The sequence below is a fragment of the Dreissena polymorpha genome, chromosome 1 (assembly GCF_020536995.1).
Source record: "Dreissena polymorpha isolate Duluth1 chromosome 1, UMN_Dpol_1.0, whole genome shotgun sequence".
Classification (NCBI taxonomy): Eukaryota; Metazoa; Mollusca; class Bivalvia; order Myida; family Dreissenidae; genus Dreissena; species Dreissena polymorpha.
The window spans coordinates 173,108,746-173,247,137 of NC_068355.1; the positions used below are offsets into that span (position 1 = coordinate 173,108,746).

Genomic DNA, 138,392 nt, shown 5'->3' on the forward strand with positions numbered 1-138,392 from the left:
CTTTTTTTATGGAGGATGTTTAACCACGTTTATTGGTATTTGTATTTTGAGAACACCTTGCTGTATACCTTACAATTTATAGCGTTAGTTAACATGTACATTCATTTAATAGACCATAACAATATTATGTTAAGATAACTTCAGACTGATTGGAATATGGCTGCTAATATTAAGCTAAAGGCAGAACAAATATGTGTTTCGTGTTTGCAAACAAAAACATTCATCTTACAAACACACACATACGAACACCGTCTTACTAAGTTAAAACAAATAATACCATTTAGAGTAAGATTATGCTATTGGTCTATAATTAGTTGACTATTCAATTTTTCAAGTTAGAGTTCTCGTTTTTGACATCTTGAAATGGTTTGTATTACCCATGCTTAACACGCATAATTCGTGTTGATGACATTCTTTCTCTTGCATAAGAAAGTAAATATTTTGTTCTACGACATTGATATCAATGAATAGAGTATTTTTATTATGAAATAACATTGCTTAAAATCAAATCTCTGAATATTTTTTACACATCATTTAGAGGTTAATTGTCCAATTACGTATTTGACAAGTTTGTGTGCATTACTGTAATACTAAAAAATAATTGTAACAAATATAGGTTCTATATTTTTATATCCGAATGAGCACAAGTCAGCTTACGCATATTCCAGATTAGGGTCGAAGAACAATACTTGTCCGGAAACACTGTGTATATCTTTATATAAGACATTGGCATGTACCTATTCATGTTTAATGTCATTAAAGAGTATGATCCAATTTGATTTGCGATTTCGATGTATAATATTATACAATACTATATTAAGTAAAGCTTTAAAAAACCATCGTATTTTGACTCTGCATCAACACGGTGTTATATAAGGGTTTTTTTTCTATTACGAAAAAATAACTATTATTTTTCGATATATGTATTAACCTTTGCTACGATATGAAGGCGTACATAAATCGTAGTTCTAAATTTAAATTACGTCGATTTGCCTCGTATGGAGAACGTCCACACTCGTTTTTTCAACTTAAAATACGATCAAAGAACGCCTACAAACACGGCAACAAATGCTAATTTTGTTCCGTAAAATGATTCAATATTTGAAATTCAGCCACATATTTTCAGAGTACGGTTTCGTAGAAAAGATGCGCACGTTTTGATATAAAATGATATCTCTGTAGTTAAATATAACTGTTGATTAACGAAAATGTTAACGTTTATAATGCTATATTTGTCATTCGTCTTAATTGGGTCTATGATAAAACAAATACAGCCAAATATGTGATATTTCCCCCCAAGATATCAGTATTTACACACCATACTACCCTTTTAAGCCCACATTTTAGAGGAGAGTCACACAGATAAGCACTAGTCCGTCTATCTTTTCGTTCGTCCGTCGGATTTTTATGAATGGGAGTTCACTTTCAAAGCATATGGACTCGAATCTGAACTTGTGCACCTCCATAGTTTCATTCGCATTTTGTTGATATAGCACTGGAGCTAATACACATGTTGTTTCTCTGAAGACAAAATCAGCTATTCTCCATAACATAATAACAACGGCACTTGTAGTATTAACAATAGAGTATGTTTTGATAATAACTACAAAAACATACCTTCTTTCCTTTAAATTTATAGTATATATTTAAATAAACAGTATCTGTTCGACCCTGCTTCAAAACTGAAGTGCAATTATGATCTACAGTATATGGTGTTTTTAACGAAATCACCGTTTTTTCTTCAAGCGTATGGGTGTATGGGGTATTCAGCGAACTACATCTTTGTCGCCTGGCAGCAGCTCCCTCGGGAGGGAAGGAACACTAATTCTCACCTGACACTTAAAGGGGCCTTTTCACAGATTTTAGCATGTTTTGAAGTTTGTCATTAAATGCTTTATATTGATTAATGTAAACATTGGATCTAAAAAGCTCCAGTAAAAAATAATAAAATGAAAAGAAAGTAGCCGGCAGCAGGGCTCAAACCAGTGACCCCCGGAATCCTGGAGTAAAAACCAATTAGACCGCTCGGCCATACTGCCAAGAGTCGTATTTTATACCTTATATAAACAATCTTTGTAGTTTCACAAAATTAAACGACAACAACAGAACTCTCCAAATTATAAAATCGTTTCGCGTTGCAACGCTTTATAATTTTCAGGTTTTTAAATCGTCAAAAGATGCATATAATGGCTATATTAGACCATGGTAAATGTTCAGTAATACTGTTTCCTCACAAATATCATAACAAAAACGAAAATTTGCGAATCTGAAACAACTTTTTTCAATTTTGTCAATTTACCAAAACGTGAAAAGATCCCTTTAACTCTCACTTCTAGTTCCGGGACTTTAACCCAATCAAAGCAATGTAACCGGACGAAACGAAGTAAAAAGTCTGGCACGTTTCGTACGACCAGCTGCAAGTTTTTGTATGGCGCACCAAAGGAGTCGAAACTAACTTCTGCTGCAGCAGAAACAAGAAATATCTTTTAAAAAGTTAGTCGACGTAAATGCTGACTTTGAAATAAAGTTTGAAATTTACGTTTCTAAATAATAAAATTGAAAACAAAAGTTTAACTATTGTGTTTTTTCACTTGTTAGTCGCATATTCACCGCATGAAATGTGTGTTATTATTGTCAAACCACACATAAGTGTAAGTAGATAAAAATTATACTACAGGATTGCACATCATATGTGTCCTCACATGCCTTATTATGGGTGTATTTCTTCACCATCGAAATATATTGTATGTTAATATTTTATTTACACCCAGTTTACTTTCGAGACATTTAAATCACATTTTCATAGCCGCGTCATGCGAAAATGGGCCTTATGCGTTTCGGACAGTTTATCTTAAGCCCAAACCGAATATTCGATCCGGGGGCATAAAAAGTCATGAAATTTTTATTTATTTTTTTACCTTTGACCTTGAAGGTTGACCTTGACCTTTCACCACCCAAAATATGCAGCTCCACGAGAAGTAACTAAGAGATTGAATGGAGAAATGAATTTTGAAAATTTTATTAGTTTTTTTAATTTTTGACCTTGAAGGATGACCTTGACCTTTCACCACTCAAAATGTGCAGCTGCACGAGATACATATGCATGCAAAATATGAAGTTGCTTTGTTAAATTTTAAAAAGTTATGAAAATTTAAGTTTTTATATATTTTGACCTTTGACCTTAAAAGTTGACCTTGACCTTTCATCACTCAAAATGTGCAGCTCCACGAGAAGTAAGGAAGAGATTGAATGGAGAATTTAATTTTTTAATTCTATTTTTGACCTTTGACCTTGAAGGATGACCCTGACCTTGACCTATCACCACTCAAAATGTGCAACTCCACAAGATACACATGCATGCCAAATATGAAGTTGCTGTGTTCAATATTAAAAAAGTTATGATAAAACTTTAACGAAGGTCTTTGACAAGTGCGAGTGGAAGCTTCAATGTGTAGACTTACCAAAATCCCCCTTACTGAAAATTAATTTATTTCAGAAACTGAAAATGTCATGTAAGCAATATTCAGTATGAATTATATCACGTGTATATGTAAACTACTAGAGAATATTTGTATTTGCGTAACTTAACGTAATCAACGATATTACCGTTCATGTCAGACCACGGACTCTAGACGACAATATACGCTCCGTGTGTCAGAAACAAGTGAAAACTATTTTATGTTACTAATACTTTTTTTAGTTAAATCGTATCGGTGCCACCGTTGTGTTGTTCTGGAGTTTCAATTATAATGATTGATAAATGTCCCATAATCAATGTTTAATAATATTTATACCACTAATATACATATCACATGGGGGATTTCGGTACCCGCTCGGCGTCAGAAAGTGTGCAAAACTTTTGCTGGCTGTTAAGTTAGGATTTTGTTTAATGATGGGCCTTTTTCAAATTGTTCTCTCGTGGAACGGCCAACAGAACACATTCCCTCAAAACAAAATAGCAGATGCGTTTTATTGTCCCCGATAAACAAGGGGATTAGCGCTCGTCAATGGAGATAAGACCCATGGAAATGTTTTCTCATCGCCTTGTACACAAATCCCCCATCAGTCATTACCCCTTGTGATCCTGAATGCTTCATCTATCGATAGTTGATGTAACACGTCTTTTGATTGGCCAAGGAAAGAGAAGCAGCGATTGGAAGCAGTTAACTGATACAGGCGGTTGAAAAACAAATAATGTTGGGAGCAATTAAAGAGGTGTTGATACTCGTCATTTTTTTGAACATGTAAGATTCTTTGTCTTAGTTCAACCCATAACTACGCAAAAGAAATCAATGGACCGGAACGAAACTCACACTTCATCTGTAAGTTATGTAGGTAGACTCCATACATGCCAGACGTCCCGATCTCGGCGGGACAGTCCCGCTTTTGGGCCCTTTGTCCCGGCGTCCCGATATGAGACGATTTGTCCCGACATTCGTAAAAAAACGACGTAAGGTGTATAGGTTCCCAACAAAATTCGCTATTCAAGCTTTGTTTCGCTAACACTTACCACCGCTAATCCCTTTATTGCCCCCGTTTGACAATCCGACTCTACTTCTCGTGTGTACCAGTGTTGTTTATGACACCTTATCAGCGATTTATCGGCTAATTATTGATTTTATCAGGCATTCACACCATGGTGGTCTTCAAGATAGTGGCCGCTCATTGCTATCGATAGTTGTATTATAATTAAATAAATGTTGAAAATGTGTGTTTTTTGTCTTTGTTTGAAAGGTTTACAAAACAATTGTTTTGTAAAATTAACTCTACGTCATTAATGAGTCTTTTACATTGAATGTTTACTTCCAAAATAGCGGGATAATCCGAATGTGCAATATACCCAAATCGCAACAAACAGTCCAATAAGTGATACCCATCCTGTCTAGTGTAATTGGGTTTAATTGTAATAAAAACGAGGTGCTATGCATAACAGTTTGACCCTACTCCAATTCAGCTTAAAACAATGAGGTGCTATGTATGACAGTTTGACCCTACTCCAATTAAGCCGCGACAATTGACAAGTAACAAACTGCGCATGGATACATGCTTCAAAAATCATCGCAACAAACAGTAAAAGTGGTACCCATCTTGTCTTGTGTTATTGTAATAAAAACAACGTGTTGTTATTCATGACAGTTTGACAATACCCCAATACAGCGCCTGACAATTCACAATTCAATTAATCTGTGTATATACGAAAAAACAAAATATGATTATTAACATTAGAGAAAAATAATTCGAGTAAAGCATCCATAGACTTCTTTTGTTCGGTAGATAGTTTACTGTAACCCGTACTTTCAGTGTACTAGATCGCCTCCCCTGCGTTAATGTTTGCCATTGAAAGTAATATAATGAGTATTGTTGTCGTAATGTTCCAGATTTTGTACTCTTAAAAGATTAATATTATCTTCGTTGTTTGCTATTGTCTTATTTAATAAAACTGTTATTGTTATGTTTTAGATTTCATGCTTCATATCAGATGTTTTATGTCTTGAATAAAAGTATCAAGAGTTATTGTTAGTACTATACTGACTACAGTAAAGGTGGAATGATAGATCGTTTTAGGTGTCCTGCTTTTTGGTCAAATGTCCCGACAATCTTTTATGGAATGTCCCGCTTTGGACCTAAAAATTTCTGGCATGTATGATAGACTCACACATCAAATATCAGGTCAATATCTTAAAGCGTTTTGAAAATAATTCCGGAAAATGAAATGCCGGACAGACAGATGGACGGAGAGTCCAACTGCTACATGCCATTCTATCGGGGGCATCAAAACAGCTCAATATATGAAAGAGTTGCGTTAAAAGCCTCCGGTTTTAAGTCCAAGGTCCATAACTTCACCAAAAATCAATGGACCGGACCGAATTTCACACTTCATCTGTATCTCATGTAAATAGACTAACATACCAAAAATTAGCTAAATATCTGAAAGCGTTGCGTAAAAAAAAAACTGCCGGAAAACGATTATTAAATAGACAATTTCTAAGTCCAATCTAGTTGATGCAAAGACCTATACAATACATATTATACATCTTTGGTATTATAAACGTCTTTGGTTGATGATGGTAAAAGTAAAATTGCTTAGTAGATGATAAACATTTTATTAGGAATTTAATTTAAAACTGTAGAGGAGGTTTGAATTCAAAAACACAATGATATTATGGTTATATGTCAGTCAGAATTTATGATACATTTCTTAATAAAGGTTTTTAAAGTGTGTGCTTTCCTTCTTCACCAAACATCATACATTTCTGAAATCTACATACACTTCTGAAAACTAAACTAATAACATTGTTGTGAATTTCACACAAATTTCCAAAGTATAGACTTCAAAAAGGTGCTGATTTACTTCTTATATTCCATAATTGATATCACAAAATAAGTTTTAAGCATAACAAATCGCATTGAAAACTGCCAAATAAAAAAAATCCGGCGGGGAGACCACTCCCGCATCATCCCCAGTTCGGCCCCACTAAAAAATTCCTGTGTTCGTCCTTGTTAAACATACCGGTAGCTAATGTTCTGCATAAACTAGTATTTTTGTGCGTTGGCATAATACATATATGACACAAACCCCCTTTTAACATTATTATAGAGGCGAGATGTCAATTGAAAGGAGATGATGAGGACAAGACAACAGAATGCTAAGCCAGTCCGGCAGGTCCCGGAACCACAACAGCCGCCAGTCTCAGATTGATAGATTCAACAGGTAAGCTACTGGAGCTTAGACATCCAACAAGCTGTAAACAAAGGGAAAAGCAATAGGGATATGACACGTAAGAACACTCCATGCTTTCGGCAAGATACGAGAACTGATGAACGAGCGAAGAGCTTCCGCTGGGACATCAACGCACCAGCCGAGCTAAGGTAGCTATGCTTCGAAAAACACACAACAGAGTTAGGCGTTAGATATGTTAAAGCGGGAAGGATTATAATATTGCTAAGCGGTTGCTTTTATCTTCAGTGAGGATGTATTCAATAGCGTCATCAGTTGCAACCCGGTCTTCAACAGACCTAACTCCATCCGTATCTCAGTGGGCCTCAAAATACCACCCAAACTGGCGACTGGAACGCCAATGCTGAACAGGACGCCTATCAAGACAGGTCAAGGTGGGAGACAGATTTGGCAGAGGAGAGACCAACGAAATAGGTATAAGACTTCTTGAGCTGGCCAGAAGCCACCAACTCATTCTGCACAACACGCTGAACCCACACGCAAAGATCTAGCATGCTCTAAACAACCAAGTACACTACCAGATCGATTAAATATTGGCATCGCAGAAACATACAAATGAACACATAAACGAAAATCATTTAATTGTGCTGAACGAATATGTGTACATGATGTTCGCACCTAGTGTTTAATACAGTTATGTTGCACATATATGTTCATTATGGTTTCTTAGTTATCTTGTCAGAAACCTCTTCATGTCTGTGTAACGTTATACAGTTAAGGGCTTTAAGTGGATTACCGGTATATTGAATGGGCTTTACACAATCCCATTCAAAAATACAATTATTTCAGATTGTGTAGCATGAAAGTTTGATTCAATGTAGTGGAAATGGACTTTTAACAGCAACTATTTTCATAAGCGACCATATTGGCAGCAATCTTTCGTATAATCTGGAATTTGATTTCGATTGATTCACTTTAAGAACATAAACCATCATAACATCATTCTATGTTAGGCCGAAAAGATGCAAAATAATGAATTTAGTCACGATTATATCACCATAAACGTTACCATGCTGAAAATGGCGGCCATCCTGGGCGCTATCTTAGATTTCTAAAAAAAAACAGATACCAGCCCGACATAATATGGATTTTTCAACAGTAACATGTTCCCTAACAAAAACACTTAATATTTACTAACACCACAATTTCGGGTATATGTCATTTTCTGCCGGGCTAAATTTGCAGAATGGACTTATTTTTCAAAAATCATCAAAATTGCAGCAACAATAATGGCATAGCCTTTTGAAGAAAAAAATGTCATACAAATTATATGCGTTATAACTAAAAACTAACACACCTGTATGTGTCGGCATACCGGGCGCCATTACAAGCCAACAGATGTGAGGCAAGAATCGAAGAAAACATCGAGTGGAAGTGAGATGGGTCTTTTTCTCATTCATATATATATATACATGTATATAAGTACATTCAAGTACATTTAAACTGTACTTTAAAAAAGCTATAAACAATCCACTGAACTCAGTCATTAGTGCTTATTATCTTAAGACGTCCGGTTTGCTGTCAACTTAAATTCAGTCGTGCAACGGCGATTTGCGCACATATCAATTACTTGAGTTTGAGCATATTCTTGGCATTGGGGAATTTCAGTGAAATCAATGTGTTTCACTGTGCACGATGTCATGATATATCGCTTCAAAACCTTTCAATTCGGTTAAATGAAAACTCGACTGAAGCTTATACATCCCCGGAAACCCAATATGATGTGAAAAGTTGGACATGCTTGGAAAAGTTTCCAAACAATTTTGCTGATTTTCGGTAGGGTAAGTAAATACATTTATATAATTGTTTAAAGGCATTTTTTAATTAAAATATCTTTTGGTATATGAAAAGGAGGTATTATCATGTATGTTAGAAAAATCCTGGTTATTATTATTCAGGATTTAATGAAATACGGCTATTTGAAGTCGACGATGCAGGGATTTGTCCCCTTTTAACATACATGATAATACCTCCTTTGCATATAAATCATCAAAATTTATCGGAAACTTTTCCAAGCACGTCCAACTTTTAGTATCATATGGGATTTCCGGTGGTGTTATATAAACGCCAATATGTGACCTGTAAATTGAAGGGGTCGTGAACAGGAGAAAGTTGGAGTAAGTTTAACGTCTATTGACACATAACACTGTGAAAGTAAAAATAGCAGAACATGTACCAGAGTACGCGTTTTTATTATAAATAGTACGAATTAATACATATTGAAATTAGGCACAACGTAAGCAATTTTCATAAACATTGAGTAAATGTAGACCACGAAAAACAAACATATGATGGCTGTATAGTAAAACAAATTACGCTAGTTTTACACTACAGTAGTCGTTTTTGTTTCAATCGATAATTGAGAGCAAATACTTCACGATATATTTCATTTACGTATAATATATTATTATTATATGAAGGCCAATGAAAGCAGCGGTTCAGCCGGCGGTCTGGGATTCCCCCTGTACACCAATAACAGCTTTCTATGAAAGTCAAACAGAGCTGTGGCATTTGTTTGGATATCATCAGCCACATGCCTGCCTTTAGCTATCTGGTACAGGGACCCCACTACTCCCTCCGTATCCCCGAGGATTTGCAGAGCATCTTCGGAATTTTTCGGTGTAAATTGCACAATTTTCTCAGCCAGTCTCTGACCTCTTTCAATGGACCCCTCCCATAGACAGGCGATAGCGGGGTCTCCACATTCCCGGTAGTGGTTCTCGTGGTGATAAAAGCTCGCCTCGAAATTTTCCGTTGTGAATTCAATCCAATGGACCGATAGTGTGCTTTTGTTCTAAAACGAAATCAAACATATAACAAAAATTATATTTTAGTCAATATACGATTTGTGTAATACCTACAAAACGTGCGAGTTTGTGAAATAAGCAGATATGTAAATTATTGTTCTCATTACATGTAAAGCTACAGGTTATATATAAATTAGTACAAGCCTTGTATAAATCGTAAACAAAAGGGTAAGTAAACTCAATAGAAAACCTCAGTTGTATAAATTTCAACGGAGCTCATTCGGTTGGACGAGATTTCAGCTATGTTGATAGTCATTCCATACGAGCAACCAACAGGCTTGAAATCCAAGACTGTCGTGCACTCATCTATAGTTTTGCAACGCAGTAATGATCTCAGAAGAATCACCAACGGTACGCCACTCGTATTGGCAACAGCGGGATTCAAAGAGTTCAGAGTTATCGCTAAATGCTTGTTCATCTGAAAGCCAAAGCCCGGAAGAAATCCTGGGTATACGTAAGATACAAATTGTTCCTTGATTGCCTCAGGGCCGTCAATGGTGACATGGACGATAGCTACTTTGTCGACCACATCTGGATGCCAGTCATCGTTGTGAGCTATTATTCTACACTGCTGAGTATTTAGCAGGATACCTGTACATCCTTTACCAGAACTTTTTAGTTTTTCATTTTCCAGCTGAATTGTATGGCAAAATTCTATCTCCGACATAAGCTGAAGCAGAAATATGTCAATGAATTCTAGGCAACACCCTGTGGCGATACCGCGGATTTCTTCCACGATGTCAGGAAAATACTCTTCTGACGTTCTCATATACTGGGAAACTATGTCCTTCCCTTTCGAAACCGCATAGAAATCTTTCACCGCTTTGACTTGGTTAGATCCGTTGACGTACTCTTGAATCCATGCTACAAATAATCACCAAAATACATTGAAGATTTGACGTACTCTGCCTACATAAAATATGCAGAGAAAATAATTCAGAGTTAGAATATACATACCTATTATATAAGTGTATTTAAAAAATTGGTGCAATTAATTGTTTTTTAACAGTCTGACAGAAAGTAACAGCTGTTGAAATTTACATGTAAGTCATTAATGTAAATCATGTCACCTAATTATCAAGCCCACACAACAGATAATATTCCAGGTGTGCTGTCTCTTTTTTTCTTTTGACAATGAAACAAAATAAAGTTAGTTCCCACAAAAGTCAAGACAGTGAATATATCAATCATAAAGTCCATATATCTTTTTTTACTTTTCCAACATTGGGCTATTGCTGCAAATGTCCGATTTTAGTAAATGTAAATTTCTTACATACAATGGACATTTGCAAAATGATATATCGGGTGATATTACCGTATGTGCGAATGTGTGTATGATTTCAGACTAGGCCTATGCCGAATAATGGATGACAAACACATATTTTATACATACACACACCGTGGCAGTGTTACAAATCAACTCACGGACACGTTTTATCGAATCGATGGTTTTCTTTGATACATAAATACATGTAGTTCACAAAACGCAAGTACGAAATAGGCCCATGTACTGTAGTCTATTTTATAGGCATAAGCTACATGAAGTTTTATTTACGTGATATGCATTGAACCGTGTTTTACATGGGATTCAATTTATTAATTCGCTCCAAAAAAAGCGAACCAATTTTAGCCAGCGAATATTAGAAAAGCTAAAAGCCACAGATCTGCAACAGGTTATGCGTGTCTTATTTACTCGCATGAATATGAAACGTGTTGTTCGGTTTACATGTGCAGATATATTTACATATTTTACCTTTAAAACATGATCCAATCGCTAAACCGACATCGAAGTTGTTGCTCGCTTTAATGTACAGGATGGGCAGACTCTCGCATGGCGCCATGTTGAATGATTGATGGATTAACACGAATTCTAACTTGAATTCACACAAGGTTGTGTTTACATGTATAATGAGGTTACTGACTGGTGGGCAGCGAAGAGCGTCACATGCATTTAGTCCCCCTCTGGATCAGCAGACGATTGTTTTGCATATATCAATGTATATAATCGAGGATTGCGGAGTATATGTTGATTGTATTTTTAACGTGGCGTCGTCTTTAAACTCTACATGGACTGGTAAAACTAGTCGGACGAATATTCCAATTCTGATCTCCCCTTAAGTATGATTGATCACTGCTAGAAAAATCACGTAAAGCCACACACCTTGAAATGAAATATATGTTAATTATGGTGGACGAACCAGTTATCGAACACCTAAGAAATTAAGTTAAATTTGCAAACACTTAAAATAACAAAAACAATTTGTTTTAACAAATAACTAACAGTTCAATCATTAAATAACTTATCTGTAAAGTTTTCAAGCAAATATCCGTCAAGAATTCATAACAATGATTCCTTGTTTATTGTCACCTCTAGCAGACAAAACAAAATGGCGGCCGATGTAAACATGACCTATTACCGAACAGTTCATAAATACTACTCCAGTGAATATAAACAAACATGAAACTGAACAATTTTTTTTGAAACATGAAAATTAACAAAATTAGAAAAGCATGTAGCTTTGAACACAAAAAAACAAGTCTATTCCTCTGCAATATTGTGGCAAGGACAATAGAACGGGTCATTTCTCCTAACAACATTTGTGGCTGTGCAATCTTTTATGGAATGTCCCGCTTTGGACCTAAAAATTTCTGGCATGTATGGTAGACTCACACATCAAATATCAGGTCAATATCTTAAAGCGTTTTGAAAATAATTCCGGAAAATGAAATGCCGGACAGACAGATGGACGGAGAGTCCAACTGCTACATGCCATTCTATCGGGGGCATCAAAACAGCTCAATATATGAAAGAGTTGCGTTAAAAGCCTCCGGAAAACGGTTATTGCAGAGAAAAGTTTTAAGTCCAAGGTCCATAACTTCACCAAAAATCAATGGACCGGACCGAATTTCACACTTCATCTGTATCTCATGTAAATAGACTAACATACCAAAAATTAGCTAAATATCTGAAAGCGTTGCGTAAAAAAAAAACTGCCGGAAAACGATTATTAAATAGACAATTTCTAAGTCCAATCTAGTTGATGCAAAGACCTATACAATACATATTATACATCTTTGGTATTATAAACGTCTTTGGTTGATGATGGTAAAAGTAAAATTGCTTAGTAGATGATAAACATTTTATTAGGAATTTAATTTAAAACTGTAGAGGAGGTTTGAATTCAAAAACACAATGATATTATGGTTATATGTCAGTCAGAATTTATGATACATTTCTTAATAAAGGTTTTTAAAGTGTGTGCTTTCCTTCTTCACCAAACATCATACATTTCTGAAATCTACATACACTTCTGAAAACTAAACTAATAACATTGTTGTGAATTTCACACAAATTTCCAAAGTATAGACTTCAAAAAGGTGCTGATTTACTTCTTATATTCCATAATTGATATCACAAAATAAGTTTTAAGCATAACAAATCGCATTGAAAACTGCCAAATAAAAAAAATCCGGCGGGGAGACCACTCCCGCATCATCCCCAGTTCGGCCCCACTAAAAAATTCCTGTGTTCGTCCTTGTTAAACATACCGGTAGCTAATGTTCTGCATAAACTAGTATTTTTGTGCGTTGGCATAATACATATATGACACAAACCCCCTTTTAACATTATTATAGAGGCGAGATGTCAATTGAAAGGAGATGATGAGGACAAGACAACAGAATGCTAAGCCAGTCCGGCAGGTCCCGGAACCACAACAGCCGCCAGTCTCAGATTGATAGATTCAACAGGTAAGCTACTGGAGCTTAGACATCCAACAAGCTGTAAACAAAGGGAAAAGCAATAGGGATATGACACGTAAGAACACTCCATGCTTTCGGCAAGATACGCGAACTGATGAACGAGCGAAGAGCTTCCGCTGGGACATCAACGCACCAGCCGAGCTAAGGTAGCTATGCTTCGAAAAACACACAACAGAGTTAGGCGTTAGATATGTTAAAGCGGGAAGGATTATAATATTGCTAAGCGGTTGCTTTTATCTTCAGTGAGGATGTATTCAATAGCGTCATCAGTTGCAACCCGGTCTTCAACAGACCTAACTCCATCCGTATCTCAGTGGGCCTCAAAATACCACCCAAACTGGCGACTGGAACGCCAATGCTGAACAGGACGCCTATCAAGACAGGTCAAGGTGGGAGACAGATTTGGCAGAGGAGAGACCAACGAAATAGGTATAAGACTTCTTGAGCTGGCCAGAAGCCACCAACTCATTCTGCACAACACGCTGAACCCACACGCAAAGATCTAGCATGCTCTAAACAACCAAGTACACTACCAGATCGATTAAATATTGGCATCGCAGAAACATACAAATGAACACATAAACGAAAATCATTTAATTGTGCTGAACGAATATGTGTACATGATGTTCGCACCTAGTGTTTAATACAGTTATGTTGCACATATATGTTCATTATGGTTTCTTAGTTATCTTGTCAGAAACCTCTTCATGTCTGTGTAACGTTATACAGTTAAGGGCTTTAAGTGGATTACCGGTATATTGAATGGGCTTTACACAATCCCATTCAAAAATACAATTATTTCAGATTGTGTAGCATGAAAGTTTGATTCAATGTAGTGGAAATGGACTTTTAACAGCAACTATTTTCATAAGCGACCATATTGGCAGCAATCTTTCGTATAATCTGGAATTTGATTTCGATTGATTCACTTTAAGAACATAAACCATCATAACATCATTCTATGTTAGGCCGAAAAGATGCAAAATAATGAATTTAGTCACGATTATATCACCATAAACGTTACCATGCTGAAAATGGCGGCCATCCTGGGCGCTATCTTAGATTTCTAAAAAAAAAACAGATACCAGCCCGACATAATATGGATTTTTCAACAGTAACATGTTCCCTAACAAAAACACTTAATATTTACTAACACCACAATTTCGGGTATATGTCATTTTCTGCCGGGCTAAATTTGCAGAATGGACTTATTTTTCAAAAATCATCAAAATTGCAGCAACAATAATGGCATAGCCTTTTGAAGAAAAAAATGTCATACAAATTATATGCGTTATAACTAAAAACTAACACACCTGTATGTGTCGGCATACCGGGCGCCATTACAAGCCAACAGATGTGAGGCAAGAATCGAAGAAAACATCGAGTGGAAGTGAGATGGGTCTTTTTCTCATTCATATATATATACATGTATATAAGTACATTCAAGTACATTTAAACTGTACTTTAAAAAAGCTATAAACAATCCACTGAACTCAGTCATTAGTGCTTATTATCTTAAGACGTCCGGTTTGCTGTCAACTTAAATTCAGTCGTGCAACGGCGATTTGCGCACATATCAATTACTTGAGTTGGAGCATATTCTTGGCATTGGGGAATTTCAGTGAAATCAATGTGTTTCACTGTGCACGATGTCATGATATATCGCTTCAAAACCTTTCAATTCGGTTAAATGAAAACTCGACTGAAGCTTATACATCCCCGGAAACCCAATATGATGTGAAAAGTTGGACATGCTTGGAAAAGTTTCCAAACAATTTTGCTGATTTTCGGTAGGGTAAGTAAATACATTTATATAATTGTTTAAAGGCATTTTTTTAATTAAAATATCTTTTGGTATATGAAAAGGAGGTATTATCATGTATGTTAGAAAAATCCTGGTTATTATTATTCAGGATTTAATGAAATACGGCTATTTGAAGTCGACGATGCAGGGATTTGTCCCCTTTTAACATACATGATAATACCTCCTTTGCATATAAATCATCAAAATTTATCGGAAACTTTTCCAAGCACGTCCAACTTTTAGTATCATATGGGATTTCCGGTGGTGTTATATAAACGCCAATATGTGACCTGTAAATTGAAGGGGTCGTGAACAGGAGAAAGTTGGAGTAAGTTTAACGTCTATTGACACATAACACTGTGAAAGTAAAAATAGCAGAACATGTACCAGAGTACGCGTTTTTATTATAAATAGTACGAATTAATACATATTGAAATTAGGCACAACGTAAGCAATTTTCATAAACATTGAGTAAATGTAGACCACGAAAAACAAACATATGATGGCTGTATAGTAAAACAAATTACGCTAGTTTTACACTACAGTAGTCGTTTTTGTTTCAATCGATAATTGAGAGCAAATACTTCACGATATATTTCATTTACGTATAATATATTATTATTATATGAAGGCCAATGAAAGCAGCGGTTCAGCCGGCGGTCTGGGATTCCCCCTGTACACCAATAACAGCTTTCTATGAAAGTCAAACAGAGCTGTGGCATTTGTTTGGATATCATCAGCCACATGCCTGCCTTTAGCTATCTGGTACAGGGACCCCACTACTCCCTCCGTATCCCCGAGGATTTGCAGAGCATCTTCGGAATTTTTCGGTGTAAATTGCACAATTTTCTCAGCCAGTCTCTGACCTCTTTCAATGGACCCCTCCCATAGACAGGCGATAGCGGGGTCTCCACATTCCCGGTAGTGGTTCTCGTGGTGATAAAAGCTCGCCTCGAAATTGTCCGTTGTGAATTCAATCCAATGGACCGATAGTGTGCTTTTGTTCTAAAACGAAATCAAACATATAACAAAAATTATATTTTAGTCAATATACGATTTGTGTAATACCTACAAAACGTGCGAGTTTGTGAAATAAGCAGATATGTAAATTATTGTTCTCATTACATGTAAAGCTACAGGTTATATATAAATTAGTACAAGCCTTGTATAAATCGTAAACAAAAGGGTAAGTAAACTCAATAGAAAACCTCAGTTGTATAAATTTCAACGGAGCTCATTCGGTTGGACGAGATTTCAGCTATGTTGATAGTCATTCCATACGAGCAACCAACAGGCTTGAAATCCAAGACTGTCGTGCACTCATCTATAGTTTTGCAACGCAGTAATGATCTCAGAAGAATCACCAACGGTACGCCACTCGTATTGGCAACAGCGGGATTCAAAGAGTTCAGAGTTATCGCTAAATGCTTGTTCATCTGAAAGCCAAAGCCCGGAAGAAATCCTGGGTATACGTAAGATACAAATTGTTCCTTGATTGCCTCAGGGCCGTCAATGGTGACATGGACGATAGCTACTTTGTCGACCACATCTGGATGCCAGTCATCGTTGTGAGCTATTATTCTACACTGCTGAGTATTTAGCAGGATACCTGTACATCCTTTACCAGAACTTTTTAGTTTTTCATTTTCCAGCTGAATTGTATGGCAAAATTCTATCTCCGACATAAGCTGAAGCAGAAATATGTCAATGAATTCTAGGCAACACCCTGTGGCGATACCGCGGATTTCTTCCACGATGTCAGGAAAATACTCTTCTGACGTTCTCATATACTGGGAAACTATGTCCTTCCCTTTCGAAACCGCATAGAAATCTTTCACCGCTTTGACTTGGTTAGATCCGTTGACGTACTCTTGAATCCATGCTACAAATAATCACCAAAATACATTGAAGATTTGACGTACTCTGCCTACATAAAATATGCAAAGAAAATAATTCAGAGTTAGAATATACATACCTATTATATAAGTGTATTTAAAAAATTGGTGCAATTAATTGTTTTTTAACAGTCTGACAGAAAGTAACAGCTGTTGAAATTTACATGTAAGTCATTAATGTAAATCATGTCACCTAATTATCAAGCCCACACAACAGATAATATTCCAGGTGTGCTGTCTCTTTTTTTCTTTTGACAATGAAACAAAATAAAGTTAGTTCCCACAAAAGTCAAGACAGTGAATATATCAATCATAAAGTCCATATATCTTTTTTTACTTTTCCAACATTGGGCTATTGCTGCAAATGTCCGATTTTAGTAAATGTAAATTTCTTACATACAATGGACATTTGCAAAATGATATATCGGGTGATATTACCGTATATGCGAATGTGTGTATGATTTCAGACTAGGCCTATGCCGAATAATGGATGACAAACACATATTTTATACATACACACACCGTGGCAGTGTTACAAATCAACTCACGGACACGTTTTATCGAATCGATGGTTTTCTTTGATACATAAATACATGTAGTTCACAAAACGCAAGTACGAAATAGGCCCATGTACTGTAGTCTATTTTATAGGCATAAGCTACATGAAGTTTTATTTACGTGATATGCATTGAACCGTGTTTTACATGGGATTCAATTTATTAATTCGCTCCAAAAAAAGCGAACCAATTTTAGCCAGCGAATATTAGAAAAGCTAAACATAAGGTGCGCCACAGATCTGCAACAGGTTATGCGTGTCTTATTTACTCGCATGAATATGAAACGTGTTGTTCGGTTTACATGTGCAGATATATTTACATATTTTACCTTTAAAACATGATCCAATCGCTAAACCGACATCGAAGTTGTTGCTCGCTTTAATGTACAGGATGGGCAGACTCTCGCACGGCGCCATGTTGAATGATTGATGGATTAACACGAATTCTAACTTGAATTCACACAAGGTTGTGTTTACATGTATAATGAGGTTACTGACTGGTGGGCAGCGAAGAGCGTCACATGCATTTAGTCCCCCTCTGGATCAGCAGACGATTGTTTTGCATATATCAATGTATATAATCGAGGATTGCGGAGTATATGTTGATTGTATTTTTAACGTGGCGTCGTCTTTAAACTCTACATGGACTGGTAAAACTAGTCGGACGAATATTCCAATTCTGATCTCCCCTTAAGTATGATTGATCACTGCTAGAAAAATCACGTAAAGCCACACACCTTGAAATGAAATATATGTTAATTAATACATATTGATGCAATTTGGAAGTGTGCAAAATTGTCATTACATCTAAAGCCTAGTAAGCAAATAATTTTGTTTTAATTTTAAAACCGAAAGTAGGATTTCTATGCGTATACGTAATTTCGACAAACGCGATTATTTTTTAGTTTTAAAGCACAAAATAGACTGATTTCTACCTTGTAACCACCAGATATATTCTAATTGGCATAGATAAAATTAAATATATAGCCTAGTTAGCAAGTAATTTATTATTTTTCAAACGGTACCGCTTTTTAAACCGAAAGTAGGATTTCTAGACGTATACGTCCATTTCGACAAACGCGATTATTTTTTTAGTTTTAAAGCGCAAAAAGATGGATTTATACCCTGTAACTACCAGATATATTCTAAATGGCATATATAAAATATGTTTCTTATTTATACTTAAATTTACTATGAAATGTAGTTCATGTTAAGGTGTGTGGCTTAAGCATGGTAAGATTAAAATAGTAATTTTACAGGCTATGCATTTTTAAGTATTTCCTAATAATGGAAGTTTTCAGATTTTTTTATTTAAAGGATTTGCAATTAAGACCATTGATTTATAAAAGAAACTGATAAATGTTATAATGTTCTAAATTATATATTTACTGGAAATAAACGAGCACGTTTTCGTTCTGAAATTCATTACAACTGTGACTTGTTCTACTCAAACGTATTTGTTAGGTGTCTTGCTTCTTCATACAATACAAGTTTCTTCAATATTGTACACAAACTGGACGAGTTTTCATTGAGACAGTATAATATGCGTCATAAGACACCTGCATTGAATGACAGCATCTAGACCGCGTTTAATATGACAGCATCTAGACCGCGTTTAATATGACAGCATCAAGACCGCGTTTGATATGACAGCATCTAGACCGCGTTTAATATGACAGCATCTAGACCGCGTTTAATATGACAGCATCTAGACCGCGTTTAATATGACAGCATCAAGACCGCGTTTGATATGACAGCATCTAGACCGCGTTTGATGACAGCATCTAGACCGCGTTTAATATGACAGTATTTAGACCGCGTTTAATATGACAGCATCAAGACCGCGTTTGATATTACAGCATCTAGACCGCGTTTGATATGACAGCATATAGACCGCGTTTAATATGACAGTATTTAGACCGCGTTTTATATGACAGCATCAAGACCGCGTTTGATATGACAGCATCTAGACCGCGTTTGATATGACAGCATATAGACCGCGTTTAATATGACAGCATCTAGACCGCGTTTGATATGACAGCATCTAGACCGCGTTTGATATGACAGCATATAGACCGCGTTTAATATGACAGCATCTAGACCGCGTTTGATATGACAGCATATAGACCGCGTTTAATATGACAGCATCTAGACCGCGTTTGATATGACAGCATATAGACCGCGTTTAATATGACAGTATTTAGACTGCGTTTAATATGACAGCATCAAGACCGCGTTTGATATGACAGTATTTAGACCGCGTTTAATATGACAGTATTTAGACCGCGTTTAATATGACAGTATTTAGACCGCGTTTGATATGACAGCATATAGACCGCGTTTAATATGACAGTATTTAGACCGCGTTTAATATGACAGCATCTAGACCGCGTTTGATATGACAGCATATAGACCGCGTTTAATATGACAGCATCTAGACCGCGTTTGATATGACAGCATCTAGACCGCGTTTGATATGACAGCATCTAGACCGCGTTTGATATGACAGCATCTAGACCGCGTTTAATATGACAGCATCTAGACCGCGTTTGATATGACAGCATCTAGACCACGTTTGATAGTTCAGCTTCAAGCAGAATCCAATAAGCTCGACGCCTCCAGAAATTACAAGGACACGTTCGCCTAGAAGGGTAGAGTGATAGATGGTTCCTGTCAAAAATTAAAGTAAAACGGGGGCGGGGGCCAAGTTTATGAGGTACTATAGCGTCCAAGGCTTCATAATGTGTGGGTCCCAGCACGTCTACCTAATTTACACAAAGCTCTACCAGACTTGAGAAAGTTGGGACGAATTTTGAATTATGACTGCTATTGGCAGCTATTTCTCCTTCAAGCCGGAAAACCCGGCCGAAATCCAACATGTCCGGAACAGTTACCACAAATTTACGTGCTTTCGGGAACGGGGCTCGAACCAGGCTCGCCTAGGTGAGAAACGCATGCACCAATCACTGCGCTTACCGGACAGCCGATAACTTCTCATTAAAAGATAGTACGATGTGTCTACCTGTATACATGTATTTCTTGTCTGGGAATATGTCTGCTATAAAGGTACAGGCGGTAATAAGCTTACCCCGACTCCTAAACAACATGACCATCAGAAGCCTAGCTCTGCCCAGTTGTTTGTATATTAACCATTTGTAAGCCATGCTTATTTTTTTACCGCGCATAATTGTGTAATTGTATCACTGTCCAAAATGAGCCCAAAGTAACAACTAATACTACAGACTTAACCTGCATAGCGGAGTTAAGAAAAATGGTTCCTAAAGTTTAACCGTCCATGTTTAATTTAATTGTAACGGTTATAATTTGTAACCACTGGGTTCTGGTAGAATTTGTCCAAAGTAAATGCAAAGCGTAGTGTAGATATTGTTTGATGCAAGATGACCAAAAGCGTTTGATGACAGATGTAAAGAAACAGTGTTGAATTTCTCAATCTTTCATATATTTCGGGCATTCGTGTTATATCTGGCACTGTGACCATTATACATGTAATAACACAATATACTACTAGATTACCCGGATTATTATAAAGAATCAAACTCTAGAACCCTTTTGTGCAAACGATAAACATATAAATGCTGTTGTCAGTCATTTATACTATGTATTTTACTTATAATTGTGCTTGGTTGTTCTGCTCTGGTTTTATGGATACAACAGTACTGGTCATCCCACTCATATCTTTACCCTTTACCCCTTAGATACGTATTTTGACGCCTGTGTAGTCAGTGAGAAAGTTAAATGAAATTAAAGATCTTTTTAAATAATAGATTAAAGTTTTAAAGGCCCAAATTTCCAATCTTTAGATACTGATGAGTGGCAAACAGCACAAAACCTGGTTGTATGCGGGTTGCAAAAGCCGTGTTTACTTTGCTTCTGATGGGAAAAGGGTTAACCCCAGAAAAATGAGAATTATATTACCTCCCCACAGAGATTTCCTAACATCAAATTTTAACATCGTTAATGATTATACAATTATATAAATATCTAGTCAGAATTATATTATGTAGTTTGTATTAATTGCGTTTGTGACTAAAAAATAAACACTATTGGAACTAGTAATCGGAATAACAAAGTACACTGTCAGTGTTTAGTCAATTTTTATTTAACAAAGAATGCCCAGAACAAAAACCGTAAATTCACTGAAACATTTCTTTTAAATCTCACAGGTCATGCATCCGCTGAAAACAAGTGCTGCTTACACTTTTTAGAACAATAACAAACAAAAGCATATGACCCGCGTGAAGCAAAAATGGGTTTTATGCCATATTCGGCAAGCTTAGCTCCAGTCCAGTCTGCGCATCCACTCAGTCTAGACAGGAGTTACCCTTTCTGCTAATGAGACCAGGAAGCCTTGCATTGCTTGATAGAGAAAAGCCTGGCTCCTGACAAAACGACTTGATTGCGCAGGTTTACTAAAGCTACGCTGCCTGCATATGCCACATTTTAGCATGACATGGGGCATATGTTGTAAGGCTTTATACGAATTGTAGTATAAGTGACAAAATGTAAATATTCTTGTTCAGCGTGTAAAATAGGCGGACAAATCAACAATAAAGGCATAACTAAGTTGTTATACAGTTAGTCTTAAATATACAGCCTAAATGATTCACCTCAGAGTACATCACTTGAAACTTCTCAGAGTACATGACTTGAGACACCTCAGAGTACATCACTTGATACACCTCAGAGTAAATCACTTGATACACCTCAGAGTACATCACTTGATACACTTCAGAGTACATCATTAGAGACACCTCAGAGTACATCACTTGATAAACATCAGGGTACATCACTTGAAACTTCTCAGAGTACATCACTTGACACACCTCAGAGTACATCACTTGATACACTTCAGAGTACATCACTTGATACACCACAGAGTACATCACTTGATACACTTCAGAGTACATCACTTGATAAGCATCAGAGTACAACACTTGATACACTTCTGAGTATATCACTTGATAAACATCAGAGTAAATCTCTTGATACACATCAGAGTACATCACTTGATACACTTCAGAGTACATCACTTGATACACCTCAGAGTACATCACTTGAAATTGCTCAGAGTACATTACTTGAGACACCTCAGAGTACATCGATTGATACACTCCAAAGTACATCATTTGATACACCTCAGAGTACATCACTTGAAACTTCTCAGAGTACACCACTTGAGACACCTCAGAGTACATCACACCACTTGATACACTTCAGAGTTCATCACGTGATACACCTCAGAGTACATCACTTGATACACTTCAGAGTAAATCACTTGATACACTTCAGAGTAAATCACTTGATACACCTCAGAGTAAATCACTTGATACACCTCAGAGTACATCACTTGACATTGCTAAGAGTACATCATTAGAGACACCTCAGAGTACATCACTTGATACACCTCAGAGTACCTCACTTGATACACTTCAGAGTACATCACTTGATAAGCATCAGAGTACAACACTTGATACACTTCTGAGTATATCACTTGATAAACATCAGAGTAAATCTCTTGATACACATCAGAGTACATCACTTGATACACTTCAGAGTACATCACTTGATACACCTCAGAGTACATCACTTGAAATTGCTCAGAGTACATTACTTGAGACACCTCAGAGTACATCGATTGATACACTCCAAAGTACATCATTTGATACACCTAAGAGTACATTACTTGAAAATTCTCAGAGTACATCACTTGATACACCTCAGAGTACATCACTTGATACACTTCAGAGTACCTCACCTGATACACCTCAGAGTACATCACTTGATACACCTCAGAGTACATCACTTGATACACCTCAGAGTACATCACTTGAGACACCTCAGAGTACATCACTTGATAAGCATCAGATTACAACACTCGATACACATCAGAGTAAATCAATTGATACACATCAGAGTACATCACTTGATACACATCAGAGTACATCACTTGATAAGCATCAGAGTACATCACTTGATAAACATCAGAGTAAATCACTTGAAACACATTAGAGTACATTACTTGATACACTTCAGAGTACATCACTTGAGACACCTCAGAGTACAAACTTTATACACCTCAGCGTACATCACTTGAAACACCTCAAGAGTACATCACTTTATACACATAAGCATACAATGTAATGATAGTGACACTAGTTGGAATCAATATTCTAGAGCAGTGGCAGGTAAATAATACAATTTAATACCATTATATGTGCATATTGATTTATGCCGTAAAAAGTTAGGAGTAAAGCTGTAAATAAATTTAACAAGAAACCACCAGAGACGGGTGATGCTCCCCAAAGGGTTTTTTTTTGTCACAATATTGCACTATATATTCAGATAAAAGGAAACGTCTAGTAGTTGGGGGGGGACAAGCATTGCACTATATGTACAGTTAATGGAAAATTTCAAAGGGCCATAACTCTGTGAAAAATCATTCGACCAGAACAGGCTGATAATATGCACATCTCCTCTTGGTAGTGAAGCTTGCCATAAAGTTTATTGAATTCCAGTCATTAATTGCTGAGAAATAGCCCGGACAAAAATTGTGCACGGACGGACACACGCACGTACAGACGAAGCGGCGACTATATGCTCCTCCCAATTTTTTTTTCGGGGTGCTTAATAAATAAAAAATGCAATAAATCACATATGAAACTAAAACTAAAGAGTGTACATAATTATTTCATATGGTAAAATCATGTAAGACAATTTTAAGTAGATTACATCTAAGACAAACACAACACTTATTCTGAGTATCAGAAATACATTGAAGCATGTATATTTGTAAATAATATTTATCTTATGCACACTCAAACTCCATTTTAAATTTAAAAACATAACTGTATCTACAAACAATTTAACAAGAAATGAACAGAATTTAAAAATAAATGTGGATACAGAACATGTATACAAATCATAATTTGAACTTTGTAGAGGAAATAACATTTAAGCCTCACTCTGAAAAAATGGGGCATGCACATGCATAGACACTTCTCTTTAGAGGTATGCACATGTATTAAGACTTCACTTTAACTAAAAACATGGGGTATGCACATGCATTAAGACTTCACTTTAATGGGGTATGCACATGCATTAAGACTTCACTTTAATGGGGTATGCACATGCATTAACACTTCACTTTAGAGGTATGCACATGCATTAAGACTTCACTTTAACCATGAACATGGGGTATGCACATGCATTAAGACTTCACTTTAATGGGGCATGCACATGCATTAAGACTTCACTTTAACCAAATGGGGCATGCACATGCATTAAGACTTCACTTGAATGGGGCATGCACATGCATTAAGACTTCACTTTAATGTGGCATGCACATGCATTAAGACTTCACTTTAATGGGCATGCACATGCATTAAGACTTCACTATAATGGGGCATGCACATGCATTAAGACTTCACTTTAACCTAAAATGGGGCATGCACATGCATCAAGACTTCACTTTAACCAAATGGGGCATGCAAATGCATTAAGACTTCACTTTAACCAAAAATGGGGTATGCACATGCATTAAGACTTCACTTTAACCAAAAATAGGGCATGCACATGCATTAAGACTTCACTTTAACCAAATGGGGCATGTACATGCATTAAGACTTCACCTCAACCAAATGGGGCATGCACATGCATTAAGACTTCACTTTAACCTAAAATGGGGCATGCACATGCATCAAGACTTCACTTTAACCAAATGGGGCATGCAAATGCATTAAGACTTCAATTTAACCAAAAATGGGGTATGCACATGCATTAAGACTTCACCTTAACCAAATGGGGCATGCACATGCATTAAGACTTCACTTTAACCAAAAAAAGGGTATGCACATGCATTAAGACTTCACTTTAACCAAAAATGGGGCATGCACATGGATTAAGACTTCACTTGAACCAAATGGGGCATGCACATGCATTTAGACTTCACCTTAACCAAATGGGGCATGCACATGCATTAAGACTTCACTTTTACCAAAAATGGGGTATGCACATGCATTAAGACTTCACCTTAACCAAATGGGGCATGCACATGCATTAAGACTTCACTTTAACCAAAAATGGGGCATGCACATGCATTAAGACTTCACTTTAACCAAAAATGGGCCATGCACATGCATTAAGACTTCACTTTAACCAAAAATGGGGTATGCACATGCATTAAGACTTCACTTTAACCAAAAATATCATAATAGCGTAAAGTGTCGTCCCTGATTAGCCTGTGCGGACTGCACAGGCAAATCTGGGACGACACTTTACGCCCATGCATTATGTCCAGTTTTCTCAGAATGCGACTTATAAGTCATTTTAGTTATCTGTGCATTCCGCACAGGCTAATAAGGGACGACACTTTCCACTTTAATGACATTTTTGGTTAAAGTGAAATCTCTTTTTAGCAAAAATCCAATATTGGCAGAAAGTGTCGTCCCTGATTAGCCTGTGCAGACTGCACAGGCTAATCTGGGACGACACTTTACGCATATGCAGTATGCCTAGTTTTCTCAGAACATGACTTCTTTATCATTCGTCATGGAGTGCAGATCAGATTGGTTTCAATTTATATCACATTCTGAAATTACTTAATATTGATGGAAAGTTTTGATTAATGTATGGTTGTTAAAAAAATGCACATGTCTGCAAAATAATTCTATATCTTGTAAACTTCAGTAATTAACCCTTACAGTGCGGGAACCGAGTTGTGAAGGCCTTTGCAAACAGTTTGGATCCAGATGAGACGCCACAGAACGTGGCGTCTCATCAGGATCCAAACTGTTTGCTATTCTGATAGTATTCTTTGAAAAAAATCGAAGAAAATGCTAATTTTAGAAATTCAGCAGACGACATTTTTGCAGACGACAAATTTCCCAGCATGCAAATGGTTAATGTCTGCTAAGTGTGATCAAATAAGTATTTAAATATTGTAATAGAAATAATATCGTTATACACCAATAAATGGTATAAAATTATGTCAATTGTTTAGTAAGAAAAATGTAGAATATACGAATAACACTTGTGAAGTACTATTAATGAACTATGATGACTATGAGAAATCACTACAATAACTGCGTTTAAATTGATATGTTTATAATTTGTCCTAAGCATTTCTACACCAATGTGCGTAACTGTGCTTGTGAGGCAATAATCCAAAAACAACTAACTACATTGAAATCAAAATAAGGTATCCTTCATGAAATCAAAATAAGGTATCCTTCAATGTGGAAATTCTGAAGGCCATGTATAAATGCATTTTAAACACAACTATAAACTAATGAAATTTACATCTACAGGCACTCACACACTCATACACAAAGATCACAGACGGTGCACAAACAAATATGTAATATTCGTTCTTACACTCATGATTAACAAGCGATGTGTTTGTGAAACGCTTTGTCCACATATATTTGACCTTGAAAGATGACCTTGACCTTTCACCACTCACAATGTGCAGCTCCATGAGATACACATGCATGCCAAATATCAAGCTGCTATATTCAATACTGCAAAAGTGTACATTAAATTAGCGATTTTGACCCATATATTTGACCTTTGACCTTGAAGGATGACCTTGACCTTTCACCACTTAAAATATGCAGCTCTATGAGATACACATGCATGCCAAATATGAAGTTGCTATCTTCAATATTGCAAAAGTTATTGCAAATGTTAAAGTTTGCACAAACAAACACACAAACCAACAAACCAACCAACAAACCAACCAACAGACAGGGCAAAAACAATATGTCCCCCACTAAAGTGGTGGGGGACATAAAAATGAACTAAACATTCAGAGAATGACTGATACAGCAGACAAATAAAGTGCATGTACATATCTATGTCATTTTGATATGCATTTAGTATATTAATATTGATTTATAACAAGGTCATAACTTAATAATATCCGTAACAAAAACAATTAACAGCCAAACAAGCCAAACAAGAAATATGCCATTTTTAATAAACCCAATTATTGTTAAAAAACTTTTAACAAACATCTTTTACACGTTTTAACAAGTGTAAAATATATAACTTAAACACCAAAGAGGCTGATACCCATATAAGAACAGAATCATATGATTTGAATAATTTCAATAAAATATGAAATAATGTCTTTTGATATTAAAAAATGCAAGGCTCTTAAAAAAATAAAAATTCAGGAACTTTGTTTTGGGAAGTTTCCACTCTTAATCTGTCTTATGAAATTGCCTTTTATCGAAAGCAAACCATCATTTTTATAAAACAAATAGAGATTTGGCGATGGGAAAACAAATCATTAGCTACTGGAGAATTGTGGTACAATTAAAATGTACAGTTTCCGATCGATCATCTGAGAGAAAAAATACATTTTTAACCCATTTATGCCTATTGGACTCTCCCAACCTTCTAAATTGGATCAATTTATTTCCAAAATTAGGGATGTCTTGTATATTTATTTCTATATTTAGAATATTTCTTACAGAAATTCATTTAAGCAAACAGCGCAGACCCTGATGAGACGCTGCATCATGCGGCGTCTCATCTGGGTCTACGCTGTTTGCCAAGGCCTTTTTTCTAGACGCTAGGCATAAATGGGTTAAAGCAGTGGATGATGATATATAAGGCAAAATGTTGCAGCCATCACACACTTTCTGATTAAGTGATAATAGCAAGTATTGGAATGTTTCAGTGTATAATACACAGTGTAAAATACAATTGTATAGTCTTTATAACAGTTTTATGATTATGGTAAGTATTGATTGACATCATGTACATGATTAAAGTCTAATGAAATCTACTTAAAATACCCAATCACTTGTAATTTTATTAGACATTTATTTTGGCATAAAGTGATATTTGGTAAAAATGCTGAACAATTACATGTGAGTTAAACACATTTGTTAACATCAAAACAAGCAACCTTTATATTATAACAGCCACTGGCAAACATTTGGAACTCTAAGTGCTGATAATTAAAATTCACATGAAAATGCATGTTAGATTCATGGGTCACATTATATTTCAAAGCCACTGGAAGAATAAATACCAATAACTCGAAGTGATTCCACATTCAATAAAATGGTAAGTTCGCTACTTAATGTACCGGTAAAAATAGCTCAATATCTTCACATCTGTGACATAAATGAGCTGTTGATGCAGTTTCATACAATACATAAATTAGAAAGAGTTAATACTGTTTACAACCACTTTGCATTTAACATATCAAAAACCTCACAAGGAGGAAAAACTGTACATTGGTAAGAAAATAAACTAAATGTTTGAGAATTATCAATACACTAGAATTTTGTATTTCATGGAACATTTATTTGAATGAAGCCTCATGTTTGCATTGGTATACAAACACAATTAACCCTTTGCATGCTGGGAAATGTGTGGTCTGCTAAAATGTCGTCTGCTGAATTTCTAAAATTAGCATTTTCTTCATTTTTTTTCAAAGAATACTATCAGAATAGCAAACAGTTTGGATCCTGATGAGACGCCACGTTCTGTGGCGTCTCATCTGGATCAAACTGTTTGCAAAGGCCTTTAAAATTCGGTTCCAGCACTGAAAGGGTCAATCTTATCAATAACATAATTGCAAGCTCTTTGGTTAGTTAATGCCTTGGTTAATCAAAATATGTAAACTTGTTAAAATGTAGTGCAGAAGCTCACATTTTCATTGATGGGTTTAAAACACTTACAAAAATGTGAGGCTAAGAATGACTCTATAGTGATTTGATCATCTAAGCTCTAAGAGCCTCTGAAAAAAACACACTAGAAACTGGTTACTGCAAAAAAAAGTTATAGCAAACAATTACATACAAGAGTCATCTATTATGTAATACCAGTATTTGAATATGATTGAACATAATTCCACCCGTTGATGAAAAATTAACCATCAATGCCAGTTTGCAGTTACATACAAGCCCCTCATCACATAATTGCAACGCAGGAGGTAAAATCTACATATAACTAAGCAGGCTGAGCCTAATGATCATCAGCTTTCACTACAAGAGTGTTTAAAAGCATATCAGAGAGTTACAGTTTCAATGTTTCTAAGATGCCTTGGAAAAACATCTCCATTCTGTAAGCAACACTCCACAACAGACATCTCACAGTGTAAGTGGTGGCAATAAATACCATTATTTACCATTTCAAATAGATCACAAGTGCAGTTACACATGACTGATGATTAATCAACTGTGTCAATCCAAAATAGCGGGAGCCTAGTGTGTTGCTCATCACCGGGGCTTGAAGCAGCAGATGTTACAGGTTGTGAGGATGTATGAGCCTCCAATGAGAAGCATCAGGACGAGATGGATCACCTGAAAGATCACGTAGTGGCTGATTGTCGCGCCAACCTGCATCCAGCTGCCTTCATCGCTCACCAACAAGAAGAATTGCTGAAACAGTCAGGTGTTTGTTTTTTAACCTTTTACCACTCAGATGAACCCTTAGATTCATTTGTAGTCCATTTGAAAATAAAAATAAAGTTAAGACCATTTCCACAAGATTCAAGTTTTAAAGCCTTCATATAAAGCCCTAATACTGATTACCCCGGTAGCAGCAAACAGGATAATATCTGAATAGACTGCAAGTAACATTGTCGCTAAGTTTAATAAAAATCCTTCATAAGGGTTAAGCAATAATAAAGCAAGACCAAAATGAAGCTTCTATTTGACCTTAAGGTGACCTTGAGGGGATGTGACTGACAAATGTCTTCAGTACATGGTAGCAAAATATCTGGCAAGGTATATAAAATTTTGTCAAAGGGACAGACTGACTGACTGACAGACAAACGGATGAATGGACAAAGGGAATTACTACAATCCCACACTAGTTTTGCAGCAAGAATAAGCAAAATGCGAAATGGACAAAAATTGTTATCTTTGTTAAAGATAATATTAAACCATGTAAATTAGTACTTCTTTCTAAACTACTTACACAGTTACAAACAATCGAGATGGTTTGGCAAGAGAATGGAAAATATATCTCACCAAAGCGATGATATCGCACATGCCAATGTACAGGAGGTTGAAGGATTTTTGTGGGGCATTGGTCACAAGGTTGATTGTCCGCATGGCACATGCTATCAGGATGAATGGAGTTGCAATCTGTAAGCAAGAAAATACACACGTTATGTACTAGTGTTGTGAATGAGGGAAGCATTGAAGCAAATGTAAGATTTTCTATTATCTATATTCAGGCAGAAGCATGGTAAAAGATGATAAATAAAATACCACTTGGACACGTAGAGAAATGCATCACAAATATACAGCTGGCTGGTTCATAAAAGAATATAATATTTCTTGAAAAATTTGAAATAATGGCTAAAATAAACAAGAAACCGTCGGAGATGGGTGATGCTCCCCAAAGTTTTTTTTGTCACAATATTGCACTATATATTCAGATAAAAGGAAACGTCTTGAGGGCACAGTAGTTGGGGGGGGGACAAGAATTTTTTTATAGAAAATTTCAAAGGGCCATAACTCTGTGAAAAATCATCCGACCAGAACCCGCTGATAATATGCACATCTCCTCTTGTGAAGCTTCCCATAAAATTTCATCAAATTCCGGTCATTAGTTGCTGAGAAATAGCCCGGACAAAAATTGTGCATGGACGGACAGACAGACACACACACGGACAGACGAAGCTGCGACTATATGCCACTTTATTTTGGGGGAGCATAAAAATACTGACAGATTAGGTGTTAATAAAAAAAATTCCTACAATGATGAGTGATAAGGTAATTTCTGTTCAACACATACAATGATAAAAAAACTAAACATTCAGAAATACCATACAAGTAAGCAATTTAATGCCAAAATGACAAATTAGGATCAGTTTTGTTAAACTTAAAATTTTACAAAATACTGTTACTGTATATATTGTGCACATAACCATAACTATGTTTTATGTATACATACCCGGTAAATAGATACCAAGCATGATAGCAAGCAAACAATCATGAAAAGTCATCAAATGCATTAATGTGTGTGCCATTAATAAATACAATGTACCGTACATCAAAATGTATGGTAATATGACAAGCAGAGTATCCATGTGCTCATTGTTAGTGGTAACTACCAAGTAAAATATGGTACTTAAAGGTGGGTTCCCACTGCCGATCCGATCAACTCGATCATCCTGATCACCGAAATTTCCCGATTAAACCCGACCAAGCTCGACTTAAAAGGGTATACACCACTTCTTCTCGACCTCTTGCCGATAACACACGACCCCCACACGACTCATTCACGAAGTCCACTCAACCATCTTTCTGATTTTCGCTAGATCTTCTGGACATATACGCGAGCCCTATACGATCAAGTAGACCACAGCTAGATCGCCACCAGATCTTCACACAACCAGATCGTGATGGTTGTACTACAGTCATACAAAGCGATCTAAAATAACTCGGGTAGAGGTCGAGCGGATCGGATACAGAGCTCGTGTATGGTCGAATAGCAATCAGGAAATGATCGTGTACAGTCAAGTAGCCGTCGGGTAGAAGTCTAGTAAATATGTACATCAAATCTAATAGAGGTTGAGTGGATCGTGCTGCGATCTAAAATAACTCGTGTAGAGGTCGAGTGGATAGGGTACAGATCGTGTAAAAGATGTCAATCCGATAGCCACACGATTGCTTCACAATCAACTCGATCTTCTACTTGACTTATACACGACCACTTCCCGAGCCCTTTTCGATCCATTTCCTACTTGACCGCTACTCAATATTTTTTGACATATTTAGGGACATGTCAGGTAGGAAGCCCGACCAATGCCGACCTACCGGACCGCCCCTGACCGCTCATGCCGACCAAACCAGACCAGTACACGACCGCTTGGTCGGGCTTGATCGAGGTGATCTGATCGGCAGTGGGAACCCAGCTTAATAGACATTTGAACAATTAATTTTGTCCACTAAAGTAATGTGGATGTAGAATGAGCCTTAACTTTTATTCTTATCTAAAAAAAATTCAGTAACCAATGACCCATTTAACCAAGGTTTTGAAATACAACATGGCAACCTTGAGCATATTGGTAACTTGACACAGACACCAACGCCCCCGCATGCAAATGTTTGGACACACACAAGGGGCATGTCACCAACAAAAAATGTTATCAAACATGAGGTTTTTAAATTATCAGCATTTTCAAAACTTAATATGCTGTATTATACCCATATTTGACCTAATAAGGTGTGACCTTGACCTTTCACCTTGGCATACAGCTTTTTTCTTCACATTGTAATCAGTTGTGGCCAGTTATTTTGAAGTTCTCTTATAAATGATGAAGTAAAATCCCTCTTATTTTAGCCTTTTGACCTGTGAGATTGTCCCACACAATTTTGGTAGCGACACATGTGTTGTGTACAACATGTCCACACAGTGACCATTTAGGGTAAAATATCTTAAAACAGTCAAGTAAATAATGAAGTTACAGTGATGACAAACTGTGTTGGCCCCAATTTGACGTTGACCTAAATGTTTGCTCTTATTCTTTAGGCTCACAAGGGCACATGACTGTGTTATATGCAACATGCCATATGATAATATTTTGTGCCAGAATTTTTTTAATTTTAATAAATACTAGTAGTTTAGTTACAGTTTGAACATCAAAGATTTAAGAAAAAAAAGAAATACGTACCTTAATTATAAGAACAATAAAATAATTTTGCTTTATCAACTTACATTAAAAATGCTTCTTTTAAAAATTCACCATAATAAAAAGTACAACTTCCATTTCATAACAACCTTGTTCATAACTACATGTACTTACCTTTAGCACTACAATGAGTCCCATGGATGGAGGGTTAGAGATGGTAAGGAAACAGAACACTGCAGCTGGATCAAAGCTGAAAACAAGCCAGAGATACACACATTTTAGTAATGCAATTTTGATTTGTGTGTGTGTGTGGGGGGGGGGGGGTAAGTTGGATTTTCACCATTTTTAATAGAAGTTTACTCATCAGCATGGCAGTCAGTTAATCAATTCATACTTTTCTCAGGTAAGTTGGTTTACCAAAACAAACTGCATACGTATGCCAGTAACCAACAGCTGCCTTGCTTGAATTAGAGGTAATGGTAGAAGGGATTTCATAAAAAATGCACACCCAAGTGGCCCAGCCAGGGATTTAACCTGGAAACATTGTTTTTGTAGTCCAGGACTCTACCTACTGAGCTAACCAGCCTGGTAAATAGGCTTTGTAGCCCAGCATTCTACCTACTGAGCTAACCAGCCTTGTAAATTAGCTTTGTAGTGCGTCACTCTACCTACTGAGCTAACCAGCCTTGTAAATTAGCTTTGTAGAACAGCATTCTACCTACTGAGCTAACCAGCCTTGTAAATTGGCTTTGTAGTACAGCACTCTACCTACTGAGCCAACCAGCCTTGTAAATAAGCTTTGTAGTACAGAACACTAAATTGGCTTTGCAGCACAGCACTCTACTACTGAGCTCACCAGCCTTGTAAATTAGCTTTGAAGCACAGAACTCTACCTACTGAGCTAACCAGCCTTGTAAATAAGCTTTGTAGCATAGCACTCTACCTTCTGAGCTCACCAGCCTTGTGAATTAGCTTTGTAGCACAGAACTCTACCTACTGAGCTCACCAGCCTTGTAAATTATTTTTGTAGCACAGCACTCTACCTACTGAGCTAACCAGTCTTGTAAATTAGCTTTGCAGCACAGCACTTTACCTACTGAGCTAACCAGCCTTGTAAATTAGCTTTGCAGCACAGCACTTTACCTACTGAGCTCACCAGCCTTGTAAATTAGCTTTGTAGCACAGCACTCTACCTACTGAGCTAACCAGCATTGTAAATTAGCTTTGAAGTCCAGCACACCTACTGATCTCACCAGCCTGGTAAATTAGCTTTGTAGCCAAGCACTCTACCTACCTAGCTAACCAGCCTTGTAAATTAGCTTTATAGTACAGCTATCTACCTACTGAGCTAACCAGCCTTGTAAATTAGCTTTGTAGCCAAGCACTCTACCTACCTAGCTAACCAGCCTAGTAAATTAGCTTTGTAGTATAGCACTCTACCTACTTAGCTAACCAGCCTTGTAAATTAGCTTTGTAGCACAGCACTCTACCTACCGAGCTAACCAGCCTTGTAAATTAGCTTCGTAGCACAGCACTCTACCTACCTAGCTAACCAGCCTTGTAAATTAGCTTTGCAGCACAGCACTTTACCTACTGAGCAAACCAGCCTTTTAAATAAGCTTTGTAGCACAGCACTCTACCTTCTGAGCTCACCAGCCTTGTGAATTAGCTTTGTAGCACAGAACTCTACCTACTGAGCTCACCAGCCTTGTAAATTAGCTTTTATCGCGATCGTGTGGGATAATAGAGGTACAAAGCGTTGTGCGTTCAGGTTCTTCCTTTTACTTCAGATTCAAATATAAACAATGACGTATATAAACAACAACAAATATGGCGTGACGTCAGGGACGTAATACACTTAAGCGCGGCGCGGCAAATAACGTTACGTTACATTCACAACATTCTGGGGGCCGCGAAAAGTGACAATTATTAACAATCAGAGGAGAATATGTATCATTACTTATGATAACCTGAATCATTCGTTAAAATCTTAAGATTGCAGTAACACTAATTTGACCACAAGTATACACGTTGATTTGAAATGAATATCAAATGTTTATCACTCAATTTCTGAATAACAATTTCTTAACAACAATTTAATAAGTGTCTCTCGTATTTCAATTACATGTGCACTCAACTGTCTATTTCGGTATTTCAATCACAATTGCGCGTTAATCTTTAATACTTAATTGTTCTCTATTCAACATCACTGACTGTTTCTAATGGATAGAGTTTCACTATTGGTCTATTTGTTATTCCATGTTTCGTCTTTATCTTCGCGGCACGGACTGAACCATCATTTCCGGTCATCAGCTCTAGGACTACAGCAAGTTTCCAACGGATACGTGGTCCCTCATCGTATATCTGCACGACATCTCCGACCCGAATGCGTTTCTCGTTAGAGCCCGTTGTTGTGTGGAACTCTCTTAAGGCAGTTAAGTACTCCGACTTCCAACGTCTCCAGAACTGTTCGATGATGTCTGACTGCTGCTTCGCCCGATTGGTTAGTGTCGTCTGGTCACTTTGAATTTGCGTCATTTCATCGTCGGGTAAATGTGTGTGATGCGGAAGTGACGTCATCTTGCGGCCATAAAGAAGATGTGACGGCGTTAACGGCTCCAAGTCGTCGATGCTTGATGATACGTGCGTTAGCGGTCTATCGTTGATAACAGCTTCAATCTCTGTCACTATCGTCTGCAACGTTTCCATGCAAAGGTATCGTCTTCCGAGGATCTTCTTTAGAGACGTCTTAGTGAGTCCAATGAGACGTTCCCAAAAACCACCGTACCATGGTGCACGTTTGGGAATAAATCGCCACTCTGTTCCCTTTCTGCTGAGCTCCTCTTGCACGACTTGGTAGTTGAATAGCTTCTTAAGGTGATTGGAAGCAGCAATATAAGTCGTAGCATTGTCTAATACCATCACCGTGGGCAACGACTTCCGGCTGGCAAATCTCCGGAACGCTTGAAGGAACGAGTCGGTTGATAGGTCAGGTGGGGGTGGGGTAGGCGGAGGTTCGTCTGACATGTAAGAGCAGGACTGAAAGCCAGGGCTAATTGTTGCGTCGTACACATTACCAACTGGCTGACTTCCGGACGACGTCTGCCTTTGAGCACGTAGATGCTGCGGGCTGTTGTCGGTGAAGTTATCTGCACAACCGGGAGAAAATGGAGTAGGTTTTATAAAATAACTTTAAGGGTGACCTGAATAAGGATATTGACGATTAGAACATACCGATGTTTGCCTTTGATACGGATACTCAGTCATATTTCCGTTCGTATATTGCACATGCGACATTGGCTGACTGTAACTACCACCATCGTTATAATCTCCTCTTTGGTTGTAGCTGTTGTCATTTCGCATACCAATTTGAGATGGAGGATTCAACTGTAATTGAATACCAGATGTCGACTTATATGGGTACTTATTCTGTTGTGATTGTTGCCCAGACATTGGCGGAGTTTGTTCATACTGACGCATGTCATATGCACTACTTTCTTGGCCGTTATTATATCCACTAGATACATTATTAAGTGCTTGGTACCCAGTTCCGATACGATAATCTGGAAGTGTAGAGTATTTATCACGTTGCTCCAGAGGTGTCGAAAACTGACCGGACCCGATGGGCGTGGGTGACATAGAGGCGCTTTTTCCGGGACCTTTCTTGATTGTGAGTTGCAGGATGTTTGTGGCCCCGCAGACCCCCTCCTGGGCCTCGTTGTGGCTGATGTTCGTGGCGTTCACGTTTCCTATCTTCAGTACAACATCGCCGGGAGCCAGGCTGTTAGAGTTCGCCGCCACACTTCCTGGCGTCACAGTTCTGTCGGGAAAGAAAGAAGAAGCGTCTGGTTTCAAACCATTGCTGTTGCGCTGCTGATTACTTGAATTTCTCTGGTCATCTCGTGGTAGATCGGTAGTATGCTGGGCTGCTCTCTTCTCCTGTTGATCTCGGAAAGCTCGTAAGCGACACAGCTGGATATCCAGTTCCGCTGAATACGTGTCTGTTTGAAATATTTCTTCCTCCAATCCCTCTATCTCCGTCTGTGAAAGTATATTCTCATTCAGTGTCTCTAGAATCGTGACTTTCGCTTCAATAGCGCTGAGAATAGCGTGAAAATCGGTCAATGAATCGTTCTCCTTAGATTGTTCGATTTTCTCCAAATATTTCTCAATGAAACGGCGGTGACCCTCTCTCTGTATATGTATTCTCTGTAGATTCATTATTTTTTTTTGTAACGGCACCAATATCGCGATCGTGTGGGATAATAAAGGTACAAAGCGTTGTGTGTTCAGGTTCTTCCTTTTACTTCAGATTCAAATATAAACAATGACGTATATAAACAACAACAAATATGGCGTGACGTCAGGGACGTAATACACTTAAGCGCGGCGCGGCAAATAACGTTACGTTACATTCACAACAGCTTTGTAGCACAGCACTCTACCTACTGAGCTAACCAGTCTTGTAAATTAGCTTTGCAGCACATCACTTTACCTACTGAGCTAACCAGCCTTGTAAATTAGCTTTGCAGCACAGCACTTTACCTACTGATCTCACCAGCCTTGTAAATTAGCTTTGTAGCACAGCACTCTACCTACCTAGCTAACCAGCGTTGTAAATTAGCTTTGTAGTACAGCACTCTACCTACTGAGCTAACCCGCCTTGTAAATGAGCTTTGTAGCACAGCATTCTACCTACTGAGCTAACCAGCCTTGTAAATTAGCTTTGTAGCACAGCACTGAGCTAACCAGCCTTGTAAATTAGCTTTCTAGCACAGCACTCTACCTACTGAGCTAACCAGCTTTGTAAATTAGATTTGTAGTACAGCACTCTACCTACTGAGCTAACTAGCCTTGTAAATTAGCTTTGTAGCCAAGCACTCTACCTACCTAGCTAACCAGCCTTGTAAATTAGCTTTGCATCACAGCACTCTACCTACTGAGTTAATCAGCCTTGTAAAATAGCTTTGTTTTACACCTACACTTAGCAGCAGTCAGCACAGGCTAATCTGGGACAATGCTTTCTGCTCTGATTAAATTGTTTGTTTGAAGGAAGACTGTTCTTGACAAAAAATCACTTTAAGCTGAAAGTGGCATCCCTGATTAAAGGACTTCACTGGCTAATCTGGGATGACACTTAACCCACATGCATTGAACCATTTTCTTACACAGAGAGGGGCATTTATAGAATACTAGTTCATATGATTATGACATCAGACAAATATAGCCATACATGCACAATAATGAGGGACTCTGAAAGAGAGATATTTTTTGCACAATTCTGTTACTGCTTACATATGAAGCAATAAGATTATGAACTTATTCTTATTACTTAGTTAAAGTGAATGAGTAAATGAAGTAGATATACTGGAAGTTAACAACAGAGTTAAAAACAAGGCTATTGTCAAGCAATATGGTCCCCTTCTGGCTCCAAAATTTGTCAGAAATTCCACCATTTTAAGATTATTATTTTTTTGGTTGCCATAGCAACCACAATTTTTGACGTAGGAACAAAATGAAATGACGTACATAATGTCCATATTGACATCTATCCATGTTGCAAGTTTCATGAAAAAATATTAAGAACTTTTAAAGTTATCCCAGGATCCAGAAAACCCCCATTTTCAGCAGTATTTCTATTCTATTTGTTGCAATAACAACCAGACTTTTTGACAAAGAAACAAAATGAAATGACGTGCGTAATGTCCATATTGCCATCTATCCATGTTTCAAGTTTTATGAAAAAATATTAAGAACTTTTAAAATTATCGCAGGATCCAGAAAAGTGTGACAGACAGACTCACAGACAGACGGACACACAGAGCGCAAACCATAAGTCCCGTACGGTGAAACCGGTAAGGGACAAAAAATACACGTACCTGTTAACACTGGTTATGTTCCCAGTTCCAAACAGACTCACTATTACAAGATTGATCTGGAACAAGGGTTAAGGAGAACATTCCAAGATTATATACGGGCCATTCTCTGTGAAAAGGGTGTTAAATGTATGTGCAATAGGAGTCCTCCAAGATTAGCCTGTGCGGACAGAATAATCTGGGATGACACTTAATGCATGCAGACAGAATAATCTGGGATGACACTTAATGCGTGCGGACAGAATAATCTGGGATGACACTTAATGCGTGCGGACAGAATAATCTGGGATGACACTTAATGCATGCAGACAGAATAATCTGGGATGACACTTAATGCATGCAGACAGAATAATCTGGGATGACACTTAATGCATGCGGACAGAATAATCTGGGATGACACTTAATGCATGCAGACAGAATAATCTGGGATGACACTTAATGCATATACGTTTAACCTCCTTTTTAAAGAGGACAGCCCATATACACATGTATATATTCTTGTTGATCATCATCAACTCAGAATTGTTTAAAGGGCATTGTCTGCAAATTAAAAAAGAACGACAGATTGACATTAATACAAGGCCAGGCAACCTACTCACTCTTTCTTTGGGCAAGCTATGTAACTGATCAAATCGGTATTCATTTGCCAGTAGCTGAAAACTGCCATACTTGAAAACAAAGTAGCGGATGAATGGCCTAAAGAGAAATAATGACCCATCTCAACACAAGTCCTGTGGCCTGCTTGTGATTCGAACTTGAAAACCCAAGACTGGATGTCCATCGCTCCACACACTGGGTTTGCAGGGCCGGGCAAATGATAATACATGAAAATACATGGTTGTCAAGGATACAGCATAGAAGGCTCTCCGTAGATCTGCTCGTACTAACGACTGACGACTCTTGCCGTTGGTGTTCTGAGTTGATATGGTGGCAAAATCAAGGCTTTCAAACTGAAACATATGCCAAATATTGCTTTAACTGATTGGGTTTGGACCCATCACTATATTAGAATTACAGTTTATATTATTCTTAAGGTGCATTTAATTTTATTACAGACAAAAGAAAATATGTTTTTTATTATTTTACTATATCTTACAAATAAAAAGTTGGAAACCTGTAACAAAATTTCCATAATAACAAAGACCCATTTAATTTTTCTTGAATACATAATGTTTATTTAACAAAGTGCAAAGTGAGTTCTTTAACACCATTCAGTGAAATTCATCTATATACAAACTTTTTTAAATACAATTGTTCAAAATACATATAATTACAACAAAAGTGGATTTTTTTTCCATCTGAGAATGTCTTTTTACCTTTACATATGTTGGTATTAATAAAGAACTTTAGTGGAAACTAAAACTTTGCAAAGATACACATTTAATAATGGATTTGAATAGGTAACAAGGCATAGTATTGTTTTTTTTAACATTTTGTTTGCTGAAATTAAAACAATGGCTAAGGAATGTTTCTAAATATTGGTCTGAGGCCTATACTCATAAAGATCCTTAGACAAAGCTGGCAAAAAATTGCTTACATTCATAGAACAGATATATCATAAGCAAGAAAAAGCTTATTATTTTACAAACTTCATATGTTTAGGTATTTGTTAGGTATGTATACGCTGAACTAACACATTTAATTGTCTTTCATTAGATTATTTGCAATATCAGTAAATACTCACGAATTTTGTGGCACTGTTGGCTTGATCAGGAGTCGCCTTTCCGTCGCAGAGACTGCCATTCTCCATGGCAACTGATACCACCTCCTTGTAGTCCACGCGCAGGCTGGTCTCCAGCACAATCCACATGTACAGGTTCCAGCACATGAACACCATGAATAAGGCCTCGTATGTGCCATGCGTTAAAGAGTGTAATACACAATACTTTGTGCGCGCCTTGATATTATTGTAAACTTGAGCCCTGCTCTGGAAAAACCATAACTTAACACTTTGCATGCTGGGAAATTTGTCGTCTGCTAAAATGTTGTCTGCTGAATTTCTAAAATTAGCATTTTCTTCGATTTTTTTCAAAGAATATTATCAGAATAGCAAACAGTTTGGATTCTGTGGCGTCTCATCTGGATCCAAACTGTTTGCAAAGGCCTTCAAAATTCGGTTCCCGCACTGAAAGGGTTAAATGAGCAGAAAACCAGGCTTATTGAATTTGAATTAAGTGTGGTCCCAGATCAGCCAAAGGCAGTCTCTAAGTAAGGAAAACTCTATTTAAGGTGAAAGTGTTGTTCCTTACTATCCTGTGCAGACAGGCTGATAGGGGAGGACACTTTAACACAAATGCATTTAGTCTGGTTTTTCAAGATGACTGCTTATGATAGATAATGAACGATAATAATTTCTTATATATGGGAGCATATAATAAAGGACTGTATGTATGAACATACAAAAACTTCATATGCACTTTTTGACAATATGCTTTCCATATTACTTTCCCCACAACTTTGAGGCAAGCTTTTAATGTCTTCCGTAATTAACACAATGTCAAACCTTTTGCTTTTTTGCTGACGGCAAGTATTATAAGAAACTAATCTTCAGATAAAGAATGAGAATTTAAAAAAGCAAAATTACCATAGAAATTGCCTAACATCTCTTAAGAACAGTTAAAAAAAAAATTTATTCCTACAAAAATTCATGTATTTACAAACTGAACAGCATAAGGTATGTAAAAAGGATATGAGATGCATAGAAGTATGTAAGGTGCCATCCAGCCAAGAGCGATAGCAAACAGACGACACTTGATATCTGTGGTCACTATAAACGGCTCCAAAATTCCAATGACTGAAACAATTCATGTTTTAGAGTTTAACACATATACAAATGGTTATGGAAAACCAGGCTTAATTAATAAATTCATGTGCGTTAAGTATGGTTCCCATTTGATAACATTTTTAGCCTAGACTTGAATTTTGTTTAAAAGGAACTTCTTTTAAACGAAAAATTCCATAAAAATGGAAAAATTTGTCCCTGATAAGCCTGTGTGGAATGTAAAAATACTCTACACACATGCGTTAAGCCTGGTTTTCCCATAGCACAGCTTATAGGCACCTTTCTTTTCTAATTTAGTTTATTGCTGATATACATATACCCTAATATACAACTTATTGATCAGACATTGTCAAAGCCTAAAAAGAATTCAGTCAAATTTGACTTTTTGAGTTTGAATATAATTTTCAAGGCAAAGGTGAAAAAGTTTAATTTAATTGTAATATCTGTTAGAAGATCTTTGAGCTAAATTTTGCATAGCATAAACTTTGTACATAAAATTGTGATAATTTTTAGCTCGGCTGTTTTCGGAGAAAACCCGAGGTATTGTCAATGCCTCCTCGCCGTCCGGCGTCATGCTAAAACCTTTACATTTGCTCTAAAATTACAACTTTGGAACTTTATATGTACATGCACCTTGATGACTTCTACACGCCACACCCATTTTTGGATCACTTGGTCAAAGGTCAAGGTCACTGTGACCTCTAATATAAAACTTTAACTTTGCCTCTAACATCACAGTGCTTCCAACTACAACTTTGAAACTTCATATGTGCATGCACCTTGATGAGTTCTACATGCCACGCCCATTTTTGGGTCACTAGGTCAAAGGTCAAGGTCACTGTGACCTCTAATATAAAAGTAACTTTGCCTCTAACATCATAGTGCTTCCACCTAAGATTTTGAAACTTCTTATGTACATGCACCTTGACGAGCTCTACATGCCACACCCATTTTTGGGTCACTTGTTCAAAGGTCAAGGTCACTGTGACCTCTAATATAAAACTTTAACTTTGTCTCTAACATCATAGTGCTTCCACCTAAAACTTTGAAACTTCATATGTACATGCACCTTGATGAGCTCTACACGTCACACCCATTTTTGGATCACTAGGTCAAAGGTCAAGGTCACTGTGACCTCTAATTTAAAACTTTAACTTTGCCTCTAACATCACAGTGCTTCCAACTACAACTTTGAAACTTCATATGTACATGCACCTTGATGAGTTCTACATGCCACACCCATTTTTGGGTCACTAGGTCAAAGGTCAAGGTCACTGTGACCTCTAAAAAAATAAAATAATCTGACAATCTTTCATTTATTCAAAACTTCACCCGCAGCCGAGCGTTGGCACCAGTTATGCAGTGCTCTTGTTTTAACTTATCATAATAAAACATGAAATAAACATTTGAAAAAAAAAGATAAAAAAAATTACAGAAATAATCATTTGTAAGCTATAGATTAATTTAAGTATTTGCAAGAGTTTACAATAGGATTAAACACTGCTATTTCAAAATGCCTTAAAATTCAAATTTATCACTTTTTCAAACTTATTTCTGGGGTTCAAACTTGTTAAATAAAGATTAATATTTTTTTAACTTAAACATAAATATAAACTCAACTTTCTTATTTTGAATTAATTTTTATTTTGAACTAAAATTGCGGCCATAAATTGTTATATCTTTTCATCAGTGTTTTTTTATTATGCCTTTCAAGTATTTCTGGCTTACCAATAAATTTTATTTCATATATATTTGAACAGTGAGATTTAATTTTTTTCATTTGTGCCATCTCAACAGCAGTATTTATAATTGATACAGCTTCTAATGGTGTTATATTACCACACACGTATTTTGATGTAAAAAATGTTTGAATAGATATATAGATGAAAACAGAATAGCAGCGTCGTCTGATAAAAACAGCTACCTAATTTGTTCATGGTTAATGTTTGTACGAAATTAGACTGAGAATACTTCCACCAGAAAGCCAGCCATGGAACCCAAGTCTCACCTAGAATGATCCAACTGATGATCTGACTAACGAGAGGTGTCCTCTTATCATGGGCAGCAAGCGAGGCCGTGTGACGCATGATCACTATGGCTACTATCATCATGACTATCTGTAGCAACAACAACAACATAATTATAACCTGACAATGAATTAGCCAGATCATGTTGTAAGAATAATGTCCTTAACAAAAAAATAAAATCATGACAATATCATATAGATAAGTTGCACAATGTTCAATTAAAAACCGCAACTTTGATAATGATTTTACCTATGTTTGATATTCCAAAAAGCTTAACATAAAACTTATCGTACTGACTGACCAAATTGGTAAACCAATATATCCAAAAATCATGTATCATTGAGTTTAATATAGGCTCTGGATTTAAACTTCAAAAGAACTTCAAAGCATTTATACATACAAGTTGTTATATGAGGTTAATTTGTCAGACATAGTTCTAAACACTTAAAAAGTTTAAATAGATAACTATAAGTGTACCTGGAAGCCATATATTAAAAATAACTTTCTTCTGGCTAACTGCCTCTTTGCAAAACTGGAAATAAAACAGTAATATTAAGATTTAAACAATTTGCTACATTGTTATAAGAACGTCCTGTTTAAAGCATTCTTTACTTTTTACACACATTAAAATATGATCAAAACCAGGGACGTTTGCAAACTCACAAATGTAACAATAAGTGTCTGACCAAGTTTACTTAGTATTATTTACCCTTACAAAAACTGAATTTGTAAAAACGTAAACAGAATGATAATGCTTTTTTGTTGATAAAACATTTACAAAGAACCAACATTATGCAGTTTTTGTAGTCCTTACCTGCGGATGACTAGACAAGCTGTTAATACTGCTACAACTCCCCCAAACACTCTATAAATACAGAAAAAAAAGACTAAGAACAAAAAAACTAAGAAGCAGATAAGGTAACAATCTTTCATTCAAAAATTACCATGAAGAACATGCTTTCTATTCTTATTTCTATTTCTGATTATACAAACATGCATTTAAAAGATGTAACATAAGCACTCTATTTAAGCATGCACAAACATAAAGTTAGTACAAATCTGGCTAACAAGTGATGACATGTTTCAAGAACATTCTTTGCACATTAAAAAATGTAAGCAAAAGATTCATTCACAGAAATGTAAATGGTTGCAATAGCATTGTTAAAGCAAACAAGATAAAGGTCACTGTACATACACAAGGTCAAACTGTAGTTCTCTGGTGCCAACAGGTATCAAGGGAAATAACCCAACTATAACGCATGATGCGCTCCATTGAAAAAGTTGCTTCTGTAAGCAAATACATAACAAATAATAATACATTTTTTTCATGCTATGAACCTACATATGATCACTACATGTCAATACATAACTTTACGTATTGGTAACATTAGAGAGCTACGATCTGTGTGTTTTGGAGATCCTTAAAATTGAGTTTCTCTCCTGCTTGTGAAGCTGAAGGTCCACTTTTATTTCAACTTCAACACTTTTATTGCATGACTTTTGTAGGGATAATTCATTTCAGCACATTTACTTGGCGAAATAATTCCATAGCAGCGCTGACTTTTTTTAATATTAAATAGTACTGTTATACATTAAACAAATACTCACACTTTAAACAAAATGGCTAAAAATAAGATGGCCACATTCAACTTCATTTAGAAATGATCTGAACTTGCCTGTTCTAGCTGATCACGTTTTGCAATCCATGGCCAGACAGCAAATACAAACATCGGGACTGTCATAACCTGCTTGTAGTAGAATCCTAAGACCTGAAACAAAACAAGCAAGGGTGATGCAAGATATGTTCACCCTTTCAGTGCGGGAACCGAATTTTAAAGGCCTTTGCAAACAGTTTGGATCCAGATGAGACGCCACAGAACATGGCGTCTCATCAGGATCCAAACTGTTTGCTATTCTGATAGTATTCTTTGAAAAAAAATCGAACAAAATGCTAATTTTAGAAATTCAGCAGATGACATTTTAGCAGACGACAAATTTCCCAGCATGCAAATGGTTAACACATTTTGAGCAACAGCATATCTCCAGAAATGACCCATTCACAAGTGATGTTGACAATTGTATATAAAATGCTTTATTTTTTTTGTGAGGTAATCATTTTAATTATAATGTATTTTTATGTACAATGTTAATATTATGATTTACTGAACGTTGATCATTACCCAACCAAATACAAGTAGTTCACTCGTCTTTGATGTGTGTCATAAATATGCCATTAAGAAGGACTACACCAGGGTACTCACACATCCCTGAAGCCCTATAAAGGTCATCATCAGGTAGGGGACATGGGGTCCAATGGAAGATATCCAGCCAACAATCTGCTTGTAGATGTCAAACCTGTAATATGCAGAAAATACTTCTTTATCAAGTATTCTTTATGTATGTACAAAAAATTTAAATTTGATGAAATTACTGACTTTAATTAAATGTTCGATATCAACAAAACAACATTTATTAACAACAAGAATTATTGGTTCCCTATACTTTTTCAAATTCTGAAAAAAAATCTTATGTGAAAGACATTATATATATATTTTTTTGTTAATAATTGGACTGGATTGGTAAATATGTGCCATGGTTACCTCAGGCAGACAGCCAGCCAGATGGGACACGGCAGAAGTATGTAGATGAAGTTTGTCCACACAACATGCTGAACTGAAACAAACAGGTTCCAAGTTGCAAGAGTTGAACATAAAACTAAACTACATGAGGATTGTAAGTACATGCAATACAAGATTAATTAATTGGAAACATTTAAATTTAGATGAACTTATCAAGGTCTACAGTATAATAAGGATCAAGTCTTATTATTTCAAGGGCTGAATTTTAGAACGGAGACCATGAAGACAGTAGGCCAAATTCATATATCATAAATCAAACTGAAGAATATCTTCAAACTTACTGAGACATAAAGAACTTCTGAGAAAGTCAACATCAGAATCATTTGACTACAATTGCTCAGTTCCACCACCAGCAATTCTACATTTTTATACAACTTAAAATCAGTTCTTTCCCAATAATTTTGTTCACCAATACATACTGACAAAAGCAGAGTTGTGCTCAAATATTAAGTAAACATCCATATTATCCATGCAATTCAAGACGTTTTTATGTATACGGGTATCACACAATCTCAGACATGCACAGATATATGTCGTGCTCTTGAAAAATTGGCTTCAATGCACGTGCGTAAAATAGCATCCCAGATAAGGCAGTCGGCACAACCTAAACAGGCACAACACTTTCCGCTTTTATGGAAATTTTGTTTAAATGAAGTCTCAGACAAACGAAAATCAAGTCAAGGTCAAAATGTAATTCCTGCAGACTGCACAAACTCATCAGGGATCATACTTTACACAACACCATGAAGCCCAGTTTTCAAGAAGACCTACTAAATGAAATAAAAAATTTAGGAGAGTTAAACTGTCAAATCTAAGACAATCTTTAAAAAATATATATCGAGATTGCATACAGAGAGTACAGGTGCCACAGCATATCAATGAAACATGATCCTATGTCCATAAACTGTCTAGACAGTCTAGACAGTTAAATTATTGTTTCTGATAAAAAAAAATGTTATATGATGCAACAGTTTTATACATCACACTTGAAAATAGAATAAATCTTTTGCAATAGCAAAGCACATGCAATTTTTAACAATGCTGATATTTTTCTCTTATAAGGCCACTTCAAATTGATTTGTTGGTCTACGGAAGTTTTTGAAAAAAAGTGGAATAGGCGAGCGAAAATTTTATTTTATTTTTTTTTTAAACAGAAAAATTCTCGAGCGAGCGAAGAGCGAAGAATAAAGTATCACATTTCGATAGAAAAATATAGCATTATCAAGAGATACAGCTATATTTTACATTGAAATATTATACAAAGAATATATATCGACCTCATATTTATAGGAGTAAGTTGCATATGACCTTTGACCACGAAATATACGTGTAACCATATCATTGAAGTGAGGGACATTGACGTTGAGTGACCTGCTCCACCGTGTCCATAGCTTCGTCATATACCTCCTCCGATATCCCGGTGTTTCCACATCGGATATAATGCCATCGTTGGCACTTGTCACAAGTGACAGCTCTTGAGTTGGAGTAAATTCTCCTTCAGCAAAACAAACATGGAGGCGCGGGCATTTTTTTTTCGAATATGGTAAGACCATGTCCATACTTGATATTTATATTGTCTTCAATAATAACGATTGTCACGCTTTACCTTTAATTAGTAATTAAAGACGTGCTCACTCTATTAGCATTAGTGTAATTATCACATCAATCAATATTTATGTTTTAAATAGCGCACCAGATGTGCAGACATAAGCCGTTGTTGTCTACAATTATAACGATTATCACACTTAACCTTTAATTGGTACTTACAGATGTTTTAATCCATTAGGGTCTATTATCAATTACCGGTACTGTAATCGATAAGATCAATCAGTAGGTGTCATAAATAGGGCGTATCCAATATACAAACGTGCGAGTTACTTATTCGAGTGTCATACCCCTATTGCAATTATAATATATTTTATCACGCAGCATGTATTTAATTTAATAATTATGTTATAAATTTACAACTTTATTAAAATATATTCTGCCCATTAAAGTGCCTGTTTGCGTGATGCGTAGTGTTTAAATGAATAGTTCATGACAACATTAAAATGAATTTAAAATCTGAGAGTATTAAAAACTATTGCAAAAATATGACACAAACGTTTCATTTCCCGTTTTATTTATTTTTAACACATTCATAGTACAATGGTAGCACAGTATTGTAGTATATTCGTGTTTTATTATAATGTACATGACGTAAAGAAACATGTGGTTTGTATGGTCCGATAATCTGGGCCGTATGGTCCGCCAACCTGGGCCTTATGTTCCGCTAATCTGGGCGGTATAGTCTGGGCCGTATGGTCCGTATACCATATTTGTTTTAAACAGTGAAAGCTGTGAAAAGGTATACCATGTTGCAAGCTGTGAAAAGGTATACCATGTCGCAATAGAACTTGAAGAGGGACAATCTTCAAAATGATAATGACAGACAGTCAGACAAAGGCCATGCATATAATCCATTGTCGCTACCTTATTTTAAATCGATCGATATATTGATGGCTAGTACGGTATTGTATTTTTCTGAAATAAAATTATACATTACAAAGAATTTATTTGATGTTTCTGCAATACACAGACCTAGCTGTTAGGCATGTTCCGTAAACCATGTATTTAAAAAATTATAAAACATTGTCCCTGAGAAACTTATAGAATCAGCATTTAGTGATTTTATGTTTATTTTTTGTTCACTAAAAATTGTGTTATAGGAAAAAATTGCCTACATATAGGGAAATACCGTCCATATGCCCATTTAATGAAGAAAAAGTATAAACAATCTTACGTCATGTTTATATTTTTAAGGGTTGGCTGCAGCAATTTTTCACCGCAATTTGTTAAAACGGTCATGACAGCGAAACATGTACCCGTCGTCTCGATTGAATACTTTAGCGTCTGCAGTTATCAATTAAAAATTTAAAAGGTTAAGAAACACTATATTTGGCATTCGTATTTGTAGCGTCAAAATCGTTTCTGCTAGATCGCATTTTTTGTTGTTTCTTTACAAATTATAAAAAAAACACATGCGCTATGGTTACAGAAGGACATAAAAATGAGAGCAAGCGGTAAAAAAAATTACTTTTTTTTCCATTTTGAAAAAATAGGTGCTGAAAATCCGACGACCAACATATTAATTTGGAGTGGCCTAAATGATAATTAAAGGTTATTACACGGATATTGTATACCATGGGCTGGTTTGGTACACATTGGCAGAAAGGGCTTTAGATAAAATTGTCCCTTACTGAGAGAGTTTTATAGACATAGCCATGGCTGTCAATGATGATACGTTATGGACACTTCTGTTTTTCTAGAGAAGACACATGTTTGGAAATGTAAAAAGAGATGAAAAAATAATCTCACCATACAAAACAACAAAAGTGCTGATGCTCAAGAGGAAGAAGAAGAGGACAATCATGCCCTTGTATCTCCGCGAGAGTTGTGTCCCTTGGTTGGGAACGTTCAGATTGTCCTGGTCCTCGTAGATCAGGGAGACGATGTACACCATCCAGCCAAGGTAGCCACTAACCACTGCAAACCTGAATAAGGCACAGAGCCATTGTCCTTTAAAATAACTTAAGGCAATTGAAACTAGCATTAGTTCTAACAAAAAATTTGAAGTTGGAACCTAACAATTTAAGCCTTATTGCACGAAAAGCTTAAATCTAGAGACATTTTCATATCTTTTTCCTGTAATAAACCATTACTTGATTTTTAACTCTTTCAGTGCTGGAACCAAATTTTGAAGGCCTTTGCAAACAGTTTGGATTCAGATGAGATGCCATAGGATGTGGCGTCTCATCAGGATCCAAACTGTTTGCTGTTCTGATAGTATTCTTTGATTTTTTTTTTAAAGAAAATGCTAATTTTAGAAATTCAGCAGACAACATTTTTGCAGACGACAAATTTCTCAGCATGCAAAGGGTTAAACCCTGTCTCCTCAGAGGCAAACTGGAAATGGCTATATGGACCAGCATAAAACCTGAACAGCTGGTGAGCAACTCAATCTGTTCAGATTTAATGCTTTTTGCTGCCCAAGTATCTTAGGGTTAGAAATAAAACCTTAAAAACTAAAACCTAGAAGAAAAGTTTCAAATTTTACTAGAATTTCTAAGGGACTACAAACGTGTCAAAGTGCATATGTGAGTGGCAACTAAGGGACTACAAACGTGTCAAAGTGCATATGTGAGTGGCAAAGGCTTAGGAGATCTTGAGGTTTCTCTACGAGTAGGGATCAGATCTGGGCCACCTGATGACTGAGCAGACATCCTAGCCCCTAAAGCACAGGGACTTTTAATTTTTTAACCCTTTGCATGCTGGGAAATTTGTCGTCTGCTAAAATGTTGTCTGCTGAATTTCTAAAATTAGCATTTTCTTGGATTTTTATCAAAGAATACTATCAAAATAGCAAACAGTTTGGATCCTGATGAGACGCCACGTTCTGTGGCATCTCATCTGGATCCAAACTGTTTGCAAAGGCCTTCAAAATTCGGTTCCAGCACTGAAAGAGTTAATGCAGTTTACAATGTCTGTGTTCAATATTAGCAAAACGCTTTCCTCTCATCCCATCACTAGCTATTGTATACGGAAGCTATCTGATTGATCAAAAGGTAACAAATCATTTAAACTATGTCAATTATATCTTTTATTGGTACATGGTTATTATTTAAAGTGGTAAATTGTCTATAATAAACAAAATCTGCAAAGTTTTATTTTTTTATAATATATTGATAACCTTCTGCATCTAACTATATTAATACCATCTTCATACTTGCACTGATGAAATTTAACTTTGGTATTTATCTAAAAGAATAAATATGTGACTTTCTCCGAAAACGCCGAGCTAAAAAAAAATATATTTAACAAACTGAGTTGGTATCCATGGCAAAAATGTGACCTCATTCCAAGACTGCCTAACATACCATGTATCACACTGGCAATGTTCAAACCTTAAAACATCTAGCGGGAGTTCTTTTCAAACAGAGCAAAAATGAATGATGAATTGATTTTTAAGAACAAAGAATGAGACACTGCTTCAAACTCACCAAAGACTGTTTCTGTCATAGGTTGTATAATATCGGATTCCTTTCAAAGACAGAGATATGGCTGATTTGATCTCCTCAGTCTGAAATAAAGCACATGGAATAATCAATATGTGAACAAATAAAGAATAAATAATGAATGTATAAGTTTTTTAAATGATCTCTGTCACTATATTTGCTCTTGCGACTTTTTAATTGATTATATAGCTGGCAATACAAAGAAACATATTAAAAAAGGTTATATACCAGTAGGTAATGTTTGTTGGTTTTCTTAGATTATCAAATTAAGTTCATTAGTGATCAAAGAAATTATAATTCCTTTTTTTATGGTCACCAGGGGATAAAAAAGTCGCTACAATAAGCAACAAATTGCCTTTTTAGGTTATGCTTTCCAACTTTTATTTACCTTTTAAAATGTTTAACTTGATAATTTTGTGAGAAAAATAATGAAGTAACCACGAAAGAAATTAGTAAATTTCACAAATGTTAAGTCAGGCATCACTGGCGAGGTGCCATATTAATTCAGGAACTTGGCAATTATATAAGAAGTACACAGTTATTTTCGTGTTTCAATGCAACATACTGATTCAAAAAGAAAATACTCATTTTAGATAACTTATATTCCAATATTTACAACAGCAGAATACAATAACACAAGCTGTTACACACTTTAACATAAATGCAAAAGACATGAACAAAGTAATATGAAACCTTGCAAGCAAATACATTCAAATACAGTTTGCATATAACTGGACCAATTTGCAATCATTTATCATAGAACTTTTCCCAATTTATGCAAAACATTGTTCTGTAATAAATATGAAATAAAATAGAATAAGTTAATTAATAATACATTTGAATTATTATTTAAACATACCAAACATATATGTAAAATAAATTGTATATTGAAGGACACTCACCGCTGTTTTGTACTGTTTGTCAGCAATTAGTTGTGTGATGTGGCTGACAATGGACACCTTAAGCAGAGTAAAGTCAATATTACTATAGTGCCAAGCTGAAGTGTCCACCATGCCCCCTATTGCTTGTACAGAGTAAAGTCAATGTTACTATAGTGCCAAGCTGAAGTGTCCACCATGCCCCCTATTGCTTGTACAGAGTAAAGACAATGTAACTATAGTGCCAAGCTGAAGTGTCCACCATGCCCCCTATTGCTTGTACAGAGTAAAGTCAATGTAACTATAGTGCCAAGCTGAAGTGTCCACCATGCCCCCTATTGCTTGTACAGAGTAAAGACAATGTAACTATAGTGCCAAGCTGATGTGTCCACCATGCCCCCCTATTGCTTGTACAGAGTAAAGTCAATGTAACTATAGTGCCAAGCTGAAGTGTCCACCATGCCCCCTATTGCTTGTACAGAGTAAAGTCAATGTAACTATAGTGCCAAGCTGAAGTGTCCACCATGCCCCCTATTGCTTGTACAGAGTAAAGTCAATGTAACTATAGTGCCAAGCTGAAGTGTCCACCATGCCCCCTATTGCTTGTACAGAGTAAAGTCAATGTAACTATAGTGCCAAGCTGAAGTGTCCACCATGCCCCCTATTGCTTGTACAGAGTAAAGTCAATGTAACTATAGTGCCAAGCTGAAGTGTCCACCATGCCCCCTATTGCTTGTACAGAGTAAAGTCAATGTTACTATAGTGCCAAGCTGAAGTGTCCACCATGCCCCCTATTGCTTGTACAGAGTAAAGTCAATGTAACTATAGTGCCAAGCTGATGTGTCCACCATGTCCCCTATTGCTTGTACAGAGTAAAGTCAATGTTACTATAGTGCCAAGCTGAAGTGTCCACCATGCCCCCTATTGCTTGTACAGAGTAAAGTCAATGTAAATATAGTGCCAAGCTGAAGTGTCCACCATGCCCCCCTATTGCTTGTACAGAGTAAAGTCAATGTTACTATAGTGCCAAGCTGAAGTGTCCACCATGCCCCCTATTGCTTGTACAGAGTAAAGTCAATGTTACTATAGTGCCAAGCTGAAGTGTCCACCATGCCCCCTATTGCTTGTACAGAGTAAAGTCAATGTTACTATAGTGCCAAGCTGAAGTGTCCACCATGCCCCCTATTGCTTGTACAGAGTAAAGTCAATGTTACTATAGTGCCAAGCTGATGTGTCCACCATGCCCCCCTATTGCTTGTACAGAGTAAAGTCAATGTAACTATAGTGCCAATCTGAAGTGTCCACCATGCCCCCTATTGCTTGTACAGAGTAAAACTCTAAGGCTTTGTAAGCTAACATAAAACTTCAGAGGCAGATCTCTTTAAGGTGCAGTGCAATTAACCATTACTGTTAGTCTGCAACTCATACATTTGGGGTAATGGCCTTTTGTAAAAAAAATCATGATAAGGTTTTTTCTTGAGAAAATTTATAAAGTACGTTCATACAGAGCTTTAAATCTTGTAATGAAGTCTTTGCAATCAACTAAAAGTTTTAAAGTGTGTGTAAAAGTCAAAGTTTCAAGTTCTGTAGCGAGTCAAGTTTAAGATTTTGAAATCATAGAATGTGAATTTATTATTAGTTTTTGAAGTGTCTATAAAACTTGATTGTTTAAAATATATTCTAAATTGTATAAAAAGGATTGAAAACCACAAAGTACGTCTTTGGAATAAACATCAATTAATTCCTTCTGGTGTATAATAAAACTTGCATAAAAATATAAATGGGAAGCAGTGCACTATAATGATTTATTATAGTTTTCACACAACAGACACTTACAAATAAAATGGAAAATCAAAGATACAGAAAAAGATGGGCATTGATTTTCCTTGTAATTGTCAACATTTTTTACATTAAAAAAAGTAATAACATTTGTTTTATTGTCATGTGGTATAAAATGTTTATTGGTATAAACATTAAATATTTCATTTCCAATGACAAATTATCATGTTCTTTAATCCTATAAAATCTGATAGCAGACCAATTAGGTGACACATATTTTTTCATTTATTCAGAATATTTCCATGAAGAACACAAATTCTATGATGAGCAGTAATATGTCAGTGGAATTTACTAGACTCTATAGTTTCTGCCTCACCATATTGTTGGGTGACAGGGGAAGGAAGGGGCTGAAAGCAAACTTGATAGACCTCTTTTGTCGTTCAGCATTCATCGCCTAAAAGAAAACAGAAATTACAGAATAATATTCCATTTATGAAATAGCATCCTTTAAAAGGTAGAAGATGTAGTTAGCACATGTCCAAAGAAGTCTTACAGCTCTTGCTGGTTTTCAATATATTCATAATTCAACACTTTGGTCAAACTATTATGCAGTTATTTAATATCAGATAAGATATTCAATACGTATCAATGTCAGTTTTGAAAATTTTATCAACTAGTGTATTTAGTTTAGATGAGCAAAAACAACTTCGCAGTGTCTGTTAGGCTCAACTCACTAAAACCCGGCCCTAATTAACAGTATCACCTAATTATTACTGGTACAAAAACTGTGAAAATTGACACTAAAACATTTTGCAAATTCTCTGACCTTCATTTGCCATGTGTTTTTGTTATTCCTCTGGTTTTAATAGAGCTTAACTAGCTTTAATTGTCAAATGTGATATCAGACTTCGCAAAGATGACACATAAAGTGGCCTGGCATGAGCTTTTGTCTTTGCTGCTAAACAATTATTGTTAGTATAATGAAGTAACTATCAAATCAATCTTTATTTACATGCATGCAGTGACAATTATTCTGTAATATTCTCATGGCAAACGAAAATGAATGTTTAAATATTCAGTAATACTGAATACTTTGACATTGACATAGTTTCCCAACATTACCTTGACCTAGTTTCACCTACCCGAACTTGATTAAGCAGCTGTTTCAGATTGGCAAACATCATCTCGGCCATCTCATGGTCAGTCAGGTTGAACATGTTGTCAGGCACTGGCAACTGCATTGAAGACAGGGGAAAATGAAAATCCTTCAAGCTAGTTTTGTATGACATTAGAGCAAGTGTATACAAACAGATAATATGTTGATCTTAAAAACTAAAATGAAATAGCACCAGAAAATAAACAAAAGTAGTGTATTTTTCCATTGTAAATAAATGTCTTTTGTACAGCAGAAAACTTCATCATGACCACTCTTGGGAAATCCCCATTATTCTTCACAGATTTAATCAGACAATTTTGGTTCTGCATAAAACATGTTTGTTATGAATTTCATCGTAGTAAACACTATTTGATTAACAAAACCATATAAAGATTGTTAATAAATTTCAAATAAAATTCCTCGTACAAATTCTTATGTTGGTTGAAGTTTGTTAGAATTAAAGGTTGACATTGAAATTATACTTGCTTTAACTAAACCTCCTTTGACATTCACCCCTAACACCGCATGTATTTGTATAGCAAGTTTTAACAATAAAAAATTGGATCCTCGGTCTTGTGTTCAAAGACATCATCCATAAAAGTACCAAATCTTTATATAGGAAGAATCCTTTAAATTAGATAAAACATGAGATTTTGCTTTTAAACCTGGGACATAAACCTGGAACAGACAGAGAAATGGATGGAAAGAAAAACAAAGGAACAAATGATCCGACAGGTGGATCGATCCATAAATAAGTACTGTACATGCTAAACGCAAACAAATTGCATTAGTTATGTAATTTTCAACATAAAACCAATAATTACTCATGCAAAACATTATATCATAAGGAGTTCAAGCAATGTAGAATGCTGTATAATTGAAAACTGTGAGAGAACTAATCCTGACATCATTGTTTCAAGGGGCAAACACACAACTAAACAGACAGAGAGCCAGATGGACAGATGGAAGAAAATATGGCAAAACAGGTAGACAGGTTTAAGGACAGGTTTTACCTCACAGTAAGTGTGGTCAATTAAAGTGTGGTCCATTTTAATCAATTAAAATATACAAATGTTATTGTGCATATCAGAAATTATATGTGAAATGTTTTCACAGGGATTTGTCCATCTGTTCCCCCATTTTATTACTAAGGTTGAAACTGTCCAATATTATCAATAATTCTTATAAAAGCTTATTGAATTACTTAACACTTTCATAGCTTGACTTTGGATCCATGTTCAAAGACATTTTTAATGAGGCATTACATGAAAAAATAAAACTGCTATAGTGCATCTTACTTGATATCAGATTTGTGGTTGTTTAAGCTTTTGTCATGGTATTGGTTCAACAATCTTTGCCAATCAAATTAAATCAGCTGTTTTGAAGCACGTCTAGTACTTTTGGTATTACTTTTGGTATTAAACCCTTTCCCACTCGGAAGTAAAGTGAAAATGGCTATGTGCAAACAACATCAAACCAGAACAGCCTGCGAGTTACTCGTAGTCTATTCAGGTTTTATGCTTTATGCTGCTCATTAGTATCTAAGGGTGGGAAATAAAGCCTTTAAAACTTGAATCTAGTAAGAAAGGTCTTGAATTAAATTTAACTTTCTTAGGGACTACACATTCGTTAACATATGTATCTAAATGGTAAAGGGTTAATTAAAGGGATTTGAGTCAAAAGGGTTTCTCATGATTGTATGGTTTTCAGTGAGCTGTTAAATTGTACTCCAGACATCCATTTAGCAAAAATAACATATTGCAATACCTGGGAATATATAATTGCAATCTAGCCAAGAATCAAATGATAGAAACACTGTTATAAAGCTAACAAAGCCTTCCAGACGATTTTTTGTGCTGCCAAACAATAACAAGAAACAATTGATCAGAATTTAATCAATTGCCCTACAACTCACACCCATTGGCTGTACCATGTTGTTCCTAATGCACATTAATCACAGATAATGTCTGTAATGATGCGAGTCTTTGGCGGCAAATTGGACAAAAAACAGAGGCCTGATGTAAGTTCTTATGGATTTAAATGTTGCTTCATGCCTCACAAAAAGCCTGCCATGCACATAAAAAACTGCCACCATGAAACTGAATAGAGATCCAAGAAAACTGTCATGGGCAGCAGAAAAAAGGATAAAATCAAGACAAATCTTAATTAAATAACTGTACTGGAGCAAGTGGCTGAATAAACCACCTGAAGGAATCAATGAATACACTACATTTGATGAAGCAGTCCAATGGAATCTTACCTAACAAAATGCTATAAAACTGTAAACATTAATTAAAGTCGTGGAATTACCTGCTGCAAAGACCTATCAATATATTGATAGTTCTTTGTCTGCTGCATGTTGATGTGGTATAATTGAAGACGAGTTAATTAAATTGAATAAAGGTTGCACATGCATTTCCACTTGTGGGTTCTAGTTATTTACTTACAGGTAAAAGACAGCACAAACTTTATACCTCTAACTGGGTTAAAATTATACTACGGGTATTTTTTTATAAAAATATATGTTGATTAATTATATAGTTATTATGTTGGTCCCAATATTGACAAAGATAATTTATTTATAGTGAGAAATAAATTTTTACTCAAATATACAATGATTTAATGTTGGGTTGGGTAATGAATTATTATATCCTTCTTTTCATTAGTCTCACCTAGTCCTGCAGGGGACTCAAAATACCCCATATTATACATTTGTTAATTGCTTGTTTGTTTTAAATTGAGTTAACTAATTTTATTTTGAAAATTTTCTATAGCATAGATGTGTGTTTTTTTCAATAGCAAAAAAAAAATATAATTTCAAACAAGAGATGTGTTTGTTATAAACACAATGCCCCCTATTGCGCCACTTTGAAATAAAATTTCAAGATATCATTTGGCAGGTTTAGAAATAATCTCCCTTTTAAAGCTTATTACTTCTCTTGGATTGTATTTTTTGACTTTTGATCTTGAAGGATGACCTTGACCTTGAAATTTCACCACTCAAAATGTGCAGCTTCATGAGATACACATGCATGCCAAATATCAAGTTGCTATATTCAATATTGAACAAGTTATGACCATACTTTAACCAAGGTTAAAGTTTTGGGACACACACAATAAATGAATGACAGACAGACAGGCATAAAACAATATGCCCCCGATCTTTCAATACGGGGGCATACAAATATAGTTTGGTAGAAAATTTTAGCAAAATTGTAACACAAGCGGTTGAACGGCAAACACTATTGAACATATAAGCTTCAACAATATGTTGGAGTTTATTATAATTAATTTTAATTGTAATAATTACACAAATTTGGTGTTTTCCTTTGAAAATAATGACCGATAGATAAGGACGACATGAACAAATCAGGTTTGCTAGGGTGCCTTCCTTGTATTGACCACTCACATAGGGAATATAAGATATGATAATAATTTTGCCTTTATTTTGTTGTAAATATATACAATTTATACAAGTAAAAGTTCTCTCTTATGTTATGTACATGTATATATTTCATATTTGACAAAGATAAATGTGTGACAATGAGCATGTGAATAATTATAAAATTCTTCATATTTTTTTATGCATACAATTATAATATGTCCTTAATGTAACAAGAGCTTGTCACAGTAGTGCCAAATCCTTGCAGAAATGTGTTTGTCTGTATGACATTTGTTTTAAAGAGTAGAATAATATTTGTAAAACATGGCACCTGAAGAGTTAAAATATTTACAATGGAATTAAATTAAATATAATTTAAAATTATAAATAAATAAAATATAAATTTAAACAAGAGCACCGCGTAACGGGTGCCACGCTCGGCTGTGGGTGCAGTTTTGAATAGATGAAAGCTTGTCAGACTTTTTTAATTATTTTAGAGGTCACAGTGACCTTGACCATTAACCTAGTGACCCAAAAATGTGTGTGTCATGTAGAACTCATCTAGGTTCAGCTACATTATGAAGTTTCAAAGTTGTAGATTGAAGCACTTTGATTTTACAGCCAATGTTCAAAACCTTCACAAAATGTTAAGGTTTTAACACGACGCGGACAGGGGACGACACGACACGACAAGCTGGCTATGACAATACCTCGGGTTTTCTCCGAAAACAGCCGAGCTAAAAATAATACAAAAAAATAAAGGGAGATAATTAAAAAACTACGGTCGAAATAGTAATGGTTCATGATCACTGTACTTCTCCTAGTTGCCATCATATATTTTTAGCTTCAAGTAATTCCCTTCAGTAGATTTAGAGTTATGCTCCGGACAAAAATTTACTTTGAAATTAAATAAAGGGAGATTATTCAAAATGTAAGGTAGATAGAGTTATGGCTCTTAGTCACTGCAATTCTCCTACTTGCCATCTGTTTATATTTGAAGTTCTAAGTAAATCCCTTCAGTAGATTTAGAGTTATGTTCCGGACAAAAAATTTACTTTGAAATTAAATAAAGGGAAATAATTCATAAACTAAGGTAGATAGAGTTATGGTTCTTGGTCACTGCACTTCTCCTTCTTGCCATCTGTTTATATTTAAAATTTCAAGTAAATCCTTTCAGTAGATTTAGAGTAATGCTCCGGACAAAAATTTACTTTGAAATTAAATAAAGTGAGATAATTCAAAAACTAAGGTAGATAGAGTTATGGTTTTTAGTCACTGCACTTTTCCTTCTTCAGCCATCTGTTTATATTTCAAGATTCAAGTAAATCCCTTTGGTAGATTTAGAGTTATGCTCCGGACAAGAATTTAGTTTGAAATTATATAAAGGGAGATAATTCAAAAACTTAGGTAGATAGAGTTATGGTTCTTGGTCACTGCACTTCTCCTAGTTGCCATCTGTTTATATCTTAAGTTTAAAGTAAATCCATTGAATAGATTTTAAGTTATGCTCTGGACAAAGTTTAAAACGGAAAGACGGACGCACAGAAGGACAGACGGGACCAATTCCTACATCCCCTACGAAAAAAATTTCGGCAGAGATAATCAAAAGACATCTATACCAAACCCAACTAATATTGTTTTTCAGTGAATTTTATGGAGGAATAATTCATCAAACATTATCATGAATAATAGTGGAATAAGAGGAAAATTATACAATATTTAAACCATGCAATCTATTTTGCTGTGGTTTTGTCCCTGTTTTCATTTTGCTAATTAACAGAGGGCCATGTTGCATTTTTTATATTGATGTTTTTCATTTATGTTCATTAATAAAATATCAATGAATTCTTATTTTATAAAAAGTGAGAAACTACCTAAACATAATGTTCATGATTAGACTACTAACAGCAAAATGTTAACACCACTATGAGTGAAGTTTCTCGCATTATTTAATGTTCTCATGCACAAAGTACAGTTGTTCTAAGAACTCCTAATTTCCTTGCAAATGGGGACTTTCCCAGTATAGCTTCTCATTTCCTATTCTGCCAATCCTCCGAAATAATGACTCAAGAAGCAATTCAATATCCATTGATCCTTGTCACCAGGCTGCTTGTATGTCCATTGATCCTTGTCACCAGGCTGCTTGTATGTCCATCAAAAGCTGTATATTATTCTTACATTATAACATGACCTACGCTCCAGGAGTGAAATAACGTAATGCTCAATTTTGTTTATTACCTGATGTCTTATATAAATGATAATTAATTATTTTTTGCTATTTCCTCGTTGAAAAAGAAATTTGCAATGTTTTAAACTGTTACCGGTGAATATCGAACTGTTGACCGGCCTCGGGCAACAGTACCAAAGTCATCCCTAATACCTTGGGAAACAGTTTTGACTGTTCACCGCGCATCCATGAAATAAGTGTATATTATTACACGGGTGTTATTACACTAGTTATATAACTGTGAAATGACGTCATTTTTTACGAAATGACGTCATTATTCCAGCGAATTTCTTCAGTTAAACTCTTTTACAATGTGAATAAACAGTGAAAAGTGCATAAAAAGAAAAATTGTTGGTTATGTAATAAATAGAATCTTAGATTCGTGGTCGTATAATAAATTCAATACAAAACGACCACTCATGCAAGATCCTATATTTTGAGCCACACTATAGGAAAGTAGGGCTTAATGCATGGGAGTAAAAGTTTGTCAAAGAAAGTTTGTCAAAGATAAGCATATGCAGTTTGTATGGATTAATTTGGACTGGATTTTCTTTTACAAAAGAGCCTTCCTTTACACAAACAAGAGCTATGTTTATGAAACACAATGCCCCCTACTGCTTCGCTTTAAAGCCGCATGGCAGCTATTTTAGAAAAAAATGACCTTTGACCTTGAAAGATGACCTTGACCTTGATGTTACCACTCAAAATATGCAGCTCCACGAGATACATATGAATGCCAAATATCAAGTTGCTATCTTCAATATTGCAAAAGTTATGACCAAGGTTAAAGTTTTGGGACAGACAGACACACACAATGACAAACAGGCCCAAAACAATATACCCCCCGATCATTCGATCCGGGGGCATAAAAAGGAATAAAAGCAGAAAGTGTAGTATTAACCTGTGAGAACACAATGGCTAATCTGGGATGATCTTTGAAGCACATGAATAAAGCCCTGTTTCTCAGAACATTTCATTCAAGTTGTGGCTTTGTGTTGCGATCAGCTGGACCTGACGGTCCACATTGCCAAATAATACTAAGTTACTCAATTCTTTTTAGTGTTTTTTTTTTTAGGGAGGAGGGGAGGATGAAAGTTAAAAACTCAAAATTATCCTCTTATATTAATGTTGAATTAAGTGAAATATTGACATTTTTACCTTAGAAAGTCCAAGTTGTTGTATACAAAACTATATTTCATACTAAATGGGCTTGAATACCAACTGCTCATTAAAGCTTTCCTGTTAGGTAATGATACATGTATTTATAATCTTTTATTATCAACAGGTGTTTGACTCATAGCACAATTTGATTTGTGGCACACCTTGCTTATAATTTATTGAAACATTAAGTAAAACAATGTTCATTATTTTACGATGATCATCTCTTAAAGTGATTCTAGAACAAAAGCCTTAAAAGGCATATGGCGTTTTCTTCCACGCAATCTTCCTATTACCCCGACATATTTCCACATGCCATTAGATATCAATATTGATATTCCATAGTTACTCTTAGAAAAGCTGAAATAAACACGACCATGAAAATAATTGCAAACTGCTTTCAACCGCTAAACATGCTGCTATTTCACTAAGAAATACGGACGATAGCCACTGATGTTGACATTATGGTAACTTGATAAAAAAAGGTCATAAATTGATAGCTCAATAGCAGTCCTTAGACTTCAAACTTTGACATTTCTCCAATAGTGTTTTTATTCCACAGCATTCTATTTTTCAAAAATATAGCAGTTGCTTGCAGTTCCATTGATAAATGGGTTGTGCTCTGTGAAAAAGGTGTTTAATGCATGTGCGTAAAGTTTCGTCCCAGATTAGCCTGTGCCACCCCCTTTTCAAAGAGCATTGCCCAAGTTGCTTTCAGCTTTTAGCAAAGATTACTATTAAGTTGGTAAAAGTCTTAGACCCAGTATATTTTCTGCAAAGCAAGTGTGAAGTTAGAGTAAAATTTATGATTTCATTTATGAGCATGTACACATAATTAAAATGAAAGCAATCATTTACAATAAGCATAACGGTAAAAGTTTATGTCCCGAAACCAGTAGCTATTGTATGAAATATCATGCATAATTACAATCTGACTGCATGTCACTGTCTATATTGTGTATACCTAGTACAGACTTCTGTCTATATTGTGTATACCTAGTACAGACTTCTGTTTATATTGTGTATACCTAGTACAGACTTCTGTCTATATTGTGTATACCTAGTACAGACCTCTGTCTATATTGTGTATACCTAGTACAGACTTCTTTCTATATTGTGTATACCTAGTACAGACTTCTGTCTATATTGTGTATACCTAGTACAGACTTCTGTCTATATTGTGTATACCTAGTACAGACTTCTGTCTATATTGTGTATACCTAGTTCAGACTTCAGTCTATATTGTGTATACCTAGTACAGACTTCAGTCTATATTGTGTATACCTAGTTCAGACATTCAGTCTATATTGTGTATACCTAGTACAGACTTCTGTCTATATTGTGTATACCTAGTACAGACTTCTGTCTATATTGTGTATACCTAGTTCAGACTTCAGTCTATATTGTGTATACCTAGTACAGACTTCAGTCTATATTGTGTATACCTAGTACAGACTTCTGTCTATATTGTGTATACCTAGTACAGACTTCTGTCTATATTGTGTATACCTAGTACAGACTTCAGTCTATATTGTGTATACCTAGTTCAGACATTCAGTCTATATTGTGTATACCTAGTACAGACTTCTGTCTATATTGTGTATACCTAGTACAGACTTCAGTCTATATTGTGTATACCTAGTACAGACTTCAGTCTATATTGTGTATACCTAGTACAGACTTCTGTCTATATTGTGTATACCTAGTACAGACTTCTGTCTATATTGTGTATACCTAGTACAGACTTCAGTCTATATTGTGTATACCTAGTTCAGACATTCAGTCTATATTGTGTATACCTAGTACAGACTTCTGTCTATATTGTGTATACCTAGTACAGACTTCAGTCTATATTGTGTATACCTAGTACAGACTTCAGTCTATATTGTGTATACCTAGTACAGACTTCAGTCTATATTGTGTATACCTAGTACAGACTTCAGTCTATATTGTGTATACCTAGTACAGACTTCTGTCTATATTGTGTATACCTAGTACAGACTTCTGTCTATATTGTGTATACCTAGTTCAGACTTCAGTCTATATTGTGTATACCTAGTACAGACTTCAGTCTATATTGTGTATACCTAGTACAGACTTCTGTCTATATTGTGTATACCTAGTTCAGACTTCAGTCTATATTGTGTATACCTAGTACAGACTTCAGTCTATATTGTGTATACCTAGTACAGACTTCTGTCTATATTGTGTATACCTAGTACAGACTTCTGTCTAGTACAAAATCTTTGTAAAAAGAGTCTTCTTCTAAATCCTCTGTGTCCGCTTAGAAAGCCGTAAAATAGTAAGTTTTGTTACAATGACATAAAAACTGCGTTCCACTTACGTGAAACAATTGCCAAAATTGTACATTGAGACAATTTAAGGGGCAGAAGGCCACAATTCATAGGCATATTTATCCATAATCAAGCATGGCCAAAGTAGTAAGACACATGGTAAAATTTGGATAAATGCTTGAGAATGGTTTAACATTTATAAATCAATTTGACCAATCGTTTCTAAGACTGTAGGCATAATTGACAAGTAAACACAGTCATGACAATTATTCAGGAATGAAATGACCAATCATAGTGTAAATAATAGCACATGATTTATCGGATCCTAAGAGTTTATCGAAAATTGCTGAACCAATAACCACAAACAAACATTAAAGGCGAACCAATCTATATTTTTGTACTGGTAGAACAAGCATGACAGTGAGTATAAATCTCATTATTTACCACAGCGTTCATCGGGAACGGAATCCCAACAAGGGCCGACAGGAAGGCAGCCATGCTGGCCTGGCTCATGTCAGAACGCTTCAGATGGGACAGTCCCCAGGCTGGAACAAACCGTTTTATTTTTAATCACTGTTATTTTTTACCGTTAAATCTGTTATGCAAGTAAACTTTCCTACATATTTTTAATTAAAAAAAACATTGATATGGGTCATAATTTATCATATGCAAAATTACCAGAGCACTTGTCTAAAAATACAAACTCAAGTTTCACCGGAACTCTGAATCAGCTCATATTCAGTAGCTTATACTAAAATAAATATATGCCTGGTGTAATGCAAAAATGGGTCTTATTCCATATGATGGCAGTCAAGGTCTTGATCAGATTCCTCATTCCAGCAGTTTTGTCATGAGCTACAGCATCTGCTAATGCTATCACTTATTCTCCCGTTTCTTTATAGCAGACAGGGTAGCGCCTTAGCAGACTGCCCAAATGGGCAAGCTGGTCTGTAGCTTAGCTATCCGTGTATAACATAACACCCATATTTCATATGTCACTGGTCATACTTAATACATGTATAAATCAATGTTGATCGGACAAAATGTAGAAAAATATTTATGACACCCCTACAGCAGACACTTTACAATGCCACTCATGATATCGATATTTATAGGATCATAAATATTCATGTTGCCATTTTATACCATATGTTATTTAAGGTGTTCAGGAACTTTGTTAGTAACGCCAATCAAAGGCTAAAGATTCATACATTTCCTTGAAGAGTTTAATAAATTATGGTAGGATATAACAAAGGGTGTCAAAGTCTCTTTTATCACATGCTTTAAATTAACAAAGAAAAGTAATATCTAGTTATAAGACATGATAAAACCAGACAGTTTTTTAGATTGCACAACTCCACTTGGTGTTGCCACATTATCTTCACAAAATAACATGAAGAAATTGGTCAGTTAAACAGAAAATATCAAATTAACAAAATTGTATTTGGAAGTTGCACATATTTTTATTATGGAAGTTAATGAACTACCAGATTTTTTGACCTCACTTGTGTCAGTTTCGAATTCAGCCTGGACATTATTGGACATTATTATGTTCTGACAATATTTATTAATTAAGATTGAGCATTAAAAGAGACCAGGCATGTCAAAAAGGTTTTATCTGGTGACCTAATTTAGTTCCCTACATATACCAAACTCAAGACCAGATATTATAAGGACACATTTTATGACAAAGATTTAGATTGGACTAATCTTTAACCCTTTCAGTGCGGGAACCGCATTTTGAAGGCCTTTGCAAACAGTTTAGATCCAGATGAGACGCCACAGAACGTGGTGTCTCATCAGGATCCAAACTGTTTGCTATTCTGATAATATTCTTTGAAAAAAATCGAAGAAAATGCTAATTTTAGAAATTTAGCAGACGACATTTTAGCAGACGACAAATTTCCCAGCATGCAAAGGGTTAAGGTGTTTACAAGCTATTTCTTCAATATGAATGAGCGAGGAAGTTTCTTAAGCCCACATGCCCCAGATTCTTACTTGTCCTAGATAGCATTAAGACTAGAGGTATGATCATGCTTATGTGGATTGGGCATCAAAGGTGACCTCTAAAAATTTAAAGAGTTAAAAATAGGCAACAAACTGATCACAACAAAAGCTCACAATGTGCAAGTGTGATGAGCATGTTGTGCTAAAGCAAGTTAACCCTTTGCACGCTGGGAAATGTAAAGTCTGCTAAAATGTCGTCTGCTGAATTTCTAAAATTAGCATTTTTCTTTTATTTTTTTTCAAAGAATACTATCAGAATAGCCAACAGTTTGGATCCTGATGAGACGCCACGTTCTGTGGCGTCTCATCTGGATCCAAACTGTTTGCAAAGGCTTTCAAAATTCGGTTCCAGCACTGAAAGAGTTAAAACTGTAGTGTGCACACTTTTTGTGGACCAGATTGTGAAACATACCATCAGAAAGTCCGTCATCATACTTCTGAGTCTCCTTCTCTGGTTTCCGAAGCCCTGGTCCCCAAGCAATTAATGGCGTCAATGTCTCATCATGTGTTCCATCACCATGGGCACCTGCAAACATATTTCTGATATGGTAACAGGATTATGGCTGCTTGTTGACACTACAGATCAAAAGATTTCTAGTGACTACTGATCAAAGATTTCTGAAAAGCTCCTATTTAACTCCAAATGTCTTTAAATCTGTCATTAACAGTTTTGTGAAGTCAATATGCCCCTTTAAAAATTGCACAAAACTAGGATGGGGAAATGTTTCAGTAATCTATTAGCCATTAAAATTTATAAGAGGCCTGAACATATTTGTATTGCGGGTTTCTGGGACGATCATAATCAGTGGGGGAAATCATCATAAAACTGGGACATACAGTTTACATTGATTTTCACTTGTCAGCTTTCCACTTGTCTTGAAAATATGGTTCTTGTGTCAATATGTTTATAGTAAGCTGTAAATATACTCATGCCATCATAAAACACAATAAAAAATCTTCCATTTATTTGTAAGATCTTGTGTGTGACATAAGGACATATTTAAGTTTCCATATAATGTTTCAACACAAAGATATTGTTCCAACAGTAATGCAGGCCAATACAAGCAATTTCTGATAATTTATACTGGCTATAAGCTGTGCTATAATGTTGAAAATAAGATTTTTTCTCAGATTATTTGTAAATACATTTTCAATAAGGCTCTTTTTAGGAATATGACTTCAATAACTAATGTTTAGTGAAGGATACTATACAATTCTAAAATGAAATGTATATGCAGAACATAATCAATTACTCACACTACAGAAATACAAATACATTAATTCAATAGAATGTCAATAATATATCAACATGTCACTAATATATCAACATTTCTAGATATGAATCCTTTGCACTAAATAATAAGCATATTTCAATAGAATACCTGAAAATTAATGCACTGCTGGATACAAAAGCTTTGGAGCCAACAGAAAGTCCTCGGATTACAATCAGTCAACATAACACAGAAAAACAATTGCATCTATTATATTCTCTGATTACCGAGTACTTTTTCCTTATAACAAGCATCTCCTCATTTCGATCACTTTGTTAACATTAAGAATGCGGCTTTGATGACAATTTTCCAACATTTTGTCACAGATTCAAAAAATAAAAGAACTAAGTAAATCAGGGAGCAACATTCCTCTAATGTTGTTAACTTTTGTCACCTCAGCTGGATAAATATTATTAAGTATAAAATGTATTAATAATGTAACAATCAGCATGGCAAATGTCTAAGGTGATAGCGATTTACTCCAAAGGACATTGGTTTGAGATAGGCTGGGGGCAAACTTTATTTTCTTTTAGTTTAAACCTATTTATTTTTGCTCGATTGCATAGAAAGCCTAGGGCTTATTTCAAACACTCTCGAGTCTGTTTCCTGGGACTAAAATCAGTACTTGGTGTCTCTGGTGGAGATTGAATAAACGCTCTCATTGTGGGGATCAAACCCGTGACCTCCCAGTTGCTAGGCGGACACCATACCCACTACACCACAGCGACCTTACTTTTTTATAAAAAGTCTATTATTTTCATTACAGTAAAGCTCTACAGTTACTTGGTTTAATTATCGCAATCTAAGGCATTTACTGATCCACCAATTCACAAAGCCAAGTCTGTGAAGTCCCTTTCATGAACCATAAAAGATCGCCTTTACCAAGGGACATGAAGACCATTGGTGTCACATGGTATAGTACAATGCAAGTACATTTCAATTGACAACAACAAAGACAACCGGATATGGTTACACTTTAATCTAACTATGTTCATGGAAACTAACAATGGCACAGGAAAATGGTATGGCTTTAATCTAACAACAACTATAGAAGTAATCATCAAGAGGACAGTTATTGGTCTATTTAAATCAGAAATATTTATGATGTATTACCTGATACTCATTAATATTGCTGGTAAATGTCAACGGGAAGGATTATTGTTATTACCAGTATGGTGTTTCTTTTCTTCATTAAATTCTTATTTTCCTTTAGTGCAGCACAGACATTTTCCTTTCCTGTATTACATACATTTTAGTTCCATGTCTTACATACATTTTCCTTTCCTGTATTACATACATTTTAGTTCCATGTCTTACATACATTTTCCTTTCCTGTATTACATACATTTTAGTTCCATGTCTTACATACATTTTCCTTTCCTGTATTACATACATTTTAGTTCCATGTCTTACATACATTTTCCTTTCCTGTATTACATACATTTTAGTTCCATGTCTTACATACATTTTCCTTTCCTGTATTACATACATTTTAGTTCCATGTCTTACATACATTTTCCTTTCCTGTATTACATACATTTTAGTTCCATGTCTTACATACATTTTCCTTTCCTGTATTACATACATTTTAGTTCCATGTCTTACATACATTTTCCTTTCCTCCATTGCCTATACCTTTTAATTAGATAACATATAATTTCCTGTCCTCTATAACACACATTTTCTTTCCTGTAAAAAAACTTTTACTTTTTCTAAACAGGTTTCGTTTTATGGTTGATAGTAGAAGAATATTATATAATTATCAATCATAAAACTTAGTCCACAGACTTCAATACAACAATATAATACTAGAGTACTTAGTGAATAATCAATATCACAATTTTCTTATTATAAATCAAAGTTCAGAGTTAACTAGAAATTTCACAAATGATATCGAATTAATGATAATAAATTACATACAGTGTAATTATTGTCCACATGTTAATATACAAAGGGTTTATTTGAAATAAGCCTTATAGATATGGGTCGTGCTCTGTGAAAAGGGGGTTTAATGCATGCGTGTAAAGTGTTGTCCCAGATAAGCCTGTGCAGGTTGCACAGGCTAATAAGGGACACCATTTTCTGATTAATAATATTTTTTGTATACAGAAAATCTCTTCTTGGCAAAACTCCAGTTTTGGCTGAAAGTGTCGCACAGACTGCCCTGGCTAATCTTGGAAGAAACTTTATGCACATTCATTAACTCTTTCAGTGCTGGAACCGAATTTTGAAGGCCTGTGCAAACAGTTTGGATCCAGATGAGACGCCACAAAACGTGGCGTCTCATCAGGATCCAAACTGTTTTCTATTCTGATAGTATTCTTTCAAAAAAATCGAAGAAAATGCTAATTTTAGAAATTTAGCGGACAATATTTTAGCAGACGACAATCTTCCCAACATGCAAAGGGTTAAAACCCCTTTTCACAATCTAGCACCTCTCATATGCAAACATGCTCAAACATGAACTTATTGCTGTTGTTCACAAACAATAAATTATTTATCAAGGAGAGAACATTGCACATGATGTTATTATCTTATTTGAACAGTTGTAAACTTATCAAGAAATATCTTTTTAAAAGATATGGGGCGTTGATTGTGGTTGTGGTTGGTGAAGATAAAGATTTATATCAATGAGACAGCAAATGACTTTTTCTGTGCAGTTCTTTAGCAGCATCACATGCAAATCAATTACGTTGCGCCAGATTTCATGGCTGCATTATTATATATCTATAGATATAGAACAGAAATACACAAGAAGAATGGAAATTAAATGAAATATACAAGTAAATGGCCACACACGAATCAACCGTACATATTTGAAATATTTATATGCGCCTTCTTCGAACAGACATGTTATAGTGTTTTTTCGGACATAGTTATTTGATTCGATTGTTAATAGTATCGTGAATCATCGCGCTCATGCTTACTAAATTGGTCGCTATGGTGGAATAATTCTTATTAAATTAATCAAAACTAGTACTTATCATGGAATTATTGAAAAAATCTTTTATTAACATACCATAATTATATCGCCGAATATCTGCAATAAAGATATTTCAGGTCATGTTCACCGGGTTAACGCAATAGAGTTTATATGAGTCTTGTACTGACCGTGAACTGAACTTTATACCTTGTGAGATGGAATGCAATGCATTAAAGTGAGGTCACGATTCCACTGCTGGAACGACAGTTTGTTCAAAGCTTTATACTTTTACATTTTTTTTTCGGTGTTTCGAAAACAATTTAACATATTTTGGTCAAAACGAATATCAGGATAGGGAACAGCAATATTTATATGATCTAAACTATACTTGATCACATCATGCAATACGAAAGTAATAACTAAATGAGAACACAGTCTTTAAGTACAAACGCTATGGCACTGACAATCTTCTAAATATAAAGGGGCACACACAAACTGTATTGATGTTGTGAGTTCAGTGTGAAACTGTTCTATCCCTCAAGCCTTTTTATAAGATATAAAGTAGATTCATGCTGAACACGCATTTAACATCGTTACAAAGACGCGGTCGTATTGCCAATGTTCTGGGGAATTGTGCTAAAAAAATCAGCCAATGGAATAAATGAAGTGTAAGTATTCGGATCCAGCCGCGGGAAATTTTATTTGAATTTTATTGGACACTTACAAAGGTCAGGTAAGGTGAAAAGCTGGCTTAGACAGCTACGCCAAATACTTTATTCATTTTATAAGTTAGTTCTTTTCTATTAATAAAACACAAGCATTCTTTCAGCAATTATACTGAAAATGCACGAAGATCATAAAGCATAAACAATTCTTAACCTTATCAGTTATTGGCAAACAAGCATATTACTAAATTTGTATTAAGCTGAATGTTTGGAAAGAAATCAAGGTGAAGATACCCTGTAGGCCATATATGTACATATGTTAGGTTAACTGACATTCTATCAATTCATGATCTTTACCATTTCTAACTTACATAAACCATATTTTTCAAGATGGAAAATATAATCTGATTGGCCAGTGGAAAGGTCCCTTAAATATGCCAGTTCATATTTTGTCCTCATTTCTATAAACATGGCATAACTTTAACGAGAATGCTTTTTTTCACAAATCTAGGATAAAATAATAATTCACATGTATTCCTACAACAAGCTTAATTATTGCCTGTAAACAACATATCAAGCGAGTTGTCAATAATGCTTGCCATGTTTAAACAAGCTGTGACCTTGACCTTGACCAATAAATTCAGTACCCACAATGGTGAATATTTGAAGCAAATTTGTTAAAACATAACATGAAGAACAATGAAGTCATATTGAAAAAACTTTTTTTGCCAAAACATTAACCTTTAAAATTACCATGACCTTTGAGCTAAGCGACATGTCAAACAGGTGACAGGTTTCCTGCGCTGTGTAAAAATGTGAGGTACCTTATATAGAAATGCCTCAGATGAATGATCAATCTGCAGCTTGGAAAAGCTGACTATTAATTGGTGTCTTTAACAATAAATTTCTATGGACCTTGACCATGGAGTGAACGAATGAGGATTTACAGGAGACACACTGTTTCAACATTATGAGCATATTTAAAAAGTGATTTTATGATTGCATGATGTCTGATAACGTATGGACCTGACCTTTCATGTCATCGTGACCTTTACCCTTCAGTCTATGAAATGACATGCAGTGCCCATATGGTGAACATTTATGGTGATTGAATTTAACACTGCATGATAAATGAGGAAGTTATAATTTGACAAGCTGTTTTATGGTAAAATTTGACCTTAAAGTTTGAACTCGACATTCAAGCTAGAGATATGGATGTTATTCTTCAAATGCCATCTACACATTGTATAAATTGATGATACCTATTAGTATTTTTAAATTCCATAATGAAAGATCAAGTTAAGTCCAGACAAGCTGTTTTGTTGCTAAATTAACACCTTTGAGGTTAAAGAAACAGGTGTTACATCCGACACTTATCTTTTAATATTTGTGGGAATTGGGTGTTAAACTTGACATGCCAACTCCTTATGGTGAATTTTCATGTTAAGTTATTTTAGAACTATTAATTGATTTATAGAATGATTGCCATAGTTACGATCAAAAGCATAGACCTTTGTAACCAAGGAACAGAGCTGAATCATGCAAAGTACACCAGCCTGGACTGTAGGGCAAATTACCAGAAAGTGAACAGGGAGGTATTAACCCTTTGCATGCTGGGAAATTTGTCGTCTGCAAAAATGCCATCTGCTGAATTTCTAAAATTAGCATTTTGTTTAATTTTTTTCAAAGAATACAGAATAGCGAACAGTTTGGATCCTGATGAGACGCTATGTTCTGTGGCGTCTCATCTGGATCCAAACTGTTTGCAAAGGCCTTCAAAATTTGGTTCCAGCACTGAAAGGGTTAATGAAGAAGATGAAAGAGGCCAAGGAGGAATGGATTGAGGAAAAGTGTTTCATCATCAACAAAAAGATGACTGCATGCAGCAGTAAGAAAACCCTCATGAAAACCGTCATCCCAAGGCCAGTGTTATATCAGATGCTGACCGGAATCTACTTACCAAGAGTGCCACAATCCAAAACAGCTAGGTGGACTAAATACTGCAGTGACCGCTACCCACTTCAACAAAACTCTAATGATCCCAGACCAGAAGCCAACAACAAAAGTCCTTCCATACTTAAGGCAGAGATGGAGGAGGCAGTGCGTATTCTTCAGGCAGAAAAATCTTAGGGAGTAGACAACAAACCTTCCAAGCTTATCAAGCACAGAGAAGTGGCAATTACTGTAACAAGAACAACAGTAGGCCAACAAATCTGGGAGGAGAAAAGTGGCCCAAGGAGTGGTCATTGTTCAAACCCCTACCGAAAAAGGGCAACCTCAAATTGTGTGAGAATACAGCACCATCAGCCTTATCAGTCATCCCAGAACAGCCATGCTACGCATCATCCTTAATCGATTAAAAAGTAAAGCTGAGGAATGCCGGCTGAAGAGTGGGCTGAATTCAGAGCAGGGTGTAGCACAGTGGAACAGATCTTCCACTGCAGAATCATCATTTAGGATGTCAGTGGGCTTCCAACAGGAATGTCTGCCCTCTCCCATCCTGTTCAACCTTTTCCTTGAAAAGAAAAGGCAGGAGACTCTCAATGACCACCACATGTCTATCTATATCCTTGGAAGACCCATCTCCAACTTGAGATTTCCTGATAACATTGACCTCATTTGTGGCACCAGCAGTGAACTTTAATTTCTCACTTACAGACTCTATGAAAGAGCAGCAGCAAACGGGATGGAGATTGGCATGGGGCAGTCAAAGATCATTGTAAAACAACAAAAACAACAACTAACACCAGTGTAGACATCACCATGAACGGCAAGAATCTAAAAGAAGTGACCAGCTTCCAGTTCTTGGGCGCAAAACTGTAAAAGGATGGTACCAGGACTGCTGTGGTCTGAATAAGAATAGCCATGGCAAGCACAGTGATGGCAAGACTGAGCAGGCTGTGTACAAGCAGTTCCATCAGCTTCCCTACCAAGTACAGACTCTACAAGTTGCTAGTAGTCTTCATTCTACTCTACCGCTGTGAGACCTGGACGCTTCACGCGAACATAGAACGCAGGACATAGGCATTTGAAAATAAATGTCTCTGAACTCCTTCACGGAGCCACATCTCCTTCACAGAGCACAAGACCAATGAGAAGGTTCAGAAAATGACTGCAACACTTATTCGTCCCTTACAAGAGCCCCTTCTGGGGACCATCAAACGCCGAAAGCTGGCTTGGTCTGGACATGTAACCAGAGGCATGACTCTGTGCAAGACTGTTCTCCAGGGCATGATAGAGGGAGGTCACTCTGTGCAAGACTGTTCTCCAGGGCATGATAGAGGGAGGTCACTCTGTGCAAGACTGTTCTCCAGGGCATGATAGAGGGAGGTCACTCTGTGCAAGACTGTTCTCCAGGGCATGATAGAGGGAGGTCACTCTGTACAAGACTGTTCTCCAGGGCATGATAGAGGGAGGTCACTCTGTGCAAGACTGTTCTCCAGGGCATGATAGAGGGAGGTAACTCTGTGCAAGACTGTTCTCCAGGGCATGATAGAGGGAGGTCAACATCTAGGCCATCAGAAGAAAAGCTGGATGGACAATGTAAAAGAGTGACATCCCTTGGATGGACAATGTAAAAGAGTGACATCCCTTTTCATGAATGAATTACTTTCAGCAGCACACAACAGTCCTGACTAGAGGAGGACTTCTATATTGTCTTCCCTCATTATTTCCCCAATGGTCAAACGGGTCAAGAGAAAGATGAATAATGATGGTGTTTTATACAAATTAAAAATAACCAAATTGTGCAGGGATCAGGATTCTTTAATACAAGGATTCAATTCTTTGATGCTGTGGATACACATTTTGGATTTTTTTAAATCAAGAAAAACAAAATTCTAAAACAGATCAAAACCATTGGTTCTGGAGTAATTTATTTTCAGCCTCAAATCACATGAGGTAATTTGCTCATGTGTGTTGTCAACTAGGTATGAACAAATAAATCCATGGTTATCAAATGACTACATGTATATTTTACCTTGTCATGTGAGATTAGAACATGAGGCATTATTAAGGCTATGCAAACAATACACTCAAAAACACTGAATCTATATTGCTGCATGACAAACTTGTACAATTGTTCATTTCTTATTTCTATTTTAATAACCAACATTATGCTTGTAATTATCACATGCTACTATGTCAACCTAGTTGACTAACCAAGAATTACTTGAGTTTAAGCATGCATATCTTTTTACAATATCCATGAATGGATTTGTATCCACTTGAATTTAAAAAAAATGGATGTTTATAAATTATTAATGGCGTAATATAAAACTACAATGATGTATTGTGTCACATACATTCCTAATGACATGTGGATGACAGTTTAAAGGGATCTTTTCACGCTTTGGTAAATTGACAAAATTGAAAAAAGTTGTTTAAGATTCGCAAATTTTCGTTTTAGTTATGATATTTGTGAGGAAACAGTAATACATGTACTGAACATTTACCATGGTCTAATAGAGCCATTATATGCATCTTTTGACGATTTTAAAACCTAAAAATTATAAAGCGTTGCAACGCGAAATGATTGAATAATTTGGAGAGTTCTGTTTTTGTCGTTAAATTTTGTGAAACTACGAAGATTGCTTATATAAGGTATAAAATACGTTTAGCATGTGTACTCGGCGGAATAGCTCAGTAGGCTAAAGCGTTTTTACTTCAGGACTCTGGCAGGACTCCAGGGGTCACTGGTTCGCAACCTGGTCCGGGCAATGTTCTTTTCCTTTTTTAAATTTTATTCTTGATTTTTTACTGGAGCTTTTACGATCCAATGTTTACATTTATCGATATAAAGCATTTAATGAATAAGTTAAACAAGAGCACCGCCTTGCGGGTGCAGACCGCTCATCTATTTTCTTTTTAAAGGTGAAGGGACTCTCATTTTCAATCACAAAGGAGGGAGGAGTGGAGTGAAGAGGGGTGTATAGTGTGGGGTTGTGGACATTTATTACATTATCTTCCAAAAAAGCGAAAAAAAAAAAAAAAAAAAAAAAAAAATCCGGGGGGGGGGGGGGGGGGGTTGGGGGGGGGCGATGGGGGGGGGGTTTGGGTGCGATGGTTGGACGGTATTTCAAACATAACCATTTTTAAAAAAAAAAATGGGGGGGGGTATAGTGTGAGGGGTGTGGTGGTAATTTGTGAGATGATCTTAAAAAAAAAAAAAAAAAAAAAAAAAAAAAAAAAAAATTAGGGGGGGGGGGGTGGGGTGGGGGGGGGGGGTATAGTGTGAGGGTGTGGTGGTCATTTGTGAGATGATCTTAAAAAAAAAAAAAAAAAAAAAAAAAAAAAATAGGGGGGGGGAGGGGGGGAGGGGGGAGGGGGGGGAGGGGACGGCACGGGGGATGGTTTGGGTGGAGTCTATTGTGGTATGTCAGGTAAGAGTAGTTTCATCAAAGTATCAATCAAATCTAATCATAAATAAAGAAGTTATGGCAATTTTAGCAAAATTTAATAATTTGACCTTGAGAGTCAAGGTCATTCAAAGGTCAAAGTAAAATTAAAGTTGCCAGGTACAGTAACCTCATGATAGCATGTAAGTATTTGAAGTTTGAAAGCAATAGCCTTGATACTTAAGAAGTAAAGTGGATCGAAACACAAAATTTAACCATATATTAAAAGTTACTAAGTCAAAAAAGGGCCATAATTCCGTAACAATGACAACCAGAGTTATGCAACTTGTCCTTTTACTGTACCCTTATGATAGTTTGTGAGTGTTCCAAGTATGAAAGCAATATCTATGATACTTTAGGGGTAAAGTGGACCAAAACATAAATCTTAACCAAATTTTCAATTTTCTAAGTATAAAGGGCCCATAATTCCGTTCAAATGCCAGTCAGAGTTACATAACTTTGCCTGCACGGTCCCCTTATGATAGTTCATAAATCTTGCAAGTATGAAAGCAATAGCTTTGATACTGTAGGAATAAAGTGGACCTAAACACAAAACTTAATCAAATTTTCAATTTTCTAAGTATAAAAAGGGCACATAATTCTGTCAAAATGCCAGTCAGAGTTACATTACTTTGCCTGCACAGTCCCCTTATGATAGTTAGTAAGTGTTGCAAGTATGAAAGCAATAGCTTTAATGCTTAAGGAATAAAATGGACCTAAACACAAAACTTAACCAAAATTGTCAATTTTCTAAGTATAAAAAGGGCACATAATTCTGTCAAAATGCATGCCAGAGTTATCTAAATTTGCCTGCCCAGTCCCCTCATGATAGTAAGTAAGTGTACCAAGTTTGAATGCAATAGCATTGATACTTACTGAGAAAAGTGGAACTAAACGCAAAACTTAACCAAAATTTTCAATTTTTTAAGTATAAAAAGGGCACATAATTCTGTCAAAATGCACGCCAGAGTTATCTAACTTTGCCTGCCCAGTCCCCTCATGATAGTAAGTAAGTGTACCAAGTTTGAATGCAATAGCATTGATACTTTCTGAGAAAAGTGGACCTAAACGCAAAACTTAACCGGACGCCGACGCCAACGCCAACGCCAACGCCAACGCCAACGCCGACGCCGAGGTGATGACAATAGCTCATAATTTTTTTTCAAAAAATAGATGAGCTAAAAATGCCAAAATCTGTGAAAAGGCCCCTTTAAGACTATAAGCCTATGACATTGAAATTTTCAAACAAAAACGTACAATACCAATACTGATAAAGCTTGCGTCACACTTGTTCAAACTAAAACTTTTTTCAGCTTGGATATTGAACAATTAACAAATGACATGAGACTAAAGGATTGATTGTCTGTAAATTACTATGATACCAAACCCAGCAACATTTCACCATAGCAAACATTCGTTAGGTATAATTACAGGTGTGGGAAGAACTTGAGGTATTTTTCTATGAACACACATGACATTTGTCATTTTTGAAGTACATTGTAAACAGTGTTATGTTATCATAATAAACCCTGATTAGACACATGATGGCAATATTAAATTATTTCTCAGAATTGATTTGTAACAGATTAATCAATCATGTTCTTTGTTTTTAACTTCTAATTATGGTGTTAACAGTATATTATGTAAAGTTGGAATAAGACATTAATTCTAGAATGGACTGTTTCAGCACCGTATGGGCAAGCCCCCTTTGCTCATACACCGCATGGGCAAACCCCCTTTGCTCATGCACTGCATGTGTGTGCAAAGGGGGTTTGCCCATGCGGTGCATAGGCAAAGGGGGTTTGCCCATGCGGTTCATGAGCAAAGGTCCATCTAATTTTAATTGATAACTCTATAATTTATGGCTTTAATCTTTGTTTTTATGACCACTGACATTTGCATGGTGAAAACCAAGCAAATGAAGCTGAAACAGTCCATTCTAGAATTAATGCCGTATTCCAACTTTACATAATAGCCTGTTTGTTGTAGTTTTTGTCAAGACAGCATTTGCTGAGGTCGTTTTTCAGGTTGTTTTAATCTGTTTGACCTTGACCTTCTAATGGACATCATTCCTCTGCTAGTCATGACCCAGAAAACTCAAAGGTTTTTACAATCCATTTTGCAAAGGTTTTGAAGTTAATTTGTTCAAAAAGACTCCACTAAACAATTATAAATAAACTTGGAAATTTTATTTACCTTTACTTGACACTTAGACATTTTTTAAGTCATACACATATGTGCACATAACATACAATAGTAATAATTTTTCCTTTGAAACAATCTGCATACACAATGACATGTTGAAATGAACTCTAATTATAGGATCAGACACAAGTTGTAATTTCATATTCTGTTAAACTGGAAGTGGAGAAATGTAAGCCATTTGTGAGTTTACTGACACAATTCCTGCATATCAGGGCATGAAATGACACCAAGTGTCAGGGCCCGGTGACTATTATGAACAGTCTCAAATGCTAAGCTCAACTCAGAAGATGAAATTTGAGTTTTATCCCACTTTAACAGCGAATTGGGTTGATTAAAGCCCCGTTTATTAAATTCTTGCTATAAACCACAGCACGAAATGAGATAATTTTTTCGACAAAATGACGTCATAAATCCAGCGAAATCATCAAGTTAAACTAATTTTGTTAAAGTAAAAAGGTTTACTAAATAAAAAGTGGGATAAATAGAATAATAGAATAATGTTGATTATAGATCAGGTTTATCATGCTCCACACGAAAACTAAAAAGCAATCGCCGAGATGTGTACTGACAATGTTGGTCAGCTCTCTAATAATCTCAAATCTCAGCTATAAGACTTTGCTCATATTCCTTCTAAAACTCAGGGTTGAGTCATGACTCGAAATTTAAAGAAAAAAAAAGTAGATGATTACCAGTGTGATGTCAAACTTATCTACAAAATTAAGAAAAAAAATAACATAGTCAGATATTGACTAAAGTATGTAAATCGTGGTACTAGACCCTGATCTTTTTTATAACAAGGTTTTTAAATATGTTAAAAAAACTCTTTTTGAACATCATGATAAAACATGGCAGTTGTTAACATTGCATGACTTCCCTTTATATTGCAACTTCATTTCAATAAAAAAAACATAACACTATTGGTTGTTATCTTAAACATGATTGTTTAAAAAAAATATTTATAATGATTATATGATATAAACAAGACATGTGTTTGTCAGAAACACATTATGCCCCTTACTGCGCTGCTTTGATTCATGTTTTTTTTACCTTTGACCTTGAAGGATGACATTGACCTTTCACCACTCAAAATGTGCAGCTCCATGAGATACACATGCATGTCAAATATCAAGTTGCTATGTGAAGGGACATGGAAGTTATGAGCATTTTTCGAAAACTAAATTCAAAACCTAAATGCAAAGTGTAACGGATGGACAGACGGACATACGGTCAAATCACTATATGCCCTCCTTCGAGGGCATAAAAACAAAGCGAAGCATGTGGAATCAATCATTTTCTGAAATTGGTCAATATCAACAAAATTGTTTGTTATTTGACACACACACAAATACAATCTACATTAACCAGATACTGTCATATCTTTTCAAAATGTCATATAGAATATGAAAACTCAAAGATCAATTTCTTAATTCTTAATACAAGAGATATTGAACTCCAACATGATCCCTTATATTGTATGTGACCAACACAGTCAGCGCCAGTGTTCAGTTAATATAATGAATAAGAAATGTTATAAACTGAGTCTGGTATTCACAACAGCTTGGCCTCAGGAGACAAATATTAACACAACAGCTGTGGCTAATTTGTGAATGGCAAATGATGTCTTTTTTATTTGCATTTCATTCACCATAACCTTATAATGATATTACAAGACAAAAGTTAAGAAAACTGCAGTTGGCTATTTCTTATTTACCAAACTTTATTAAAATTTGAAAAGTCATTGATCAATTTAAACCACTTGAAACCTATAAATTCAATTTCAAATTATTTTCATATTCTTGAGCTTAAGTTATCTTGAACTTTAAACACGTTGTAATAACGATGTAATAATGACCACTGTGCAAATAAAAAAATTTACATAAATTTAGACATTTAAATAGTTGTTGTAATGATACATGATTGAACAGCACACAAGTGACTTTGGAAAACTAGCATTTACTGGAATTGTTTCACAATAGTTTATGATTTGTTTTAATGTACTGTATGATTTGTAATAACTGCAGAGTGTAGAACTTGTAAGGAAGAAGATACCCGGTAACTACCCAATATGCATTTATCTGAAATATTTTATCTGCCATTCATTAAAACCAACTACATGTGTAGCAATTAACTCATTCTTTACATGTTTTCCCGCATTATCTCTTGTAAGACCATGCAAACTATCATTTAAAGTGAAAACTCATTAATTGTAAATAAAATCTCGCATTTTTCAATAGAAAAATTACTTTCTCAAGACTTACTTCTACAAATATTACATCAAGAACACAGACATATCAATCATCATTTGGACATTATGTTCTCTCTTTAAAATGTTAACAGCTATGAAACAAATATTTGCATTGGCGTTAAGACAACATTTTTGTAAACAGAAGGGTTTCTCTACCACATGTGACATCAGTTCAGGCTATAACTGTAGTCAAAACCAATAGTTACCAGTAATTTTAACTTCGACTTTATTGATTACAAAAAATATTGTATAAATTGTCAGCAGTGTCAGAGAGAACCTGACAAAATAGAACCAAAACATGATAATGTCCAGAAATACAAATGTTACAATGCCATTCTGTTGGAAGCTACTGTCTTATATTCTAAAACATGACACTGCCATACACATTCCTCATTCCTCAGTCCTGTAATAGCTTCCAATCAATTTTTTATCATGTGCACCATTAATGGACCTGAATGTTGAATAATACATTAACAGTTTGCGGCAAAACCTTTTTCCTTTGGACTATTACCAATTTAGTTTTATATTAGCCAGAACGATTGATTTAAAGTCAAAACTAAAAATATAATCATTTCTAAAAGACGTGTATGTAACAATCAATCATTTATAAATATATTTGCAATGTCACATGTGCCTATGATATTACTTAGGTTAATGTTTCTTTTGCATCAAATTTAATATCGTGTATACCTAAATAGATACACAAACGGACACCATATGTTAACGTAAAAATTTACAAGAAGAACGCACAAGTCAATCGCCCATTGCTTGTTTCGCTGATTAGTCATGTCTTGGGTAAGCATGCGGCCCATTGATTGTTGTATAATCTCAATTAAATGGCCTGCTGACGTCCATATATGTCTGTTGCATGTGTCATATTACATTGCTACCTTTGGGCCATGATTTTGCACATGTTCCCATCGGAAATTGCACAGGTCACCATGTAGTATTCCAATCTATATTAATATATTCATTTTCATGAGAGAAGTCAGTGTCACGCACACATCCGGACATTGCAGTTAGATATTTTGTTATTGTCATGGGGTCGTTAGGCCACCGCATGTATCTTGTAGTCTAAGGGCCTGGTTGCTCAAAAATTTAACAGCCAGTTAAACAAACAGCCGTTAATTTTTGGATCAAGTTATGTATGTGACTTAACTGTTAACCCTTAAATATATGTGTTAATTGTAAACAAATTTGTTTCCTCGAATAATTTGAAAATGTTTTATAATCACATGGCTTTTAACATTTAAAGTTTTTATGTGGGTCTGAAATTAACAGACTGTTACCTTAACTGGCTTTTAACCCTTTGCATGCTGGGAAATTTGTCGTCTGCTAAAATGTCGTCTGCTGAATTTCTAAAATTAGCATTTTCTTCGATTTTTTTTCAAAGAATACTATCAGAATAGCAAACAGTTTGGATCCTGATGAGACGCCACGTTCTGTGGCGTCTCATCTGGATCCAAACTGTTTGCAAAGGCCTTTAAAATTCGGTTCCCGCACTGAAAGGGTTAAAGTTTTGATTCACCAGACCTGGAATATTGTACAGACAATTAACAAAATTGTGTTAGAACTAAATCAAAAGACATTAATCGCCATGGTAACTAAAATGACTTTATTGTGTTTCAAGTTTAGGCGGAAAGTGTCATCCCTGATCAACCTGTGCGGACTGCACAGGCTAACGACACTTTGCGCACATGCATTAAGCCCAGTTTTCTCAGAACACAACTCGTAGATGATTACCAGTGTGATGTCAAACTTATCTACAAAATTAAGAAAAAAAATAACATAGTCAGATATTGACTAAAGTATGTAAATCGTGGTACTAGACCCTGATCTTTTTTATAACAAGGTTTTTAAATATGTTAAAAAAACTCTTTTTGAACATCATGATAAAACATGGCAGTTGTTAACATTGCATGACTTCCCTTTATATTGCAACTTCATTTCAATAAAAAAAACATAACACTATTGGTTGTTATCTTAAACATGATTGTTTAAAAAAAATATTTATAATGATTATATGATATAAACAAGACATGTGTTTGTCAGAAACACATTATGCCCCTTACTGCGCTGCTTTGATTCATGTTTTTTTTACCTTTGACCTTGAAGGATGACATTGACCTTTCACCACTCAAAATGTGCAGCTCCATGAGATACACATGCATGTCAAATATCAAGTTGCTATGTGAAGGGACATGGAAGTTATGAGCATTTTTCGAAAACTAAATTCAAAACCTAAATGCAAAGTGTAACGGATGGACAGACGGACATACGGTCAAATCACTATATGCCCTCCTTCGAGGGCATAAAAACAAAGCGAAGCATGTGGAATCAATCATTTTCTGAAATTGGTCAATATCAACAAAATTGTTTGTTATTTGACACACACACAAATACAATCTACATTAACCAGATACTGTCATATCTTTTCAAAATGTCATATAGAATATGAAAACTCAAAGATCAATTTCTTAATTCTTAATACAAGAGATATTGAACTCCAACATGATCCCTTATATTGTATGTGACCAACACAGTCAGCGCCAGTGTTCAGTTAATATAATGAATAAGAAATGTTATAAACTGAGTCTGGTATTCACAACAGCTTGGCCTCAGGAGACAAATATTAACACAACAGCTGTGGCTAATTTGTGAATGGCAAATGATGTCTTTTTATTTGCATTTCATTCACCATAACCTTATAATGATATTACAAGACAAAAGTTAAGAAAACTGCAGTTGGCTATTTCTTATTTACCAAACTTTATTAAAATTTGAAAAGTCATTGATCAATTTAAACCACTTGAAACCTATAAATTCAATTTCAAATTATTTTCATATTCTTGAGCTTAAGTTATCTTGAACTTTAAACACGTTGTAATAACGATGTAATAATGACCACTGTGCAAATAAAAAAATTTACATAAATTTAGACATTTAAATAGTTGTTGTAATGATACATGATTGAACAGCACACAAGTGACTTTGGAAAACTAGCATTTACTGGAATTGTTTCACAATAGTTTATGATTTGTTTTAATGTACTGTATGATTTGTAATAACTGCAGAGTGTAGAACTTGTAAGGAAGAAGATACCCGGTAACTACCCAATATGCATTTATCTGAAATATTTTATCTGCCATTCATTAAAACCAACTACATGTGTAGCAATTAACTCATTCTTTACATGTTTTCCCGCATTATCTCTTGTAAGACCATGCAAACTATCATTTAAAGTGAAAACTCATTAATTGTAAATAAAATCTCGCATTTTTCAATAGAAAAATTACTTTCTCAAGACTTACTTCTACAAATATTACATCAAGAACACAGACATATCAATCATCATTTGGACATTATGTTCTCTCTTTAAAATGTTAACAGCTATGAAACAAATATTTGCATTGGCGTTAAGACAACATTTTTGTAAACAGAAGGGTTTCTCTACCACATGTGACATCAGTTCAGGCTATAACTGTAGTCAAAACCAATAGTTACCAGTAATTTTAACTTCGACTTTATTGATTACAAAAAATATTGTATAAATTGTCAGCAGTGTCAGAGAGAACCTGACAAAATAGAACCAAAACATGATAATGTCCAGAAATACAAATGTTACAATGCCATTCTGTTGGAAGCTACTGTCTTATATTCTAAAACATGACACTGCCATACACATTCCTCATTCCTCAGTCCTGTAATAGCTTCCAATCAATTTTTTATCATGTGCACCATTAATGGACCTGAATGTTGAATAATACATTAACAGTTTGCGGCAAAACCTTTTTCCTTTGGACTATTACCAATTTAGTTTTATATTAGCCAGAACGATTGATTTAAAGTCAAAACTAAAAATATAATCATTTCTAAAAGACGTGTATGTAACAATCAATCATTTATAAATATATTTGCAATGTCACATGTGCCTATGATATTACTTAGGTTAATGTTTCTTTTGCATCAAATTTAATATCGTGTATACCTAAATAGATACACAAACGGACACCATATGTTAACGTAAAAATTTACAAGAAGAACGCACAAGTCAATCGCCCATTGCTTGTTTCGCTGATTAGTCATGTCTTGGGTAAGCATGCGGCCCATTGATTGTTGTATAATCTCAATTAAATGGCCTGCTGACGTCCATATATGTCTGTTGCATGTGTCATATTACATTGCTACCTTTGGGCCATGATTTTGCACATGTTCCCATCGGAAATTGCACAGGTCACCATGTAGTATTCCAATCTATATTAATATATTCATTTTCATGAGAGAAGTCAGTGTCACGCACACATCCGGACATTGCAGTTAGATATTTTGTTATTGTCATGGGGTCGTTAGGCCACCGCATGTATCTTGTAGTCTAAGGGCCTGGTTGCTCAAAAATTTAACAGCCAGTTAAACAAACAGCCGTTAATTTTTGGATCAAGTTATGTATGTGACTTAACTGTTAACCCTTAAATATATGTGTTAATTGTAAACAAATTTGTTTCCTCGAATAATTTGAAAATGTTTTATAATCACATGGCTTTTAACATTTAAAGTTTTTATGTGGGTCTGAAATTAACAGACTGTTACCTTAACTGGCTTTTAACCCTTTGCATGCTGGGAAATTTGTCGTCTGCTAAAATGTCGTCTGCTGAATTTCTAAAATTAGCATTTTCTTCGATTTTTTTTCAAAGAATACTATCAGAATAGCAAACAGTTTGGATCCTGATGAGACGCCACGTTCTGTGGCGTCTCATCTGGATCCAAACTGTTTGCAAAGGCCTTTAAAATTCGGTTCCCGCACTGAAAGGGTTAAAGTTTTGATTCACCAGACCTGGAATATTGTACAGACAATTAACAAAATTGTGTTAGAACTAAATCAAAAGACATTAATCGCCATGGTAACTAAAATGACTTTATTGTGTTTCAAGTTTAGGCGGAAAGTGTCATCCCTGATCAACCTGTGCGGACTGCACAGGCTAACGACACTTTGCGCACATGCATTAAGCCCAGTTTTCTCAGAACACAACTCGTATTAACACGTTTATGGATTAAAAAATAATGATCTGAATATTGAGTTTCTCTTTAAAGCCTTCTGTTATAATTAATGTAAAAATACACAAATGCCTCATTACATCCCTAATAACCTTAGACTAAGTGGATAAAAAATGTACAGGCAACTTGTTATCTCTAACAATTCTCTAAAGCAAGCACTGTTGAAATTGTTAACTTTATTTATTAGCATGAAATCCTAAGTAAACTGGGAACTTGTATGTCATAAATCTGTATATGATGCAAGAACTAATTGGGTGACAGTTGTTTCCAAGAACTGTTTGAATCAGCAGCTAGCGACTTATGAAGGCTGTGTGGTTGCAGTTACAAGATTTTAAAAATAAATTCACAATAATCTTGTTATTTTATTAGACCAATATCACTTTGATCAGGGCCTTACTATAGTATAATTTGTGATTATTATTCAGAATATAGGTTTTTGGCACAGACTGCTTGAAGCATCTTTTTACTGTCTGCGTCTTTTTACTGTCTGGTTCAGACATTCATGGTATGTGAAGTAACTCTTTCAGTGCTGGAACAGAATTTTGAAAGCCTTTGCAAACAGTTTGGATCCAGATGAGACGCCACAAAACGTGGTGTCTCATCAGGATCCAAACTGTTTGCTATTCTGATAGTATTCTTTGAAAAAAAATCGAAGAAAATGCTAATTTTAGAAATTCAGCAGATGACATTTTAGCAGAATACAAATTTCCCAGCATGCAAAGGGTTGAGCCCATGTTTTCCCAGAGTGTGGCACATTTTGTTTTAACCATGGTAACTAACAAGTAGGTTTTTAAGACTTCCATGTTTCTTTTTTGTTTGTTGATTTAGATTGATGTGGAATGTTTTGCATTATTCCCGGCATGTTACAGCTGGCAATTAACCTACCCCCACTTATTACCCAAGCAAGCTCAGCTGCTCTTTGATGTTTAGCAATACTCCAAGCCCAGCTGCTATATGATATTTACCAATACTTCAAGCTAAGCTGCTCTATGATTATGATATTTACCAATACTTCAAGCTAAGCTGCTCTATGATATTTACCAATACTTCAAGCTCAGCTTCATTAATGACATTTACCAATACTTCAAGCTCAGCTTCATTAATGACATTTACCAGTACTTCATTTCCAGTGCATATACTAAGATTAGTCACAACCAACTGCTCAACTTGATTCAGAAGAAGACACAGCAAGGCCATAGAAATCTTCACAATGTGATCAGGCGAGATTTGAGAGTCATAATGAACACATAAACTCTGGTGTAACAAAAAGAGATTAAAACTTTGAAAACAAGTCCAAATTTCTGCAATATTCTTTAAAATGTAAAACGGATAAACTTCAGATTGCTGTTTGATATTGCAATAAAGTGAGCATACAATCAGTGTTAAAAGCAAAATAAGCTAGTTATTATCACAGTAGACAGAGAGTTTTAGAAATCAAGGTTTTATGATCTTAGTTCAATTTGAGACAGTAAAAGAAGTTAGAGCGTTTCAACAAGGTTTTACCCCAGTCTGTCATTCCATGATCAGACGTGAATACGTAGGCAGTTTTCTGGTCATGGTCGTAGTGATCCTCGATGGTGGCTACCAGTCTCTCAACGCCATCATCCACATAGCGAATGTGCTCAAGGTACAAACTGCAAAATACACATAGAACCGTAAGACACATTTTACTAGAGATGAGATCTTTCTTTTTTTGGATAGGTCCCTGCAAAGAGATTTTCTTTTAAAATCATGATTGTTTTTCTCCAGATTTCAAGTTAAACTTCAAATATTTAGTCTCCATCTCTGTATTGTCAATACATTATTCTACAAACTGGAAAGCTATGCATGATATTCAAATCAACAGATTAACAGGAACCTTTCATAGATTGTGTATCCCAAGCTTGCAAGAACTTATTCTTGAGAGACACCAGTAAAAAGCGCTTTTAAGTGCTGGCATTTTTTAGAAAAAAAAACTACAGCAATCACAGCTTTCAGCAAAAAATGTAAATCACGAGGACCTGGCATTAAGAAGCTTTATACGAAATTTCAAACACCTTATAAAAACTTTAAACTATGCCTGATCAAAAAGATATGTAATTTATGTAACAACTTAGACTTCAGGAGAAAAAAATAATACACTGAAATAACCGTATAACATGTATATAGGAGTAATTTTACAAGTACCTTCCATACTGGACTGAAGAAGTCTGATATAGCTATCATATTGCAAGACAATACAAAATGATAAATGCTAACATGTGTGACAACACTTTAGTAAGATCTTTAATTTATCATAAATTCCAAATTCATAATAACTTCTCTTACAGAGCAAAGAATTAATCTTGAACAGTTTATCTGCCCAAATGTGTCAGCTAAAAAAGATCAAAATGCTGTAAAACACAGGCTCGTATAAACAAGATATTTTTATTAAACAAGAGCAACGCATGGCGGGTGCCAACGCTCGGCTGTGGGTGCAGTTTTGAATAAATGAAAGCTTATCAGAAGTTTTATTATAGAGGTCACAGTGACCATGACCTTTGACCTAGTGACCCAAAAATGGGTGTGGCGTGTGGAACTCATCAAGATGCAGCTACATATGAAGTTTCAAAGTTGTAGGTGGAAGCACTTTGATTTTAGAGCCAATGTTAACGTTTTAGCACGACGCCGGCAGACAGCTGACGACGAGCTGGCTATGACAATACCTCCGAAAACAGCCAAGCTAAAAATCTGTAGTAAATGTATGATTTAGACCTTCCAACCGTGGGTTATTTTACATGTATTTATTTATGTAAAAGTGTGTCAATTATTCAATGTTCTCATGAAAATGTACTTAATTTTCACTTTATGAAAGTGAACTTGTACTCAAGCATTTTAAATCTTATTGAACCTCTCTCTGAGTAAAGGGGACTAAATCCATTTATGTATCGTGTCGTCCCAAATAAGCCTGTTCAGTCTGCACAAATTAATTAGGGAAAACTATTTTTGCTAAGCAGAGACTTTCTTTAAACAAACCATAAAAGCGCCAATTGTTATCCCTGATTAACCTGTGCATTTGTACCTTCATGTAAAACCAACATTCATTACATGAGTATCACACTCAAATGTCTGCTCATTACCATTTTATTTCCATGACAAATGCTGTGTAATTGTTAACTCAGGCAAGTTGAAAGCATTGCAAAGCTTGTGACCATCTGACTAGAAAGCGTCTCAAAAGCATTCCATGTAACATGACAATTTTTATACAAAGGTTTATGCCCTGTAAGTGAAAAGGTTACATCTTTGGTATATTTATTTACATTTTTTTTTGTTCTGCATAAATTAGCATATGTTCTGCATAAATTAGCATATGTTCTGCATAAATTAGCATATGTTCTGCATAAATTAGCATTTTGTTCTGCAGGGAAATTAATGGATAGCATTTAACCATGAAATTAATAACAACATTGTGATGCCTGTTGTTTACATTAATATCATACTGTTGAAAGAGAATTAATTTCACCATGCTCTTTGTTTATATTGCAGCAAATTAATTTCCTGAATAGATGTTTGACATTTAAAAAGCTGTTAGAATAACTTTGATAGATAAGCAGTTTTAGTTGAGTTTCGGTTTATATAGAGAAAGGACATACATTGGAATATTTTATAGAAATAATAGAAACAATAGAAAATAAGTGTTTAATGCTTTATATGAAAAGTAAAGTATATTGTGAAATATTTAAATAACTACAGTGTAATAAAAGTATAATATAGTTAAAAGTGAAATTGTGTGTTTGTCTTATTTTCCTGAGGTGGATTAATTAAAATAGACCCAATAGAACAGCATGTATGAACATTTAACATGTTCAGCATTGTCAGAACTTTATATACAATAAAGTCAACTGAGTGAACAATGATCTCAGTATCATAATGTTTTATGAAAATTGTTTCATTTGTATTGCTATTATTTATCACTCAAAAAGCATGCTTACTAATTGTTAGGTAAGGCTTAAATGCAACAAGTACTATAGTGAGTATAGTCACAACATTTTAAAAGAATTTATGCAATATATACATATTACAAGCATATGACGGTTTACAAAAGACAGGCTGTATTTGGTTAGAATATTCAATATTAAGTTTAAGTATGTGTGAATTCTTTGGCTACTCCAGGATCAACACTATTGAATTCTACATTTTTTAAACAAGACAACTGATTTTTTGGACCAGTGCCTTTAATCAAGTAGAGATTGTGCACATGAACAGGGCCTTTAATAACAAACATTCCTCCTGACAGTTTTATGTTAATAAATCGCCATCACAAGATGCTGTCACATGGGGAAATAAACAGTATGTATAAATTTAGGGCGTCCGTAAAATGACAAACAAGGATAAGAATATAGTTGACTATGTGCACAATAATGAAATGTTACTGTCAAAAATGAAAATAAATGAAAAATGTTCAAAATTCAGTCAAGGTTCTTAAAGTTGACATTTGCATTTTGTTTCAGTGCATTGCTATTCGGTACAAATTTGGTCATTTGCTCATTTCAGCTGAAACAAATACAAAATTGGGATTAACCAGTCCTGAGAGAAGGAAAATATACTGTAATGGACTGGGGCCAATATTCAATATTTATAATAAAATACCTCTTAGATGTAAAATTAAAAAACTTTCATTAAAGAAAAAACATTTTCAGATATGTGCTGGCACTATTGTTACAGTAAAGGAATAAATGTAAATTAATGAATGTTGATATTGGAGTATAATATATAGAGAATAACAGGTTTAACTTCATTGCCTGATCTTTTGAAATATATCAGGCAAGGCTTAAAATAATATAACGGCGAGGCTTGCCGAGCCATTATTTTATTCGTGCATGATATGTTACAAATAGATCAGACAGTAACCTGTTTTCCGTTTATCATACCTCTACAACCCCGATTTCAAAGAAGTAATGAAAAAATCGCTAAAAAGCTGCAATTTTAGCAGAAAAGAATATGACTTTTGTCATTTGACGTGTAAATAATGACGTCATGAGCACATGCGCTTAATATTTAAAAAAAAATGTTTTTGCTGTTTGTGTAGTGTTGCATTTTGTGTTAAAAATATATTACATCTTGGTATCAAATTGTATGTTATGTTGAATCTGATTTGATTTTACTTAAAATGATTACTTTACAGTTTATCCGGAGTAATATGACCATCATCCACACACTGATATATGAACTTCCTGTTGACCATGACATACAAACAAAAAATCAGGCAATGTTATATCAGGCAGATATCAATGCGGTAGTATGATAAAATAAGTGCCTGCCATATAAGATTCGAATAACACAGGATTCTAATTGGAGTTCAAGATTATTACGTACACAATTTGAGTCTGAGACTGGAGTCTATACTTACGGAGAGCTGGGCCGCACTATGTAGCCGCTGTGATCTAGACCCCCCAGATGAAGAAAGTACAGGATCTGCTCTTGAGCCATTTTTGTACTGAGAATCTGGTCTGTCTTAGACTTCTCGAACAAAGCCTGAAAAATAGAACAAAATCGACAAGAAATTTATGAATACAATTCTTTTTTTATTATTATTCAATGCAATTAGTGATTTTGATCAAATTTTGGACCTAAATTTAAATCCATCGCAAATTAAAAATATCAAGGCCATTTTTAACTCTGGGTCAAAAACTAGAACACAGGGTCAAGTCTTCAACAAGTGGTGTACCCTGAACTAAGGTGAGAGCTTAAAGGCCTTAATGGCCCTCTGGTTCTCATCAATAAAAAAATCGGTTTATGTCCCTCTCAAGCTGCCTATGATTATAATTCTATCATATAATTGAAAAAACACTCTGATTCTCAACTTTTAAGAATTTGCAAGCAACGTAAAATTTTCAAATTTTGTCACAAATGATGATTTTTTCGCATTCCTAAGGCCGCATATTGTGGGACCCTTTTTCTTATCATATGTGGAACCTTTATTAGCTGACAGGCTTCCTCTTCTACTATGGATCGCTGGATATCAATTTACTTCTTGTCAAATGAGCATTTCATTAAAATGTATCTTCAATCAAACAGGGACAATCATGTTCTATCGTTCTCTCACTTATTATTCATGAAGTCTCTCTGAGTTAGGTAAAAGAATGGCTTACTATTGCCTAATTGAACGTTCCATTACCTGAAATCATGTATTTATTTTTAACCATATAAATACTTAGTACTTGTAATCTGTGATTAACAAGCATTTGGACAACAGACAACAAACAAAAGGCAGCTGAAAAATCTATATAATACCAAAGAAATGTGTTGTGTTTTCAAAATACTCAAACACATATTATTTATGTATCTTAACATTTTTGAGTTGAACTTTTAAAGAATGCAGATACCGTAAATCCACGAATATAATACGCCCTCGTGCATAATACGCACCCCCTAGTTTGGTCATAATTTATCAGTAAAAATTGAAAATCTGAGTAAAATACGCACTAAAAAAATCAGTGTCTGAAATCGGCAATTTCCGAAAAAAATGTGTCAATATATTTTTGTGTTGTGAAAATAGCAATCAATTTGGTGTTGTAACTATCTGTTTCACAGTTACACCCCGGTATATTGATCGGGATGTGTTATAGTGCTGTTGTTATGACAGTTGCATAATAAATATCTCTGTCTATTGTTTATATTACCATTGATTGTTACCGATAACACACGGGCCCCTTGCTGACATCCGGGTCAAGCAGTCATAATTACAAAAGAAAGAGCAGAGACGCTGTTTTTTTGTTTTCACATTTTATTTAATTTGACAATATTCGGAACGATAATAATTATAATAATAATTAAGTAATAAGAAGACAAAATGGTTACTTCCGTTTTATTAGTTGTCTAGATGAATTATCTTTCTGAAGTGTTACAAACTCGATACTTTATAATAACTTAAAATACAATTAAACAGCTTGTGTTTTTCATGATCTCTTTAATGAAAATACGCTGCTGTCATTAAGGCTAATTTGGGAGTAAAAAACAAATTAATTAATTATCACCTTTCAATTTAATTCAATCGGCAGACAGGTGATATAGACTCTACCCGTACGAAATAATGGGGCGGATTCCGGGCGTAATCGGGGCGGATGGGCACGTAATGTTGGAATTACGCCCGTACAACTGGCGGAATGAGTTTTACGCCCGGAACTAAAATTATTTCTGGGCGTAATTCAACTGTTTTTTCCGGGCGTAAAACAAATCCGGGCGTATTTTTATACTTAGAATTTGTATGATGGAGATTTGTGGACGGAATTTTGCACTTTGTTTCTTTCGTGGGGCAGAATTTCATACTTATAAAATATTTGTGAAGCCACATGACGGAATTTTGAACTTAGTAGTTTTTACAGAGAGTAATATTGGACTTAGCAAATTTCTATGAAGCTGAACAATAACTTAATAAATTTAATTTAAACCAAAGTACTGAACAAAATATTACCAGTTACTGATAACTTTAAATAAACGTTTTTAAATAAAAATATTTAATTGTATTTATACATTTGTACAATCAATGAACATTCATTATAGACACAACTATTTCAGTCACAGTATAATTAATTCAGCATAAAGCTTTGATCTAATTTATGATTTTCATGTTCAGATTCTAAAACATATTTTGTAGTATTTTTATAGTTAATTTGTGAAAAGCTGAAAAGGAGACAGACTTGTGAACTTGTGATCATGAATTATACTCTTAGATTTTGCATTATTATTGGCAATATTGCTGGTAAAAAAAATAGGAGATAACAATAACACATTTTAATTAAATATATTTTATCTATTGCTGACTTTTACAGTTTCCACTTATAATTTTAAGTCTGAGGGATGACCTGGTGCATTAAAAATCTATTTGCACTTATTTTTTAATTCACCGACCTTTAATTCTTCTTCTTTTTTGAAAATGTTGCTCCTTTTTAATAATTATTTCATAATTACAATAATGACTGTAAAGTTTAATAAAGAACAAGACTTGGTAATGTTTTCATCATTTTAAGGTTTTCTTTAACATTAAATACACAACAGTCTAGTTTAATATTATTTGTTTATATCATCAATATGAATGCAGTTTCTCTCCATGTTACTCTTTAAATTATTTTTTTTATAGTAGTTAAGATTTCCCCAGTCTGAAAAGACCATAAACATGAACACTCAGATAAACACTGACAACCAGCTGAGTTGATCTCAGGTATTGTGCTGCCCATTCAATATTCACCAAATGCTGAGTCACATCTGTACATGTTCAAAACCATCTGGGCTTATCAGGCTTCAGTGGATTGGTTCAGTGGTACAGGAAGTGAGTGGTAGAAGTTGCTGTTTGAAAACATTAGAGCGGTTAAGCAAATTACTGACTCTGAACTAAATTGTCAGTATAATACTTAAGCAAAATGAGGACTAAACTGTAGTGAAAAAATGTCTTGCAGGGAGTACTGTGTCAAAAACAATTTGTATTTAATACACATAATGTGGAAATGAAAAATAAGTTTGTTGCAAAAGAGGTTCAAATTGGCTCAGGTTTAACTGTGATTTGGTCTCACCAAATTCCTGTGTTTTTGGAATACTGCAGAACAGCATAAAAGGTTTGTATTTTTACTCCTTCATTCCTCTATTATTTAGATTATTAACTGATATAATTGTAATTGTATTTGTGTACTGTCCCAGTGGGAAATGTAAAAGGATGATGAAAAGTAGACGGGCATCTGAAGGAAAAACTACACAGTTTGAAACTAAAATGAAATACACAAATTTCTTTAAAATATATAGTATTAAGTACTTAAATTAATATTTCATTTTCAGATTATGTCATAGCATTAGGGAGAAAGGTTGCTGGTGGCATAACAAATTTTCCCATCTCGGACCTCAAAAGCCACATCACAAATTGAAGAATTTGTTTGCAAGAAAGCACAGACTGTTGAAAAAAACATGTTGTGAAAAAATGGACTTTTTTATATTTGCTCTGTGTGCGCGCCCGGATGATGAGCACAAAGCGGTCCTTGACAAAGGAAAGCTGGATTTGTTGATAGGTAAATCACAATTTTACTACACAAGTTATTGTATTATTAGTTTGAAATAGTTAAGTTCAAAATAAAGATTAATTCGAATTATACGATTAGTGATCCTTAGGGCTAGGCCTGTCAATAACAGAGTGTCTCAGTACCTTGCCGCACTAAGATCCAAACCTGCCCCCTTTGACCCCCAACATGTTTTTAATTGGTTCTGATCACATTATTTTACAGAATATTCAATACATTTTCAATAAACTAATTTTATTTTAACAGTGAAACTAGTTTTATCAATTAAAAAAAATAATTTTTAAATGAAAATGCATGTAATATTAAATAATATGCGCATATATAGCACATGTTGTTTGAAATATTCCACAGGGATAAATATCCAAGCACGTTCAAAAGTGTACTTAGTTGCCAAGTTTGGACCCTGTCTTTTTCAATTTATTTTATTTTAACAGTTAAAACTAGTTTTATCAATTAAAAAAAATAATTTTTAAATGAAAATGCATGTAATATTAAATAATATGCGCATATATAGCACATGTTGTTTGAAATATTCCACAGGGATAAATATCCAAGCACGTTCAAAAGTGTACTTAGTTGCCAAGTTTGGACCCTGTCTTTTTCAAATCCTAGCTCAGGGGCCCTGGATTAGATAAAAAGTTTGAAAAAGCAATTAATTCTACATAAGCTGTTAACAGTATTTGCAATTGGTGAACTGTAGTTGTACTAAATATCAAGTTGCATTTCAGATTATGACATAGGATGGGGGAGAATCGTGGACCTGAACAATACTGTGATAGAGAGGAATTCCTACTCAAGAAAGCAGTTTAAAAAACGCATTCAGTGTGAAAGAGTGAACTTTTTTATTTTTGGCTTGTATAAGAACAGTTTGTTTTTTAAAAAGTGCATGTCTATCAAATTATTTTTTATGTATATATTTTGAATATTTTTGTTGTTTGTCTTTAAAAGCTACATTGTATCTTAAAAGTATCATCAAAATGCGGAGCGAAAATGCGTACATTTTCCGCATAAGTTCCACATTTTTTGTGACTGCGGAAAAATGCGGGGACATTTTCAGCATTTGTTCCGCATTTGCAGAAGTATAAAATGGTGATCCATGTTTTTCAAATGTATTATCTTAAAATTAAAATAAAGATACTATGTTAAATGTATCTTGTCATATTTTTGACTAGTTTTTAGCTAACCTGAGCACAAAGTGCTCATGGCGAGCTTTTGCGATCACCTTTTGTTTTTTCAAATGGCCTGTCCTTATATGGGTATATTAACAATATGCATGTAATCCGATTTCCGCCCGGTATCTTAATTACGCCCGTAATCTAAGTTACGCCCGTAATTTTAACATTCCGCCTGTAATCTGAATTCCGCCCATAAACTGCTTTCCGCCCGTAATTTAAAATTCCGTCCCACCTCATTTACATATTTCGCCCCTGTTTTCCGCCCGGATTACGCCCGGAATCCGCCCCTCTTCTTAAAATCATATATAGAAAAATACGCCCGGAAATATTTTTTACGCCCGGAATTTAGTTTGCGATTCCGTGCCAATTCCGGGCGGAACATTTCGTACAGGTATTAGCATTATAAAACTAATATTTAATTACCACTCTTTACTTCAGATATGGTAAATATGCGGTAGAAAGATAAATATTGGTCAACTAAGAAATATTTATTTACGGGTATTGTCAGTTGTTGTTTTTTTCATTTGCTAATCTCTTTATACGACTAAGCGTCCAGTCGCTATTTTGTAGACAGACGACGATATTAACTGTGTATTCAAAGTATGTCTGCGCTTGAATAACCCAATATTATCCGATAGCTCCTCCCGTTCTCACGTTTCATTCGACAACGTCATTTAATGTGTAAGCGAGCTCATTGTTGATTGGCCAGCTACCATGCGCACTTCAATAACAATAAGGTAAAGCGATGTCTCAATATCGGGTACAGACCGGGTTTCGTTTACTGTTCGAATTGCGAACACTTTCATTAAAACAAAGAGATAAATATAGAAAACCAGTCCGATATATATGGCGGATGTTTTCAATGAAATTTTACTAGATTTTCACATTTTCACAAATAAGATTTTTATATAGCCAAATTCTCAATATTTTCGCAAATGACTCAATGGCGAACGACAGCGCGAGCCCTGTTGCACCCCTTTGATTTAATGGTGTAGTTCAAAGTGGCTGCCGCAAAGCGAATAACAGTGATAAAATTGAAAATTTGCACAGGAAAATTTTTGTTCTGCTCTAAACTCAAATATTATACGCACCCCCTACTTGAAGGAAAAATCGGCAGGTAAAAAAGTGCGTATTATATTCGTAGATTTACGGTATGTTTGAATGAAACGAAGCAATCTGTACTAACTATAATTTGAAACTGGAAAGAAGAAAAAATAAGATAATATTCAACATCTATACTTGGAACCAATTAAATATAGACTAAATAAAATGCAGTGTTTCAATTCAACCCACGTTGCTTGTTATACATGTTCATTAAAGAAAACCAAAATAAACACACTTTTTTTCAAAACTAGTCAGAATTCTTTTGAGACATTAGTGCACCGCACAATCTTCTTTTATGAATACATACTCATTTCCGTTCTAAATTGATTTTAAAGAATCTGCCACCAATGGAATCAATACAGGACAATTATAGCCAGCTCTCAACATCCAATAGCAAGTGATGTTTTTCAAGACACATAACCAAGGGTGACAGTGAAACTATTTGGCCCTAAGGCTATACATGAAATAAATTTTGATTGCAAGAACGAATGGCCATTCATCAAATTGATTCTGATTGATTTTACAGCATGATACGAGCAATGAATTGCACTACTATATGGTACCAGGTAATTCATGTTTGCATTATTTATCAATATTGGTAAGTGTTACCTTAAATCAATGTTAAACATTAATATTACTACTTCAAAAATGAAATATTGCTTTATGCAAACATCTTAAAAGGAACCACTTAATGCATAACTTAGTAACTAATGAAAATAAAGGACCACTAGCAGTTCCATAGTTCCTAAATAATATTTATGGGCTTTACTCAAGAAGGTCAACGATAACAGTCGCAACAAGCAATGTGTACATTGTACATGGATTACCAGTCTAATGCAACTGGGAACATATATGAATGCAGTCAAATTTATTATTTTAAAAATAAAACAAGATATGTGTTTGTCAGAAACACTATGTCCCCTTTTGCGCAGCTTTGAAGCTATATATTTGACCTTTGACCTTGAAGGATGACCTTGACCTTTCACCACTCAAAATGTGCAGCTCCATGAGATACACATGCGTGCCAAATATCAAGTTGCTATCTTAAAAATTGCAAAAGTTATTGCAAATTTTAAAGTTGGTACAAACAAACAAGCAAACACACAAACAAACCAACGGACACCTGGGCAAAAACAATATAAAACAATAAAATAATCAAAAGCAATAACTCTACAATAGAGGAGCATTAGTAATGGTTCTTGTGGAATGCTTATCCTCTAAACTAGATCAACAAATTTATGACGTTGATACTTCTTTTAGTATTCAAAATATGCTCTGCAAAAAATTCAAATATTCAAATAACACAAGGTAAAACTGCACAACTCTATTATGAACTGACCTTAAATAATGTGCACTATTTTGTTTGGGTACTATAGTGGTGTGCAACCAATTTTGTATGGCTTTTTAAATATAAAAATAATATTTCTACAATCAAAAGCTGTACATTGTTTTTAAAGAAGTGAGAATATTGGTGTGAGCTATTAATTTAAATATCCATCATAATTGTACAGTCATATGTCAATCTGCTGGCCTTGTGACGCCTGGGTTTACCTGAGCTTCATCAAACACCCATGAGTCCATGTCTTTGGCGTTTATCCCAGCAAGGTACTTCATATGACCTGGATACTTTTCAGAAAACATCCGCTCTTGGTTGCCTAGAAACACAATAATTCTTCAGATTTACACATATCTGAAGAGTGGCAATCATATTATGGTAATAAATTACACATGCATCGATCTATACAAAATCTTCAAAAATATTTGAACATTCTCAGAATGGTTACAATTGTCATGTTGTTATAATGTCAATCATCTTAAATAATCAGCAATATTGTCATAATCTATACCATCATTATCTTCATCACCATAAACATGGAACTATAAGTCTCATAAAGGGGAGTAAAACTGATTTATATCTATCTTCCATGAAAAACATTAAATTCTATTCACAAAAAAAGTAAATTCTCTTACTTCTATTTAGTAGTCTAAAATATTTTAATGTTTAAAAACCTATCCACAAACAGCATTGGAATTTCAAACACTGTTGTTTTTTCCATTAAAATGTGTAAATGCAGTCCTAGTTAAATCTTCACAAATATTGGAACCAAGTTTTGAAGGGCAAAAAGACAGTTAAGGACTATTTATAATATTTTAAGGTGTTCAAAATAAATACATTCATGTTCAATTTCAAACCTTTATACTATTGCCCTTTTACACTTCCATAAAAGTCCCATATACTGACAGTTTGATATTAACAACCACATTCCTACAAAAATGTCACTCTTATTTCCTATGACATTTTAATCAGAATGCAGAAATATGATACTAATGTGTTCATTAAAGTTATGATAAAAATAATAAAACTTCAATAGGATTGTTCAAGTTTTTAAATGCGATTGTGGTGTGCTTTTTGTGCATTTTTGACACAAGTAACACAATTTCCTTCATTTTCAGTTGAATTGTTTCCCCACGTAGTCAATTTGTTGTATATATATAGAAATTAATACATTATATTATACACGTAAAAAATACACAGAGGTATCATGAGCATTTTACATAAAAGTCATGCTAAGGTAAAGCCATATTTTTAATGATAATATGGTCAAGCTTAAGCACTTTTGAAAATGACCCCTTAATATACAGGGTCAAGGTGCTTGACATAGTCAAGAGCTGCTCTGTTATCAGGAATTTTCTATGGTCAGGGTCCTGAAGTATTTGATCATCAATAAAACAATCAGGATAATAAAGTCCCTTACCTTATTACATATTTATTTATGGTTATGATAAAAGTTGCATCTGACCTGCTAGGCGTATTCCTTAGCAAAAAGTATCAACTTAAAAAAAAGATAAGTGACACATTTTGTATAAATTTAAACATGAATGTCCAAGTCATTATACATGAGAGATGAAAAAATAGTCTGTCCCACCACAATGTATTCAAGATGATTGAGCTAAGTGGTTTGAAGGTCATTTTGTTTTGCCACCCATTGACTCCATGAGTTAAAGGTCAACTGCCTTCAGTTCCAGCATTATCTTGGTTGGAAAAGCACTGCCAATTACCAAATATACGTTAGGGACCAATAAAAAACTAGAGGGTTGTTTTATGAAGGGGGTAGGGGACATACTATTTTTGAGGCCATTCAAATTTGCCCACAACAGCAAAGAAAATTAGCTTACGCTTTTATCATTACCAGCAAACTATATCTGATTATATTAATGTTCATTGTAAATTAAACTAATGGGTTATGTTACAGAGAAACAATTCATGACAAGGCTAAATTGGTTGCCACTTATCTCCATGAATTAATAAATTGTATTATATATATATAACTTGTTTTCCCTCGAAGTATGTAGATATTCAAAGCACATTTTGCAAGAAATTCATAATTTGAAATTAAAAATTATTATCTCTAATTGTAATCATACCAGTTAGTACCACCCGGGTTTTAGGAATGGAAATAGAAATAGAAAAAACAAGAGCTGTCACCATAGGATGACTTATGTCCCCTATAAACACTTGCAGGGTTTTTTGTCTGATTTTGAGGAAAGGGCCTGGCCTTTTTTGAGGGGGGAACAAAATCGCGCGAAATGCCAGATTTTGGGGAAAAAATCACGCGAAACACCAGATTTTTGGGAAAAGAAGGAAAGTCTTAAATAATCAATTTAACATATTTTGCTGTTTTTAAAACAAATTCAAGGCAACAGATAATTTAATTATGCAATATGTTATATTTTCTACACTGGATCAGGTAAACTTATGTATTTAAAGTTTAAAAAAAATAAATATATATTTATTTTTTTTAAGGGGAAAAAAATGAAGTCTGGGGGAAAATTTACCTGCTGAGGCGAAAGAAAATCCGAGGGGAAAGGGTCATTTTTCGGAAGGAAAAAAAGCCCTGGCTTAATATATAGAAGTTATGAGCTTTTTTCAAAACCTAAACGCAGATTTTGAAACCTACACGCGGACCCTAAGTTCAAGGTCAATGTCACAGGGGTCAATTTGTTTGCGTATGGAAAAGCCTTGCCCATATACACATGCATGCCAAATATGAAATTGCTATCTGAAGCGACATAGAAGTAATGAGCATTTTTCGAAACCTAAACGCAAAGTGTGACGGACAGACGGACGGACAGTCCGATCACTATATGCCCTCCTTTGGGGGCATAAAAAGAACTATTGACATAAAAATAGGCAAGTGTAAACTCTAAGAGGTGACATGACAAAAAAAATTCTTATAAACTAAACTGAATGCAACAGAAGTTCAACACTCATGTTATGATGTAGTGACTTTGTGATATAATCACAGTATAATCTGCGAACATAATACATACTCTTTGTTTTGGGGACCTGTGTTATATTAGAATAGTTTTACATAAAAACAAATCATATTCCCATTAAAAGCGCTTTTAAATAATAGACTGTTTTATAGGGCAAATCATCGCAACCAATTTGATTTTTTTAAAGGGATCTTTTCACGCTTTGGTAAATTGACAAAATTGAAAAAAGTTGTTTCAGATTCGCAAATTTTCGTTATTGTTATGATATTTGTGAGGAAACAGTAATACTGAACATTTACCATGGTCTAATATAGACATTATATGCATCTTTTGACGATTTTAAAACCTAAAAATTATAAAGCGTTGCAACGCGAAATGATTGAATAATTTGGAGAGTTATGTTTTTGTCGTTAAATTTTGTGAAACTACGAAGATTGCTTATATAACGTATAAAATACATCATGAATACGTAAATGGATTCCTTTTTTTAATTTTATTCTTGATTTTTTACTGGAGCTTTTACGATCCAATGTTTACATTTATCGATATAAAGCATTTAATGAATAAGTTAAAAAATGCCAAAATATGTGGAAAGGCACCTTTAATGTGTCAGTAAAGTATATCAGTTATATTCTGCTTTAGTTCCAAAACATGAATGTCATTGAGATGGCATGTTAGGTAACTCACCTCCTGTGACCTTGGAGAGAAACTTTGGGGTGTCCCAAGACCATGTGTACTGGCTTTCATTGAATACTGTGTCAAACAACACTTCTTTGCCCTGCAGATCTGCAATTGGAACACATACCGGGGTATATTACATAATGAATGTCTCACCCTAATTTTTGCATAACATAGAAAATTGGCATGTTGCTACTTGCACAAAGTTGATGCATATTTGTTAAACCAGCAAGGTTTCATAAACAAAAGAGCCAGGATGGCCCTTACCAACTTTACCGACACTTATTTCAGAAGACTTGAACAATGGATCTAGTTTTTGACCCTACTTGACCCAGATTCAAATTTAGCATTCATATTGCCAAGATAAACATTCTGTCCAAGTTTCATAAAGACTGAGTCATAAACTTGGCCCTAGAGAGGTTTTTTCAAAGATTTGACTAGGTCACATATTTTTAGAGAAATCTGTTCAAGATTCAAACTTGGCCTTGATATTGTCCAGATAAACATTTTGACAAGGTTTCATCAAGCTTGAGTCATAATGTTGCACATAGAGTGTTATGGTTTTGTAAAGATTAGATCGGGGTTACCTTGTATGTAGGAGCAATGACCAAGATTCTAACATCGTCTAAATATTGTCAAGATAAACACACAACAACAACAACAACCAATTTAGCGTTAGAATTCACTGGTACAGTATGTTTTGCGTACCCGGGTACATTTAAGTATACTTACGAGTAAGCTAGGTACATTGAAGTAGTACCCGAGCCGACAACAATTGAGCTTTATTGACCAACATTTCTAAAAGGGTAATCACCTTTTGCGACAGAAGTTGGGTCTTCGTAAAATCCGGCCGTCAGTGCCACGTGACCCGGTCTGGTTGCCGTGGGAACCGCGGCGTGTGATATACCCCATAATCCCTGGGTTTCAATGATTTTCCTGCAAGAAAATCAAAGTGTCACATAAGTCATGAGTTTCACTTATTTCCAATGCTAAGAACGTCAAGTGCAGTACAAACCATAATACCCGCGTTTCAATAGTTTTCTACCTTAAGAAAATCGTTCGGTATGGTGCACAATCCTTAAATTTTCTTTTGTGTCAGAAAAAACACTAACAAGAGATGTGTTTGTCAGAAACACAATGCCCCCTACTGCGCCGCTTTGATACATGTTTTTTTTTCCTTTGACCTTGAAGGATGACCTTGACCTTTCACCACTCAAAATGTGCAGCTCCATGAGATACACATGCATGCCAAATATTAAGTTGTTATGTTAAGGGAAATAGAAGTTATGAGCATTTTTTGAAACCTAAACAGTACGCGAAACCCATAAGCGAAAGTTTCCAGGGTCGTACCCAGACAATTTTGAATGGGGGGGGGGGGGGGCAAAGGTGTAGGGTGCGGGAGGGGTTTCCCCTCCCAAATATATTTTTTTATTAGACACTGTTAAAGGTGAATTTTAATGCATATAAAAACCTTATTGTGTGCTATAAATTTATGGTATATAACAAGTAAATTAGCAATTAAAGGTTTTTGAGTTTCAAAGGTTGCTTTTCCTTCTTGATAAAACATCATACGTTTTTTTGAAGTCTAAAGCTTTAACCATTGGTGTGAAATTCACACACATGTTTAAAGCTTTAGATTTCAGAAATGTATGATGTTTTATCAAGAAGAAAAAGCATAAGGAACACTGATGGTTTAGGTGTAAACTATATTTTAGGAAATTCTTTACGAAATTTTCGTTGATTTTGAACGTTATTGAGGCTTAAATAATAGTCATAAACAAAAAACAAGCAGGATGTGCCTTGGCGATATGAAGCATACTGTACCTATTATTTTCTCACCTTATCCATGTTCATTTACCTGACCGAGTTTAAAGTTCACCTGCCCCGATCAAATCCAAAAGTACATGTTCTTTACAAGACATTACACATACTATTCAAAGATCTATTAATAATTTTAATCATAGATCTATGTATTATACTGCTATGAGACCATTTTGTTCCCATTAGACAACATTATCAACATTATTAACAAGACAAAATTAATCATAGCTGAAAACTTACAGCACTTGGCAAACATATCATATATCTTCTGAATACATATACACCTATTATGGAAATGGATGTTATAATTTGTATCAAAATATTGTGGTATATAAATCGTCTCATATAAATAGGACCATCAATAACACCCACATAAAGCATTGTCTCTGTCTCAAGATTTTAATAATACAAGATTGCATTATAACCGTATTTAAGTGCTCATGGACCTATCAAAGGCCTTTGATTACCTACCTCATGATATTCTCTTATGTAAATTAAAATTTTACGGCCTGTCCAAATCCTCTATTGACCTTTTAACATCTTACCTATCCCATAGAAAACAACAAATCAAAATTGGTAGCTCGGTAAGTTCATGGGCCCACATTATCAAGGGCGTGCCACAGGGCTCTATACTTGGGCCTCTTCTATTAAATGTATTTATAAATGATATATTTTACTTCATTCATAAGGGTATACTTTATAACTATGCAGATGACAACACACTATCGTACTGTACCTCAAATTTTGATGATTTAGTAAAAGTTTTACAAGAAGAGAGCAATATCCTAATAGATTGGTTTACTTTTAACTGTATGCAAGCCAATCCCGTCAGGTTTCAAGCCATTGCTGTAGGGAAAAGAACTTCTTCAAGAAATCCCTTTTTTAATATAAGAAATGCAAATATAAAATGTGATGATGTAGTCAAACTTCTTGGTGTAAACTTGGACTCCAACTTAAATTTTGATAATCATATTAGTAGTATATGCAGTAAGGCAGCACAGCAACTTAATATCTTGAAGAGAATAGGGAAAAACCTCTGTCGCTTAAGTGGACTTACAATTTTTCATTCCTTTATTCTATCAAATTTTAGTTTTTGCCCTCTAACTTGGCATTTTTGCTCTAAAAGTAATACAGATAAAATTGAAAAAATACAGGAAAGGGCGCTCCGTTTTGTATATGATGATTATAATATTTCCTATGATCAATTACTAAGAAAAGCAAATCTATCTAGCCTGTATATTAGGAGAATCAGAGTCATGGCACTTGAAACTTTTAAAATTATAAATAATATGGCACCCCCTGTTTTAAATTACCTTGTTATTAAACGTGACGCTCGTTATTATTTCAGGTACTCCAACTTTCTAGAGATTCCTCAGGTTAAATCAACAAAGTTCGGTAGCAACAGTTTCCAGCATGCGGCTCCAACTCTGTGGAATTCTTTGCCAGAAAGCTTTAGAAAAGCAAGTAATTTTAATCAATTTAAGAGCTTTATTTTGCATTGGAATGGCAAAGAATGTAAATGCTCAGCATGCAATGTCACAAAGGCGCGCATATCTGGCACACAGATCTGGAGCGGCATGCCACACTGTTTCTTTTGCTTTGTTATGGTTGCTTTAGCTTTCCTTATTTTTTTATTTTTGATTTTGAGTAGTAGTAGCAGGAGGAGGAGGAGCAGTATCAGCAGTAGCGATAGTAGTAATAGTAGTAGTAGTAGTAGTAGTAGTAGTAGTAGTAGTAGTAGTAGTAGTTGTAGTAGTAGTAGTAGTAGTAGTAGTAGTAGTAGTAGTAGTAGTAGTAGTAGTAGCAGTAGTAGTAGTAGTAGTAGTAGTAGTAGTAGTAGTAGTAGTAGTAGTAGTAGTAGTAAAAGTAGCAGTAGTAGTAATAGTAGCAGTAGTAGTAGTAGTAGTAGTAGTAGTAGTAGAAGTAGAAGTAGTAGTTGTAGTAGTAGTAGTAGTAGTAGTAGTAGTAGTAGTAGTAGTAGTAGTAGTAGTAGTAGTAGTAGTAGTAGAAGTAGTAGTAGTAGTAGTAGTAGTAGTAGTAGTAGTAGTAGTAGTAACAGTATTATTATTAGTAGTAGTAGTAGTAGTAGTAGTAGTAGTAGTAGTAGTAGTAGTAGTAGTAGTAGTAGTTGTAGTAGTAGAAGTAGTAGTAGTTTTAGTAGTAGAAGTAGTAGTAGTAGTAGTAGTAGTAGTAGTAGAGTAGTAGTAGTAGTAGTAGTAGTAGTAGTAGTAGTAGCAGTAGCAGTAGCAGCAGCAACAACAACAACAGCAGCAGTAGTAGTAGTGCAATTTAAAAAAAGAGGAGTGAATGTCACCTCTATGCCACGATACAACACTCTATTACGACCCTGCCTTTTTCTAACCCTGAATGTCCCACGCCAAAATTTCAAAATGGTGTTAACAAATGTATTTACTATAAACACGTTTATAATAGACATTTCCACGACCCAAGGTAAAAAATAACGCATTGAAATCTATTATTGTTACTACACACGAGAGCTGTCTTTGCATCAGGAGCTTATCTAACACAGTCACTACGTTTGTACCAAACGACCAATAAAACATTCATTTTATTTGTAATAGGAGCTGTCTGAAAATATACTTAATGCATTTCATATAAACCAAATAGTGTTCAGTTAAATTGCCATACAGTGCTTTGATTGGATCCAATGCTCTTTGAAAATTGATCGAATTATTTTCTGTTTTCTGGAGCTAAATGGACAGTCTTTCCAAAAGAATCCTAATATAAATAAACGCGTCGCGAGAATTGACCAGGTGGCTGATGATCATTGTTCCAATGATGACTTAAGGTCATCAACCGGTTAGTACCGACTTGTTCGCTCAGTAACTCAACTGACTACTAGCTCTAAATCTGCTTCTAAAGATGGAATGAATGTGCCATTCTCGTTGACAACGATCATCGGCTAGAATAAGCTAGAGATGACTTGACTAAATGCCCTACACTTATGGGATAACTTTATGTTATTTCCGCACTATTATAAGAAAGGGATTGATGAAAATGATCATCCGATTGGAGACATAGGTCCATGAAAATGTGAGACATGAGCAAATACAGAATTATTTGATATTGTCATAAATACTTTTAAGATTGAGGGTTTTTTTACGTTCCTGACAACTACATTGCGCTTGTAAATGAACACATTGGTACTAAACGAAATGTAATCTGCTATGAACAGTGACCTTTTCCAGCTAATTGAGACGTCGGTTTCTTGCACGTCACAGTAGCAAATCTTTTGTTGTTTCATGAGTACAACAAATCTGTGATAAGGATCACATACAAGTGTACCAAATATATATGCACGTATATATATATCAGTATAATATACCGGGTATTGCACACATTTGTATGTCATTGTCTGGGAAGCCATTATAGCCAGATGGTTATTTGAGGAAAGGAAAATTTATGAATCATTTCAAACTCATATCTCATGTCACGATTAAAGTACGTTAAAAGTCAAAAGTCAGTAGCCTTTTCCGTACAAAATACAAATATTGATTGTTTTTCAATTGTTAAATAAAGACTATACATGCGTGGATTAAAAGTGTGTGCAAATAGGTTATGGAAATAATAAAATTATAATAATAATAATTCATTAAAAGCCTTTTATTGCCTAACCAAAAAATATTAATATTCTAACTGTCAAATACAAACGCACGTACAATGTTGACATGATACCATTTTGCCATATAACGATTATGTTTAATGCTGTAATATGACAATGTATTGCCAGCATTTGACACGATGTCATAACATGTATAATTTAAAAGTCGCGCCCGAATATACTACGGCATAATTGCAGTAGTATTGAAAGAAAATGAAACCGCGGTACATAACAGACTGTTCGCCCAGCATACGCTCTAAAGTAGTGTATACTACTACTTTGCAGTCAATGTCATCCGACATAATCCAAACGTCGTATAAATAATATTTGTTCAAACATTTTTAATTATTAACAGGTTTAAATTTGCCGAAGAAGGTTTTATTAAAAGAAATCTAATTCTTGATTAGAAACTGTTCAATAAACTCCAGTACCGCATTGAGTCTTGAGAGAACCTACGTATTCTTACCATCGATTTTTTTTGCATTTGTATGCTTAAATGACAATAATTTGTTGTTTAAAGGTAATGTTGCTATGCATAGTGACGTGAATGATGTGTATAAGTCTGAATAAATCTATTTTAATCGCTTCAAATATATGGAAACCAATTTATACGCATGCATAAATGTTAGCATAAATACTCATGGACTACTTGAGAGAAACAAATACACGGTGCCATGTTCGTTAGTATGTCAATGTTATGTATGAATATGATTGTTTGCATAGCCCATATAGACAACTCGTTAGTATGTCAATGTTATGTATGAATATGATTGTTTGCATAGCCCATATAGACAACTCGTTAGTATGTCAATGTTATGTATGAATATGATTGTTTGCATAGCCCATATAGACAACTCGTTAGTATGTCAATGTTATGTATGAATATGATTGTTTGCATAGCCCATATAGACAACGCTCGCACAATTACCAGAAACCACGAACATTTAAAATTCGCACGATACCAGAAACCAACGTGATTATTTTGTAAAAGAATAGATGACATTATTTGGTAACGCCGGACATATAGGATGGACAGTTGATCAAAGCTCCCGTGGAATGCAACCGCGAATTAATTGTTAATTTAAATCAATCTCTTTGTCGATAACGTGTCCCGTAAATGCTGATGGGCAGATTATATCGATAACATATTAATATCGACAAACACAGCTAAAACCGCGTGCAAGTTCGTCGCTTAAAAAGAACGGTCAACGCCGACACGCTAGGCACGTGTCAACAACAGAATTATGAACATCTGCACACTGTATGGGATCGTGTACTAAAAGAGTCAACATTAAAAGTTTCCAAAGCACGCCATTGCTTTCAATATGAATATGCATTTATTAAGTACACATGTAGATATGTTTACACATATTACAATTTAGGTTCACAATTGGATGTATGTTAGTTGTAGATAAGAGATACAATTCCACAATACGCATGGGTTAAAGGTAATAACCGATAGCGTAATCAAGTTTATATAAAGCGACTCGAGACTTACCGGTAGTATATATAGAAAAGTCTATCAACATTTAAACCGAAAAGAAACAGTGAGTCTTTAAAATGACATTTTAATAGAGCTTCGGAATTTAAATAGTTGTGAAATATCAATTAAAGAATGTCGTTAGTGGTATACTGAGTATCTGTAACCGTCATCGTTTTATAGAATTAAAAAAAGTTCGAAGTCAGTTGGAATACATTAGATCTATGTAAAACTTAAGACTCTTTCTTTTGCAACAATAATAGTGGCGTAAATCAATTTGTCTGTAAAGATTTTTAATTCGAATGGAGACTATTAAAACTGTAACATATCGCCCGTTGAACGGCACAAAGGTCTACTTGTTAATCAATACTGCACACAGGAGCCGGGGAGCTTTTTCTGGTTTTCTATGATCCATAAGTAAAAGAGCCCGATTTATCTCTAAATATTGACGTTTATAACAGTCTCGTTCGGCCAGTTGTTTATTCTAGCTACAAACAGCACACTTTAACGTTTCACAAATATGCGTGGGCCCATGTACTTGGTTTAAGTTTAAGTGTTTTCATTTTAATGTATATATGCTTCACTATTATTCATATTACGTTTTACAGCTTATTAATTTACAACCGTCTGAAGTGAGTGATTATGTTTATCATAACAAATACCGATAAACTCCACACACACAAAATAATTACGGAATAACTATCGTATATAATATTACCTTATATGTTCAGGTTCCAAAAAAATATTTTATGTCTACGTAATTAACCACAAATGAGATAATTAACACTATATTATCATACTAATTTTAATTTCTGAAATTTCTTAATGCAATGAAATAACACAACATTCGCTGGCTAATATTTTCGTGCAAATTCATATGATATGCAGGCAAAAATAACACCTTACAAAGAATTGCACACTCGCAACCAATCCAATTATTTGCATAAAAATTATGATTGCAATAAAATCAACACATTTAAAAGTACTCATATACAGATTTTAATAAATTTAATTAAGATTTTTTTTTATAAATTGCTCATATTAATGCGATGCATGTATATTATCTTGCAGACGCTGTTAATGATTTTGTATTAAGCCGCAACTGCTGAACTCGACACGTTTAACCTTATTATATTTAGTCATGCAATACGACGGCTGTGTTACATGAAAAACACATACATTTTCATTTGATTTTCATAAAACGAAACGAAACACATCAATCGATTTCTGGATCGTTTACAAGTACTGCTGTTAGTATTACAGTGCCATGTGCAAACACTCCTGTAGCGACTGTTTTTGTGATGTTTTGTTATTGAATGAATAAGCTTATACGCTTATACGCTTAATAATTTGAGTTCGCTTGTCAAAGAAAGCGTAGCATAGTGTTAAAAATCAAAACAATTAAACATAGCGAAAATTATGATACAGATGTATGATACAGATACACATATTTAAATATTGGTTTAAATTAATATCATGTACAAATGATAATCCCATAAAAATAACATACTCATTCATGTTCAATGACGCAGAACAAAACATAACATACAACAATAGAAATTGGGCTTATCAAATCAAATCAATACTCGAGCAGCTAGGTTTAACTTATGTATGGAATGAACAAGAAACCCTGACAGAAAAATCTGAACAAACATACACTTATAATCTTATTAAACAACGATTATTTGATCACTATAAACAGCACTGGTACAGTGAAATCATTAATTCGTCAAGACTAAATACATACTGCCGCACGAAGAACACGTTTAATACCGAACCATACCTGGATATCATTACAACGAAGAAATTTAAAATAGCACTAACTCAATTCCGCCTATCATCACACAGATTAGAAATAGAACGAGGTCGATACCACAATATTGCACGTGATAACAGAAAAAGTAAATTTTGTAATCTAAATGTTGTAGAAAGTGAATACCATTTCTTATTAATTTGTCCATTATACAAAGATATAAGAAAAAAATATTTAAAGTCATATTATCAAGCGTGGCCAACATTAAATAAGTTTGATATGTTAATGGGAACACAAAATAAAAAAGAAATCATTAATCTTTCAAAATACATATATAATGCGAATTGTTTACGGAACAATTTAGAGACACATTAATTAATCTACGTAGACTAATTTTTTCTCTCAGAATTCGATGAGCACTGATACGTATCGATGTTAAAGTGAAAATAATTTCGCAAAATAATGTATTCTGTGTCACATGATTTTATTACCAACTGTCATTATCGATGTTAAAGGAACATATCTTATGTTATAAATCAGTAAAATATCTGTGTCACATGATTTTATTACCAACTGTCATTATCGATGTTAAAGGAACATATCTTAGGTTATAAATCAGTAAAATATTTGTTAACTTCTTCCATTGCATAGTTTTCATAATTATTACTTTATTCTCATAATTATTATCATCCATGTCTTTACACGTGTATATTATACATTTGGCTAAAAAGCAACTTTATGCTTAAAAGCTAATAAATGTTGTTGTTGTTGTATGAGAGTAGTGACCATTGCCTCTAAGGAATAAAAGCAGCTGATGTTACTCCGAATAATATTCAAGTTCTTGAAATCGCCCAAGTATTTGGATAACCAACAATATGGGAAATTTATCACGTGAATTCGTGCAAATTTGGTAAAATTTATCCTTAAATAAATTTATTTTCACCATGTTCCAACTATGTATATCATGCTAGGTGAATTAGGTATTTCAATGGCGTCTATCTAACACCAAACATAACTTGCCACTTAAATTCGATGATTTTATATGTATTTAGGTTTTTGTCAAATCGGAACAGTTATATTTAAATTTAAAATATTAATTCAGAGAAAGAAAACGTATCTTTATTATTATTTAAATAGTACTCATGTTATTATTTCAAAAGATCCTTTTTCGGAACCAGAAGTAAAATTTAACGCAGATTGTAACTATACCGGAAAGTGAAACGTTCATAACTTCGTTTCTGAGCCCAATGCAAAAATGGGAATACATATCTGTATATCATATGCGGTCTACGCCACTTTAACAGGCGCATTTTCGCTGCCAGGTCAAAATCTATACTGTTCGCTCATGAGAACCCGCGCATTTCCGCTCCTGACAAGACTGCACGGATGCCTAGTCCGGTCCGGAGCTACGCTAGCCGCATATGGTAAAATAAAACTGCACGGATACCTAGTCCGGTTCGGAGCTACGCTAGCCGCATATGGTAAAAAACCAATTTTTGCATGGCGAGGCTAAAATGGTTCGTAGAAACAAAGTAAACTTCGGAAGGGAAGCATCCCTATAGGCTAGAGGTAGTGGATAACACACTTTCACAAACCGTATTAGATAAGACTAACCACTTAATAATATAAATATTTACACAATGATAAGAGACAGATGATAAATCTTGTATAAACACATGAACGAATCCGAGAAAATCATAAACATTTCAACACAAGATATAATATATGGTCGAAATTTAATGTTGAACGCGTTTACATACCCAGGTCATTTCAAACTTTAATATTAAGGAGGTACAATTAAATGCAGAAGTCTTCAATATACATGTAGTCATCTATGTTTATTTTTTGTTATTATCAGGCCGTCCATTGTTGCCTACACTTTAATTTCATTTGATTGTAAAAGGAAATTAACGTCAATAGAGAAAACATCGCGAAGACAATTTGAAAATGTAATGATATTACCCCCGTAATTACTCTATGTTTTCGGACACTCTAAGTTTTCGGACACCCCTATTTTTAACAAAATAATTATTTTTCGTGACTCTAAATTTTCGGGCACACGAGTTTTCGTCCATAATTAATGTCTCAAAGTTTTCGGACAGTATATTGTACAGCGCTATTTTACCAAATTTCGGTCCTGTTTTCGATATTTAATGATACTTCGATCGTGGGGTTTTACAACCAGATTAACATGATAAAACATCGCATGTGCATGCCTGAGGGCAACGTACCATTACATTTGCGTTATTCGGTAAATAAGCTTTCAAACCGGTATGAAAACAATGGTTTCGCCCGATAACATAAGCGTTATGACAATAACCAGGGTAGTGTCAATTAACCGTTCAATTATCAACCGCAATGGTACTATCCCTTCTGAGTAAAATAAATGTGACAAATAGTAAAAGCTTTAAAGTACGATGCTGCCTATTGCAAGTTTTACGAACAATGGAATGTGTTAGACAACTATCGGAAATGAACAAACAAAGAATTCATAGTTTGCTTTTTTTATAGCGTTGATTACAGGTTCATACTAGCGAGTATCGGTACATCACAAGCTATATTTGAATTCGTTGGTCAAAGTACAACCTTGTAGTAACTTTCTGTCAAATAAATTAAGCATTTAAAATTATTTAAAATGCAGTGCAAACATATATAACTGTAATATATACTATAGGGCATGGTATTTTACAAGCGAGTGCTATTACTGGTAGTCGTTGATACTATTGACGCTATTTTCGGACACTTCAATTGTCGACTCTAAGTTTTCGGACACCTGTATTTTGTGAATATTTTTCGTATCTAATTTTTCGGACACGAAAAATATAATTATTTTTAACTGTCCGAAAACATAGAGTAATTACGGTAATGTGGATTTGAATGTTTGAATAGATAAATGCGAAATAATGTTTTAGATGATTTGTAACATGTGAAGAACTGACACCCCGCAAATAGATTTAAATAATGTCAGTATATATCAGGAAATATTCGTATTCGCATTCCGTAGATAAGGCCCACCGAGTACTTGACCTGCGTACGATTATCGCTTTTAACACGTTTCTTTCCCAGTGTCTAAAGTACAACGATTAGCAAGGTAAAAAGTGGATCGCAAATATCCGACCAGTATAAAAATATATAAAGAACATACAATTTTGAAAAAAACACGTGATGAATAAAGTGATGATAATAATGATGGCCCAGCGTTTTTTCACCTGTAGGGGAATAGTGGCGGGGCCCGTTCAAAGGGGAAAACACGTCGTTTTTTAGGAAAAAGGGAACATTAAAATTTCACTCTTTTATATGTAATGATATTTATTATATGAATACCCATGTATGTATGAATGTAATATTCACAGCTGAATATCTCTGTCTTTTTTCTTCAATATATATCAATGATTTGTTCAACATTAGTTTCAGACAATTCAGCCATCATGCACAGTCTCAGTTTTCCTAGCCAATTTGAGTCTAATTGGGATTTTTTAATCGATACAATGGCAAATTTGAGCATTTTTTATCGATACAATGGACCGAATTGGAATCTTTTTATCAACAAATATTTACACAATATAGATACATCAGGCATTTTACTGGCCATTTTGAGAGAAAAAAAAGCAATGCATGTTAAAAATCCACTGATCTTGGAAAAACTAATTTAATATAACTCTTTATAATAATTCAAAATGATATTAATTATATTTATATACTTTGTTAGTTGTTTATGAAATAAATTTGAGATATATTTATCATTAGACAGTTCTTTCTATAAAAAAAACCCAAACTATTTTATTATTTTTTACTTCTGGAGGGGATTTTTTCTACAACATTGGGGAAAAATATATACTCTTTCTTGAGGGGAATGGGGCCGAATATCGACCCTTAAATTGCCATAAAAAACACTGGATGCATAAAATTACGACGAAAAAATGACGAGGATAATGATGACGATTATCAATACAAATACGACAAAGTTTATGATTATGAAGATGATAATAAGAATAGCAATGACGATCACACAGACTATAACGACCATGACGAACACAGTTACGACAACGATGGTGATGATGATTATGATAAGTTGAGTACGGTGGTGGTGATGACTTTATTTATGACAACTTATTAACTAAAAAGGGACCTTTTCACGTTTTGGTATATGGACACAATAAAAAAAATGTTTTAGATTCGCAAATTTTCGCTGTAGTTATGCTATTTGTGAGGAAACAGTCATACTGAACATTTATACCATGATCTTAAAATAAAATATCCATTATATGCATCATTTGACGATTTAAAAACCTAACATTTATAAAGCGTTGCAACGAAAACCATTGAATAATTCGGAGCGTTCTGTTGTTATATTTTGTGACCCTACGAGGATTAATATATCACTCTTTGTAAGAGCATGGATGGCCGAGTGATCTAACGGTTAGACTTTTACTCCAGGGGTCAGTGGTTCGAGTCCAGTAGAGGGTTACTTATTTTTCTTTCAAAGTTTTAGTCTTGTTTTGTACTGGAGATCTCCAGTGTTTACATGTATCAATATAACGCATTGAATGACAAACTTCAATATCTGCCAAAATCTGTGATTTTGTCACATTAAAAGACCATTTACAGAAGATAGATAGACACTGTAATATATACCTAAGAAACGGGGCGGCTGATTTTCCGTCGGGCTGCAACTGGAGGATTTTGTCCGCCCGCAATCCATCAGCGACTATGAAGACGAGTCTTTTCGCCGGCGGCGGAAGTGGCGACCTCTGGGGTTCCATGCCAGTGACAAGCGGCGTGGCAAAGAACACATCGAACACGGAGAAGAAAAAAATTATGTGTATGAAAACTCCGATCGTCACTATCGCCCACAGCTTCATTGTCCCGCCTAGTAGTGCTTGTACACGCTCTCCTGTGAAATTTCTGGAATTAAAGAAATGTGTCTACCCAAATCAATATCGATACTGCCTCTGTCGTTCTCAGAAACCTATGTATCGGTAGTTCCCATCAGGTGCGGAATGGAAATGAAATATACTTTTCTCCCACGTTCACTTATCCGCCACAGTGTATAATAATTATAATGGAGAACTGCTTTTATATGCTAAAATGTAAAATCGCTTTTTATCCTAAATAAGGAACCAATATAATGCCGTAGACATTCTGAAAGGAAATTACAAGTTTAAACGTATCATATCATAATCCAGTTGTTTTTTATCACAGATAATAATGTTAAAATCCCTTTTCCCTTTCACAAGCACTAATACGCTTTCAATACTTTGCACTAAGCCGCTATATTTAAGTTTATGGTGGTGTGTATCAATGTGACCTTTTCTATTCAATGGGACAAAGTGGTCACCGTGAAATGATTAAATGATAATACGGTAGGTAGACTTTGAAACGTGTAAACAAACATAACCTCTCAATAGAAAGCAAGATCGAATTATTGACAGATTTTAATTATTGGCAGGGGCCTATGTTTGTATAGGCCCCATTTGTTGGAAACAATTTTATTCGAAACCGAGACATGTCGAAGCGCAAACAAATTGTGCAAATACAGTGGCATTTGCAGTTTTGTAAAGTTTACCGGACCGTGCATGTATGGATGATATTAAGTGATTGATGTATAAATATTGACACTTATTTTTAACGTGTATATGTTTACTGTTATACCGAGACACGAATTCAATCTTATTCGTTTTATAAAGGTTAAGATGAAGTCTTATTAACTTAGGCACAAATGTCCAATGTGTGCCAGGCCCACTGCCGATAAAGAATGGGTTCAAATGTGGGTTGATTTGGCTCCAACAACTGAATCCAACGTGATAACATGACCGGCTGTTGTAGCCTTTAGAATATCGTTAGAATAAATATCTTTATTTTGTATTTATGAATCTTATGTATTTATGTTGATGTTTCCTTTGTATAAATATAATGTATAAATGTAATTCTGTTAATGCATTTATGAATCTTATGTATTTATGTTGCTGTTGCCTTTGTATTAATATAATGTATTAATGTAATTGTGTTAATGCATGTGTGTAAAGTGTCGTCCCATATTAGCCTGTGCACAGGCTAATATGCAACGACAATTTACGCACATGCAATAAACCCCTTTTGACAGCACGGCACATATATTAATAACAAAATCTATATGAAAATATTTATTAAATGTAATAACACAGCCCCCGAGTATACAAGCTCTTGCTACTATAAAATGACAGGCTCATAACCAGTTGATTAGGAAAACTGACCGTTCAACTATTGTTTCCGTTTATAATTTCTAAACGAGAAACGATAACTTAGGGCTCCTTTTTCGGCTAGCATCGTTGCAAAACGCACTGCTGCATCTCAATTATATTAAATTCCGTCAATGCAGTAGTAGAACTGCAATGCATATGTTTGTTTCTCCAACATATTATTGGCTGTTGACAAAGGCCAATAAAGGTAAAACCTGGTTTGGGCAGCAAAGCCGAAAATAGGATTCGAGCTTTAAATATTTTATTTTCTCTCTAAATTAACCATTTATTAAGAGCTTCCACTACCAGTACGCCCTATTATAATGGAAACTTAATACCTTCATCCACAATAGGTCATTAATTCACACCACAAATCTAGACTAGTCATACATCACTACAATTTAATATCCTTTGCATGTTTAATTCCTCTGGTAAACATTTTAAACGCGTTGTATTTTAAATAAAAAACAACACGTTAAACACTAGTTGAAGAAAACGGTTCAGGTAATAAACGGATAGCTCACATGCTAACAACTGTCCTACGTATTCCTCTCTTTCTACTTCGATATGACTCCCTCGGATCGATTGTTTTACCGATGTAACCGGTGCAGTCACGCAGTTCTGAAATCGGAAGCGATATAAATGTACTCACACGGACAGTGGTTAAAGTGAATACTGGACGTGACTGTGTTGAAGTGGGGTGAATTGTGACTGATATAACAAAATGGCGTCATTTTCATTTAGTGTTTTTATTCGGTTAGAACATGATATTTTTACACGGTCAGTGTTAATGTTGCATTGAAATATATACATTTAGCACTACGCTGTTCGTTCAACTCTCAATTGTATCGGATAATAAATAAGGGAAGAAAACACTTCCAAATTTTTTACGAGACCATCTATAAATTGGACGTTCAAGCATAACATTCTTTATACATCGTTTTTGTCCACGTGAAACGTGAAAAATGACCAAAGAACAAAATTGTGTTCTGCATAGTTTAACGTTTTTTATCTAAGATAATATATTAATTGCCGAAAAAAATATTGTTTTAAATCCCACTTTTGTGATTTATTTTATAAAACCTAAGCCACCAACTGGCCTTGTTCTTTAAAACCATATAGGTCGGATATAAGAATTCTGCTGGCGACTCTGCTATTCTAATGAGAATCGCGCGATCTCTCGAGTAAGACGTCCTCTCTTGTTGTCTCCTGGAAAATGGAAGAATTAGACGCATCCTTTTTGAAGTACCAAAGTCGGAAGGCGGATCTGAAGACGGACGGAGGCGGATCTGAAGAGGGACGGGGACTGCGTATATGGCAGCAGCAGAGGACGGGGCGGACCTGGGGCAGAGATGCAGACCAGGAATTCGAGAGAGTGACTTTAATGAAAATTATTGAAGTGTCCCAGGACAGCGGTTCTCAATACGCTCGACGTGCTGGGAAACCATCTGGAAGTTTTGGTACACATGGTTACGTCATAAACGACCATAGATGCGGGGCAGCGCGCAAGTAGCGGGAAGATTTGCAGATATATACTTTGTACCCAGTTTACATATTGTATTATTTATTTAAGTATTTCTGTAAGCATTTATCTATAAAGGGTAAGACCTGGATAAACTATTGTATATAAATAGACAAACTAAAAATGTCTCCTCAAAAACTTCAATATTGTAAAAAAAAACATTATTTTATGATCTTTTCCTTTTTAAGTCTTGTCTCATTATGTGCTTTAAAAATCAGTTACAAAACATCGGGTCAAACACGTATTTTTCGGGCATCAAATACTTATGGTAGTCTAGATAAAACAGTATCTGGAAATTAAAGAACCGTAATCTGGGTACTATTTTACATTTCTAGTGCTGATACTGCTCATTTATGGAAAAGAAATATAAATATCAACTGCTAACCAGATGAAAGTATCCGTCCTCTTCGAACAAAAAAATCTGATAACGACGCCATTTTGTCATTCAATTAAAAAGATTAAACAACAACTAAGTTAGTAGTGGTATACGATTGAGCCCCCTCCCCCTGCTATTATCTGTAACTGACGTAAGGTTGACACATATTTCCCTGACATGAGGCTCCCCCCACCCCACACCCATCCTTACCACCCCGACTTCCGAGGCCCAAGGGATCGTTGATTAAAGTAGACAGCAATCTTCTTTGAGTATGATGAAAAATAAATAAAAAAACATCCATGTTCATAATTATAATGCATGTGTTTGTTCGGTGGTTATTTTTTGTGAAGCGAGAGGGGAGGGGGTCAAATAATAAACGACACAAAATTAGTTTTGTCTCAGTTACAACTTATGCTATGTTCTCGTAAATTTCTGCCCCTTAACTAGATTAGGTATTTCGCGCATGCGCATACATACAGAACACATTTTAAATACCTTGTAAATAAACGCGCAAATCCATTCTTCGGTTGCTTCATAACTACTAACTTTCTATTTGTGTATACATGTATTTGTTCTCTGTACATTCGCTGCATTTTCAGCGTAAACAGATGGTGTAGATATTGTCAAGCTTGTTTGCAAACTATTTTGCTACGCAAACAATCTTTAAATGTCGTCATGTAAATGACGTCATAGTAAATATTCAGATTATGTATGGAAGATAACTTTGCGCTGTTTTATAAGTTCTGAGAAGAGTTGTCGTTTAGAGAGTGATGGGCGTAATTCAATGATGCTTTTTAAAGGGATCTTTTCACGCTTTGGTAAATTGACAAAATTGAAAAAAGTTGTTTCAGATTCGCAAATTTTCGTTTTAGTTATGATATTTGTGAGGAAACAGTAATACTGAACATTTACCATAGTCTAATATAGCCATTATATGCATCTTTTGACGATTTTAAAACCTAAAAATTATAAAGCGTTGCAACGCGAAACGATTGAATAATTTGGAGAGTTCTGTTTTTGTCGTTAAATTTTGTGAAACTACGAAGATTGCTTATATAAGCTATAAAATACGTCAAGTATGTGTACTCGGCGGAATAGCTCAGTAGGCTAAAGCGTTTTTACTTCAGGACTCTGGCAGGACTCCAGGGGTCACTGGTTCGAAACCTGCTCCGGGCAATGTTCTATTCCTTTTTTTAATTTTAGTCTTGATTTTTTTACTGAAGCCTTTACGATCCAATGTTTACATTTATCAATATAAAGCATTTAATGAATGAATTAAAAAATGCCAAAATCTGTGAAAAGGCCCCTTTAAGTAGTAGGGCTGCAACGAATCCAAAAAAATTTGCTCGGATCCGATTCCGAATCCAAATATGGTTTATTGCAGTTTTTCGGATCCGGATCCCTCAGAATTTAAAAAAATAGAATTTTCTGTCTAAATTAAAGTAATCATTGTTTTAGAAGTATAATTTGAATAAAAAACATTAAACATTTATTAACAAAAAACATAACACATTTCTCGTTTAACATTGTAGCGATGTCCAAATTAAACGAAACCTTAACGCTTATTCACTTAATAGTATGCTCGTTAAAATACACTTTTCACTGTTCATAAGTTTGATGTTTGTTTTCACAAAAATTAACATATCAACATTGCCCGGGTCCAGGCAAGCCCTATGAGCACTGACAGGGTCTCCTGCTGTGGAGAAGATTCTCTCACTGAGCACTGAGGTTCCTTGCATCACAAGATAGCATTTAAACTTAGTATATGACGAAATATGCTTTCAAGACAATATATTATGCAGGAACACAATTTGACAGGTCGCGAAATTATGCAAAATTTACCTGAATCAACTTCTAGCCGCACTGGATCCACTACCGTTGTTTTAATACAACTCAGAAAGACAATAAGGATTGAAAACTTTATTATTAACATTATGAATTGTATTTGTGTGTAGATCCTCCATGATTTCGAATTAGTTTTGCTCTCGGGGCTCATTACGGAATGTGTAATGACAATAACAAGGTGCCTGTACCACGGCTATGTGTGGGACAATCGGATGCCAACAAACCATCGCTTCAGGTAACGTTTTTGATAATTCTTCATTAATTCAAAACCATTTTCAAAAAAATAAAGACGAGAGCCCGGTCAATAAAAAAGTTCATATGTATTGTTTTCTTTGGTTGTTTATGATTTTGAAGAAAGAAAACAAAAGAATAATTATGAATAAGGATGAATTGAATAAAGTGAATAGAAAGCATACTGGACTGGTTTATGAAAGTTTAATGACTTTCCATTTTTGGTTCAAATATATGAAGTGTATCATTGTTTAGGGACAGCGCTATTAACCTCTTGTATTTTGAAGGTATTTACCCCTAAACTGATGTCTACGAGAGATAGTTTAACATTTAATTGTTGTTTCTCTAGAAAGGTTGTCAATTGATTCCATAGAGATTGAATATGTTTACACGCCCAGAAAAGGTGTTCTATTGTTTCAATATGTTCACTACACATATCACATAGATTTGTGTTTGATAGATTGCACTTAAAAAGATATTTATTTGTAGCTATGATTCTATGGATGTATTTATATTGACGATTTCTCAGTGTGCTATCAGTAGTTGATTTATATGGCATGACAAACATTTGTTTCCAATTAAATTCTTTTCCTCCCAGAAGGTTTTGCCATTTAGTTTGAGCTTTGGAGATCGCGACAGGGCTTTTAATTTGAAGTGTGTAAAATATTTTGTTGGTTTTGTTTTGTTTTGCAGTTATGTTTTCTACGAATGTTTTTTTAGTACATGGTGTGTTATTTGTATTAATAGCAGCTTTAATATGTATGGGTATACTTTTGATCAATGTGTAGTACATCAGGAAATTACTTGTAGGTATTCCGTATATGTAGCATAAGTTTTCAAAAGAATAAGTCGTTTATTCTGTAGTCGTACAATTGATCTACATATTTTATGTTTTGTTCAAACCAATGTTTATATAAAAACGTTTTATTGTTAGAAGTTATATCTTTATTGTTCCATAAAATGATTTTACTGTTTATTTTGGTTTCTAAATTATGAGTAACTTTACACCATGCCGATAGAACATTCGATATAAATATGTTTTGGGTTGAAATTTCATTTAATATATTCTTGTCGATATTACATTCAAAAGGTAAGGAGTAACCATATGTTTTTAGAATTTTCTGGTAGAATAATTTCCATTTACTCGTATTGGTATTATCTAAATATCTTTTAACCCAGCTGCATTTGATTGCATTCAGGAATGAATCTGTGTCTGTTAGTCTGATACCTCCATGTTCTACTGGTTGAATTAATTGAATTCGCTTAATTTTATCAGGTTTATCGTCCCATATGAAATTTAATATTTCTGATTTTATATCTTCAATAATATCATTTGATGGGTTTGGAAGAACTGTTAGTGTGTAAATTAATTTAGGGAACGCAAACGTTTTCAACACAGTGTTTTTTTTCGATTAGTGTTAAGTTACGATGCCGCCATGATTTTATTTTTTTTATTTTTTTTGTAATTTAGGCAATATGTTTTTAGAGTTGTTTCATTTTCATTGTTTGTAAAGGTTATTCCTAAAGTTGTTGCTTCATCTGATGTCCAGTTGAATTTCATTTCTTTTTTTTTAATAGAATATTACTTTGTTTAAATTTACCTACTCGTAGCACAGTGCATTTACTTTTGTTAAGTTTAAGACCCGATGCCATTCCAAAAGAGGTAGGCGATTCTTTAAGATTATTGAATGAGTCACTACTGTCATTTAAAAAATAAGTTGCATCGTCAGCAAATAGGGACTGTTTAATTTCTTCGCCAGGTTCACAATATCACAATAATATTTAAAACTTTTTTGTTTGCATTTCTGGTCGTTTTTTTGTTCTTTGTAAAACGAGTACTTGGAGAAATTTAGAAGATTTTGTGGTCGCTTACGAATTATCGTACGGAACATGATCTACAGCGCCGAGATCCACGATGTAGCACTTTTCTTTTTATGTATAATTGATTGATTATATGCATATCTAACGATTCTGTTTTAACAAACTATTTAACTTACGCATTATTTTCACGGAAAATATGGACTTAAAAAAAACCACCTACAATTGAATACATGTATACCAATGCTTTTTAAAGGGACAGGCAAACACATTTAAGTTTATCGACAAATGCATTTAGTAACAAAACTTGAATATCTGTAATAGTTTTAAATACTTTTAATGGGAAGAAAAAGGTTTAGTAATACGCTGTCTCCTCTGTATTACAGCCAGGAACCGGTAAAAGCAAATGCATGCACACTACCTATGTACCACTTTGGTTATACTAATGAGTATAATAATGCTATGCTAGTGACACACGAATTAGCCAGATGGAAGGCGTTACAAACGCTTTTGTTATTTAAACAATTCCGATCGATGACTATCAATAAACGACACTGTATTTTCGACATTTTTAATCAAAACATTTTTGATTGTCTAAAAATAATGCAAACATTTTTTTTGTATTCGATAACCGATTGTTTTAACTGTGAACACATCTCTTGAAATATGCCTACTGAATTCGCTCATGTGTCTTATCCACTGATTTCGCCCATGAGTCTTTTCCACTGAATTCGCCCATGAGTCGTTTCCACTGAATTCGCCCATGAGTCTAATCGACTGAATATGCAGATGGCTCTAATCGATTGAATTCGCCGATCAGTCTGATCTACTGAATTCGCACACGCGTTTACTCCATTGAATTCGCCCATGAGTTTATCAATTGAATTCGCCCACGAATCTTATTAATTAATTTCGTCAATTAGTCTTTTTCATTGAATTTGCACATGAGTTTAACCCACTTAATTCGCACATGAGTTTAATCCATTAAATTCGCACGTGAGTCAGTCTACTGAATTCGCCCAGGAGTCTAATCCATTGAATTCGTCAATTAGTTTAATTCATTGAATTCGCCCATTAGTCTAATCCATTGATTGCGCCCATGAGTTTAATACATTGAATTCGCACATGTGTCTCATACACTGAATTCGCTCATGTGTCTTATCCATTGAATACTCCCATGACTTTAACTCATTGAATTCGCCCATGAGTCGAATCCATTGAATTCGCCCATGAGTTTAATCCATTTAATTCGTACATATGTTTTATCATTTGAATTCGCCCATGACTTTAATCCATTGTATTCGGACATGAGTCTAATACATTGTATTCGCCCATGAGTATAACACGAACATTTTTAATTCTATTGAACAGAGTGAATTATAATGCCTGTACCAAATACTTTAAGTATCGTAAATCAATCTCAAATGCCGTTCTATTTTGAATAACAAAATTGTAATCACTAAAGTAAACATTTTAAATAAATTAAAAACACATTAATCTCTTAAAGGGACTGTCCAATGGATTATGGTCTGAACAAAATATAAAATTATTGTTTTAGATTTTAAAAACGATTATCGCCTTTGATTTAAGGATATAAAAACTCAAAGCAGACTAAAGGAAGTATAACACAAACCAACACATAAGCCCAAGCGGATGGGAATTCCATATTATATTTCAAAAACGCCGCTCGACGTTTTTGACCTAAAAATAAATGTAGCTGAAAATCAGCTGACAAGTCACGTGGTACATGGTACTGTCATTTATTTTTGGCATAGAAATTACATTATTTCTAAAGAAAGAGATTTAGCTTGTTGAGCAAATAATTGATTTTCATTGAATATTTTTGATAAACCAATAAAATATACTTCATATTTAAATCAATATTTTTATTGGAAAATCACTTTTCACAAATACGAATATGCGGTCGAAAAGAATTCAAGATGGTTCGGACAAAAACAAGTGCTAGCGCTAAGACTAAAAAAAAACAAGAGATGCAAGGTACAGGCGTAATAAAAGGGAAAGGATAATAGACATTGGTATTCAGTGTGATCGATGGAGAAGAGTTAAAGAAGCTACTGGGATTGAAAAGGACGAGAAAATGATGGAAATATTGATCGATGCGTTTGTCTATTTATATACAATAGTTTATCCAGGTCTTACCCTTTTCTGAGTTTCATTTCTAAAATTATTTTTTTCAGCTGTACAGGTGTCAGTTAGCAGCAATAGATTATTCAAAACACTTGAATCGTCCTGTTTTGTTGGACAAAGAAGGAAATGAGAGGTATTTATATTATTGTTTTCGCCCTGTATGTTGGTTTGTGTGTTTGTTTGCGTCAAACTTTAACATTTTGCCATAACTTTTGCAATATTGAAGATAGTAACTTCATATTTGGCATGCATGTGTATCTCATGGAGCTGCACATTTTGAGTGGTGAAAGGTCAAGATAATCCTTCAAGGTCAAGGTAAAAAAAACAAATTCAAGAGAAGTAATAAGCTTTAAAGAGTTCATCTGAACCTACCAAATGAAAAAAAAAAAAAAAATCAAAGTGGCGCAGTAGGGGAGATAGTGTTTCTGACAAACACATTTCCTGTTTTTATTAAATTTTGAATTGTAAGGATCAATTTACAGATTTATGATTACTTATTGAAAGTTTTTATTATTAATAATTAAATTGAATTTACAAACATGATGTATTTAAGCTCAAATTTGACACATTCATGTGATATGAATAATAAGTATACATTTTGCAAACAATGCTCCTGTCATAAAAGAACTACTGCAGCAAAGTATGCACTGAATCAGTAAATTTATATTATGGCATATATATTGTCTATAGATCTTTATTCTTTTGTTTTGTTTTAGCAATTGTCATTTCATTTTTTCAAACATCATGTCAGTTATAAAACAATCTTTCAGGAGAAAAAAGGTGTACTCAAAAGCTGCTTGTAATTGGAGCACAAGGCCTGTGAAAAAAACATACATAACCGGTTTGATCACTGAAGTTATAAATGAATTCACCATAGGCAAGAAAAGAATAAGTGGCAAATGTGAACAGCTGCCTGAAGACTCCAAAAGAATTAGGTCAACTATAGCCCCCGTCACCCCTCCACCTACATCAATACTTGGAGATCAGCATGTCTCTAGATTGAGAAAAGCGAAAAAATGAATTGTTGCCCAAGACGTGTTTGATATTCATTTGAAGTTGACGCAGAAGTTATCTTTGTTAGATAACTATTAAGTTTCACATCTTTAGTGTAAATATAATTTTAGAAGTGTTTTGAAAATGTACAATCTTACATTATGTTATAAATAATGAATGCTCTTGGTTGTACAATGCAATTACATTTTTTAGGAAGTTTTAATATTGAATTTAGCATAAAATATTTTTTTTATGTTATATTTTGTGCGTTTTTTATCAATACATTTTTATGCTCCCCCAAAATTTATTTTGGGGGGAGCATATAGTTGCCGCTTCGTCTGTCCGTCCGTGTGTCCGTCTGTGCACAATTTTTGTCCAGGCTATTTCTCAGAAAGTAATGACCGGAATTCAATGAAACTTTATGGGAAGCTTCACTACCAAGAGGAGATGTGCATATTATCAGCCGGTTCTCTTCAGATGATTTTTCACAGAGTTATGGCCCTTTGAAATTTTCCATTGTACATATAGTGCAATTCTTGTCCGGGCTATTTCTCAGCAACTAATGACTGGAATTCTATGAAACTTTATGGGAAGCTTCACTACCAAGAGGAGATGTGCATATTATCAGCCGGTTCTCATCGGATGATTTTTCACAGAGTTATGGCCCTTTGAAATTTTCCATTGCACATATAGTGCAATGCTTGTCCGAGCTATTTTTCAGCAACTTATTACAGTAATTCAATGAAACTTGATGGGAAGCTTCACTACCAACAGGAGATGTGCATATTATCAGCCGGTTCTGGTCGGATGATTTTTCACAGAGTTATGGCCCTTTGAAATTTTCTATAAACTGTACATATAGTGCAATTCTTGTCCAGGCTATTTCTCCCCAACTACTGACCGGAATTCAATGAAGCTTTAATCCATCCATCGTATAATTTTGTCCACAGTTATGCCCCTTAAGACGTTTCCTTTAATCTGAATATATAGTACAATATTGTGACAAAAAAACACTTTTGGGGAGCATCACCAGTCTACACCGGTTTTTTGTTACACATGTAAAGAACACAATTTTTCTTACAAAATGTTTAGTTTTTTGTTTGATTATCGATATGTGTTTTTCATTGCCTTCTTTATTACCTGTATTTAATAAACCATTGTAGTCAATGTCTCTAAGCCTCTTATAATTGACCTCGAGAGTAGTTTCATAATAAAAAAATCAAAATGCAAACTTAAAATTGAATAAAAGCAAAAGATCTAAAAAAAATAAAAATAAAAACAGGTAATACACAATTGACTGTTTTTTTATGAACGGTCTTTTCAAGCAAACGTTACCATTTTTGAACTCATCCAAAATATCCTTGAGACCAATCTTTATTTTACGGCTGTAGAGTGTTAACAAGGCAAATGTAGACGCCGCACGACGGACAAAAGGCGATCACAAAAGCTCACCATGAGCACATTGTGTTCAGGTGAGCTAAAAAGTGTAAAAATCAAACTATTAAGTTCAAACAAGAAAATAAAATAAGTATACAAGAAATTAATTTTGATTTTCAATTAGTTTATTTACATAGTATTCTTAAGAAATATGTCATTGCTTCTTTTATTTCTTTCATCTTACAATCCAGAGTACTCGTGGCATTTCATTCAAATGACACCAAAGTAAGCATACAAATGTAAAAACTGCTGTGCAAGTTTTAATAATAAACTAGCACATTTCACACAAATTGATTTTTCAAAACAAAATGCATAGAACTGAAAAATCCAAATGATTAAGCATAACTCAAATGATTTGCATAAATATAAATGTTTCAAAAAAGGAGCCAGAACAAAAAATAATCAAAACTAAGAAAAGTTCTATGTCTGATAAATGAAAAAGAATAGCAACAAGGGCTGTTTGTAAAACATGCATGCCCCCCATATGGGCTGTCAGTTGTAGTGGCAGCTATTGTGTGAATACGTTTTTTGTCACTGTGACCTTGACCTTTGACATAGTGACCTGAAAATTAATAGGGGTCATCTGTCAGTCATGATCAATGTACCTATGAAGTTTCCTGATCCTAGGCCTAATTATTCTTGAGTTATCATCAGGAAACCATTTTACTATTTCGAGTCACTGTGACCTTGACCTAGTGACCTGAAAATCAGCTATGAAGTTTCATGATCAAAAGGCATAAGCATTCTTGAGTTATCAGCTGGAAACCATTTTATTGTTTTGAGTCACTGTGACCTTGACCTTGTGACCGGAAAATCTAAAGGGGTCCTCTGCCAGTCGTGATCAATGTACCTATGAAGTTTCAAGATCCTAGGCGTATGCATTCTTGAGTTATCATCCGGAAACCGCTTTACTGTTTCGAGTCACTGACCTTTGACCTAGTGACCTGAAAATCAATAGGGGTTATTTGCCAGTCATGATCAATGTACCTATGAAGTTTCATGATCCTAGGCCTAAGCGTTCTTAAGTTATCATCCCGAAACCATCTGGTGGACGGACCGACATGTGCAAAACTATATACCCCCTCTTCTTCGAAGGGGGGCATAAATATGCAAAATTATTAGAACACTGGGCCTTCACCTGGTACGAAGCCTGTATACTGGCCTTAAGGACTAGGAAACTTCTCCCTTATTAATTTAACACAACATGCTGGGACAGTTATTCTCATGCATTAAGATGGTAAATTGTCTGTATGCAGCATGTCTGAAAGATTTATTGACATCTTCTAGTGTCTCTGCATAAAAGGAAAACACATCTTGTTGATACTGCTGCTGACTGTAGAGGGTCATCCTATCCAGCACCGAAAGAGTCATCTCCTACAAAGAAATTGTAACAGATTTTACAATAAACTTCTTGCAAATGTAACTCCAATCAGCAGTCAGTGAGACAGCACACTAGATTATATGAGCCTTGTTCTGAGAAAACTGGACATAATGCATGTGCGTAAAGTGTCGTCCCAGATTAGCCTGTGCAGTCCACACAGGCTCATCAGGGGCAACACCTTCCGCTTTTATGACATTTTTCGTTAAAATGTCTCTTCTTAGCAAAAATCCCATTTAGGCGGAAAGTGTCATCCCTGATTAGCCTGTACAGACTGCACAGGCTAAGCTGGGACGACACTTTACGCACATGCATTATGCCCAATTTTCTAAGGACGCGACTCATATAAAGGGGTGGAAAGGTGTTGATGTTATCAATGCAATGGATCAATGGAGTACAAAATATTGAAATGGTACTGGTCGTGTACGTAATTCCGGCCACTTTTGGGACTATTTTAACAAAATCTTTTGTTTTAGGCAACTGGTTGAAACTAAACTTCACATATATAATCCTGGGTTCAAAACTCATCTAGCATGAAAATTTCAATAGAATTAGATCAGTGTATGTTACTTTTATGAACAGAAATTAATGACATATAAACTATCAATTTTCATAGGGCAATTGTACCTAAAAAATCGGCCACCTTTTAGTTTAATCTGCAGGTAAAATTACAAAGCAATATCTTTAGACAAATGTCCTCATTTTAGGAGTATTAATAAAGGTTTACACAAACAATTTTTTTTCACTTGAAACTTAAAATATATGCGACATTATATACCAGTTACTCCCCCTACCTAACTTAATAAATATAGTGAACAATCACTCTCAATTGGCAACTGCAAATTCCTAAAAACTATTTGTTTTTAATATGTTTTATAAAAAAAAAATAATACAGCTAAGAAATTTAACACATTTTGTATAAACAGTTTACTTTATTGTCGATTTTTAGTAAACGCTTGTATTTATTTGTACAACAAATAACCTATTATTATTCTAATCAAGGGAGGTAATTCATATATTTAAAAAGTATATATTTGGTCCTAATTTTTATGTTTTGATATATGTTTTTATACAATTAATTGAAAATACCTTAGTTAAAGTTTATTAGATAAAAAATAACAATTTTAACAAATATATTTGTTTCTTATATAAATATAAGTAATACAAGCATTGAGAATGTCACTTTTTCCACATGACAAAAATATCGTCCTTCAATTGTGACATTGTGATATAAAAGTTCACAGTGATATGCTTCTTTAATGTGCAAAATATTGAGAAAAGGGTCGGTTTTTAAATTGATTTTAATATAAATCAGCAAAATGTGTATGCTAAGATCATGAAAATGATTTAACACAGGTGGCCGATTTTTTACGTACAGGCCGGAATTACGTACACGACCAGTATGCAAACTTAACAATTTTTAAGCAAAAAAAGAGTAATCCTTTCTTTACTCATGTAAAAACATAAATTGCATTGAATAAAATAGCAAGATGACAAACAACTACACAATGTCTTAGAACTTAGCATCTTTGTTGGCATTAGCTGAAATTCATTTTAATAAGCCAATAATGATTCAGTAAATGATTTTCCCACATGACAAAATTGCCTTTATAGCAGGATTAATTTTTAAGATGGGATATTTAATAGGTTTGCATGGTAGAACATTATTGACCCATTTCTTAGTCCTTGTTATAACACAATATGACGCTGCAAAACTTAAGATATTCAGTTACAGAAACTCATAATACATGAATCTTACTCACAGGTCTGTGACTTGAGCATAATTCTGGGACCATCCCACAGCAAACTCGATCTTCCACTCTCTCGTATTGTGGGCATCTGTGACAAGAGCACCACTTAGTTATTGTTGCTAATGTATCAACTTTCTGGCAGGACGTTTTCCTTAACTCTTCTGTAGACTTGAATCCTGAGTGTAACAAATAAAACATGCATTTGATAAAAAACCAAGTAATGCAGAAAATCTAATAAATAATAGCAAAAAGAGTAACCCTAAAATGACAAAATCATGATGTCAATGTCATGACCTAATCACATGAGTTATAGTGCATTTCTTGATTTACTACATGTTATTTGCAACCACAGCCTACATCCACAGATTTCGGACCTAAATATTGTGGAAAAAAAAGCAAAAAGTCCTACTATTCTTAGCCAAGGTGACTGTTCAACTCTCAGGCCTTTACAATAATAGTTCTAACTTGTAAATCATAATGGGTTATAGTCAAACCTGCATTTATCAACACAGAGCGGACAAGGGTGATATTATTATTTCTTCTTAGTTCGTCTGGTCACAAATAGATATACATAATTCACTATACCCCTCCGGTTGACCAGGTAGGAGAATTTATCGAATAACTGGCACATAATTAAAATGTGTACACACAAGAGCATTAAAATAAACTTACTGAATCTGTGTCCTGAGAATACAACAACATTCTCTTAGATGGCTGTCTCACGCATTTACTTCTTCTCGACTCTCCCTCTGTTTTGGCCTAAATAAAAAAACATAAATAATACACTGACTTATTTGTGCTCTAGGATCTGGGCAAAGACCTGTCAATATACATTGTATATTGATAGGTCTTTGATCTGGGCACGAATTTACTGTGGAAGAATCAACTGGCTTCTATTAGCAAAATTTAAAAGTTAATGTAAAACGTACATTGCAAAATAAACAACACAAAATTCAAAAGTCAAAACGAGAAAATCATAAAATCAAAATACGTTAAATTGATTCTCATTTTCATGCATTGGAGTCGTCTACTATCGTCTAATTTGTAAACCAGCGACATTTAGCGTCGAATTGCAAGGTAAAGACCAACAATCCGCTAACATTCAAAGGCAGATAAACTCATCTTGTTGAATTAAATAAGATCGGAATCTTAATATATTATATTTGATTAAATCAAAAAAACATATTTTCTTACTGGTACGCTCATTGTAGATTTCGAAGCCTCCGCCATTTTGTTTGTTTGTGTGTGAATCACGTGACACGAAGCGCGAAATACAAATAGGGATTTCCCAAGGTAGACGCAAAAGTCGTAATACAATTTGGCTGTTGCTCTTTAGTTTTGTAGTTTTTAGCAAAAGGTTGAGTTGGATATGGTTCAAATTAACGAATGTTATTAATTAATATCAAAATAATAGCCTGCTAAATTCAGGAAAATAATCCATTGGACAGTCCCTTTAAGCAACGCATAACCATAAATGGTTGGCATGACAATATTAAAAGGGGCCTTTTCACGTTTTGGTTAAGTGACAAAATAAAAAAAAAGTTTTAGATTTTTACATTTACGTTGCAGTTATGATGTTTGTGAGGAAACGGTAATACTGAACATTTTCCATGCTTTTAAATATCCATTATATGCATCTTTTGACGATTTAAAAACCGGAAAATTATAAAGCGTTGCAACGCGAAACGATTGAATTATTTGGAGAGTTTTGTTGTTGTCGTTATATTTTGTGATACTACGAGGGGTGCTTATATAAAGTATAAAATGCACCACTCGTTATATGAGCATGGATGGCCGAGTGGTCTAAGCGATGGACTTTCACTCCAAGGCTCCAGGGATCAGTGGTTCGAGCTGAAGGTTACTTTTTTGGTGTCATTAATTGTATTCTTGTTCGTTTTCACTGGAGCTTTTAAGATTCAATGTTTGCATTAATGAATATAAAGCATTAAATAACAAACTTCAATGCATGTCAAATGCCTGGATACTGAACAAATACGTTACTAAAACTTTTTTTGCGCTAATTGTGACTTAACGGATTTTGTTTAACATTTTTAATCTAAATTATATCAATGTAATTTATTGATGTTAATTGTATAAAGAATACGTGTTGTAATTGTTTGTGAAAGATTATTGCTACATGGTAGTAATAGATATAACTTGGGCCCAAAATTGATATAAAAAAAACAATGCATGTCAAGTAAACCAGCACAACATTCAAAACAATTTTTTTTAAGCACCGAATAATATAACAGTCGAAATAATATAACAGTCGAAATAAATAACAGTCGAAATAATATAACAGTCGAAATAATATAATCTCATCAACGCATTAAACGAACAGCAATTAGATTAACTAAACTATCCCGATAGCCCTTTTTAAGAAAACCCCCAGATACTTACAAATATTACCAAGTTTGATATATTCTATGTACCAATGGTAGTTTCATTTAATTATTATATAATAGTTAATATAGTTGGATATTTTAAAATGATTTTAAGCGAATCTGCTTTATGTGTTTTTTTTTTCCAAAACATAAGTGTTGTTTTTCTTCCTTTTGGATTGTAGCACATTCAGTTATATATCTGTTATTTGCACTAAAAGCGTCTGTCTAAAACATGCATTGGACCCATCAATGAAAATAAACGCACTTACCTAATTAAACGCTTATATATCAGTTAATCCGTTATGTTACGGTTCACGCACAAAGTTTTCCTACGTAGATATCATGCGGCGTGTGATAAAGATGTAAACTGGGACATTGTTTGAGCAGTCATGTGATGGTGTAGCTCATTGATAAAGATTTCGTATTCAGACAGGTGAGCTTGCCACGCGGGCATGCATCGTCAATAATGTAACCGAATTAACTTGGTAATCGAGCATGTAAGGGAACAATTAACCAAGTGCACGCTTACGAGCATGTAAGGGAACAATTAACCAAGTGCACGCTTACGAGCATGTAAGGGAACAATTAACCAAGTGCACGCTTACACGATGCGCGTTATGACACGCAGTTGGTTGCGGTCAATCAAGAATGAAGTAAATGTTCTTCTTAAACATCATAATATTATTTGCATTGTACTGAATACCGTCAGGGCCATCGTGGTTACACATTAAAATCCAGAGGGCGAGCATGCGAGAACGCGAGAGTGCGATGACGAAAATCCGACAATACGATGACGACGGTGCGACAATACGATGGCGAGAATGCGAGAACGCGATGGCGAGAATGCGAGAACGCGATAGTACGATGACGACAATGCGACAATACGATGGCGACAGTGCGATAGTATGATGGGGACCATGCGATACTCATATCGTACTGTCACCATCGTATCCTCGCCATCGCGTTCTCGCCATTGTAATGTCGCACTGTCGTCATCGTATTGTCGCATTCTCGGCATCGTGTTCTCGCATTCACGACATCGCGTTCTCGCATTCTCCCCATCGTATTACCGCACTGTCTTCATGGTATTGTCGCATTCTCGTAATCGTACTCTCGCATTATCGCAATCGTACTATCGCACTGTCGTTGTCGTATTGTCGCACTGTCGTCATCGCACTGTCGTATTGTCGTCATCGTACTTTCGCGTTCTCGCATTCTCGCAATCACGTTCTCGCCTTTTCGCAATCGTATTGTCGCACTGTCGTCATCGTATTGTCGCATTCTCGTCGTTCTCGCATTGTCGCCCTCTGGATTTAATGTGTAACCACGATGGTCCTTACGGTATTCCGTAGAATTGCGATACGATTTTTTGATTATATAAGCACCAACGTCTTTCATAACTTTATTTCCATCCGGCCTTACATTTTATTCAACAATATATTTCACAATTTAAAATTATTTTCTTGTGAAATTACTAGATAAAAAGCATTAAGTTTTAAATACAAATTTCAGCCATTCTTTAAGTTGTCCGTACTATCTATGAAACGATACCCCTCACTTGGTGTTAACCAGACGTTTATTTCAGTCCGCTCGACTTATCGACACAAGAATGAGTGTATCTGTGCTCTTATTTGTCGGCGTAATTTTTCAACCGAGTAATGGTATTTATATAAAATCTGTGTGAGAACTTAATAAAATTTCAGTTTTCAACCAATCTGGGACGACACTTTGCGCACATGCATTAAACCCCTTTTTCACAGAGCTTGGCCCATATACCATAAGTCACGATGCCGCAGGGGCGAAACGGACATGAATCTGCCTAGTGATCAGGATGTTGTTAGTACGATCCACAGTCTTTGAGTCTTATCAATATTTCCCCTTCATACACCAAGTCCTGGGTCTGACCGGCGGTGTGGAGCGTGGCTCACTTTATCCATTAGGTAAACTTATTCAGTGTCAACTTGAACTTCTGTACATGTATGTGTTTTGTTTAGAAACACTTCATAAATAATGTGTTAAATCAAATATACTTAATTCCGATTTATTTGTTAGATAGTCATGAAATCTAATAAAATTTAAAACGACCATTAACTCAATAAAAAAGAAGATGAAGAAACCCAGTAAGAAACTATCAATACCTCTTTTAAACAACACTCGGTGTTTGTGTTGGCTTTTGCTGTTATGGTAATAACCGTTCTTAAAATTTTCAACAATATTTCCTATCAAATTATATCGTGAGGCAAACGGGATAGCTACGCTCGTGCATTAGCATACTTTTTGACCTGCTTTATACTGTCTGAGTCAGTGTAAATGTACATGGCAAAATCGTTATTTATTACAAGCCACGTGCAGGTGGTTGCTAAAACAAGACGCCGATAGTGTATCCGACTCATTTTAGTCAGACGATAAATTTAACGTCAACATCAAGTCATACAAACAAATATACATATGAGATAAGAGATTAGTGTTTGACACACTAAATATCGACGAGCCAGTAAAGAGGGCATTCTGTGTCAAATGGTCTATCATGAGATGAATTTTAAATAACTTGTCAAGTTCACATCCATTTTGAAATGTCAAATAAGATTTCACACATGTCCTAATAAGGCGAGACAACTAGTCGCGTGCAATAACCAGGTCAACCTCCGTGCAGAGATTTTATTGGAACCAACACGGACGGACGGACGATGGGCGACCGATGGACGCCGCCGGATGGACAACCGACGGACGACCGACGGACCACGACCGGAGGACGGACGACCGACGGACGGACGATGGACGACCGACCGACGACCGACTGTCGACCGGACAACGACCCACGGATGACGACGACGACTACTACGACGACGACGACGACTACTTCTACTACTACTATTACTACTTCTACTACTACTACTACTACTACTTCTACTACTACTACTACTACTACTACTACTACATGTACTACTACTACTAGTAGTAGTAGTAGTAGTAGAAGTAGTAGTACCAGCAACAACAACATTAGCAGCAGTAGTAGTAGTAGTAATAGTACTACTTATAGTAGTATTTATGTTATCTCAGAGCCTTGCCTTTAGGACGTTTTCATTGGCTTATTAATTTGAGGGAACAAGATAGTATTTGATTGGCTGACTAACTCGTAGCCACCAGTAAGATAAGTCGGGATCTCGAAATTATCTCCTCTTTTGTTTAATGCACCCTTCCTTTATATACTGCATCGCTCTTTTTTTAATTGCATTACTCTTTTATTTAGTAGTGCACTCCCCTTTTTTCTTGTGGCCACGACATAGCTAACTCGTGGCCACGAGTTACTTAGTCGAGATAAAAAAAAAAGAGAAGTGCAATTTAAAAAAAAGAGGATTGAATGTCACCTCTATGCCACTGTAAAATCCTACCAAATCTGGATGGATTTTATTGTGATGGCAGAGAAAGCAAGGAACTACAACTCTGTGTGGTGTACATCCCAGGTCACTAGGCTCGTAGTGTCGAGCGCACACACCAGGTCACTAGGCTCAAGGTGTCGCGCGCACCCCAGGTCACAAGACTCGAGGTGTCGCGTGCATACCCCAGGTCACTAGGCTCGAGGTGTCGCTTGCAACCCCAGGTCACTAGGCTCGAGGTGTCGCGTGCATACCCCAGGTCACAAGACTCGAGGTGTCGCATGCATACCCCAGGTCACTAGGCTCGAGGTGTCGCATGCATACCCCAGGTCACTAGGCTCGAGGTGTTGCATGCATACCCCAAGTCACTAGGCTCAAGGTGTCGCGCGCACCCCAGGTCACTAGACTCGAGGTGTCGCGTGCATACCCCAGGTCACTAGGCTCAAGGTGTCCCGCACACCCCAGGTCACAAGACTCGAGGTGACGCGTGCATACCCCAGGTCACTTGGCTCGAGGTGTCGCGCGCATCCCAGGTCACTAGGCTCGAGGTGTCTCGCGCACCCCAGGTCACTAGGCTCAAGGTGACGCGCGCACACACCAGGTCACTAGACTCGGGATGTTTTGCGCACCCCAGTTCACTAGGCTTGAGGTGTCGCGTGCGAACACCAGGTCCCTACACTTGAGGTGTCGCATACACACACCAGGTAAATAGGCTCGAGGTTCTGAATGCACAAACCATGTCAATAAGCTCGAGGTTCCGAATGCACAAACCGGGTCAATAGGCTCGAGGTGCTGCGTTCATAGACCAGGTCAATATGCTCGAGGTGCCGCGTGCACACGCAAGGTCAGTAGGCTCGAGGTGTCGCGTGCATACACAATGTTAAAAGGCTCGAAGTGTTGCACGCACACACCAGGTCACTAGAATCGAGGTGTCACGTGCACACACCAGGTCAATAGGCTCGAGGTAACGTGTGCAGCCAACAGGTCAATAGGCTTGAGGTGCCGCGTACACACACACCAGGTCAATAGGCTTGAGGTGTCGCATTCACACACACCAGGTCAATAGGATTGAGGTGTCGTGTACACACACCAGGTCAATATGCTCGATATGTCGCGTACACACACCAGTTCAATAGGCTCGATGTGTCGCGTTCACACACCAGGTCAATAGGCTTGAGGTGTCGCGTACACACACCAGGTCAATAGGATAGAAGTGTCGCGTACACACACCAGGTCAATAGGCTTGAGGTGTCGCGTACACACACCAGGTCAATAGGCTTGAGGTGTCGTGTACACACACCAGGTCACTAGGCTTGAGGTGTCGCTTTCACACACCAGGTCAATAGGCTCGATGTGTCGCGTACACACACCAGTTCAATAGGCTCGATGTGTCGCGTACACACACCAGGTCAATAGGCTTGAGGTGTCGCGTACACACACCAGGTCAATAGGCTTGAGGTGTCGCGTACACACACCAGGTCAATAGGCTTGAGGTGTCGCGTACACACACCAGGTCAATAGGCTTGAGGTGTAGCGTAGACACACCAGGTCAATAGGTTTAGGTAACGTGTGCACGCTTCAGGTCAATAGGCTTGAGGTGTCGCGTACACACACCAGGTCAATAGGCTTGAGGTGTCGTGTACACACACCAGGTCAATAGGCTTGAGGTGTCGCGTACACACACACACCAGGTCAAAAGGCGTGAGGTGTCGTTTACACACACCAGGTCAATAGGATTGAGGTGTCGCGTACACACACCTGGTCAATAGGATTGAG

At 35.2% G+C, this 138,392-nt stretch overlaps 3 protein-coding genes and 3 long non-coding RNA genes across 57 annotated transcripts; 3 read left to right on the top strand and 3 right to left on the bottom strand.

The window, feature by feature from the left end:
- Positions 1-8,912: 8,912 nt before the first annotated feature.
- LOC127861692 (uncharacterized) lies at positions 8,913-18,326 on the bottom strand. Of its 3 annotated transcripts, none has more exons than XM_052400393.1 (3): positions 17,893-18,326; positions 9,737-10,410; positions 8,913-9,533 (listed from the first exon to the last, which is right to left on the bottom strand). In XM_052400393.1, the coding sequence occupies exons 1-3, from the start codon at positions 17,978-17,980 to the stop codon at positions 9,150-9,152; spliced, it is 1,146 nt and encodes a 381-aa protein (XP_052256353.1). In that variant the 5' UTR covers positions 17,981-18,326; the 3' UTR covers positions 8,913-9,149. The 3 variants fall into 3 exon arrangements, with proteins under 3 accessions (XP_052256353.1, XP_052256339.1, XP_052256345.1); XM_052400379.1 differs by lacking the exon at positions 17,893-18,326 and adding an exon at positions 11,300-12,120; XM_052400385.1 differs by lacking the exons at positions 8,913-9,533; positions 9,737-10,410 and adding exons at positions 15,497-16,117; positions 16,321-16,994 and having other exon boundaries at positions 17,893-18,323.
- A 2,288-nt stretch (positions 18,327-20,614) lies between these two features.
- LOC127864549 (mucin-5AC-like) lies at positions 20,615-22,815 on the top strand. The gene is made up of 3 exons (XM_052404279.1): positions 20,615-20,629; positions 22,236-22,677; positions 22,802-22,815. Exons 1-3 carry the CDS (start codon positions 20,615-20,617, stop codon positions 22,813-22,815), a joined length of 471 nt encoding a protein of 156 aa, XP_052260239.1.
- Positions 21,665-119,926, bottom strand: LOC127861432 (GPI ethanolamine phosphate transferase 1-like). Of its 50 annotated transcripts, none has more exons than XM_052400281.1 (33): positions 119,750-119,926; positions 117,881-117,977; positions 115,774-116,043; positions 103,277-103,398; positions 102,472-102,570; positions 99,058-99,161; positions 91,573-91,697; positions 87,708-87,838; positions 66,860-66,973; positions 64,885-64,985; positions 55,366-55,458; positions 54,600-54,677; positions 52,469-52,525; positions 51,552-51,631; positions 49,870-50,045; positions 46,474-46,546; positions 46,135-46,228; positions 45,550-45,642; positions 45,069-45,160; positions 44,688-44,738; positions 44,351-44,405; positions 43,855-43,963; positions 41,753-41,858; positions 40,749-40,914; positions 39,916-40,014; positions 39,068-39,123; positions 33,363-33,438; positions 30,577-30,693; positions 25,338-29,982; positions 23,527-25,257; positions 23,301-23,334; positions 22,576-22,623; positions 21,665-22,407 (listed from the first exon to the last, which is right to left on the bottom strand). In XM_052400281.1, exons 1-29 carry the CDS (start codon positions 119,772-119,774, stop codon positions 29,821-29,823), a joined length of 3,021 nt encoding a protein of 1,006 aa, XP_052256241.1. In that variant the 5' UTR covers positions 119,775-119,926; the 3' UTR covers positions 21,665-22,407; positions 22,576-22,623; positions 23,301-23,334; positions 23,527-25,257; positions 25,338-29,820. The 50 variants fall into 50 exon arrangements, with proteins under 50 accessions (XP_052256241.1, XP_052256247.1, XP_052256225.1 ...); XM_052400287.1 differs by lacking the exon at positions 22,576-22,623 and adding an exon at positions 23,109-23,156; XM_052400265.1 differs by adding an exon at positions 23,109-23,156 and having other exon boundaries at positions 21,665-22,623.
- On the bottom strand, positions 63,175-63,517 carry LOC127861749 (uncharacterized). Its single transcript, XR_008040319.1, has 3 exons — positions 63,464-63,517; positions 63,335-63,366; positions 63,175-63,238 (listed from the first exon to the last, which is right to left on the bottom strand). It is a non-coding gene; the product is annotated as an uncharacterized LOC127861749 (long non-coding RNA).
- LOC127861742 (uncharacterized) lies at positions 94,380-96,204 on the top strand. The gene is made up of 3 exons (XR_008040318.1): positions 94,380-94,774; positions 94,992-95,218; positions 95,956-96,204. It is a non-coding gene; the product is annotated as an uncharacterized LOC127861742 (long non-coding RNA).
- Positions 119,927-124,703: 4,777 nt separating the features above from the next.
- Positions 124,704-127,460, top strand: LOC127861735 (uncharacterized). Its single transcript, XR_008040317.1, has 2 exons — positions 124,704-125,429; positions 126,067-127,460. It is a non-coding gene; the product is annotated as an uncharacterized LOC127861735 (long non-coding RNA).
- Positions 127,461-138,392: the final 10,932 nt, after the last annotated feature.

Coding starts and splice junctions, on each gene's coding strand:
- LOC127861692 (XM_052400393.1), bottom strand. CDS start 17,980: ATGGCGCCGTGCGAGAGTCTGCCCATCCTGTACATTAAAGCGAGCAAC. Junction 10,411..17,892: donor GATTGGATCATGTTTTAAAG/GTAAAATATGTA, acceptor GATTATTTGTAG/CATGGATTCAAGAGTACGTC. Junction 9,534..9,736: donor TTGAAATTTATACAACTGAG/GTTTTCTATTGA, acceptor ATTTCGTTTTAG/AACAAAAGCACACTATCGGT.
- LOC127861432 (XM_052399969.1), bottom strand. CDS start 119,774: ATGGATTTGCGCGTTTATTTACAAG. Junction 50,046..51,551: donor TATGACAGAAACAGTCTTTG/GTGAGTTTGAAG, acceptor TGCCTTATTCAG/GTTTGCAGTGGTTAGTGGCT. Junction 45,161..45,549: donor AACGTGATCAGCTAGAACAG/GCAAGTTCAGAT, acceptor ATTTGCTTACAG/AAGCAACTTTTTCAATGGAG.